Source organism: Vipera ursinii (genome assembly GCF_947247035.1).
Source record: "Vipera ursinii genome assembly, chromosome: 2".
Taxonomy (NCBI): domain Eukaryota; kingdom Metazoa; phylum Chordata; class Lepidosauria; order Squamata; family Viperidae; genus Vipera; species Vipera ursinii.
In genome coordinates, this window is record NC_139513.1 from 157,540,981 (window position 1) to 157,642,139 (window position 101,159).

Consider the following 101,159-nt stretch of genomic DNA (forward strand, 5'->3'; position numbering starts at 1 on the left):
AGACCTATCAGCCTGACCTCAATACCTGGCAAGATTCTGGAAAAGATAATCAAGTAACGAATCAGCAAACACCTAGACACAAACAAAGTCATTACCAAAAGCCAATATGGGTTTGTCAAAAACAGATCATGCCAGATAAATCTTACTGCATTCTTTGACCAGGTGACAAAATTAGTGGACCAGAGGAATGCTGTGGATATAATTTACTTGGACTTCAGTAAGGCATTTGATAAAGTAGACCACAACCTACTACTTGATAAGATATAAAAATGTGGGTTAGAGAGCATCACCACCAGATGTATTCATAGCTGGCTGACCGGCCGTACTCAGCGTGTGGTCCACAATGGAAATGCATCTACATGGAGGGAAGTGTATAGTGGGGTGCCTTAGGGGCTCTGTTCTGGGCCCAGTGCTCTTCAACATCTTCATCAATGATTTGGATGAGGGGGTAGATGGGAACTAATCCAATTTGCAGATGACACCAAACTTGACAGGAATAGCCAACACTCCAGAAGATAGGCTTAAGATACAGAAGGATCTTGACAGACTTGAACATTGGCCGCTATCTAACAAAATGAAATTCAATGGTGAAAAAAGTAAGGTTCTACATTTAGGCAAGAAAAACCAAATGTACAGGTATAGTATAGGTGGTACCTTGCTCAATAGTAGCAACTGTGAGAGGAATCTCGGAGTCCTAGTGGACAATCGCTTAGATGTGACCCAGCAATATGCTGCAGCAGCCAAAAAAGCCAACACAGTACTAGGCTGCATCAACAGAGGGATAGAATCAAGATCATGGGAAGTGTTAATGCCACAGAATGGAAGTAAATGCTGGATTTTGACAAAACCAGCCCACAGCAAACCATTGGTTCACTTAATGACCACAAAAAGATAGTAAAATTGGATCAATCGCACGGGTGGCTCATTTTACAATCATCACAACTTATGACCATGATGGGCAGGCTCCATTACAGTCATAACTCAAGGATTCCCTGTATAGGCTGTTTAAAGTACTGAAAGTTGTAAGATGGTTAGTAGTTTGTGGTCCTCTATGCCCTCCCATTTTCCAAGACAGTAGTCATGGAAGCAGCAGGATGGTCAAAACAGAATCCCCCCCCCCTCTCTGCTCAACTGGTACTAAGTGACTTCCCCACACTGGTCTGTTCCCAAACATTACTCAGAAATATAGCTGCCATGGAATAGGTGATACGGGAATAATTATTGATGTGAAATGACCAGCTTTGGTTTTCTGAAAATGCTGCTTTCAGCTATTGGCTTCTGGACAGGGAAGGCTCCATGTTTTTTAGCTTTACCCCAGAAATCTCAGGCCTGCACAACTGCTGCTTTCTCTGGCCAAATGCCTCTGCGTTGCTAAGGATCATTCTTCCAGCCTTGTTCCCTAACTCAAACCATGTACAACGTCATACAGGTTACTTCTTTTGTAAATGCTTTGGGTGCGGATATTGTCGTATTTTCAAAGGTTTCGTATGAAGAATTTCCAAAGGTCAAAACGCAACTGCTGAATTAGTAGTAGCAGCAGTGGCCACTCTCAAGCATATTTAACACACACATACACCATACACACACATGTACCCCTTTTGCGTGACATGGATATTCTGCTCCAACGTGAAGCTACAGATTTGCCGAAGTATTTTTCTAGGCCAATCTTTAGAACCTAGAGGCACCCTGGGATCAGGAAATCGAGAGGATGTCCAGGATTGTTTTTTCATGTCACAGTAGGAAAATTGCTCTGCAAAATTTTGGGGTGATGATCCTGGCCCCGGGGGTGGTGTAGGAAAATTGTTTTGAAAAGGGGACAGATCCCTGTAGGCTGCCACAGAAGGTTGGGAGACTTGAGATGAGCTTTAAGTTGTTCAGTTGTCTTTTTGTATAACCAGTGCCAAGAATAATTGGTACATCGTTCCGTAAAGCAACCAACTCACGTGAAAGTACTGCTAATGTCCAGCTGTGTACAAGGAACTCTTTTGAGAACTTCACCCATGCTCGACAGGAATGTCAAAGATCTGAAAATGCAAACAGTGTACTGTAGGCAGGCAAGGCATTAGTTTTTCGCTGTTTTAATTTCCAAATGCACATGCAAAAGACATCAGCACAACACGACAGAGGATCACAACAGGCATGGAAAGGTGAGATTCTTCTTTTCAGCAGGCATGACATCTGGAGAGCACCGATTACTGTGTGCTTGCTTCACAGAAATCCTTTTCAAAACTCACTGTACCCAAACCTAGTGCAAATATTTCTGGAGGAAGCTACAGCTGTATAAACATACACAGAGGGCACGATTCATCTGGCTGTTCCATGCACGCCACAATAGTTTCATGCTTTCAGTTCTGTGTCTTGGGAAGGATTTCTTTCTGGTTATGTGTACAGCAGTGCCTTCGTGGCAGTGTTAACTCCTGGTAACTGCCTGGACAGGCCCCTGCAATGTTCCTGGCAAAGTTTTCTGGAAGTGGTTTGCCCTTGTCTCCTTCCTAGGACTAAGGAACTGGTCCAAGATCTCCTAACTAATTTCATGCCCAAGTTTCTAGCCTGTTGCCTTAACCACTGTGCTGATACGACCTTTCAACTTTACTAAATATTGCAATCCTGCATCTGTGTGTGGGAATGTGTCCTGTTTCAACCAGTTCTAGCAGGATGCAGATCGCAAGCATTTTGATCCTCAACCAGAAATAGTGGCCTCTGTAATGTGGGGCAGAGATGTTGCCAAGCAGGCAGTCAAGTCCTGTGTAGTTCTTCCGCAGCAGCTTGTTGCAGCCAAACCTCTGAAGATACAGTTCTAAGCTCCACACATTAAAAAAAATAGCGTGTGAACCGAAAGAAAAAGGAAGGGGCTTAAATAGCTATCCTACCGTGAGGAGTATCTTTGATTAAAACAAAATGACACCCTTATGCTGGTACCCTTTTTATAATCAGTTATTCTGAGATCTTAAAAAGGAATTTGCAGCTTCAAGCAGAAACTGGGTCTGCTCAGTAGCAATCGGGCTGTCTCACCTGTGATTCAGGTAGTCCTCAACTTACGACAGTTTGTTTGGTGACTGTTCAAAGTTACAACAGCACTGGAAAAAGTGACGTCTGGTGATTTTTCACACTTCTGACCATTGCCCCATCCCCATGGTCGCATGATTTACATTCAGATGCTTGGCCACTGGTTCATATTTATGACAGTTGCAGTGTCCCGGGATTGTGTGATCCTCTTTTGCAACCTTCTGACAAAGTCAGTGGGGAAGCCAGATTCACTTAACAACCATGTTACTCATTAAACAACTGCAGTGATTCACTTAATTTCAAATTTCTTACCTAGCAACATAACTTCTGGGCTCAATTGTGGTTGTAAATCAAGGACTACCTGTATCCTCTATTTGCCAGGCACAGGCTCAAGATAGCTTTGAGATTTTAAAGGAATAAGGACTGAGAGGCTGTAGAGGTGCGATTTCATATAGAAAAATAATTATTTTTTTTTTAAAAAGTAAAGGACAGATAATTGGAAGTGCTGGGTTAAGGGCACAATGATAGCTAACTTTGGGATTTCTGTGATTAAGTGCCCCGTTTTAATCCAAAGCCAGGCTCTATGGTTACAGGCAGGTGCACTGTGGGCTTTTATTTTTTTATAATACAGTTACTATTGCTTAGTGACTGCCCTGTTTAGCAGTCCTTTGAGGTTATGATGGTGCCGAAGCAGTAATTTTACAAATGTTCCTTGCACTTAAGACAGTTGCAGTGTCCCTAGGGTCACGTGACTGAGATTAGGATGCTCACAACTGGCAGGTATTTACAACCGTTGCAGTATCCCATGGTCATGTAATTGCCATCTGCACAGTTCCTAGGTGGTTCCCAACAAGCGGTTCACTTAACAGCCACATCACTTAGTGGTGGAGTTGCCTGACCCATTCATCATTAAGTGTGGATTACCTATATGTCTCTCTTCTTCCCCTTAGATGTAACTGTCCCTGTGTACATAGCAGATGCTGGCACATACTGAATGACTATGAAGGGACAACAGTCGGTTTGCTTTGTTCAGCTGTCCAGTAAGATCAACTACAGTAGAAGAAATAGTGAACAATTGTGCCTGGGCCCGCCACCCTGTTAAATATTTTAAGACAGGAATAAGCAGTATGATGCCTTCTTTTACTGTCATGGCTGCAGCCTCTTGTTGTTTGCCAAACTGGTTGAAAGTGACTTGAGTTAAAAGTTCAAAACAGGGCAAAGGATTTGCATTTAAAAGAGCTCAGCCTTTTACCGCAAATGTATACAGCAGTTTTTCCCCACCCCAGCCCTTCTTACATAGTTGTAGCCTTAGGATCTCCTTCTGAATGAGCTGCTGGTTAATTAACATTGCTAATGTTAACATTGCTGGTTAACACGTGCGCCGTTGATTTTTAGGCTGGCTACCCCTGAATTCGGTGGTCAGCCTAAAAGAGAAGTCTGCTTTTAGAAAAATCATTTTAGCCAGACACATTTGCTCCATATCAGGTTACCTCCTGGTAAGCTGTTGTAGAGCAAATGTGTCTGGCTAAAATGATACACCTCCTGGTGTATTACAGACGGTTTTTTTATGTCATCTGGACATGTGGTTACTCATCAGCAATAAAAATGCTTCCATCCTCTTCATAGATCTGCAGAATGTAAAAGCGGCTCAGAGATCCAGGAGACAAGTGTGCCCTTTTGGGAGGGTCCCTTATTGGTAATGAGGATCCAGGTTGCATGCTGTAGTGGCAAAAGAAAGCATTGCTATGATGTCTTCTGAGCTGCTTTGACCAACGAAAGAGCACCACTGAGGCCATCTTGCATGAAGTCTTCAGCTGGGGTCAGATAATTAATGGAAAGTGTCTGTGGCTCAGAAGCAGCCAAGAGGTCAGGGAGTTTCAGTCATATTCTTAGGAAGAACATCCTTAGAATCTGTCTAAGGAGCCCATTCTGAAGAGTTGAGCTACTCTGCATAGCTTTCAAAAATATCTTTAACTGGGTGCCATGTTACTAAAATTCTTTCGGATCGAGGAGACACAGCACTGGCTGGGGAGTCTTAGGACCACAGCAGATTTGAACGAGAAAGACTGGTGAGGAGGTATAGTTCTTCAGTGTTGCAGAAAGTATATCAAAGTGATAAATGAGAGAAGGCAACAATCCAATGCTTGCTCAGGGATGAAGCATCGCTGAGTTGCAGCGAGAGATATTTATGGAGGGTCCTAAAATATTCAAAGGTAGATTGGGCAGAAACCTGCGCAGTGCATATTGAGTACCATGAAGGTAAGTTTTCCATCTATCTAGGGAGGGGAAATCTGTGGCCTTCCAGATGTTGTTAAATTTTATCATGTTCATCATAGCAAATCATTGACCATGGAGAGGATTAGAGTCAAACAACATCCCCAGTTCCCCATGCTGTCTGTCCTCAATCTAGATCATTTCTCAGTAGTACATAGAATCTCTCAGTTATCTGGAGGAGGTATAATATATAGCAATGATAAACTCTTTCATTTTCCAAGAAGAACCTTCTAAATTGCAGTTCTGTGAGCAGGCGGGGATTCTGAGTTCAGAACTTCCCTCTCTTTAACAAATTAGAAATCCCAGAATCTTTATAGGTTGCAAGCCCTAGCAGTTAATATGACTTAATCGACATTTTTAATGTCAAAGTACTCTTATGGGATACTTTACTTTAGGGGATTTGTTTTCTTCCTGGCTAATCTGTATATTAGCACATTCAAGAGAAGGGAATTTTCCATGTCGATAAAAAAGTTGAGAAAAAGCACCCCCAAAGCATGGAAACCTTACCAAGAGCTAGACCTGCTTTTGTGCTTGATGTATCAACTAGGTGTAATGCCCTGCAGTTTAAACACAAAGAACACGATGCTAGACGTACAGCTACACAATATGAAACTGCCCATCGAGAGGACATTGGGTGAGGGGACGGGAAAGGCAGTGCAGCAAGGTCCTCCATGGTTCAATTCTCAGTGCCCAGGAAGAATCACGCACAGGCCTGACAGCCTCACATGCCTTATTAGTGTTACAGGGTCCAAAGAGTTCTGCCCGATGGATCGGTCTTGCCCCTCCATGCCATTTACCCCCTTCTACACCCAGAGTGGCTCGTATCAGGTGGAAGAACCAAGGGTCAGGAGGTGAAGTAGGAGTTTTGCATGGAGTACAGCCTGTCGATTGGATTGCCCACTCGAGTCTGCAGGAGGTTGGCCTCAGCCGCAGACAGAAGGCAGTCACCCAAATGGCCGATCGTGTCGCTGTCCATGTCATGGAAAACACCTTCCGAATCTAAATGGAAAAGGAAAGAGATGGTAAACATTGCTTGGGAAGACGAAGGTTCTCAGGCTAGAGTAAATCATGCTCCTCTCTGAGAGAGAAACATGATTGGTCAGAAAATGCAGCCACCCTCAGATTCTTGTAGGTCTTCAATTAGTATGTCATCACGGATTCTGTAATTCTTTGCTCCAACTAGTGATGGCTTAAGGTAAGGAACCAGCTCTCCCATTTCACTCAGAAGGTTGGTAGCTGCTACTATGTCTCACTGTTGATGTAGCTCGCTCCATACAGGTGAACTAGTCAGGGCAAAATAAGTCTATGACCATTTGCCATGGCCAACTCACTATGGCCAACTCGCCACAGCCAACGTGTTGTGGTCAACTTGCTGCAGGACAACTCACCACAGCCAATTCGCTGCAGGACAACTCAGTGCAGGACAAGCGTTACACAGTACGATATCAAAGAAATAGTGGAATAGAATCATTGGAAGAAAGGATGCAAAAGGAGGGACAGAATGAAATGTGAATGGCAAAAATTAAAATATTTTTTAATTTATTTTAAATAATTACATAGAATTGTTAAATTGTCCCGTAGCGAGTTGTCCCCACAGCGAGTTGTCCCACATCGAGTTGTCCTGCAACGAGTTGGTTGTGGTGAGTTGGCTGTGGCAATTTGTCCCATTCCGGAGCAAAAGATTGCCTAGAACAGCCAACGCCTCCTCCCTCTGCTCCTCGGCCTATGGTTTTCAAGGCCAATACAAAAGCACCACTTTCAATGTCAGGTAAATGCATGCACACGGTCAGGTATGACGTATGCATTAGGTACAATTGACCGCATGATAGATGTTCATCGATAGCCTTTGAAGGGAGGTGGGGGAAAAAAACAGAAAACAGTAAAAGGGACTGATGGCTCTAGGGGAGCCAAAGGCTGCCTTCCTTTGTGTGGGGAGACGTAATCATTATGCAACCCCATTAGAAGAGCGCTGGCAAGAAATAAAAGCACGCTGCAGATATAGCAGAACAAGGTGATACAGTGGTTGGACAGCTGAAAGGGAGAAACTGAAAGGGATTTGAGGAAGGTGAGTGAGCTCACCATATGGATGAAGATGGTCTCCTGGCAACTGGGGCGGGGTGAGTCCTTGCCGGTACAAGTCTGTGCTGTAGCTGTTCTGATCCAAGGGAAGAAGCTGCTGCTGGGCAATCCTGGAGTAAGGTACCATGAGCGCATCTATGCCATGCACACTGGCGCTATCTGTTGAGCAATGGGCGAAGCAATGGGAAAGAAGGCGCAAACCATCATTAGGAAACATTAACAACAATAACACTTTTCATATATTTCAGTTTGGAGGAGATGGATAAATTATATTCAGAACAAATATGGGACTAAAAAGTTCCATTTAGCTTAGGAGTAGATTTTAGTGGGATATTGTTATTGGTACTTTGTTTGTAGTTATGTTAAAGGGGAGTTAAAGCACATTATGAATTTGGTTAATTGTATATTATGCATAATTTTTATTTAGAATATGATTATTGTAACTATAATCCTGTATTTAGCTCTGGGAAGTGGGGGGGGGGAAGTGGGCGGGTTTGGGGTGGGAGGGATTTGGGGATATATTGTAAAATTTGGTTTTTGTAAAACTCTTTAATAAAAAAAACAATAACACTTTTTATAAAGAACAATGAACAAGAATTGAAGCTACTTTGTCCAAGATCAGGTGAGACTTATTGGGTGGGTGTGTCATGCTTGGTATTTTTTTTTAAAAAAAACTAGCAAATGGAGGAAAACAAATCGAAGAAAATATAGACGTAGCGGAATATAGGTTGCAATGACCAAAAGGATGGGCCAATACTTCTTACCCAAGGTACCTGGTTGAAATTGAAAATGGTCAGGTATTGCTTTTATAGTGCTCTCTTGATTGAAGGGATTTCATTTTTTATTTATTCTTAAGTGTGTTTCTGGCTTTCATGTTTCAGATAAAAATTTGGCGTTCACAAGTGGACATTCCTAAGTGCTTAGAAGCCAACTGTAGCTTTGGACAGGGCTTTGGTAAAACTTGTCTGGCTTTAATGTTGCTGTACTGTAACTGTCATGGCATTTGCCAGGGAATTGGGGGGATGATAGGCTTCTTCCTAACAAGAGCACCAATACGAAATAAAATAAAATAAAACCTGTGTAATTCCCAAGCTGCAGGATGGTTGGAAACCATGATAATTAAACTGGACACATAAGCCTAAAAACGTCGTCTTCTACAGTGTTCAGTCATTGCAAACACTGTTTAATTAAAATGCAAAGGTTTTACACAATCACTACTGGCTATCAAATTTTGTATATGTTGGTACCCATTGTTTTCTTATTTAATGTATGTTATACTTTACTCTCCTTTTAAGCACAAGAATTACTGAGCCAGTTTTGTTCCCTGTTATTTGCTGCCTGCTCTGCATTGGAAACTGTAACGTAACTGAACTATGAAGACATTTTTTTGAATATTAAATTTGTTTGCCTGAAAAGGGGTTGTTAGATCTTATCACAGCAAGGAGATGTTGGACTAGAACTTTTCTCTTTGCTTGACTTACAACCATTCATTTCCTGACCGTTACAGTGGCATTGAAAAAAAGTGAAAAAAGATCTTCATACTTACAACCATCACAACATCTTCACAGTCACGGTGATCAAAATTTGGGCACTTGGCAACTGGCATGTATCTGTGACGGTTTCAGGGTCACAGAGCCACATGATCCCCATTTGCCATCTTCCCAGTTGGCTTCCAATAAGCACAGAGCTAGTTCCCCACCCCCACATGCACCTTTCAGGATATTTTGCATCTCCCCAATATGAAATGTTATCATGTAATTCTTTATCGGTGTGGGAAAATTAGATTAAAATAATGCTTCTGGGGCCTAAAATCGATCTTACCCAATTTCATTTCTCACTGATGTTCCCCGCCTTCAACAGGCAGGATTTTAACAGGGGACAAACTCCCAGTGGGAAAGTCTTATCCAAACTATAACCCGTCAGAAAAAGATCCTTACCAATCCATATGTACCAGATACCTTGATCCCAAACAGGATTGTGCAAGGATTTTAATCACAGCTACATATTTGAGTTAGGAAGTTAACACAGCTGTTCTGGTGAGCATGTTTTATGTTCTAAGATGGACTGTGTGAAATTAGGGTTGGGAGCAGTAGCATTCTTCTAAGTAGATTCTGGAAGCTGGGGGTTTGTACGTGTGTATCCAAATGCTAAGTGGGGCAGAATCCCAGCAGATGTCGAGGGATGGTTTGCAGGAATATTTGGGCTCCAGAACATCACACGCTAGATTGGGACCACCTCTCTCTTGGATTTCTATCTTCTCCAAATGATATGATGAAATTTGCAATTCAAAACCTCTTTCCCCCCCCCCCCCCCGCTCCCCCACTTACAAAACATCTATTTCAGGAGCAAATGTTTTAGCCCTTTGAAATGGTCCATACAAGAAACATGACCAGGAGACATCAGCACTATGTTTATTGTAAGATTACGTTAAACACAATCTTGCAAAACTGAAAATATTTCTCTCTCTCTTTGTACTCTCCAGAAAACTAGGGGAGGCTCCTTCTGAAATGCTTCCCAAGTTTTTCTCTACCTGTGGATTCATGTTGTGATTCAAGGTCAGCCTGTGGGTTCAGCAGTTGGGTCGGACGATTCAGAGGAGGAGGAGGGGGGTGTTAGAGAGCTTGCTGAGGATAGCCTTGAGGCTCCGCAGAACCCTCAGCCAGGCCCCTCCCATCTGGTTACGACGCAGACCCAGCTGTGTGAGCCTTGACAGCATGGATGAAGATGACCCACAGCTGGCCCTGTTCAAGGACGCCCGCCGCAGGAGGCAGTCAATCAGGAGTAAACAGAGGAAGGCAATGGGGCACCTCGGAAGGAGGCAGAGAGAAGCCACGCCCTGAACTGTTTAAAAGGGGAATGTGTGGGAGGGCTGGTTTGCTGAAGGCAAACGTTTGAATAGCTCCTGTTTCATGGTTCGTGTTTGCTCTGTTTGCTCTGTTTTATGTTAATAAATTTGGCAGGCTTAGTTCCAGCCTCTTGCCGTTTTGTAAAGGGGTTGTCCCTGCCTTTTCTGCAGGGCCGGTAGTAGGCTGGTACAGAACAATTCAGTTGTCTTTGATCACACCCATGTCTAAAGGGCAGGTCTGTCTCCATCTCCCATCACAAAGTATGTTTTAAAAGGCAGTTTTTAAAATAAATAAATAAATAAATAAATTCATTGAAAAGCGTATATTTTGAAACAGATGGATACAAAACTGAGATGGTCCCAGTTTCTGAATGAACACGTGGGAAACCAACATGGCCCAAAAGAAGACCAAGCTATCTCTAGGAATTCTGTTATTCTTGAGATGTTCTTACCTTCGCTGTCCTCATTGCTCTGTCTGCTGCTGCGTCCATTTGCCCTCCCTGCCCCTAGACGGGGATTTCCCAGCTGCTCTTGCTCCTGTTGCTGCTGTTGTTGCTGCTGCTGCTGCCGGCGGGCTATCTTTTTCATCTGCAAAGAGGTGTTTGGATGCATCTGAGTGGGTGTACAACAAAGGGGGGAAAGAAGGACAGAATGCCCTCTGAAACTGAACAAAGGGGGACTTTGGGGAGAAAAGGTGGACTTTGACTTACCCCTACTTTGTAGATCCATTACCTCCCAGGACATAAAATCAGAGGATTGGAAAGGATCTTGGAGAACTTTTAGCGCAGGACAGGAATCCTCAGATCATCCAGATGATCTAGCCCAGGGGTAGGCAACCTCACTCTTTCATGACTTATGGACTTTAACTCCCAGAATTCCTGAGTCAGCATAGCTGACTCAGGAATTCTGGGAGTTGAAGTCCATGACTCATAAAAGAGCCGACGTTGCCCACCCCTGATCTAGCCTAAATGTTGTCTGAAAACCTTCAGGAATGAGATTCCTGTCAGTCCAGGAGGTTGGGCAGTTTCATTGCTTAATAGCTCTCATGATCAGGATTTTTTTTCCTGATTACCATTACCAGAGACTATTACCCTTTCAACGGGGGTGTCAAACTCAATTTCATTGAGGGCCGCATCAGCATTGCGGTTGCCCTCAGGGGGCTGGGTGGATGTGGCCTGGGTGGGCGTGGCCTACTGGGTGGGCATGGCCTACTGGGTGGGCATGGCCTACTGGGTGGGCGTGGCTAAAGTGCGTATGGCCTACTGGGTGGGCATGGCCAGCTCTACATCGTTTGCATCAAGGGTGCCTATGGGGGCCTGGGCAGGAGTGGGACGGATCTGAGGGTCTCTGGCAGAAGGAGATGGGACCAGGGCAAGTGCCAAGGCAGTGGGGGCCATTCCCTCACTGTTTCCAGGATGGCTTCGCGGGCCACATGAAACCACTTCACAGGCCGGATCTGGCCCCCGGGCCTTGTGTTTGACATGTCTGGGCTATCTGATCAGCAAAAGAGGGCCCTTACATACTCTTGTGCCTGTTACAACAATTCAAACTGCGGAAGCTGGCAAGTGTTTTAGTGGTCTGTTATTTTCATTTTGGGAGATGCAGTGAGAGCCTTTGCTGATGAACAACTAAAAATGCCCTCAGTACTAATGGAAGTTGAAAGTATTTACAACAGGAAATAAAATGTTATCCCCTAGTGATTCCTCCCCAGATGAAATTGTTGTTAAACAAATAGCTGCAGGGTTGTTTATAAAGTTGGTACCCACAATAATAAATCCTCATTTTGTACGTGGCTAAACCAGGGCTTCCCAAATTCTAGGAGTCAGATATCCCTTGTACTGTCAGGGAACTTCTAGGTTTGTGAAATGAGTTAGCTCAAAGTTAGGGATGAGCAGACATTTGTCTGCCCTGGTTTGGCTGGAGACAAACTGTCATTTAACGCAAAACTCAAAAATGATCACTCACCTTGGCTCTTTGATTCTGGAACCAGACCTGCACTACACGGACAGTCAAACCAGTTTCAGCCGCTAATGTCTCCCTTACCTGCCCATTATAGAAAATGGAAAAGGAGTCATTAAAAAGTTAAATTCATGTCACAATAAGGAAGCCCTCTGTACAAATGGTGACTTTGGGTGCATTGTGCTCCATGACTCCTCACTTATGGGGTGATGCAGGGTTCAACTCATTTTCTTATTTTGCTTACCATCTGCATGAAACTGCTGGAGGAGGTCATCCATTGGTTTAGGGCAGTGGTGGAGAACCTATGGCATGAGTGCCAGAGGCGGCACTCAGAGCCCTTTCTGTGGGCACACGTGCCATCACCCCAACCCCACCTCCCCCCATGGTCCACTCCTCACCAGCAGCCCCCCAGAAGAGAGTTGCCACCGAGCGCGGCCTGCGCAAAGCAGTGCAGCCAAGGATATGGCAGCCGGGCAGCGGTGACAAGACTCCGCCCTCGCGCCCTGTCGTGCACAGTTGATGCTGTGGGGCATGGGCAGAGGGTGTGGTTGCCATGGCACTGCTGGGCCGCCTGGGCGATCTGCGGCGGGCCGTGGAGGTGGTTGGTGGCCCTGTGGGTGGGCGTGGTGGGGGTGGGCTGGGGCAGGGCAGGGGCAGGGGCAGAGCGGGGTTGGGTGGGTGGAGCATTTTTTGGGGTACTCGGTCTCTAAAAGTTTCACCATCACTGGTTTAGGGTCATGATAGCAAATTATACATTTCAACTTGCACTGACCAAGTGATTCTGTTTCAGTCCTGAACCAACGCCTGGAAGCTATGAAGACTTGGATAGGGAAGAACAGACTTGAACTCAAGCACCAGAAGACTTAAGTTGCTTGGTTTTTTTTTACCTCTCTGGCTCCAGGCATGCCCCCATCATCTGTGGGGGGGGGGGTCACCATTCAATGGGGTAACAATTCTCCATGCGAGGCATACCCTGGCACTGCTCTTGAACTGTAGGTGACAGATGTAGCCAAGAGGGCCTTAAAACAGGTTCAACTTGTGTGCCAGTTGCACCCATTACCAGATTGGGACAATTCAATTAAGAGGTGACTGATTGTAATGTGCTTTCATTGGGAAGCCTTTGAAGACCAACAAGATATTATAGTTGATTCAGAAGGCAGCTGCATGGATGTGCACATGTTCCTGCTGCTTTGCAAGCACCCCTAGTTGCCAATGGCTTCCTGGTACAATTCAAGGTGCTGATAATCACTTAGAAAGCCCTGCATGGCATATGGTCTGGTTACTTGAAAAACCGGCTACTTCCATATGTTTTTACCTATTCAGTGAGATCAGCTAGAGGTGACATTCTCCACATCCTGCTGATTAAGCATTGTCATCTTATAGGCTTTAGGAAGTGGCCTTCTTGGTGATGGCTCCTGTACTGTGAAATGATAACTCCCAGAAAGCCATACTGTTTCTTCTCTTCTTCTCTCTTTTTGCAAATTGCTTGAGACTTGGTTGTTTCCCCTAGGATAGGGGTCAAGCCCCTTTTCTTGATTATTAGCTGTTTGGCTTTAGGGGATATGGGGTTCCTGGTCATCTGTCTTCTTTTCCTCTTGATAAATTTTGATTTCGTATATGTATATATATATATACGAAATCAAAATTTATCAAGAGGAAAAGAAGACAGATGACCAGGAACCCCATATCCCCTAAAGCCAAACAGCTAATAATCAAGAAATGAAATATATATATATATCTGCCAGCCACCCAATCAGGTGGCTTCAATATTGAAATAATAAGCAAAATAAATGTGGTATCTTTCAATGTATTATCAGAAACCTATGGCCGAAGCCGAGTTTCTTCAAAGGAAATAAAGGCTCAGAGTTTAGGTGATATTTAAGACATGAACAGACAGAGAGATTTTTTTGTTTTCTTTGCATCCAGCAGCTAAAATACCAGCACCTGAGTGTGATAAAGGAAATATTGGACTATCCCACAACATTGCTGGAGATGGAAGAAGTAAATCTCATCACCCCTTTTTGGCAGTTGGACATTGGGTTAAGTGAAATAGATGCCCTAAGATAAGTGGGGGGAAAGGAAAACAGAATCTTATGTCTGATTGGGCTGTGCAGGGGAGTTATGGGAAGATGGATAAAGTGGTAGATTGCTTGCATTCTAGTAAAGCAAGTAAAGGGCAAAGGTTGAACTGGCCACTCTCTTAAAATAGCAGCAACTGAAAGAATTTAGGAAGGAAGGGAGCAATAAGTCCACAGGATTAAAAAAAAAAAAAGAGGGAAAGAAATTGATAGGAGATACGGTAAGTCAGTGTACAAAACAGAAAATAGACACAGTGGTGGATCTGAGGAGGTGCTCCTGATGTCGTCTTTTAGAGAGAAAACTGTTATGGTGGAAAATCTTTTTTTTCCCTCTTGAGAACCACCCTCCCTCTGGTCTATGTGAGGGACTGAATGGTGGGAAGGTAGGGTTGATGCAAGAGTAGGTGACACCAGAGAACAGGGCAACTATATCTGGGCTAGGGGACCACTGGATGGCAACAATACACTAATATTTCCCGTTTCTCTTCACTGGCCATCTGCACTTTGTGACTGAAGCCTAACGTATGTGAGAATTACTCTCCCTGGCATCCTGTTCTCTCTTTCTCCCAAGTGTTTATGGAGATTCTCAGTCATCCAGGTCATGGTTGTCCCCAAGGTGCTTTTTCAAGATGGACTTTCTTGTTTTTCTTTGAAGGAAAGCAAGGAAGCCCACTTGCCTCCTGAAAAAGCACCTTTGGGTCTTTCTCCCAAACAACACGCTACAGCAAAGGCTCTGCTAACTATTATTGAAAACTGTGGCCTCAGAATTAGAGTGCTTATGTTCTTAGGACCGCAGGTCACCCATCGCTCCACTCACGGCTGGGGTGGCATCCCTTTAAAGAAAGAAATAAACTCCACCTTCCGGCAGGGCTTGGAGGAGACTTCAAAGGAGGCCTTGAATGCCCGTCGCTGCTGCGTGGTGAGGATGGTACGTGGGCGTTTGGAGCGCTTGTGATCCTTGCTTTCCTCTCCTCCTTTGCCATGTGGGTGGCTCCCATCCTCATCTTCGCTCTTCACTATGAAAGAAAATATGGATTATGGAGGATTCCCTGGCTGGTGATGATAACTTTATTGTCACTTTGAATGTACACCAATCGGCATACATCAAAATGAAATTTCGTTGCATACAGCTCTCAAAGGGTCACCACCTCCAATATATACTCCTTGTTTGGGGCCCGCTCAAATTTCACGTTGTCCATTTTAGTCTCTAGGGAGTGAACGATGGCAAACAGGACAGATGGAAATGGGGCTCCATGTGGATTAGCCCTCAAATTCGCTTGTATTCTGACAACCTCGCCTTCTTTCCTTTTTCTGATCCTGACTCTTCCATCCTTTCCTTAAAGAGGCCTTGCTTCTTTTCGCCCCTGGAGCACGCTGCTGCCGCCGCCACCAACTCCTCCAAAAGCCTCTCTCTCTTCCTCTGGGCCTGCCGACAGCCTCATCCAGTTCCTTTGCCCCATAAGCTCCAGGTCCTCTCCTCCTCTGCCTCCTCTGGAAACAGCCCTGATTTGCAATACAATCCATCACTGGGCCAGCAGTTAGATCTTGCTGCTGGTAGAACAAATTCAAACAGCGCCAACGACTTTTAACGGTCTCACCAACAGTTTCAAAACAACTAGAAACTCGCCAGGCCAGCAAAGATTGTCGGTCGTATGTCGTATGTTACCTTAGTTCCACCATGTTGCTCAAACACATTAAATCTTCCTGATCATGTGGCCTATAGCCCTTACTATCCCTCCCAAAACTATTCGCCTTCAAGAGCCAATGCAGCCGCAGCCATTCCAGGCGCTGCCATCTTAGAACAACAACAAGGGAAATTTCCCTAGAAACATAAGGTACCCAAGTATGGTTAGCCATCATTTCATTCACTAAATCACTTGCCTTTCCTGAATGGATGTTACCAAACTACACCTCTTGAAGCAGATTCTGTTAGGTACAGTATACGGATAGATTCTAACCCTAGCCCTGGTCCTGCCACAAAATTGATAATCTTGAATGCAAAAATTGAGAGAATGACTTTCGTTGATTGAAATTTTTTAAAATGTAAAAAGATACCAGGACAAAAGCTGTGCATCCCAGCATCAGGACCTGGCATGCTTTGGCATGTGCACCCCAAAAGAGGCTAAGGGTCAATTTTAGGATCTTCTGTTGCCGCTGCTTTTCCTCCTCCTCACTGTCCTTGCTGGCATAAACATGTGAACATGTAAACAAAAGTTATGAGAGTGGAATGCCCCTTTAACTTACCTTGTTCTTTTACTTTAATACTGACATGAATTAGACCTAAAAAGGCAAGAAAGAGACAGGCCTATTCCAGAAACAGATGCCAGAAACATAGAAAACCTCTTGGCCAACCACTCCAAACTCCCCTTCCTCCCACCCCCCATTGTTAAAGGAAGAAAGACAAAGCCAGGAAAGGAGGTAAATATTCTTCACATGCATTCTGCGTGGAATGGAAGAACAGAATCTCCTCTTATATTGGAATGAAGATTTGTATGTTTGCTAATAATGTATATGCCTAAAGGATTTTTAACATACATGCTTCAGGTTGTTTAACTCCATTTAGTGATTACGATGCAGTTTATAATTAGATGGGGTTTTTTTTGCAAGACCTCACACATGGATTCCATATGTGCTCCCTCCCACCAACCCCAGACCATTATAGCCACTTTCTATTCTCTCCTCTAATTGGGGTTTTGGATTGGAGGGAAGCAGAGCTGGTTCACTGATTCTAGGCTAGTGGTGGTGAACCTATGGCACGTGTGCCAGAGGCAGCACTCAGAGCCCTCTCTGTTGGTACGCACGCTGCCACCAGCAGCAGCAGGTCCATCAGGCCTCCACCGCTGCCCGGAGCAGGAGCCCCGCCCAGCACAAAGGAGGCGAAGCGGCCGACTGGCAAGCTCGAGTAGAGATGGTAGAGCAGAGGTCAGCAACCATTGTCGATTGGTGGACTGGAAGAAAAGGGAGGGGGAAGCATTTTACATGTGTGCGCGCACACACGAGGCCGTGAGCATGCACAAGCTGCAAATGGGGCGGGGCTAGCGCCTGCGTGATACTAGCTCTGCCCCGTTCTTGCGTGGTGCAGCGCCTTGTGGCACAGTGGCCCATTTTTGCACCCCTGGTTTTTGCGTGCCAGAGGCAGCTCTGCCCCTCCTCCGAGGGCACCATAATGCTGATGCATCCCTGGCACTTTGCAATAAATAAGTGTGGTTTGGGTTGCGGTTTGGGCACTCGGTCTCTAAAAGGTTCGCCATCACTGTTCTAGGCACTTTCCCTACCCCAAAAAATGAGAAATTGGCCTGGGTCGATAGTGGGTCCTTTGAAAAGGTGTAGGTTTTAGTAGGTGCCTAACTACAACAACTTTGATGCTTGGCCCAGAACCAGGTGTTCTAAAGCATGATGGTCTTTAGATCCTTTGGATCTTAACATCCCCAGAATATGGACGATGACAGTTATACCCATGGTGATCAGAGAAAGGTGTATGGGGAAAGGAGGTACAGATCTGTCCTTTTCATGACTGTGTAGCAACTTTGACATCTGTCGCCTTTTTCACTTCTTACAGCCTTCCAGCCTGTCCTACTACTGGCTTTCCATCCCTGGGGGGTACAGGAGTTCTATCCAGCTATATTTTAATCACTTTTAGCATTAACTACTAGGGAGATAGAACTCAAGGAAAGAAAGTGGAAAATCTCAGTCTGGGCATAACACTGAACTAGGAATTCAATACTGTGAACCTTCGCATTTTGCCTCTTTGAAATGGGGACTTTCTCCTGCAACACCGTGTATTCAGGATTGTACAAGTTTTCTTGATTGGAAAGAAGAAACCGGCTCACAGGATGGGATATTCATTTGTCCACGCAGGGTTGTGTTTCAGTGGCCTTGAATACCTGGGAGCTGGCTATGGGACACAGGATGGTGAGAAGGGCCTCTCTGCGCATTTTCAGGATCATTCTTTTAACCCTACTTGAGCAGATCCCCCATGGTCACTCCTCTCTCACCTGACTCAGTGGGTGCAGGGCTGATGGCACTCAGCATTTCTCTCTCCTTCTCATAGTCGCTCCGGCAAAGCAGCTGCCCTTCCTTCAGCACAAACTCGTCTCCCCGCTGCAACCGCCGCTCACACTCGCAGCAGGAGAAGCAGTGGACGTGGTAGACGTTCTCCAGCACCCGCATGATGAATTCAGAAGGAGCCACAGCTTTGAGGCAGCCGCTGCATTTGGTCTGGAAGAGCCTGACCAAAAGGAAGAGGGGGGGGGGAAGAGAGAGAATTGGGGCAAAGCAATTAAGATGATAAGGCATGAAGCTGATGAAGAAACCCAAGTCGCTACAGTCCATCCCGTCCCCCTCTGTGGATTTTTAGATTTCTTGTCTACATCAGCGTTTCCCAACCTTAGGAACTTGAAGATGCGTGGACTTCAACTCCCAGAATTCCCCAGCCAGCTATGCTGGCTGGGGATTTCTGGGAGTTGAAGTCCACGCATCTTCAAGTTCCTAAGGTTGGGAAATGCTGGTCTACATGCCTTGTCTACGTGGGCTGCACTAAAGTTAAAGCTCATTTTTCTTCCCCCCAAATTACACGAGCTTTTTCATCTGATTGCCAATGGGCCCTACTTCACAGGTAGACAAATTGCGGTCCATAGGAAGCACACGAGGGCAAAATGTTGAAACGTGTCACAAAAAAGTAGGACATGTTGCACGTTCTCCTTTAGCTGTGAGATCGAGAGAGGATTCTCCCTTGTGCTCCACCGTTTCACTTCAATTCATTCCACCGTTAAGTTCAATCAGTTCATCCCACTGTTCAGCTCTATTAATTCAGCGCAAATGTCAACTTCTACGAGCTTCAATTAGTTTCAAAGATCCAGATCATAGCGTAATATAAAGAGCAAAGGGATCATTGTTAGTAGGTATGTAAAATATTGAGGCCCAAGGAAGTAGACTTAATATTTCAGCCTGAAGCCAGATAATTGAGCAAATTTAGAAGTGAGAATGGTCTTAAGCAGTGCTTTTTTTGTAAAAGAAAAAGGTGCCGGAACTCACACGTCATACAACCTGCCTTGCCTACCCTACAATGTTCCATCCAAAAAAGGTGCCGGAACTCCGTTCTGAGCGTTCTATGAGAAAAAAAGCCCTGGTCTTAAGGAACCATCCCCCAATGTACTGTAATTCCTTCCCTTTTAAAAATTGAACAGATGTCCAGCTAGGTGGCAGCATCTAGTCTACTAGGGCTGATCTTGAAAAGCATAGGAAGATTGGACCAGGTTACTAGAGCTTGGGTGAGAGACCACTAAGAAGAAAGAAGAATATAGACTACACTGGGAAGATGGAAGAAAGCAATAGAAATTACCTTCAACCCTATCATCCTGAAAGGTGTCTGGGACATTTGCTTGCAGTCACTTGGAGTTAAGGCTTACTATAAAATTATTTAAAATCCGTTCCCTTCTTTTGCAGCCAGAAAAGAATGCCACCTGAAGATTTAGGTTTGAACTCGAAACGGCAACAGCAGCAAAAACAAATGACGCGAATCAAGACGTACATTTTTACTAAACTAAAAACGGATCTAAACCATTATTGTAACCAGTTGAAGAAGCACTGCATTGTTATTCATTAGTTCTGTATCAGACGGGATGTACATTTACTTTTATTTTTTTTTTTTTTTAAAAAGTAAAATTAAACCAATATTGAACAGGAAGAAGTACTGCACGCCCCTTTGGAAAAATAAAGCGGGTAACCCATAAGGATAAAATGTACTTTTCCAAAGTCCCCCCCCCCCATTGTGTTTTATTTCTTCTTCCTGCCACTTTAAAGATCTTCCTTCCTTCCTTCCTTCCTTCCTTCCTTCCTTCCTTCCTTCCTTCCTTCCTTCCTTCCTTCCTCCCTCCCTCCCTCCCTTCCTTCCTTCCTTCCCCCCCTCTCTCTTTCTCTTTCTTTCTTTCTTTCTGAATTCCTGAAGAAGAACCCTTTTGGCTTGCCTGGTACTCTAATTCCAAACGGTTTGCAAACCGGTTCTGTCCGTAACTTCACCTGTCAGTTTGAGAGGCATTCCTTCCCTGTCATAAATAACAAACAGCAGTACCCTGGCTCCATGACCCTAAAATTTCCTTCAAAGTCTTCGCCTCCTGGCATAGCCAGGCATTTGAATAGAGAAATCAATAACCCTAGCCAAGACGTTCGCAGCAGATGGTTCTGATGAAGTAATTTGGGAGCTAAACAAACGCGAGTGGGGCGGCTCAGCGAGCTGACAGCTTCTCTTTAGCCACTTGACAAGAGAAAGTAATAAAATGAGGATTAATTAGCCTGTTGTTTAAACACACCGGATCCTCCCAGCCAGCGGGGAAACTCATAAACTGGGATTGAGAACAAGACGCGGGTTAATCCTCCTAGCAAACTCTTGCTGAGCGCGGAATGGGGAGGATTTACCAGAGACGGCTCATCCCTTGCCTAATACTCTCCGCTTGGATTTACACTTCTGCTTGAATAGGCCAGAGAGAGAGAGAGAGAGGGAGGGAGGGAGGCAGGGAGGGAGGGAGGGGGGGAGAGTGAGAGAGAGGGGGACAGGGAGAGGGAAAAAAAATGCCTGCTCGTTTTCTTTCTTGGATTTATTGTGGCTGAGAAAGGAGGAAGCACATAGGTGTGACGCGGGCAGACGGGCAAACAGAAACAGCCAGAGCAAACTAAAAAGCACTTTTGGAAAAAGAGCGTCGGCCAAGGTGATCAGGGTTCAAATTCCCACACCACCCAGAAAACTCTCTAGAGATGGCCACAGATCACTTCTCCACCTAACTGCTTCGCAGGAGTTATTCTGGGAATGAAGTGGGGACGGGCAGAGAAAGCCACCCATCCTCCCTTGAACATCTGGGAGAAAAAACCAGAATAGTGGTATAGTGAAATGCATGTGGAAGTGGAGTTAAAATAAACTTTTGATGGGAAAGGGGGTGAGTTTTCAGGTTTGATCTCCATATTTTATTTCAAAATCTGACTTCAGCCTCCTACTGTTTTCACGGGGGGGGGGGGGGGAGAAAGGCTGCAGTAACATTTAAAACTTTTTTTTAAAAAAAAACTGCTGTGTTATTATTTTTACTAATTTTGTTTTGTATGTTTTACACAACATCTTAATGTAATATGCGTTTATCAATATTTAATTGTTTGAATTTAATTATAAACTGTTTTATGGATTTTTTTTTAAAAAAAAACAGTGCTATGCAGACGTTTTAATGATAAAGCTGGGTATAAAGTGGGTGAAGCTCTTTGAATTACGTTAAATTTGTTTCTCAGAACGTCACTCCTTTGCATGTCAGTTGTCAGATATTGGCAAATATCTGTTTGCAAGTAGGGGTGGCAGATAAATGCTACCTGTGATTGTATGTTGGTCCTGGTGAATTCCTAGAGGTCATATGTACAGATCCAGAGTAGAAAAGTTGATTCAGAACATGAATGGGATTTAAGAATGTGCCAACAACTGTAATATCCACGTCCACCCATATTCTAAATCATCCTTTTCTCTTTGCAGTTGAAGTCCTGCGTAAGTCTAGCAAAGACAAACGACCAGAAGTTTGTAAAAGGGTTTGGGGGACAACATGGAGAATTATGTAGAAATATCTTTCAGCTCTGAAGGATGGGCAGCTATATAAATGCTGTAGAAAAAAAGCACACACATGTAAGCATTCCTTTGCACTGAACTTTGGATGTAACAGTGATGATAAATGTTGTCCAAAAATATATTGTCCAGACAATAATCTCAGAGTTTTAGTGGCAGAGAACTTCTTTGAAGTTAGTACCAACTTCCAAGCTCAACTTCAGTGATTTATTTCTGTGTCTAAGCTAATCTCTTGTTTTTCCATCCATATCTCCTGGGCATCTGCCAACTGCCTTCTCCATCAAGTTTTGCTAGTGAAGATGAAAACATTAAACTGATGGGTGGAACATGTGGTCCTTCAGATGTGGCTGAACTAGAACTAACAGCTGCATCGGCCAATATAAAAAGAATGCTGGGAAATGTAGTTCGGCAACATTTGGAGGGTCATGGATTCACCCATATCTGAACAAAACATAATTGATAGCTGGACCTGAGGAATGATTGGGAAAATATGTATGGGTTGTGCCCCTTAGAGATACTATTGAATGAAATTCTACCCTGCCATGATTCAGATAAAGTAATTCTGATTCCCAATAGCTCAGAAACTCTTTCAGGAAAAAACAAAACAAAAATAAATCACCATCTCTTATATTTCATCCAATACCCACAAGCCAGAATCACATGATTTTTTTTTTCTCTCCAGCAATATCCAGCGATTTAAATACAGGATATTTTACTTTGGTATATCTATCTGTGAAGTCTACCGTTTTTGACTTGCGAACTAGTTGGCATCCAGCTCTTCATCAATTGACTTGAGTTAATTGCTTCAAAATGAAACCTTTTTTTTAAAATGAGATTTTTAAAAAATATTTTTGATATCCACTTAGTACTCAAGCTGTACCTGGTTTAGCCTTTTTAAACTGAAACCCAAAATGTGTAAGACACCTGAACCTTTGTTGGTGGATGTAACAGAGACAGACTTTATAAGTAATTATTAGTGTCTTTTTCTACATTAAATGTTCATGATGTACAGAAGGTTTATTATGAAGCATGCTATTGCAAGAAATCAGGAATATACTGTATAGCAGATTCTTTCCAGCAAGACATTGTTTTTCTCACCCACGGAGACTTGTTTGGTCAACCTTTTCTTATTACGCTCACATCCATAACTAGTTATTTCTTCCAGTTAAGATGAGAAAATACCCCAGGTCAGAAGAACCTTGACCACAGCAAGACTGTAAGTAAGGAGTGAATATCCATTTTTGGAACATAAACATTTTGTATAGGAAGGAATTAGTTGAAACAGAATATTTTTTTTCTGCTGTGCTGTGCTGTGGTTTTTTTTTGGTTTTTTTTTAATTTTCAAAGAATTGTTGGTGCAAAGTAGCATTTCATAAGAGAACTCCCTGTGCATTATTTGAAAAGGTAGTTATTGTTTACTATCATATTATCTTCTCATCACATCCATAGATTACACCTGTTTTCTGCTATTTCTCAGTTGATACCTTACAGAGGCAGTGAATTTTTAACTGGGGTTTTAAGTATACAGGGTCAATTTAATATTTTTTAATTTGGTTTTTTAACTTTTGTATGGTGGATTTTTTAATTCCCTGTAAACCGCCCTGAGTCCTCAGGGAATAGGGCGGTATATAAATGTAACTAAATAAATAAATAAATAAATAAACTAAAATTAGTAGAAGTTGCAACCGGCATCCATATTGGCTAAGAAATTTTGGGAACTGTAGTCCAACGTGCATGGAACAGGCTGGAGAACAATACTTGAAATGCTTAACTCAGAGCTAGGTATGTTCTTCAAATCAGAAAGTTTAATATTATGGTATCAAAGCTACAAGTAAAGAGTATACAATTCTCTGACCACCTCTCAAGTTGGGCTTGCTTCCTGTATTTAAGCATAATTACCGTAAGTCTACCAGATCTGGATGTAGAACTTTCTTCAGTTCTTTGTGATCATGTGTAGACCATGCAACTATCTGTCTGGAGTTCAGCAGTTCAAATCTGGCATCCCTAGCATACGTGGGGCAGGGGCAGGGAGGACAAATGTTAACGCAGGAATGAAGGAAGAATATGCCAAGTGTTACTCAGACATAAATATTGTTCTTACTTATTTATTGATTTCTTTGTTTCAATTTCTATAGCTGCCCCTCTCCCATACGTGACTCTCAGTGGCTCACAAGTCAAAAATAACAAAAAACAAAGCCCGTATAAATAACTAAATTAAAAAAAACTATGTAAAAAGTTAAAACAGCGAAAACAAATTAAGCCAAAACATAAAACTGATAAGGTTGAAATACAGTTACGACAACCAACTTGGAGTAGTGGTTGAGACACAAGGCTAGAAACCAGGTGACCATGAGTTCTAGTTCCCCTTTAAGTACAAAGCCAGGTGAATGGTTTGGGATCAATCATTCACTCTCAGCTCTAGAAAGGAGGCAATGGCAAACCAGTTTTGAAATCTTGGCAAGAAAATAGCAGGGGCTTGGCGCTCTCTCTCTCTCTCTCTCTCTCGCTCTCGCTCTCTCTCTCTCTCTCTCTCTCTCTCTCTCTCTCTCTCTCGCTCTCTCGCTCTCTCGCTCTCTCTCTCTCTCTCTCACACACACACACAGACAGAGAGAGAGAGAGAGAGAGAGAGAGAGAGAGAAGAGAGAGAGAGAGGGTGTAATAAAATTTTATGCTACATACGTCTATGGCACCTGAAATGCAAAATCCAAGTGAACACTAGATGGCGGTAATAAGATGTATTAAAAACTCTTTACCGCCACTTTGTAATCCATATTTTTGCAGGCATGATTTCATGGCACTGCCTACTATAGAAAGACCTTGGCCCAACTCCCCCTCAGCTATTGACTATGGAAATGTTCCCCACATAAAACCGAGAAGAAATCAAATGATTTGTTGTTTGTGGTATATTATCCAGAGTCTTCTTTGGTGAGATACATGGCTATATAAATTAAGATAACTAATTAATTAAATACTGTATGTAAATTAATATGTAGGTTGTGTTTTTTTAAAATCTGTCTCCAATTTAGAAAGCTGCCACCAGAGAACTAGAAGATTCTAGAACAGCTCTAATAAGAATTGGGAAGAATTGGAAAGAAAAAGAGAGGAAGGAAGGAAAAGGATTAATTACATTGCCACTCGGCTGTTACTCTAGCTGCTTCAAAATCAGTGCAATATCTTCTTGACTGTACAGATAATCCTCAACTTACAACCATTGTTTAGTGTCCGCCTGAAGTTCCAAAAGTACTGAAAAAGTGACTTATGACTGTTTTTCACACTTATCACCATTATAGCATCCTATGGTCACATGACAAAATTTGGGCACTTGGTAACTGGCATGTATTTACAATGGTTGAGGCATCAGAGAGTCATGTAATCACTATTTATTACCTTTTCAGCCAGCTTTAGAAAAGCAAAGTCCATGGGGGGGACGGGGGGGGGGGGCGGGAAGCTAGATTTGCTTAATGACTGCATGATTCACTAAACAACTGCAGCGATTCTCTTAGCAACTATGGTAACAAGATTGTGAAATGGGGCACAACTGACTCAACAGGTGCCTTGCTTAGCAACATAAATTTTGGGCTCAGTTGTAATCTGAGAACTACCTGTATATGTTTTGAGAAGCTTTACAAAGTCAGAGGTTACAAAGAGAGCTTGTTAGTTTGTCACCCATTCCTTTGCCTACTTTCTGGGCATGCAGCATGCATAGGCACACACAAACGCCGACACAGCCTACTAGACTAGGATAGAAACAGGAGAGATTCAATAGCAATAGCACTTAGACTTACATACTCTCTCTAAACGGTTTATAGCCCTCTCTAAGCAGTTTACAGAGTCTGGGTCTTCATTTTATCAACCTTGCAAGGATGGAAGGCTGAGTCAACCTTGAGCCGGTGAGACTCAAACTGCCAAACTGCTGGCAGCCGGGAGTCAGCAGAAGTAGCCTGCAGTACTGCATGCTAACCACTGCACCACCAGGGCTCTTAAAGGCCTCCTTGCTTTGCAGAACTTTGAAAGTGATGCATTTGGACTTCAGGCATGGCCTGCATCTCTTCAATTTGACTACATGCTGCAGTCCCACTAGTCTGCCAGTTTTATTTCAACCACCCAATCAGGAAGCTTACCATACATGGGCTGCAAATAGCCAGGCGACTCCCCCAGCAGACAGAAAAAGAAAATGTCAGTGCTTTGTTGCCACCTGCTTAGTAGACCACCTACTATTGTCTCCTTACCCTTGCCAGACGCTTTTTACTTTGTGAAAGTCAGAACCGTTTACTGCCATCCCTGAATGGGGAATGGGTGGAAGGCATGGGCACGTCATTTCCTTGAGTGTTGAATGAAGCTTACTGGCTTTGGGGTTTGCGGGTGGACACTTAGGTACATCTTACCCCCTTAAGAGCCCAGCCCCATCTTTTTGGAAGTTGTCTAATAAAGGAGAACATTTGTGGCACAGGGGTCCTCGGTGCTCCCTGAACTCGGTTGTTTTCAGGCAGACGTTTCATTACCCATCATCAGTGCTTCTGATGATGTTACCTAGTTGTGAAATTACATACATAGCACTGATGATGGTTGGGTAATGAAATGTCTGCAGAAAAACAACCAAGCTCAGCAAACACCAGGGAAGTTATCTTACTTCACAGTTGAAGTTTGCCCAGAAATCAGCCTGCCCAAGGTTTATTCATCCCCTTGTGCGAATGAGGTACTGTAGTTATCTTTGTGGGCCTAAAAAACCTCAGCATTCACTAGAAATCTCCCCTGAATTTACATCTTACGGGATTGATGGCACTGACAGGGTGACCTGCATCTATCCATAACTCAATAATGCTTTCCCCCTTAAGCCTCGAAAACAAATCCGCTCCTCTTTGCACTAATTGAAGAAAACAGCCAGCGAGTGTCTCATAAACACAGTGTCAGCTCGCATTACGCAAAATTAAAATTCTCAGCTCCAGGAATTCCTAAAGAGGCTGCTTTTTTAATATCGTCCGAATCCGTTTAAGCCTGGGTAATATTGTTTAGGTTGCTATGGGAACCGGCGGCTGCTCTGTTAGCCACCAGTGGATTGAAAACTGGTATATTATTGGGGCCGGATTGACAGACATGATAACTTAGGGAGTCTGTGTATTACCTGTGAGATGGAACAACTGCCATTTTAGGCTATCCACAGCTAAGACTTTGTGGGCTGTTAAAACATTGCTTTTCTATGATTACTGGAAGTGACATCACAACCTGGGATCCACACAAGTTTCTATTGGATTATCCAGCAATGGTTGTTCTATGTGCCCCAAATCCTCTGATTTAGTCCCAGGTCAATCCCATTGAAGAATTCATAATCACCTGATTCATAGTTCTCTTTCTGTGACTGCTGCTTATATTATTGCTTGCTGTTGGATTTGGACAAAGGATGTTAACTGTTCCTGAGGAACTTCCATACAGCTTCTTTTGCCACAGGAGAGAAAGAATTTGATTTGATTTCTAAGTTTCTATAATATATTTAGAACAGTGAAGTGAAATAGTGGTATCTTCTGAAAGAAAGAAAGGAAGGAAGAAAGAGAGAGAGAAAGAAAGAAAGGAATGAAGGAAGAAAGAAAGAGAAAGAAAGAAAGAAAGAAAGAAAGAAAGAAAAAAGAAAGAAGTGCTGAAATGGTTAAATCCCTAGGAAAGCTAGTCATATCAATTAAAGCACATAATACACTTTAGGCCAATTATCATAACTCAGCTTTTCCTTCCTCAAAGGATTCTTTCTAGGATAAAATGAAATGGGAAACTACTATCATAATCTCCCGGAAAAAAGACCCAACCGGAAAATAAGCCCTAACATGATATTTCAGGACACTCGTAATAGAAGCCCCACCCCCAAAATAAGCCCAGTTAAAATCATCAGCCAGATGGATGCATTGAGTACCCTATTTCCCCCCCAAATAAGACCTAACTGGAAATAAGCTCTAATGCGTCTTTTGGAGCAAAAATTAATATAAGACCCAGTCTTATTTTCAGGGAAACACGAGTATGTATTAGGGCTGTAGGATTTTTTTTTAAAAAAGGGTGCTTCAGAATGGAAACAGATCTTTCCCGATCTGTTTGGCAGCTCCTTAAAGCAGCTGTATCTTTTCACCACCAGCATCCAGAGACAAAAGCAGGGTACGGTCAACTCTCCAAGTTGTGCTTGACTTCTGGTGACTTCCTGGATTGAGCTACATAATTTTCTTGGCAATGCAATTTGCTGGTACTTCTCCAAGATATTTTTCAAGTGCCCAGTCCAGCCAGGGATAGAATGAATAGTTAGTTAAAAGAGGTAGATTACAGTTAACAATGATGACACTAGGAAATTATGAGAGGTTATTGCTGCTGCTGTTATTATTATTTAAATGATTTATATCGCCACTCAAGTTGTACACAGTAGTGCTAGGTGACTTACGTGGGCTAAAAACACAACAGCAAGAGAACCAATAACAAAATACACAAAACCTACCCCAATGCAGTATAATCAAGACCAACTTATATCAATTCTAAAACCATCCCATGCTCTAAACATTTATATGGAACCTTTTATGAGAAATGAATTGACTGTTCTGTTTGAAATGCTTCCCAGCTTCCCAGCATTTATATGGTTTTTATCCTGTGTGGATTCCTTTATGTAAAGTAATCTCCCCACCCAATCTGAAATGCTTTCCACATTCCATACATTTATACCATTTTAATCCTTGGTGGAGCCTTTGATAAGAGCCTTGGTGGAGCAGTGGGCTGATGCCTCCTTAAGTAACACCAGCTGCCTGCAATTTAGTGCAGGTTCGCATCCCACCAGGCTCAAGGTTGACTCAGCCTTCCATCCTTCCGAGGTAGGTAAAATGAGGACCCAGATTGTTGGGGGCAATTAAGCTGACTTTGTAATAATTTATTTTTTATTTATTTTAATTCCATTTATATCCCACCCTTCTCTGAAGACTCAGGGCGGCTTACAAGCTTAGCAGTAGCCTATAATGCCGCTTGGGGTGTGTGTGAAAGCCCTAATAAGCAGGCATATACATAGAATGAAGGCTACTGCTAAGCTTGTAAGCCGCCCTGAGTCTTCGGAGAAGGGCGGGATATGAATGTAATAAAAAATAAAAAATAAAAAGATAGGAGGCAATGAAAACATATTGTTAATCTGCTTTCCATGCTGCTCTGAAACAACCACAATTATAAACAGAATATTTCCAATGAAAAGCACAGATGCCCTTACAACTTCATTTGCACTTTCCTTGTCCACAGCTTGGTGCAGAAATGACAGAACAACATGACAGACACAGGTCATCACTGACACTGGTGACGTTGTGGTCAGAAAATGGTATAAGAAAATAAAGAAACAAAGTTGCTGTAATGGAAGACCTAATTGGAATTCACTGGATTTTAAAAAAATTATTTTATCCTGAGCTGAAGTTTCATGCTAATGAATATAGATTCCCAAATATTGATTTGCGGAAAGATCTAACACTTTTGCCAATATTAAGCATTTTCATATATTTCTCACATTAGCATAATCCATTTCTCCATAGATAAATTGACCATGATTTACACAATGAGCTTTCTAAATTGGCAGGAAATTAACTATAGGAGCTGGATTTGCAGAGCAATCTAGACTGAAATATAGTTTAGTTGGTTCATAACAGTTTAGTTTAACTATCTATCATACTTTTTATCATGAGCATAAAAAAGCCAAATTCATTGGAAAAATTCAGATTCGAAGATATACAGTAGTGTGTTAAATAAGAAGGTGGCTTTTGGGGAGCTTAAATTTTGTGTGAAAAAATCATCATGGCTTATGAAGCTGGTCAATTGCAGCTTATTGAATAACCTTTTGAGCTACTGTGCTCCCTTTAAGACATACTGTGGCAGAAGAAACCATTTCCTCATCTGTGCTGATATACAATTCACCCTCCAACTGTGGAATGAGGGAGAGGGAGAATCCTGGTCTCTGGATGTGAATGGGCAGCAATATTATTTTAAATATCCAATTTATGAGTCACTCTACATGGGGGATGCCTTTCCTTTAAATAATTAAGGAGTCCAACACAAGAGAAGAGGGTAGCCAATGTCTTCCTCAATGGATGTTTGTCCCTCTTCTCCCTCACTGCTTATGCTGGTGTCCACAAAGAACAGCCTAATACCTTCATCCAGTTAAGTGCTGGACTACTATTTTAACAGCCCGAATTTTTGTGTGTGTCAGAAAAGCAGATGTGATGACTGCTTTCCCCTTCCATACAAAAAAAAATCAACCGTACAAGCTTTGTTTTAGGCTCTTGGGCTTTCCCCTCCTTTTTCTTTCAATTTATCTGTGCTGGTCCTCACCAACTCTTATAATAGCTGGCCCAGTCAGGAGAACAGTCCCCTTTCCTCGTACCCAAATAGGAAAAACTTTCTCAAGTGCCTGGGAGGAGCAAGTCACTCCTGTGGAGTCCTTTGCCTTGTTGCAACAGCATGGGGGAGCCCACGTCTGAGCCTGGGAAGGATAATTTAGAGAATACAAAATTGGCCAGTGGGATTAAAAGGTGTTAATGAAGCTGGACCTGAGGCCACCTCAAAGGCTGTTGAGTCTCTGCTTCATGAAGCCGCCTTGTTTAGTTAGGGTTTAGTCAAAATGAAGCAGTCCTGGCTTAACAGAGGGTTTGTTTACTCAGTGCTGAGCTCCAAAAGCCGCCCTCAGCTGCCTGAAATATTGAAGTGGAAGGTTTAAAGCTGCTTTCCAGATTTCTGGCCAGGCCAGGAGCAAGGAATGAAGGGACCCTGGAAGTACAACAATAAAGCCTTTTCATTTCCAAGAGCCTTCCTAACAATGGCAGTATGAGGAGTAGGATTTCAAATGGAAAATCTCCACCCCTCAGCCCTCGAACTTGTCTTGTTAATGTCACAGTGAAGTAACACAGATGAAGCCCCATAACAACATTTCCCAACCAGTTTTCCTCAGATCTACTAGGGGGCTCAATCCCAGGATTCTAGCTGTTATAGCCAATGGCTGTGCTGGCTGGATATTCTAAATATTATCAGCCTGACAGATCAGCAGGGTACCTGGTTAAAACAATTGTTTTGGCTAGCGATGGAGTTAACTAACTTTTGTTTTGGTACAGGACAATCTAGCCTTCACTGCATCATGCAGTGTTTTTGATGGATTGCAGTGATAACCAAACTAACATTCTGGGGCAGAATTAGAATTAATTGTTGGTTATTTCAGGAAGTTATTTTAGGAAGCCATAATCACCCTAGTATTTTTCTTCTAGGAAACTCAATTATAACACTGTCTTTTTTTCTGTCTCTGCCAGAAGGTAGACATTGGAAGGTAAAAGAACCTTTTATTGAATAATAAGAGTTTGTTAAAGAAAGCAGGTTAGATTTTAAAGCTACAGGACCTGGGATAGCTCCTGTGAGGATGAAGAGTTGATCCAATTATAGTAGTGGCTATACACTTTGGCATGTGTTCAAAAGACCAGGGGACGAATATTCTGCCTCTCAAGGTTTTCCCCCAGAAAACTTTCTTTGCAAACCTTGACATTCCCCTCATCCCCACCTGTTGATATCTCCTTCTTGTGAGGGGTGGTATTGGGCAACAAAATAACTGGGATTTGGAAAACTGAGATTGCGTGTAGCAGTAGAACTCTTAAAGAAATATGATTGACTCCCTTGTATTGCCGTAGACAAAATATCATTAACATTTCCTTTGAATTTCATAACAGTTCTATCTGACGGCTGTGTTGATCTGACTCCATCTTAGATATTTTAAGAAGGATTCAGTTCAATTAGAATAGGTTCAGAAATAATTAGACCTATAGAAAATAAGCCTTATGAAGAGAGATTGAAAGGAAAGTTCAGCCTTAAAAAAAGAGAAAATTGGCCGAACGTCCTACAGAAAAAAAGATCAAAACGTCTCCCTCATTTCCTAAATCAAGGTATAAAATAAATTAAAGTTGAAGGAAGGTAGCTTTTGATTTAATGATGATAGGAAAAACAATAGGAGCAGCTTGGCAGCGGAACCCATTATCTAGAAAGATGGTGGGTTCCCCTTCAACAGATGAATTTCAAAAAAAAAAAAAGATTAGATAGCCATCTAGCAAGGATGATTTATTTATTTATTTAAACTTCTGCTTTAAGCAGTAGATTGGACTGGACTCTCTAAATGACCATTTTTAATGACATGATTCTGTATAAGCTATCTGCTGGGAAAGACTGAGGGCAAGAGAAGAAGGGGACAACAGAGAATGAGGTGGCTGGATGGAGTCACTGAAGCAGTAGGCGTGAGCTTCAATGGACTCCAGAAGATGGTAGAGGACAGGAAGGCCTGGAGGAATGTTGTCCATAGGGTCGCAATGGGTCAGACACGACTTCGCAGCTAACAACAATAATATAAGCTATCTATTCTAGAAGACTACGGGAGATGAAGTCCAATAACTGTGCTGGGCCACCCAATTGGGAAAGACTATTTGCGAACACTCTTTATAATTGAAATATCTGTATTCCATTTCCCATTGGTTTTGTTATACATCATTTTGAATCTTCACATGCATAAGAATTATTAAAAGAATGTAAAATATATTGAATAAATAAAATGAAAGTAAACGTCCCTCACCTTGGACTCAGCTCCTGGCTAATGGAAAAGAAATGGGTTGCTATTGTGTTTCTATTTAAAAAAAACAAAAACTTTTCATTTTAGCCTATGGGATTTCCTGATTATCAGACATCCAAGGACTAAACAAGTGTAACATTGCTTAGCTATTTATTTATTTATTTATTTGGTTGATTGATTGATTGATTGATTTCTATAGCCACCCATCTTAGTAAATGACTCTGGACAGCTTACAATTCAAAACATGTATTACAGTTAAAATAAAAAAAAACATTTTAAAACAACAGTAAAAAAATTAGAGTAGAGAACAGTAAAACATCTCATTCTAAGTAAACACAAAAGCAAAATATCTGGCCCTTTAACGATAGAGTCAGGAGGTGGGGCCCTTGGTCCATGTGGTGCCCCAGGCTTAGGAGCATAGCATTATTTGTTTCAAAATCAACCAAGGCGGGTAAGGAAAATATGGCACTGTTATTAAAGTGGTAAATTGCTGTTCTGTCAAAAGATTAACAGGCAAATCTCCCATCCAGGTTATGTCTACTTCCATTCCCCTGCGTCCCAAATGATATCTCCTTGCTACGGTCTTTGTGAATCCCAAGACTTGCCTAAATCCCAACTTCATTTTGTGGCAGATTATTTTCACTGTCATTGAGTAGCCAGGTCTCAAACTCTGCGGAAAGAGAGACGCATCCTTCAAAGTGGTTCTTGATTGTTGGATTCTAGTTATCAGTTGTCATTCAGGTATGCATTAGCATTTCTCTCAAATGAATCCAATGTGGCTGAATAATTTTATTTATTTTTATTTTTATTTTAATTCCATTTATATCCTGCCCTTCTCCGAAGACTCAGGGTGGCTTACAAGCTTAGCAGTAGCCTTCATTCTATGTATATGCCTGCTTATTAGGGTTTTCGCCCCCCCCCAAGCGGCATTATTACAAAGTCAGCTTATTGCCCCCAACAATCTGGGTCCTCATTTTACCTACCTCGGAAGGATGGAAGGCTGAGTCAACCTTGAGCCTGGTGGGACTCGAACCTGCACTAATTGCAGGCAGCTGGTGTTACTTAAGGAGGCATTAGCCCACTGCTCCACCAACGCTCCAATAATAAGAAATAATAATAATAAGAAACCATTAAGGCAGACAATATGTAATTCCAAAATAAATGGGTAGATCTGATGTATGATAATCCGCATTTATTGAGGCAAATTTAGAAAAAAAAATACTGGATTGAGCTAGAAATGCAAAGAAAAGCAGGGGACCAGGTGACTTGTGTACATACTCAACTGTATGTGCTTGGTATAGATAAGCTGTTCTGAAGCTACTGAATTTCCTTCTTGTGGTCTTCTTTCAAACAGCTTGGACTGAACAACCCTTTAATGAGAGAACGTATTCAAAAATGGGTTTGAATTCTGACTTTCTATTATAGAATCTTCTCTGAAGTTTCAAGAATTCCCCAGTCCTCTCTTCTTATACTTTTATAATCTTTAAGCTAAGTTTTAATATAGAATTGTCCTCTCCAATTCTCCTCCCCCAAATTTTAATAGGCCATTTTGTGAGAAATCTGAGCCCCTAGGTAACACATTTCTGGGTCTAACACCTTCTACTTCTTTCTTCCAGTCCCCTTGTCCATGTTTCAGTTGTCTTCTCTAGCCATTTATTCCCTGGTGCTGTTGGTTATGATGTAGGTGTTCTGGGAGTTGCACTCTAATAAATCTAGATAGCAACAGATTGAGAAATGCTACTTTAGGCTATGTTGTGTGATTTTAGACCAGAGGTCTTCAAACTCGGCCCTTTTATGACTCATGGACTTCAACTCCCAGAATTTCTCAGCCAGGCATGCTGGCAGAGGAATTCTGGGAGTTGAAGTCTATGAGTCATAAAAGGGCCGAGTTTGAAGACCCCTGTTTTAGACCCACTGACAGTGGTCGAAATTATCAGACAAGAAACTCTTGGGGGAAAAAAGAAAGAGATGAGCTTGAGAACAGTCAACGCAAATCCTGCTGGATCAGTCCAGATTAGATACCCATGAGAAACCAACAGTTCACTAAGATTGTTGATCTCTGCAATCTATCCTCAAATGCAAGCCTTATGGCTAGTACAGTAGTATCTTGGTATTTGTTAATTCATTCCAGTAGGCACAACGTGTACGAAAAATGATCAGTACCAAACAAATTTTTCCCATAAGGAATAATGTAAATAGATTTAATGCACAAAAATACACCAAATGACCACAGAAGCTAAGATATCACTGCAAGGGAATGACTAATGCATGACCCTTTGTTTTGGCCGGAAAGGGTAGTGAGTCACGAGGCAACTGACACTGAAAGGTTCTAGCTTGCACATCAAATACCAAACAAATGATGAGTACTGGGACAAAATTTTCACATCTAAATGTGTTGAGTACCAAATTCAATGAGTTTAAAAGCAGTCATGCAGTTATTGCTAGTATATTCTTCATAAATCTATTAATCCTCTTTTTCTGTATCCTATTTCCTATTTCTTTACCCCAAGTAGTAATTTCTTTACCCTAAGTAGTAATTATTACTCTATCATGTGGCGGGGGGGGGGGAAAGGGCAGTCATTTAATTTGTGCCCATTTTCTTTTTATTTTCCCATTATGAAAGTTGGAGGGAAAAAAACACATTTTCCCTAAATATTTTCCTCTACAATTTAATGGTTGTATTTTGCGTTCCTTCTAATGAATCAACTATTTGTTTTTTTATTGAGTCTGATTTTTGTGGCAGCTGATTTTTACCGGGATTCCTTCAGGAAGCTGCAGATTTTATTTTCTCTCCTATCCCAAACACTTACTTCTCTGCCAACCTGTTCTAATGAATCTGAACTACAGTAACTGCGATGACGCTCTCACTTAGACCAAAGTAAGGAGCCCATGACTCTCTATTGTCGTTGTTCAGTTGCTAGGTCGTGTCTGACTCTTTGTGACTCCCTGGACCATAGCATGCTAGGAACACCCCCCCCCCGGTCCTCCACTGTCTCCTGTAGTTTTTGACGTGAGGAGCTTGTCCTCTGCTGTCATATCTTTTAGCCTTTTGGTACTGTCCAGGGAAGTTTTCTTGGCCAGCATACAGGAATGGGTTGCCATTTCCTTCTCCAGTATCAGAACTCTCCACTATGACCTGTCTGTCTTGGGTGGCCCTGCATGGCTTAGTTCAAGGGTTCCCAACCAGGGGTGCTTGCTGCCTATGGGGGTGCAAGATGATATTCCAGGGGGTGTGAAAACTTGGTTTTTCAAAATTATAGTGTATGTGCATAATTTGTTGCTGTATTTGGAAGTTTTGTAAGGGGTGGAAGAATATATCAGAAGCATTCTAGGGTTGTGAGGTACAGAAAAGGTTAGGAGCCACTGGCTTAGTTCCTAGGTTCTTTGAGCTGTGCAAGTCCCTTCATCATGACAAGGCATGATCCATAAAGAGCTGACTCTCTAGATCAGGCATGTCAAACTGCCGGCCCACGGGCCGGATGCATCATACTAAAGCCACGCCCACCCCATTGCTGGCATCACATGACATCGCAAGTTTGACATGCCTGCTCTAGATCATGCTAAACTATACCTCCAAGCCAACATGGCCTAGGATAAAGGAAGCGTGGAGTTATAATTCAGCAATATATAGAAGCACACAGATTCCTCTTAGGCAGAGATAGAGAATCTGTTGTCCTCTAGATGTTGTTCCCTTTCAGTGCCATCAAGTTTATACAACTGATCAGTGAGAGTTGTTACACTACTTTTTCCCCCCAAAGCAGTTTTACCTAATTTCTGAATATCTATCTATCCTTCACATCTTATCTTGTTTGGGTAGTTTGTGAGTCTGAACATGATACAGTATCATCGTAGAGACTTGACTTAGAGACTTAGAGATACTTAGAGGTATGGAACACTCTTCATTACATACATATGAGGAATTGTGTATATATGTGTGTGTGTGTGTGTGTGTGTGATGGTATACCAAAAGTCAGACCCTATGGGCCAAAGACAGTCTAAAGGAAACTGTCATGTCAGAATTAGTTCACATCAGAGAAACAATTAAAATCCTTAGGAATGTTCAAAGATTGGGTGTCAAAAAAGGAAGTGTTTGGAAGAAAATTGCCACCAATGTTAGCATTTAATGCAATTTATTCAACAAATTGTCTATGAGTCTTTCTTTTGGTACACCCTCAGCAGTTGTCACACACACTGCCTCCCCCCTAAAAAATAACATCTTTTAAATAATTGGGACTGCTACTGCTGGGTTTTCAAGTTTTTGGAGAGCAAATTTCTTCTGCTGGAATCATCTGCCTTTCTCCAAAGAAGCTGGGTAAATTGAGGAAAGATTCTCTGACCTCTTAGAAGTTTATAATAATTGCATTTTTCCATTTTTAGCAGTTAAAGATTTCCAGCAAACAATTAAAAGGTACTTTTTGCTTCCCACTAATTCACTATCACCCTCTAGCCACCACTAGGTACCTCAGATATCGGGTATGAGAAAAGTCAAGACCTCCAAGGCAGGAAATGTCTTCCTTCAGACAAATCTCAGTCCAGCATTACTGAAACTCTAACAAAAGTAAAACAGAGCTTTCAAATGCCATAAGTGAGCATTTGAGTCCATCTTCTCAGCGATAAAATAGGCACTTCAAAGGTGGGGGGAAACTACCTCCCCACTCCCTCATGTACACAAACTGCCGGTCTTGTGTTCCCAAAGCTGCTAAGATTCATAAATATTAAAGCACTGTGAGCTCGGTGCTGGAGAAAGATTTAATACAGTCCTGCCCCTCAAGGGGTTAACCCCCCTCCTCCCCCCCCCGCTGCGTGGATATTATTGCTGGTGCGGTGGCATGGAGCCACTGCTGTATAATCTGATGAACTCTTTTATTAAATTTCACAGGCCTGTCTTCTTTATTAAAATCTCCCAGAATGCATAGAGTTTCTGTCATATCAAACACAGAAAATGTGTGTGTGTGTGTGTATGAGTGTATGAGAGGATAAGAGTGTGGGCATTCCTCCCCCGCCCCACACTCACTTTTGGAATATTGCCAGAAACGTGATCTGTGTCAAAAAAAAAAAAAGTTGGGCAGAGTGTGGAGCAGTCAACCAACAGGCAAAATTTTGAGGAGGACGGTCCTCCGAATTTGAGTAATATTCTTCCAGGGTTGTAGTGTGTTTTCTTAAAAAAGAAAAAGAAAAAAGGAGGTTAAACTCTTAACATACCAGACAGCTTCCTCCTCCTTACATTTCACAATTTATCCTGCTTGGCATTCCAAAAATCTGGCTGCTGAACATGTTCTGTCCCAAATGGTGTGAACAGAGTAAATTATTTTCCAGCTAAGGACAGAGATGCTGTTGTCCACTACAGCCTTCAACAGCTTGGGTTATGGAGAATAACACTAACCTTGGATATTGGGTTGTGGATTTTGTGGCTCTTGAGATATTTCCAGCCGTTTCAGCCAGGATGGCAAATGGTAAGGGAAGATCGGTTGAACCTCCAGTTCTGCATCCCTTTTGATGGGAAAATTCAGAAAGAGGCTGTATTGTTCCCAACTGACCCTCTTTTTTAAAAAAAAATGGCCCTGGAAAATGGCACTTTCTTATGCTAGTTAACTGCTAAAAACATTTATAGGTAGTTCTTGACTTACAACTGTTTGTTTAGTGACCTTTTGAAGTTACAGCCGCACTGAAAAAAATGACTTAGGACCATTTTTCACACTTACAATCGTTGCAGCATCCCAGGTCATGTGATCGAAATTCAAGCACTTGGCAACTGACTCATATTTATGACTGTTGCAGTCTCCCTGGGTCATTGTGATCCCCCTTTGCAACATTCGGACAAGCAAAGTCAATGGGGAAGCCAGATTCACTTAACAACAGTGTTACTAACTTAACAACAGCAGTGATTCACTTAACAAATGTGGCAAGAAAAATCGTAAAATGGACAAAACTCACTTAACAAATTTCTCACTTAGCAACATAAATTTTGGGCTCAGTTGTGGTCGTAAGTCAAGGACTACCTGTACTGATGTTTTGTTAAAGGACCCGAGAAGCAACGTGGAATATAATCTTCACATCAAGGAATCCCCAGACAGTTACAATTTGGTAATCCTATCCCCAATTTTGTAATGCCTTATTTTTTTCTCATGTGGATCAATTGGAGATTTCTTTGGTCTGAATACCTGGCCAGGAAGGGTTACGCTGACTGAGATTTCTGAAAGTCAGTAGTAACATAGGAAAGACTGTTTTAGGAAGAAAACAGTACAATGGTTGGAAGATCTAAAAGAGCAGGTTAGGGACATATCATCAGGGAGAAAATCTATCTATATGTGCACTAAAAGTTGACATTGACTTGATGGCACATAATCAATTAATCAATAATGGCAATCTAGTGAAAGTAGCAATATGATTCTTAAACCCAGAGCACACCTTTAATTCTAACCTATCCACTTAAAAAACAAACAAACCCCGAAAACAAAAACTGTGTATATCTGTTTTCAGCATATACTCTTCTATCCTTTTCAAATGAATGGCTGGAGATACAAATCTTAGAGCCTTGGTGGAGCAGAGGGCTAATGCCTCCTTAAGTAACACCAGCTGCCTGCAATTAGTGCAGGTTCGAGTCCCACCAGGCTCAAGGTTGACTCAGCCTTCCATCCTTCCGAGGTAGGTAAAATGAGGACCCAGATTGTTGGGGGCAATAAACTGACTTGGTAATAATGCCACTTGGTGTGTGTGTGAAAGCCCTAATAAGCAGGCATATACATAGAATGAAGGCTACTGCTAAGCTTGTAAGCCGCCCTGAGTCTTCGGAGAAGGGCGGGATATAAATGGAATTTTAAAAAAAAATCTTTCCATTGGAGCCCCCCCCTCCCCCTCCCCAAACCTTCATCTGCAAAAGTAAATTTAATGCATGTAATGAATGCATGAGTCAAAACTAGGCTCCTTCTTGGCCTCCAGCAGCCTTCAAAATGCACGTGTCTCTTAGTTCCTACACAGGTTTCAGTTTAAGCCGTCGTCTGAATTAAGAGGTCATATACAGAAGAAGAATTCTGTCAAAGCAGACCAAAGATCTCTTTTTCCACTGCATTTTCAACTGGCCAAGGAGACAATCCAGAAAGGAAGTAAACAGCATGCTGCCGGGTGTGTTCTATGGCAGCTAGAATTTAAGGCCTTACTAGCCAGAGCGCTTAGGTTCGTGCCGCAATTTGGATTTGATTCGTTAAAAAGGTCTTTCTAGGATAGCATCTCTCTTGAATACAGGTGGTCCTCAAATTATGACCACAGTTGGGACCAGAATTTTTGGTGAGTCACAACCAATTTTATGACCTTTTTTTTTTACTACAGTTAAATGAGTCACCCGGTTGTTAAGTGAATCAGGCGGTCGTTAAGCAAATCCAGCTCCCCCACACACACCCACACCATTGACTTTGTTGTTAGAATCCTGCTGGGAAAGTTGTGAATGGCAACCACAACATTGCAGTGGGGACACTGCAATCATTGTGTGCCAAGCACACAATTTTGATTGCTTGACTACGACAGTCATAAGTATGAGAACCGGTTGTAAGTCAATTTTTTTTTTGCAATGCCATTGTAATTTCAAACAGTTGTTAAGTGAATGGTTCTGAGTTGAGGACTACCTTTGCCTTAAAGCACTTGTGCCTTTTCATGCCTCTGGGGGCCCTCTGAAATTACCATGGAAATCCGGAGATTGATGCAACCGCTTTCGGGGGGGGGGGGAGGTAACAGACAGGTGCAAGGTTTGCACTCCCAGTGGGTATCAAGCCCCTTTTGGAGACCAAATTGCTGCACAGTAATTAGTAGGCATAATGATCAGTAGCTATTAGGAATGGGGAAATAATTTCACTCGCTGTGCCCCTATTGATGTTTTCCTGAATTTTCTGACACAGTTCACAAATCAATGCATGTAAAAATGTCGGGCTCAAGAAATCAGGATGCAAAGAGGTTCAAATGACTACAGGTTTTTTTTTTTGGTACACTAACAGGCTCTCTACAAGAGTCTGAACTACTAATAGTCCAGGCAAATTGATGGTAGATAATAGTCAAGGGAATTCAAGGTGGACTGGACTTAGGTCTCTTGTGGGCGCAAAGGAACTCAAGACTGATGATGCTTTTGACCCCACCCCCCCTCCCTCAGGCTGAGCCCGGTCATCTCCTACAAAAATGCGAGATTATGGAAAAATGTGCACCAAGCCAAATGATATTTCAGAAATTGTTGGGAGAAAATGCAGCTCTTAGGAAATATTCTTATAAATGTGCATATATCACAATATGCATATGATGCAAAAATGGGGTAGAACAAATTAAAGCAGAAAAAAAAGCAAATCGGAAGGGAAAGAAACCCCTGACAATGTTACTGTTTCCCACAGGCATTAATAGGCTTTGTTGTAGATTCCTTCAGTCTTCTTCTAAGATGTCCAAGCTGGTGGCCATCACTTTATCTTAAGATAATAGATTTTGGAGGCTTTGAACTCTATCCTATGTAATGAAACTGTGCTTCGTGATATCTGACTGAATTAATGACCACATGGTTGCAATTCAGAACTCTTAGTATGTACAGAATGATTGTTTGAAAATAAGCTGTTTTCTCCACTTCTGTCTTCTTTCTCTTATTTTCTTAGTGCAAATAAGCTACAGGTCCCTCAAACACCTTACTGTTTAGGTAGAGGTGCCTTCTGCCAGTGGATTTGATCTTATGAGTTAAATATCAAAGTTAGAGGGGGGGTGGGATTTTGATATTTTGCAACAATTTTCTTTTAATTAAATAATAATAATAATAATAATAATAATAATAATAATAATAATAATAATAATAATAATAATGTTGGAAGGGACCTTGGAGGTCATCTAGTCCAACCCCCTGCTCAGGCAGGAAACCTATACCATTTCAGGCAAACGGCTGTCCAGTCTCTTCTTAAAAACCTCCAGTGTTGGAGCATTCACCACCTCTGGAGGCAGGTTGTTCCACTGATTAATTGTTCTAACTGTCAGGAAGTTTCTCCTTAGTTCTAGGTTGCTTCTCTCCTTGACTAGTTTCCATCCGTTGCTTCTTGTCCTGCTTTCAGGTGCTTTGGAGAATAGCTTGACTCCCTCTTCTTTGTGGCAGCCCCTGAGATATTGGAACACTGCTATCATGTCACCCCTCACCCTTCTCTTCATTAAACTACACATACCCAATTCCAGCAACCGTTCCCTATATGTTTTAGCCTCCAGCCCCCTAATCATCTTTGTTGCTCTTCTCTGTACCCTTTCTAGAGTCTCGACATCTTTTTTACATCGTGGTGACCAAAACTGGATGCAGTATTCCAGGTGTGGCCTTACCAAAGCATTGGAAAGTGGTATTAGTACTTCAAAAGTTGCTTTGTTGTACAGTACTTTTATAAAATTAAATACTTGTCTCATGAATACTAAAGTATATGGCCCGGATGCCACCAGCAAAGGTTAAAATGCTTTCTTTTATCCCTTTTGAAATGTGCAAATTATTGAACAATAATTATGCAATTATTATTTTGCAACAGTTATACCCAAGAGAGTTTCAGCATATAGGAAGACCTGCACAAAAGACCCTTTCCCTTGGCTTGGAAGACCTGCGTATTTACAGGGCACTCTTCATTTCTATATGAATAATTGGTGATGGTGGCCTTGCAGTAGCTGACACAACTGCATGATTGTGATTTTTTTTCGGTTCCTTTCAATCAGGTGATGGCTTCATTTCAAGCAGAGCTTTAGTTCTGAAATTGTTTTGGTGGATGTTCCACACCAGATCCTGCATAGCCTCAATACAGGTAGTCCTGGTTGAGTGACACATTTGGGACCAGCAGCTCAGTTGTTAAGCGAAGTGGTTGCTAAATGAAACCATGACTGTGTTTGTGAACATATTTCAGCCTTCCTTTCTTATGTAGACCCGTGAAGGTTCTAAATGTGAGAATTAGTCACAAAGTTACTTTTTCATTATTCTTGTAACTACAATTGGTTGTTAAATGAGGCAGTCATTAAACAAGGGTTATCTGTACAGCCCTGATAATTTTCCTGGATCTCTCCATACCTTTTGATAATCTTGACATTCTAGATTGCCTGGACTAGCCAGGCCTTGGGCCTACTTTTGACAGACCCGGGCCTTCGGAACATTCCAAACAGTGGTGAGATTCAGCCAGTTCACACCACTTCGGCAGAACCAGTAGCTAATTTTTTGTTGCCCAGGCCCAGAATGGACTTCCAGAAGTGGCATCCACCCAGAGATCTGGTTGTTCACATATTTGAATCCCACAACTGACTCCAAAGATGATACTGGAGGACTATACTTAGTTACTTAGGATGTTAAGTTATGGTGCTTCTCAAAATACATCTTATACCTTGTGGTGTTCAACATTTTCATGAAATTACTGGTGGGAGTGATCCAGAGTTTTGAAGTGTGGTATGCAGTTCGAAACACACAAGTGCAAATAAACAGGCACCACTTTGGTCGGAAGGTAACAGAATTCTGTGCACTTCAGCTTATAGTCATGCTGGCCACATGATCAGGTGGTGTCTTCAGACCACCCCGGCTCCCTTGGCTAGGAAATGGAGATGAGCACTACCCCCAGAGCCAGACACAACTGGACAGGGGAAACTTTTACCTTTACCTTTTGTGTTGATGATGCTCAACTCTACTGCTTCTTATCATTCAATCAATATTCTTGAACACATGTGAATTTATTGAGGCCTGGTATTCCACCAAAGGAGCAATTAACAAGCATATTGATCTAGATCAGGGGTGTCAAACTTGCAACATCATATGATATTTGTGACGTATCACAACTTTTTTGCCATTGCTGGCAATGGAGTGGGTGTGGTTTCGCTATGATGCAGCCGGTCCCCAGGCTGGCAGTTTGACACCCCTGATCTAGATCCAGTATATGAATATGCAAGAAACCAGATCATTTGAAGTGCCAATCAACAAGAGAGCCAATCAGCTGCACAGAATTCAAATATAGCTCCAAACAAACAACCAATCACACGACCAACTGACCACAATGGCACACAAGACGTTTATAAGCTAAGGAGAATAGGACAAGAAAATCCTGCTGCTGCTACCTAGTTTGGTAATGAAACGTTCAGAAATTATATTGAAACAAACTTGGAGAACAAACCACAGCCAAAATTCTTGAACATTCCCTAAATTCAATAATGAAAGGAAGAATAAGGAGAAATTAAATCCAGACAAAACTGAGGTGCAGTCGAAACATACAGAATCAGATGAGGTGCTCAGATTCAGCCTATTTTGAATCAAGTTGTACTTCCTCCAAAAAAAGCACACAGTATTTGCAATCTTTCACTCTCACTAAATTCTTAAGATTGCAGCTGGAGCAAGGAGTGCCTTCATACCATCACTTTTAGTGTGCCAGCTGCATCTCTGTCTGAGCCAATTAGTTTTGGTGATAATTAGCTTCCATATGGATTATTTCCCAGCTTGGTTGCAATGTGGGTCTCCTCTTGAAAAAGTATTCAGAAGTTGCCCTTGGTGTAAAGTGTGGCTACCTGGTGCAAGATATTGGAATCATACGATGCCTGAACTGGAAGACCTGTGTGATTGCCAGCTTACTGGCTACACTACAGTTTAACACTTCAACTACTGGTTCAAGTCACCTTTAAAGCCCTCTATGGCTGAAGGCCTAACTATAGGGAACCATCTCTTTTCTCATGAATCTGAGCAGTTGCTAAGTGTGCCAAATACTTTTGCTATCAGGTGTTTCCTTTTCTGGCTGGTCAGCTGAGCATCTTCTCTTTACAGCTTCTAAGACTTTAAAATGAATTTCCTTGGGAGTTGCATTGGGCTCCCACTCTTCTAGTGTTTCAGAAATCTGCAAAGATATGTCTTTTCAAAGACTTAACCAATAAACATGCTTAGTGTGTATTTTGTAGTTAGTTTTAGCATCTTTTCAACTTGCTATATTCTGTTTTTATTCTAAACCAGACATGTCAAACACAAGGGCCGGGGGCCAGATCCAGCCCGCGAAGTGGTTTCATGCGGCCCGCGAAGCCATCCTGGAAACAGTGAGGGAATGGCCCCCACTGCCTTGGCCCTGGCCCAGAGACCCTCCTTCTGCCAGAGACCCTCAGATCTGTCCCACTCCTGCCCAGGCTCCCATACGCACCCTTGATGCGAACGATGTAGAGCTGGCCATGCCCACCCAGTAGGCCATACGCACTCTAGCCACGCCCACCCAGTAGGCCACGCCCACCCTGGCCACGCCCACCTGGCCGCCTGAGGGCAACTGCAATGCTGATGTGGCCCTCAATGAAATTGAGTTTGACACCCCTGTTCTAAACTTTTGAAAACCACCTTGACTGCTTGTTTGGAAAAAGAGTTACATTCTGTTGACTCTTAAAAGAATGCAAACGACCAGCTGTCTGCAAGGAGTATAAATCCTTCCATTCCCCACCATCCAGTCAGAGCTGAAGAAGCTTCTTGGATGAGAAGCGAAACGTCTTCAAAGGAAAAACGAGAAAGTCCAGTTGCCTCCTGAAAAAGCACCTTTGGGACGTTGACTCTTATCTACCATATGTATAAATAAATACTACAAAGAAATGAAAGTGTGGGTAATGGATGTGACAATACCAGGGGATGGTAGAATAGAAAACAAAGAATTAGAGAAGATAACAAAGTATCAAAATCTGAAAATCAAAGTTGAAAGGTTATGGCATAAACTGGTGGCAGTGGTCCCAATGGTTACTTGCATACTGGGTACCACACCGAAAAGCCTTGGTTGGCCCTTGGAAAATCTGTGCATTGACAAGATGTCCATCTGCCAATGACAAAGATCAGACTATTTGGATCTGTACGCTTATAGTTAGTCCTCGACTTACAACAATTCATTTAGTGTCCATTCAAACTTACAATGGCACTGAAAAAAGGGACTTATAATGATTTTTTTCTCATTTATGACCGTTCCAGCATTCCTATGGTCATGTGATTTACATTCGGATGCTTGACAACTGGTTCATGTTTATGATGGTTACAGTGTCCTGGGATCATGTGACCATCTTTTGTGGCCTTCTGACAAGCAAAGTCAATGAGGAAGCCAGATTCACTTAACAACTATGTTACTAATTTAACTACAGTGATTCACTTAACAAATGTGGCAAGAAAAGTCATAAAATGGGGCCAAAGCTCAATGAACAAATTTCTCACTTAGCAAAATAAATTCTGGGCTTAACTGTGGTCATAAGTCAAGGACTACCTGTATTACCCCAAACATTACAACATCCTAGGTTCTTGGGAAGAACCTGGCTTTTTTTTTAATTCTTACTACACAATTTTCTCTTTCTCTCTATCTCCACCCCCCCACACACACACCCAACATATGCATGCATAACTATAACATTCACAGCTAATACCTGGAGAAGTGTCCAAAAAAAATTAAGAAGGTACCATTTTCCAGTTAGGTCTTATTTTCAGGGAAATACGGTACTAAATGCATCCATTTGGCTGACAATTTTAACTGGGGCTTATTTTGGGAATGGGGCTTATGTTACGAGCATCCTGAAAAATCATGCTAGGGCTTATTTTCCGGTTAGGTCTTATTTGGGGGGAAACACAGTACCTATGACTGAGCAATGGAAATCCTTTGTCTCTTTTTTTATTATGTTGTGTATAAAAATAATGTGAATGAGGCTAGGCTGACCACTAGAGATGGATGGGAGCAGTCATGACTGACTGCAGTGCCTTTCCCTGCTGCCTAGGACCAAGAGAGTGATTGTCCTTCTGGAGGAGTTAGTCAACTGCTTGAAAGCAACTTTCTCTCCCAGCAGATGCCCTCCAGCCCAGAGAAAGATTGGCATCGTCCTGCTGATGTCAGAGAGTTGGGAGAACTACAGGAGGCCAATTGGAGGTCACGAGTCAAGGACAGAGGGAGGTTATGCCACTCTCTCTTCAACCAGGGGGCCCAGATTTGAACTTTTGGTGTGGATCCTGGGCAGGATAGTGTAGTTAGCATGAGAAAATTGACATATTGTTTGGTTAGAGAAACCCCAGAATATATTTTTGTGTAAGGATCATTTGAAAATAGATTCACTGAAAGCAGAATATTCAGTAAAATTCAGTAATGCTTGAAGCAGAAATATTGGTTGTGGCCCTCTGTAAGAGTTTTTTTTTTTTAAAAAAACCTAACAAATATTGAAAGTTTTGGGAGAATGTCAAAGGATATTTACAACTAAATTACAGTGTCTTTAGTAACTGGGTGTTTTCGACTATGTGTCTAATGGGTTCAGCTGCTTAAGCGAGACTGTTCTATTGTTACCATTTACTTTCTCTGTCCCCTTTCCCCATTGAAGAAGGTCACTGGTTTGTATTTTAGAGACATAGATGAATAGATAGAAACAGACTAAACTTATTTGTCTGTTTCCACCAATTCTATCCAAGACAAATTGTCAATGAATTAGCCAGTCCTAATGCCTGCTCCATAGCATCACTCCCTTATCTTTTTAGACATACTTCTGAACATACTTCTGAACATGAGCCTTGGTGGAGCAGTGGGCTAATGCCTCCTTAAGTAACACCAGCTGCCTGCAATTAGTGCAGGTTCGCATCCCACCAGGCTCAAGGTTGACTCAGCCTTCCATCCTTCCGAGGTAGGTAAAATGAGGACCCAGATTGTTGGGGGCAATTAAGCTGACTTTGTAATAATGCCGCTTGGGGTGTGTGTGAAAGCCCTAACAAGCAGGCATATACATAGAATGAAGGCTACTGCTAAGCTTGTAAGCCGCCCTGAGTCTTCGGAGAAGGGCGGGATATAAATGGAATTAAAATAAAATAAAAAAATAAATAAATATAATGAAATTGGGCTGGAATTTAGATCAGACTCTGGGGCTATTAGGATTTTTCGTAGAACAAGCTAGAAACTGGGCAGCTCTGAGTACCACTGGAGTTTGATCTAAATTTCAGTCCAATTTCATTACATGTTCAGAAGTATGTCTAAAAAGATAAAGGGAGTGATGTGAACACTTGACATATTACAATAATCGACCTTCGGAGAAACAATGATGATGACTCCCAGGTACCAATCAACTCTTCCTCATTTCTACGGGGCAATCAAAAACAAGCCAACTTGTTTTAAAATAAACTTTTTTTTTTACAGACGGTGCTTTAAAACCCTGTTTCTTTTCAGTCATTATTGTTCCACTGATTTCCCTTTTTAGTCACCGAGAGGAAAAAATTGATCTCACTCATTCTCTGGGGTGATTTACTACCTATTTTCTTTAACCAAAAGACACACATTGCAAGCTCTCGGCTATGGGAGTCATCCAAGCTAGCCTAGAATATCTTCCAAGTTATGAACATTTCTGTTTTAGCTAATCAATTCCTATTGATTTCTTAGCTGTGTTGTGCCAAGCTGCGGTGGGCTATATTAATATTCTCGGCATGAGGAAAGGCTCCTTTCCCTTAGTAGCTAGGGGTGATATTACTGATCCAGATAGTATTCAAACTCAATATCCTGTTTCTCCTTTTCTCATTTCCTGTTTGCGGTCCTGAATGCCATCCGTTGTCAGAGAGAGGATAGTGAGAGAGGGGAAGATTAGACGAAGAAAGGGGTGGCGAGACTCTGGCTTCTTCTTTTCTATATTACAGATTTAATAATGACAAAAGAACATCATTAAACATTCATTAGAATTATTTAATTAAATTTTCCTTCCGAGGGGGAGTCGAAGGGGGGGAAGAGAGATTAGATATGATGCACAAAAAAGAAAGCAATATTGACTAAAAAAAAAGAAGAAGCAGGGAGGGTTTAGATTAAAGTCTGCACTGTTTTTGGTTTTAATTTCTTATTATTATGATTTTTTTTAAAAAAAAAGACTCCCAAAAAGATAGCTGGAGGAAAAGAATGGCTTGCTAAAACAATGGACTGTTTATATGTGTAGGTTAATGTGTGTATATGTGTTTGTGGGTGCACAGAAACATATGTCACTGTTTGCTGATGAAATGAGTCAGGTGCAGTGGTTGAAAGAACTTGGTTTTAGCTGCAGAAAAGAAGGATACAGCATGGCAAAAAGGCAATCATCCTAAGAGTAATCTTATTGCTTTGCTTCTAGTCTCCTCATCAATGCAAAAGTTCAGCTATTTGTGTTTTGGAAAATTCGTGTACGAGGATGAGGAAAAAGATAGAATCAGAGTACATCTCAGAATTTCAGGTGTGTGTGTGTGTGGGGGGGGGAATTTGGCAACTATATCAAGTTACATGACAACAAATACAGCTTGATTTAGGGGGACTTAGTTCTGTACAGATGAAGAAGATCACTGGGTTTGTATCTTAGAGACATGGATGAATGATAGGAACATACTAAACTAGATTGGATCCTACACCCGCTGATGAGAACTCCCTGCCTAAGTGCAATATTGGTCTTGATGATTTCATAACCGACATTATCCATTTGCACGTTCATTTCAATTTATTTTTAACATGAACACTTTAGATTGATTTTACTATCAGCATGAACATTTCTAAAAAAATTTATACAAAGGCTTCACCCAGTACAGCTACAAACAGTTGGGGGAAAAAAAGCAACATAGTGATTATTAATCACTGAGAAAGTTTGCCGTAGTAACTGCTCCCCCCCCTGCTTTTTTCTGTGCTAATTGCAGTTTTTACTTTTCCTTTATGGTTTTACTTTAGTGATTGCAAGTTTTGTCTTCTGCTTCCCCCCCCCCCAGTTATGCATTATTCATACAAGTGAAATGATTATTAAGTGAAACGAAATACAATAACATAAAAGGAATTGTTCTTTGAAACAATAGCGAGCAGATGCTCTTAGTGCTCTGATTGGAGGATGCTGAGATGAGGCAGGAGCATAAGCCAGATGGGAGGCCATTTGCAGTTCGTCCGATGTTTCTGGAACCTTCCTTGCCTATCTTTACTTCTGGGTCATGATGGGTAGTGAATCCCGCAGGACCCATCATCCATAGGTTGGCAGATCTGAACAAGGGCTACTGTTCAGGGGTAGATCACATACATTGCATGCAAAATGTTCTGGGTTGAAACCATGGCAAACCTATTTTTTAAAAGTTTTTTTTAAAAAAAGTAGCTAACAAATTACAGGTTGTCCTCGAATTAAGACCACAATTGTTCCTAAAATTTATGCTGTTAAATGGGACATTTGTTAAGTGACTTTTACGATGTTTCTTGCCACAGCTGTTAAGTGAATCGCTGCAGTTGTTAAGTCAGAAACACGGTTGTTAAGTGAATCTGGCTTCCCCATTGACATTGCTTGTCAGGAGGTCACAAAAGGGGATCACACGATCCCAGGACACTGCAATGGTCACAAATATGAGGCGGGTTGTGAAGCATCTGAATTTTGATCAAGTGACCCTGGAAGTGCCGCAATGGTCCTAAGTCGCTTTTTTCAATGCCTTTGTAACTTTGAATGGTTACTAAATGAACTGTTGTAAGTCGAGGACTACCTACATAGGGGAACCTCTGTCTGAAAGAACCATGTCAAGCAGGGGCCATTCAATAGGGATTGTACCTGACTAGATACAGACTGTGTATCTGAGTTTGTGTGAAGCAGCTTCGTACCATCATCAAAAGCATTACAATACCACCCTGGCTTTGTCACTAATCAAAGGGATCAGACTTTAGATGTTCAGCAACCGCCCTGCTTTTACAGTTATTTGCAATGTCCCCACATGTCCATGTTTTTACTAAAACCCGGGGTTTTCTTTAGGTTTTTGACAAAAACACCCATTATAAACAATGGATCCATTTAAGGATCCAGTGTACCAGAAAAAAGATCATAAAATTGGGACAATCAGGTGATCACCTGCTTTACGACTGATATGACTTACAGCCATAATGGGCAGACTGATTGTAAGTTGACGACTATGTGCATATGGAAATATTATATCGCAAATTCCTGAACAATACAGTAAGCACAAGAGCATATTGGAACTATAAGGCTGGAGAAGTGCAAGAACACGAGTAGGAGAGGATGCTTCTCCCAAGGATGAAACCTAACAACCAGATTACCATTTCTTTTCTTGCTCCTTTCTTGTCAGTATTAAGTGGTATTTTAACACAATATTTCTGTATCCAGTTTCAACAGATACGACTTTTGCCGAGTGATGGGATACAGTATGTCTAGAACCACACAGGGCACAGAAATGTGCATTTTTTAAGTTGCAGCATAAATCATTATATGGAGGCAACAAAATCCAGAGGATGTTTGGATAACGTTTAATAAAGCTAGTTTATGGTACATCGCAGCTACTTGATGTATTAGGAGCTACTATCCTAAATACACAAAAGAGGCATGATGTCCAATAAACATTAACACTGTTTATTTGTACATTAATCCTTGCCAAAGGTGGGAGGGTAGTAGTGTAGATATTGTTTGCATATGTTACGTTTCTGCTAGTTTCTTTAGCTGTAAAGAATGACAGTAATAATTAATTACACATTATTTGGGTTTAAAGGCTCAAACCATTCCCTTATCCTTTTGTATTTTCTTTCCATGCAGCACCTGTGACAGGATATTTTGCTTTTCTTAGCCACTGTTAAGGAAGTTCAAATTGGCAAGAAGACTGACAGAGTTTTGCAAGCCTTGCCTCTTTTGAGTGTGTGTGGGTGTTGCACACAGGTTCACAACAGCCAGGCCTTGCATTATGATGCACCATCCACCATTTTGCTGATTGTGACCCCTCCCCCCCAGAAAAACCTCTCACCCCTAATTAGCATTAGAACAGGCCATAGGCCAGTATGAATATGCAGAAGGTAGAAGTTTTAATTCACAACAGTTACATACTGTACTCGTTTCTATGACTTCTGGTTGGTGGCTAATCTTATCAGTTTGTTTTTAATCTGGATGAAAGAATTGGAGCACAAGCATAGCTATATTCCAGAAGACCCTCCTTCCCTCTTTCCAGTAGCAACACATATCTGCAAGTCATAGCATGCCACTTCAACCACTGGATGAGGGGCAGATGTGGAGACTGGATTTTGTTCCTCTAGAAAAACCATTGGGAAACTGAGCGAAGCCATTAAATGGCGAGGGCCAAAGTTTGAATCTGTACAGTGATGATAAAAGTGGAAAAGTTTCCCATTTTCCCTGTGAACTTTGTATTTGAATTCTCTTGTTTGGCACCTCTATTCAGAATACAGGAAAAGATGGATAGAAAAAGTGTCTGCAGGCAAGAGAGATGAATTTGCAAGGTGTTGTTTTTTTTTAGAATAGCATTGTTTTATCTCTTTTGGGTTGTGATGAGCCAACTTGTGAAACCCAATTTATTTATTTATTTAATTTTTATACCGCCCTTCTCCCGAAGGATTCAGGACGGTGTACAGGGCAATAAATATAAAAAAGCGGAATACAAAAGTTAAAAAAACGATTAAATATTTAGCCCAGTTTAAAACAGTATTAAAACATGACAATGAATTAGCGGTACCAGACTATACTGAGCAATATCTTGTCAGAACTGATCAGCAGTGCAGGACAATTTTTCTAGGACATTGGAGAGCTCCGAGAGATGGCAGCCTTTGCTTCAGTTTGTACTCATAATAAGAACTCTCTTTTTTTACAGAGATATCAAACAGGTTCTCCAAATTATGTTTGAGGGTTTTGAGTTGGGCTTAAAGGATTATTTTGTTCTTGATTATTCAAATCATTATTGTATCTTTATTCAAATATTTATTCATTTATTTTAGAATTTTTCATTTAGTTTTCATTGCACTTTTGTTTTATATTCTTACTCCCTTGAATGCCTGAGAGGCAGAGGAGGTGAGAACACGATTAATAAATAATGCTCAAAACTTATTGAATGTTTAAATAGCATCTACCCTATCTATTTTGAGAGTTTGCACCACTTTTATAGGATAGTGTTCTCATCTGGAACTTTGTTGTCCAACTTCTAACACTACAGTATATATCCTCTCTTGAATGAAATCCTGTCTTGAGTGACAGGTTTTCAGGAATGAAGAGTTAACGTTCCTCATCTGAGAACTGTACAGCCCTGAGCATAGGATCAATGTTAAGTGTAAAGTTATTTCTTTTATTATCACAATTCCCTGAGAGGGACTTCTGGCAGGTTTTAGGAACTGAGATTCTTTTAAGTATCTACAGCTCCATCTTCAGTTTCCTCAAGTAACTTTTCTAGCAGCTTTGAATGTTAAGGGACACACACAGAGAGAAAGGCATATGTACACACACATAACATCATTCTGAATTTTCTTTTTAGGTAATGAAATCCCCATCAGTCCAACTCTGAACCCGGAATTGCTTTGAAATTCTGATTGCAACTGAAACAACTGAATAAAAGCAGAAGTAAATATTTTAATCTATCATAAATTATGGTGGTGATAGATAGATAGATAGATAGATAGATAGATAGATAGATAGATAGATAGATAGATAGATAGATAGATAGACAGACAGACAGATACAGAGGTAGGTAGGTAGGTAGGTAGATAGATAGACAGACAGACAGATAGACAGATAGACAGACAGACAGATAGATGATAGATAGATGATAGATAGATGATTGATAGATAGATAGATAGATAGATAGATAGATAGATAGATAGATAGATAGATAGATAGATAGATAGATAGATAGACAGACAGACAGATACAGAGGTAGGTAGGTAGGTAGGTAGATAGATAGACAGACAGACAGACAGACAGATAGACAGATAGACAGATACAGATAGACAGACAGATAGACAGATAGATAGATGATAGATAGATAGATAGATAGATAGATAGATAGATAGATAGATAGATAGATAGATAGATAGACAGACAGACAGACAGATACAGAGGTAGGTAGGTAGGTAGACAGACAGACAGACAGACAGACAGACAGACAGACAGACAGACAGACAGACAGACAGACAGACAGACAGATAGATAGATAGATAGATAGATAGATAGATAGATATAGTGTTCTTGGAATAGTAGTTTAATTTAGGATAAAAGAATGAAAGAAGTTATCTACTTTTTTCCATTTTAGATGTATTGGAGTTCTGCTCTTTCTCCTATATCCACTTTCTAAATGATCTTCATCTCCCAAACCAAATTTTTCTCTCTACAGAAACCGGCTTCTTGACCTGCGCACATGAAGAAATCCCACCCTATCCTCCTGATTACATCAGGGGGATTAAATCTTGGGGAGAGGGAGACAGGTCTCATGCTTCACCAACTCTATGGACAGGTAAAAGTAATTAAGATAATTCTGAAGCAAGCAGAGAATCTCCCCTCCCATAGGATCATTAGGCCCAGTGCTAACAATTGCCTAAATGCATTACTGCCTACCTTGAATTCTGGCAAACAGGCTAATGCAAAGTGACTGCACAGCAAAGAGCACAAGAAACAAATACGATTAAAAAGAAGCTTCAACAAGGCAGTGATGGATAGGAGGTGCCACTCATTTTCCCTAAAGCACAACAGTACAATCAGTAGTACGGCAGGCAGCAGAAAGAAGAAACTGCATTTGAGGCAGGGTGGTAGGGTTGGGTGGGTGGGGGGACCCTGAGTTTAAGCCCGGTGAACAAAGTGAGTGTCAACTCTGAAAAGCATTCAGAGCAAAAAATCTTATCTCTGTGGTTATAGCCATGACAATTGCCTTGTATTTCTTCGTTTTTCAATGCATGTATCTACTCTGAAGTAAACCCGCTGACCTGATTAGGGCTTCTTCAAGGCAACAGAGGTAGGATTGCCGTGTGATTGCCTCAGATGCAGAAACAATTAGTTTTCTCTCTTCCTTGCAAATGTAGCGTTAACTTCCCTGTGGCTTGCTGGAATGGCGGTAAGAGGGACCAAATTTGGCCACCCTGCTAAAGTCTGATCTGCAAATATTTGGAACTTTCCAGATTACTTCCAAAGTTCTCCACTGAACCTAAATTTTAGTTAAGATGTAATCTAGCTGCTCTTAGGTGATAATGTGACTAAGGTAAAGGTAAAGGTTCCCCTGCACATGCGTGCTAGTCGTTTCCGACTCTAGGGGCCGGTGCTCATCTCCATTTCAAAGCTGAAGAGCCAGCGCTTGTCTGAGGACGTCTCCGTGGTCATGTGGCCGGCATGACTAGCACGGAACGCTGTTACCTTCCCACCGTAGTGGTCCCTATTTTTCTACTTGCATTTTTACGTGCTTTCAAACTGCTAGGTGGGCAGAAGCTGGGACGAGTAACAGGCGCTCACTCTGTTACGCGGCACTCGGGATTTGATCCACCAAACTGCCGACCTTCTGATCGACAAGCTCAGCGTCCTAACCCACTAAGCCACCGCGTCCCTTGTGATAATGTGACTAGCAGCCATAAAAAGAATACTGTTATCCAAACAGGCTTCTCCCATTGTCCTCCTACTGACCTGCTGGGGTACATTTAATGGAAGAACCTGAGCGACTTAAGGTTACCCAGAAAAATGAATGGTGATCTGAATCCAATCCATTTCCTGTCAGGTTTGCTTTTTGACACAACCAAATAATCAGTTGCAAGCTTGTGGTAAATGTCTGAGTGAACATTCATACTGTTCAACTGCACAGAAAACATGGCAGTGTTTAATAAGTGTAACAATACAAGCCTAATATACCATGCCTTCTGAATCTAATCACCCAATCAAGTGTGGTGTAGCAAAGTGTTGGGTTTCTTTTTCTTTTCCAAGTCTTTGCTAAAAAAGTAAAATAAAACCTTGCTTGCATGTAGAAGTTCTGGTTCTTCTCTCACTAAAAGTAGCATTACAAGTTAACAAAGTTTGCCATAAAAGGAATTGCATTTGGAGCGTGCTGGATTAATCAATTTGGGATCAATATATCAATTAGTCAGATTGTCTTTTATGCCACTGGATGCTAATTAACTCACAACAGCTTACAGCAGGGTAAAAAGCACAATAAAACCATTACAATCTCAATAAAACAGATAGAAAAACTACAATAAACAAAACCAATAAAACAAATTAATAAAGCTTAGTTTCAGAAGAGAAGGCACATAATCATTCCCCAAGGCCATTTGGAAGAATTCAGTTTTTACTGTACTGTGTTCTGGAAGACCATCTCCAAGGAGAGCAGCCTTAGTATCTGGAAGAAAAAGTAGCATTTTCTGGCTTTAGCCCCCAACATTTCACAAAAATGAAATGTGAGTGTATCCATTGCAATCCTCCCTCAGGGAGTTGGCTGGGAACCCCCTTTCCCTGGGCTGATTCTTCCTGGAGCCACCTGAGTTCAATTTTGAAAATTGGGAACCATGGCTAAAAGATCGAGGGGTGTTGGGGCCTTCCCACTCACCCATCACTTGAATGGGGAATTATTTGTAAGCCCCTCCTTTCCATAGAGTTGCCCCTCGCAGTGGAAAAGTCGACTCAAAGCCCATTAAAGGAAGGGACTGAATATTATTTAGTAAGTCCAAGAAAAGGTTGGCTGGATTCCACACACCCATCCCAGCCTAAGTTTACATATAAAGAGCCAGTTTGGTGTTATGGGGAAGGTGCTGGCTTAGCAAGGGGTCTCCAGGCTTCGGAACTTGGGACTAATAGACTTCAAGTCCCAGCTGGGGAGTTCTGGGAATTGGGGGTCCACGGGTCTTGAAGTTCCCAAGTTTGGAGACCCCCTGGCTTAGAAGAAGACTTTGAGTCCTGCCTTAGAAGTTACTGAGTTCTAAGATAAGCTCTGAGAATGGGCGGTGTGTGAGGGGGAATAGGATCTCCTGCTTGAACAAGGGGTTGGACCTTGGACCTCCAAGGTCCCTTCCAACTCTTTCTGTATTCTGAATATTCTATTTTGAAAGTGGGTACCACAAGCAGCTTGAGTGAGTTCAATGTCAAGTGTAGGAAATAGGTAAACTAAATGTAGCCCTTTGGACAGAAGGCCATCCCTTAATGATCAGTTCTGTTTCTAGAACCCCATGTGTCTCCTTCTGAGCCCCAAAGAGGTTCTAAGGTTGTTTGCTGATATGCAGCATTATAGATTAAGATTCACTTGTGTTTGTCTGGCAATGGAATCAACCTCCTCAGCCGAACAGAATCACATTCTCCCTGCAGCAACTGAGAATGGGAGACCCACTGGAATAGATTTTAAAGTACTGCCATGGCATAGTGGCAACGGCGACTGCAGGAGGAAGGAGATAAGTAGTATTATTCATGTGGAATTCCATTTACTCACTGTTGGATCTCATCTACAATCTGCTTCTGGACAAGGAAGTTACTGCGCTCCTTGAATTGATAAAAAAGTATTTTCTTAGCAAACTCATCCTTATTATCTTCAGACTGATTCCGATTTACTTGGTAATGAAATGTTATGGCTTGATGAAATGTTTGGTGGAAATGTTTGAATATGTTTTGAAATGTGCGTACAGTATCTTCATGGTGTATTTCTTGGGCATGGACACATTGACCTGAGCAAGCGATATACATTTGTAATCATCATCATCATCATCATCATCATCATCATCATCATCATCATCTTGCAGAGTTAGATGGGTGGCACATAAATTAAATAAATAAATCATGGCCAAATGACTCCCCCCCTTCCCCCGCTTTATACATTCAGGAAAACATGAAGGCTGCAGAGAAGTAGCCCACTAAACAAGAATATCCATTTCTACTGCCAGTTCCTTTATCTAATCACAACAATTCAGGTTGTTCTTCATGTCTCAGGAACTTTTACTATCACACTATTCAAGGGGAGGGAAAAAAATCTCCCCTTCCCTCTACCAAGCTTATGATTAATGACGCTAATTAGACATCGTTTTATCCCTCTCTTTGTTCACCCTGTTTGGCAGACTGACAGAGCCCAGAACATTAAAAGGCAAACTTCATAATCAAGGCAAATATATAAATGACACATTCAGATGGGCCCAGAGTACAATTAAGAAGTCGGCTGTTGCTATGAAATGTTCCCCTTCACTCTCATCTTGGCTGAGCCAAGAGACAAACAACAGCCTTGCTCTTCCTCGTAAAATGCTTTATTTCCTGCTCTCTCCTTCTGCTAAGCAAGATCAGGTCCAGAGGCAGTTTCCTGCAGAAGCAATGGAGTAAGGAAGGGAATGTCCGTGCATATAATCTGGCTCTCTGTATGGGGATATTTCTTGAGAGGAAATTAGAATACAGTGATCAGATGGGGGTTTAACTAATGTTATAAGAAGCATGCCATGTAGGGGTGACATGATAGCAGTGTTCCAATATCTAAGGGGCTGCCACAAAGAAGTGGGGATCAACCAATTCTCCAAAACAGGACAAGAAGCAATGGATGGAAACTAATGAAGGAGAGAAGCCAATCTAGAAGTAATGAGAAATTTCCTGGCAGTTGGAACAATTAATCAGTGGAATGACTTGCCTCCAGAAGTTGTGGGTGCTCCAACGTTGGAGGTTTTTAAGAAGAGATTGGATAAAACATTTGTCTGAAATTGTGTAGGGTTTCCTGCCTGAGCAGGGGGTTGGACTGGAAGACCTCCAAGATTCCTTCCAACTCTGGTATTCTATCTAGAAGCTAGTAATGTTTCTTGATAGTGAATTAATATAAATCTATATTTAAAAGTTATTTAAAGAACCCTACTCTTTTTTGCCCTTTTGCAGACTTATACCCAACTACTCATCCATACCTTTTCACATCCACACATTTATTTGGGAGCAGGAAACCCCTCAGCTGGGAAGTACCTCAGTTGAAGTTGACAACCCAAAACTATTAAGGTGGGGAGGTGGGCCATCCAGCAGGCATGTTTATAATCATTTTCTATTTCCTTTCTAAGGGCAACCACTTTAAACGTGGGATGCCTTCTTTAATGTAGTCTGCCCTTTTCTGTTCCTGAGGCCGTTTTGCAGGAAGAAAGATGGGTTCTCCCTTGCTATGGTACAGTCCTTGAAGTATTGGATTCACCTTTTAATTCCCATTGGTCTTTAAAGCTCATTAAGTAAAAATGATCATGAGTGTCCCTCTCTCCCAACGTTTGCAGTCTCTTCAGGGAGCTATTGCAAGTCTAGTATGAGCAAAGAGGTAGACTGCGCCTTGGAAGAAGGATGCAATAATTAATACTAAGCATTAACCATGCCACAATTGTCTGCTCTTTTAACATTAAAAGCTGCTCTTCATTGATCCCAAATTCTTCTTTTGCCTTTCTCAATAAGAAAATTGCATATGGGAAGTTATTTTATAGGGTGTTGTCCACACTTACTTCCAAAGCTTTGGGCCCTTCCTGTTCAATTTGTTAAATCTACCCATATGATAAATGTGCTCGAGTGGATTAAGTGGAGAAAATTAACAAGCATTTGAACAATGCTGGGGACTCAAGAGAGAAAAAAGGAAGGTTTGTCTTACCCTAACCTTCCTTGTCTCAAATGCCTAACCCAGAAATGGGGGAGGGGGGTAGGTATATGGTTCTTTTTTTAAAAAAACACTTGTGGTCTATTTTTTTCTGGCTGTGCTTTTAGTGTGGGATTAGACAAGTGCATATAGTCAAGGCTATGGTCTTCCCAGTTGCAATGTATGGCAGTGAAAGCTGGACTATAAAAAAGGCTGAGCACCAAAGAATTGAGGCCTTTGATCTGTGGTGCTGGAGAAGACTCCTCCAAGTCCCTTGGACTGCAAGGCGATCAAACCGTTCAGTCCTAGAGGAGATCAACCCTGACTGCTCTTTAGAAGGCCAGATCCTGAAGTTGAAACTCAAATACTTTGGCCACCTAATGAGAAGGAAGGACTCACCGGAGAAGAGCCTAATGCTAGGAAAGATTGAGGGCAAGAGAAGAAGGGGACGACAGAGAATGAGGTGGCTGGATGGAGTCACTGAAGCAGTAGGCGTGAGCTTAAATGGACTCCAGAAGATGGTAGAGGACAGGAAGGCCTGGAGGAATGTTGTGCATAGGGTCGCGATGGGTCGGACACAACTTCGCAGCTAACAACAACAAAGACAATTGAAGGCTCCTTCACTTCTTGTTGCAACATTCCTGTTATAAAGATTAAGATGCTTCCAGCTAGACAGGACAACCTGGTTGATGAAACAGAAGATCATAACTGGGCATTAAAATGAAGACAAAGGTGAAGAAAGGATGCTGGCACTCTCTACCTGCAAATGTCACTATGCATCAAGTCTTCCTTTGAAAAGGAGGGGCAGCAAAGTTAAGGATTCCTAGATCATCAGAGACAAAGCTAAGGGTGAAGAAGAACAACAAAAAAATAGGTGGGGTATGGTCTTTGCAAGGAGAAAAGACAGACTGGTAACCCTTGAGGTTTCAAAGCAGGAATAGGCAATGTGCTATATTTATCTCATAAATTTAATTAATATGGATATAAATAATCAGAATTACAATCCTTTATAGCTATATAATTTATCCATGAAAGTATTAAAGTCCATCAGATTAAATAGGTATAAACCTTGATCAGCACAGAACTTTTTTAAAAAGTTTCTTTTTATCTGCATTTGTACATGCAATTTTTATTACTTTCCTTTGATTCGATTTAAAAAAAGAGAGGGAAAAAAGAATAAGTAGAATTCTCACAGGTAACATGTGAGATTCTTCCATTTCTCTAAAGATTGTGTGTGAATGTGCTATCATGTTTCCAAATCTACCTTAGATCATAATGTCGATGGTTTGGGTTTGTCTAGTGTATTGTGAATCTTGGCACTAGTCAATCAACCATGTTTCCTGATTTAGAGTGTGTGCAAATTAGGCTACCATCCTGAAAACCAAATCTGCCTTAATGTAATACATGAACTCATCTTCATATGCCTTCATCTCTTCAGCAGTGTACAGCCTCCTTCCATTCAACACCTCAATTAAATTGCAAGTGGAGGCATCAGAAAGACTGTCTTTTTTGAGCCTTTTTCAGATCAGCAATCATGGGAAGGTAGGCCCAATTATGCGTGTAAGAAAAAAAAATCAACATTACTGCTACCCAACGACAATAGAATACACCAGAAGAAAATTAAAGAATTTTTAAGCATTTTGAGAATAAAACAGAGATTGAAGTAGAAAGCCTGTTTTGCAGTGGAAAAATTGGTAGAATATATACTACTGCATCTACACCCAGAGTGCATAGAATAAATGTAAAGATGCACGCTGGGAATAGCAAAGCATCCTGTTACAATTTACATGCACAATGAGCATTCGCAATGGCAGTAATTAGTTAGTGTCAGACAAGAGGCTATTGTTTTCATTCAAGTCCAAACTAACAGAGGCAAATTTAATTATTAACTCTAATTGAGCTATTATAGTCTTGGAGTCTCTTTCTGAAACTCCTTTGTTGGAGAAAATTGCCATAATAAATGGATTAACTCTGAAGGTGCTACAAGTTCTATCCAGTGGAAAAGAGGATTTGGACTGATGCAGCTTTTGCACTGGTGTAAAAATGATGCTGGTGATGAAATTATACTATTCTGCAGAAATTTAAAGAACATAAAAAGCTTTCCCCCCCCTTGTTAGCTTAGTTCAGGACATAGAATACTGATCTGTAAGTGCTTCCGATCGTTAAATTGAATTGAATGCCTTATTTGGCCAAGTTGATTAGACACACAATGAATTTTGTCTCTGGTGCATGCAAAATATCATCATCACCATCCCAATAAAAGGGGCAAAAGGGGGAGTAAAGAAGATAATAAGAAGGATAAATAATAATACTACAGTCACACTACAAGGGTTAATAGGCATTAGGCAGTACTAAGAGAATTAGGTGTTCAGCAGAGTGATGGAACAAGGAAAAAAAAACTGTCCCTGCATCTAGTGCAGACATGTCAAACACAAGGCCCAGGGGCCGGATCCGGCCCGCAAAGTGGTTTCATGCGGCCCGCGAAGCCATCCTGGAAACAGTGAGGGAACGGTCCTCACTGCCTTGGCCCTGGCCCAGAGACCCTCCTTCTGCCAGAGACCCTCAGATCTGTCCCACTCCTGCCCAGGCCCCCATAGGCCCCCTTGATGCGAACAATGTAGAGCTGGCCACGCCCACCCAGTAGGTCATACACACTCTAGCCACGCCCACCCAGTAGGCCACGCCCACCCTGGCCATACCCATCCGGCCCCCTGAGGGCAACCGCAATGCTGATGCGGCCCTCAATGAAATTGAGTCTGACACCCCTGCATCTAGTGGTTTTGACGTACAATGCCTAGAAGAGTGATGGCAAACCTTTTAGAGACCTAGTGCCCAAACTGCAACACAAAACCCACTTATATATCATCGGGTGCCGGGTGGGCGTGGCCCATTGGGTGGGCGTGGCTGCGGTGGTAATGGCAGACTGGGTGGGACTAAAAAGTTCAATCAATCAATTCCAACTTTGCGAGATCTTTCCCCCCCCCCCCGCAAGAAGCTGAAATTGATTGATTGATTGAACCTTTTTTTTTTGCACACAGTGGTGGAGGCCTAAAGCAAAAAGGTTTTATAAAGCCCAGCTGAAGGCCTAGGACTGGGGTGAAGATGCGCGTACCCACAGAGAGGGCTCTGCATGCCAACTGTGGCACGGGTGCCATAGGTTCGCCACCACAGCCCTAGAACCCTGAGGGAAGGAATTGAAGCAGTTTATGTCCATGATGTGAGGGATCTGTAGATATTTTTTCCCTCCTGACCCATACAATATACAGGTCTGCTATGGAAGGTAAACTATGGTAGTTGCAATTATTCTTTCTGCAGCCTTAACTATCTGTTGGAGTCTGTACCTGTCCTGTTTGGTTGCTATACCAAATCAGACAGTTATAGAAATACAAACAGCAGAGAATAGAATAGAATAGAATAGAATAGAATAGAATAGAATAGAATAGAATAGAATAGAATAGAATAGAATAGAATAGAATAGAATAGAATAGAATAGAATAGAATAGAATAGAATAGAATAGAATAGAATAATTCGTCTCGGGTACAAAAGTTCTCAGTGTACATGCAAAGCAACAAAGCAACAATTCCTGTGTATCAACAGCTATTGAGGGCAGTTTGAACTTCCTGAGCTGATGCAGGAAGGACATCCTTTGTTGTGTCTTTTTAATGTTGGTTCTAATGTTGAGCATCCATTTCAAATCCAGAGAGATTATAAATCATAGTTAGGATAGGATACGAGATTATAGTTCAGAATTATCTGGACCAGCTTCCCTAACCTGATGACCTCCAGATGTCTTCCAACTAGATCTCTCAGCCTTCCTGGCTTGCTATTGGGTTTAAGAGTACTTTAGTCCAATGCATCTGAGAAGATTGACCAGAAATTGCTGTATATTGACCAGCAGAGGTTCTCCAGTGCTTTCTGAAAGGTATTCTTTTTTTTTAACTCAAGTTGAAAAATTCAGCGGAAGAATTGAATGTCGGTTTCCCCCCCCCCCAAAAAAAACACCTTTGCTTTCTTACTGATCACTTCCTTAACCAATAAACCTCACTCCTTGAATAAACCCCTCCAAAACCAGTACCTTTTTGCTAAAAGCCTTCTTTACCAGTTGAAGGAAATGGGGGTTATTTTGTGGGGGGGGGGAGATAGATAAGTTGACAGCTGCAGCTGGCTGCGGGGGAAGGAAAAGCCTGTTGCTGCAAAGATGAAATGTTAAGAAGAAGATGGATGTTTTGCTCCAGTCCTGCAGTTCCAAGGTTTTTTTTGGTGGGTTCCCCCCCCAAGCATTCCCACTCCCCCAATCCTTGGCCTGCTCTGCTCTCCTCTTCCCCCCCCCAACAGCAAACCTGGCCACTGACTTCGGGCACCTGCCCTGTAAATCCTCATTCATAAAGGGAGGAAACGTGCCTGCCAGGCCCTATGATAAAGCCCCTACGGCTCCTCCATCCTGGACACCCTTGTTTGGCTTTGAAGTCTGGTTTTATGGAAGAGCAGGCAAAGGCGGGGGATGGCGAGGAGCTGTCACGAAGGACCTGAACGGCGGGCCCTCTGCTGCCAAGGAGCCTCCTTCCCTCCTGCCTGTCCCATGTGGAGATGATTTGCTTGTCCGGGGTGAACTTGGCTCGAACCTGATTCATCCTGGCTGACACATGAGCGGTGCCGACAAGCGTCTATAGGAGCTCCGTAGGAGCTTTTTAAAAGGAATGTAGACCCATTTGTTTGCAACCCCCCCCTCCAAATTGGTAGAATCAAGGGCCAGAAGGGAATCAGGTCAAGCAGAGAACGGCAAGATTTGTAGACAAAAAAAAGGCCCAGGTGGCCTTTCCATTTTGAAGGAGCAGGGAAAAGGTGACGAGGAAGATCTCTTGTAATATTATTATTATTTTTATTATTATTATTAATTTTATTTGTATACCGCCCTTCTCCCGGAGGACTCAAGACTATCCTAGAGAGCTGGTGCTGACCAGAATAAGCCAGAGTGGGCTAGGTGGACAAACAGTCCAACCTTTGGGGAGTTTCATACATTTAACTGACTGCATTTATAATACCAGTTCCCTTCTAACGGAAGGGAATCTGATTCTTTAAATTAATTGGAGAATATGATTAACGACAAAATTAGAAAGGTGGAGAATTGTGTTTTAATATATTGTGCAAGGGGCGGAGATTTCAGATTCCAGCTTCTTTCGAGCAAGCATTTGCCGGTGTATTAGGCTAATAAAGGACTTTTAAGGTAAACAATGCCTCAGAGTCACCTGAAAAGCCCATACCTCGGAAACTTGACACCAGTGTTGTATACAGCAAGGAGCTACTGAGGGGAAACTGAGACCCTGCATTTCTATGGAATAACTGCTGCTTGATTTTTCTTGGGGTGAGTTAGATCACTAAAATGATCCAACAGGGGGAAAAAAAGATAAGTGTCTCTCTTTGTAAACTCTAGCTCTAGACTACAGCTTCCTCCAGCTGCGTTAGGTTTTTGTTTTAATCTCAGGAAAAATATCTATGTGATTGAGTATCATATATTTATTACCATGATATCCTGCCTTTCCTCCAAGGAGGAAACAAGCTTATATGCAGTTCTCCTGTTAACATTTTATCTTCAACAAAACTCACAGAGGTAGGCTAGAGAATGAAAATGAAAAAAAAATGGGGGGGGGGGAGGAACGAAGAAATCTAGTAAACTTTGTGAATTGGGTAGATTTAAACCTAGATCATGAAAGTAGAACATTCTAACCACTATACCACATTACCTCCCATAGGTAATTTGATTCTAAGAGTACAGTAAGAAAAAAAAATGCTCAAGCCCTCTTTTGTTCCTTAAAAGTCACTTAATTTCACATACTGTTAAGCTATAGGCTGGCAAAATTGTGATTTAGTATATTGCATGAATCCAGCCACTGAAATCTGCAAACCATGGAGGCTTTTAAAATAAATCATGTCTGAAACCAACCTTAGCTCATTATGATGCGTATAGACAGCCAACTCATGATTGAGAGTGAAAATCGTTATGATATATATAGTACTGTTAGACTAAACGAGACAAACATTTGCACTACTGATTTGCCCATGGATGGATGGAAGGAAGGAAGAAAAGCCTTGGTGGAACAATGGGCTTGTTGTTGTTGTTAGTTGCAAAGTCGTGTCCGACCCATCGCAACCCCATGGACAATGTTCCTCCAGGCCTTCCTGTCCTCTACCATCTTCTGGAGTCCATTTAAGCTCACGCCTACTGCTTCAGTGACTCCATCCAGCCACCTCATTCTCTGTCGTCCCCTTCTTCTCTTGCCCTCAATCTTTCCCAGCATTAGGCTCTTCTCCAGTGAGTCCTTCCTTCTCATTAGGTGGCCAAAGTATTTGAGTTTTAGCTTCAGGATCTGGCCTTCTAAAGAGCAGTCAGGGTTGATCTCCCCTAGGACTGACCGGTTTGATCGCCTTGCAGTCCGAGGGACTCGCAGGAGTCTTCTCCAGCACCATAGTTCAAAGGCCTCAATTCTTTGGCGCTCAGCCTTTTTTATGGTCCAGCTTTCACTGCCATACATTGCAACTGGGAAGACCATAGCCTTGACTATACGCACTTTTGTTGACAGGGTGATGTCTCTGCTTTTTAGTGTGCTGTCTAGATTTGCCATGGCTTTCCTCCCGAGGAGCAAGTGGGCTAATGCCTCCTTAAGTAACACCAGCTGCCTGCAATTAGTGCAGGTTCGCATCCCACCAGGCTCAAGGTTGACTCAGCCTTCCATCCTTCCGAGGTAGGTAAAATGAGGACCCAGATTGTTGGGGGCAATAAGCTGACTTTGTAATAATGCCGCTTGGGGGGTCCCCCGAAAGCCCTAATAAGCAGGCATATACATAGAATGAAGGCTATTGCTAAGCACATTTGATTTGTGCTTAGATTGTAAGCCACCCTGAGTCTTCGGAGAAGGGCGGGATATAAATGGGATTAAAAGAAAAAAGAAAAAAGAAAGAAAGAAGGAAAATAGCTAGATTTTGAAAAGTTTGCATTAGCCTGAAATATATTATAATATTTAAGGAGATCTCAATAGTTCTGCAAATTTAGAAACTCATAAATTCTAACATTTAATGTCCTACTGATGCTAGAGCATCTTGGAGAGCCATCAATCCCAAATAAATGGACCACACCACCTTCCAAAAAGATTCCTGCTCTGCAAATAGATCACAAAGGTCATTTCTCCATTGCTGACTTACAGCATCGTCTGACATCATCCAGGCACCATTGTGATGATATAATGCCTGTCCTCAATACTGTTAGCCTGAAAGGCAGATGGATTACTTTACAGTTGTCATACAAATCACTAGTCAGGATTCTGCCATGCTCAGAGAGTATTTCCCAACATTTATGTCAAACCTTTGACTTAACATTTGAACTCACTACTTTTATGACTTGCAGGATGAAGTATATTTGTCAGAGGATTACTGTGAAAGATGCTGAGGTTAGGGTGAAAGATTCTTAAAGGGATCAGAATATTAGGTTACATTCCTTAAAAATCAGGAGCATGTTCATCCTCGTCACATCTTCAGCAATTATGAAGAACCCGCTCAGAATGATCATAAACATAGTCCATGGAAAATTAGCATTTTCAAACTATCTGCATGCAAAATGAAAGAAAAAAAAAGAGTTGGGCATGGACAAGAGAGAAATTGAACCAGGATTTTAACAATGAAATTGTCTGGCGGTAGAGGGTATCTCTTTGGAGATCAGATGCAAAGCAATGAATCAGTTGGTTTATCAAGGTGCGGAACTGTGGAGTCAAGTTGTATAATTGTACATATATCCAAACATTGGAAGTGGAACGGGAGGTGGCCGGGAGGGGGGAGAGTCTCTAGAGATTTCTCCTTACAAAGGAAGCACTACCCTTGGAACTTCTCACTGCTTGGGGAACTGGGGCACTCAAAGCAATATTCTTGCTTAAATAGATACAGTTGACTGCTGGGCTTCAATATTAGGGATCGACTCAGCATACACCAGCATTATGTACACTGCAGATGTAGTTAGAAGGCATGAAAAATCATAATTATCTCCATGATTTAATGCTGCCATGCCCAACATGATGCCACATAATTCACAGCAGCTGGGAGGGAGAGCCCTGCTGCTACAAAAGCCATTTCTTGCCGAATGTTTTCTATAGACCATCTCGTGCCAACGGGATTGCCCCCTCCCCCCCCCTGCATGCCTACAGAGGAGGCATGTTATGGCCCTGTTAACCAGGGAATTCCACCTAAGCGGGGTCCAGGAGAAGAGTCTTCTCTGTTGTTGCTCCTGCCCTTTGGAATGTCCTGCATCCACCTTGCCGCTCCCCCCCCCAGTGAGGTCAGCTCCCACCGTCCTGACCTTCTGCAAGGGCTTGAAGACCTGGCTTTGCCAGTTGACCTAAGGCTCCAATGGATGGGGGGTCTCGCTGGAGATGATTGATGGGTTAAAAGAGTTCTCACTGTCCCCCCTGCTCATCCTACTCCCTCCCTCCCCATCTTTTAGTTATAGTTGATCATTTGTATTTTTATAGTGTGTTATTTTTCTTATAGACATGTATTTTGTATTGGTTTTTTTTTTTTAGCATGGCAAGCCACCCATCTCGTGATGGAATGGATGGCAAACAATTTTAATAATAAATAAATAAACAAGCCCGCAATTTGATTTTTGAACCTGTTTCCTTAGTCTGCTGGGTTTGCCTTGTGTTTATTTGATGGAGGTATGTCATGCATGTTCAAGGTGGTGTAAAGGTGAAGTATTGGCTTAGGAGTGGAGATTTAAGTCTTATTTTCAGGCCTTAGACTTAATTACTCTCAGCCCAACCTAACTCACAGAATGGTTGTGAAAGATATTAGGGAGAGGGAGTCTTGAGCTCCTGAATGAAAGCCAAGAAATAAATCTAACCTAGTGAATTAATTAATAATAGTCTGTCTTGCAGTGGGAAGGGCTCAGAAAGTAGAGAGACTTCATCCTTCGATAATTCACTTGGTTAAGTTACTGGTTTTCAGTGCAAACCTCTGCAGGTTAATTGAAAGCTCACTTAACTCAGTGGGGCGTATTGTTTAATAAAATTGAATATCTCGGAGTTTGTCAAGTCTTCTCATCTCTAGCCCCACATCTTCCCCATTGGAATAAAAAAAAGGACCTGCTTTCTTGAATGCAGTTTCTTAGGACAATGATCTGTATTTTTATACTTTAAAACAGATGTTCTCCAATCTATATCTTTCTCAAGACTGGGAATCTTAGGAACAGAAGTTCAATTTATTTGAAGAGGGATGTATGATGCTGTTAAACAAATATGTATAAAAATGAGTGTCCACATACTTAAAAAGTTTTTTCCCCCCAAACAATGGCAATCAAGGAATGAATTGCACACTTGCTATTATTTGTTCCACCCACAGTAAACAGGCACAATATGATTCTCCTTTCGAGTTTTGATTTTCTATTGGGAAGAGCAGGCTGTTGGGTTAGCATTTTGTATCCCCATCCTGAGCAGTTCCACTCATTTTTTTTTCATTCCTGCAGCTCATGAAACACAAATTTTAGAAGGGATGAGACTTTGACTGCTTGGTTACACTTGCTACCTTGATATTTTTTTTTGCACCATCATTATCACCACTACCCTTCTGTGGATACTCATGCTTAAAGTACAAACTTTTCTTCACCTTCATGGAGGGTTATCTAAATATCCAGAAGGAAACTGTTCCCAGTGGAAAAAAGTGAGGAAATAGAGCAAATATAAAAAGATAATAAGGAAGAAAACTGGTGACTGAGGTTTATAAACTTAGGCACAGATGTCCTTTCTGTACTGTATAGGTTAAGTGCCAGTTTAATAGCCCCTTAAGCTATTGTTGAGAAAATTCATTTCTCTTGGCTGATATGGATTCTGAAATATCCAGAAAGGTAGCCACATTTTGTGTAATTGCTGTTTCTATTAGTCCAGAACAGAGGTCTTCAAGCTTGGCTTTTTTATGACTTGTGGACTTCAACTCCCAGAATTCCTCAGCCAGTGTGTCTGGCTGAGGAATTCTGGGAGTTGAAGTCCACAAGTCATAAAAGGGCCAAGCTTGAAGACCCCTGGTCTAGAACAATTTAGAACCTTTGTTGCAACCTTTTATGTTTCTCACATCATATTTGAAGACTGAGCAGATATCTCCCCAGGTTTTTACCAAACGTGTATGTCCAGCTCAACCACATAATAAGAGGCAGGGTGTTATTTGATCTTACACAGTCCAGCAACACTTTGTGTTCTTTCATACTGGTGAAACCAACTATTATTATTATTATTATTATTATTATTATTATTATTATTATTATTATTATTATTATTATTTTAATTAGCCATATTCTTTCCCTGTTATCAATGGTTCTTGATGCTGCATCACCGTGCTATATTTCTTCCTCCATTTTAACTTGTTTTACTTCATTTCCTTTTTCTTTTCCTTTGCTTACTATTTCTTGGAACTTGTTTTGTTTTTGTTCTTTAATCTCTAATCATAAACCCAGTTCTGTATAATATATAATGTGGAAAAAAGTAAGAGAGAGAGAGAGGGAGAGAGAGAGATGTGTGTGTGTTTGTGTGTGTGTGTGTGTGTGTGTGTGTGTGTGTATTTCCCCCCCTGCCCCTGCTTTCATAGTATAACAATACAGGCTCCTCCAGTGAAGGTGGATGTAGGAGACAGGACATAAAAAAAACTAATTATACTTTCAGTGCTTCATTAACCTGTAGAATTTGCTTCTGTGTCTCATAGTGATGTCCACCAATTTGGATGGCTTTTAAGGAAGAATGCCGAACACTCCAGTCATGGAGGCTATCTGCTATCTCATTCTCATAATCATTTTGGGGGGCAGTGCTTTAGTATACTTTCAGGTCTCTGGTAACAGTTATTGTATATTTGTCACCTGGAGTGCTATTCTTATATTCTTTTTTTCAAACCCAGATTTTAGGCTATACGGTGATTTTATGGCCGCTAGGAGAGCATCCTAGGAAGCAGGCGATTCCGCAGATTGTTCCCTTGGAAATCAGAAGAAGTAATGCCAACTTCAGAAGAGGATTTTCCTGTCCTGTTACTCTTCTAACGGCTGAGGCTGCTTTTATTTTTATTTTTTTTACACTGTCCCAAAAAGCTGATGTGGGGAAGACCCAGAGGCAGAAATTGGAAAGGGGGAAGGCTAATAGAGCTGTAGATCTTCATCTAAATGGTCCCCTGTACTCTGCAGGGGATAACTGATAAACTGCAATCTTCTGCTCACTTCTTAGAGACCAAGTCAGGTTTTTTTGTTTGAATAGGCATACCTAGTACGTTTCATTCATTTATTTGAATCTAGCGGGATGAGACATCTTCTGTTTTATTTACTTAAATGATATGGTTCCCTTGGGAGAGCACTAAGAAATTTATCTTTTCAGGCAGAGTTCACAAGGGCACAGATCAAACTATGCACTGCTTGCCTCCCTGGAATATAACTGGGGAGATTTCCATCCTTTAGGAAATGAACATCTAAGCATTAGACTCACCACATGGAGGACCATCATCAAGAAGCCCTTTGAGGGCCAGGAGAGATTGCTGCCGTGTCTAATACGAATAGATGAATTTGCATCTGAGGAAGTCTCCAGAAAATATAACAAAAGATATCTGTTAATTAATACAAAGTGACAACCACACCAACCCATTTTAGTGAAGTCTTGAATTCAGATATAGCTCATGTTTACATGGGTGGTGGTGGTGGTGTAAAATGGCTTCTGCAGTAGAATTCAGCCTGCAGTACGGACAACCTGCCTTGGCTAATGTATCCCTTCTATCTTTCAAGTTCACTAAAACCTTGATATATTTGCCTAGAGATTTCCCAGGAAATAATGGCATTTGCCTCATACAACATGATCAGTTGTGTAGTCCAAACAATCTAAGCCAGACATGTCAAACTCGCGATGTCACGTGACATCGTGCAACGTATCGGGACAGTTTTGCCATTGTCAGCAATGGGGTGGGTGCAGCTTCCGCATGACTCCTCTGGCCCACGGGCTGGCAGTTTGACACCCCTGGTCTAAGCAAACCAATTTTGATTCATCTGAATACATTAAAGATGGTTCCTGTGAGGAAGGGATCAACTTGTTTTCCAAAGCACCAGAAAGCAAGACAAAAAACAATGGATATTAACTAGTCAAGGGGAGAAGCAACCTGGAATTAAGGAGAAACTTCCTAACAGTGGAACAGTGGAACAGCTTGCCTTTAGAAGTTGTGGGTGCTCCATCACTGGAGGTCTTTAAGAAGAGACTGGATAGCCTCTTGTCTGGAATGGTATATGGTCTACTGCTTGAGCAGGGGGCTGGACTAGAAGACCTCCAAGGTCCCTTCCAGCTCTATTCTGATTGAATCAGCATGTAAATGTGGGGAAAGAAAGAATCACATTGCATATCTGGGATCTACTATTGGATATCCATGGAGTCTAAAGGGATTGACTGTGGCCAATCTGTGACAGAGCCCAACCAAAGTGCAGCCCTTGATGCCTTCAGAATCCTCTCTAGCAGCCTCCCCATCCAGTATATCTTGATCTTTCTTTAAATCTACAGTCCAAACATCAGCCCAGGATCTGAATCTGAGTCCCATGACACCCTCAGCCTTTTCTTTCATCACCATCACTGACCTGTCTTCAATTTATGATGTATTAAAATGCCCAGGTTCTTTTCTGTAAAGCTATTTTAAATGTTTAGGCAACGAAAGCCCTGTCTGTGCATTCTTACATCTCTCTTTCTCTCTTGTGACCTCTGGCAATCCATCAGTAGGAAGTGGGCAAATGCTGGTATTTTTATTACCCCAGTCCGGATCTGCTGCCAAAGCTTTGCATCATTCCTTGGGAGGAGGCTGTGCTCTCTCTTCTGAAAAGGAAGATAAGCCTGGACAGTTAAAAGAGAACTGTTCAAGGAGCCTGCCAAGAGTCAGAGAACTCTCCTGAGTAATGTGCAATGTTTTCCCCAAAACATCTCAGAAGACCGGTGTGCTGTCTCTGCATTTCCTTTCTCATCAGGCCTTTTGCCAATGGAGGGCCTTGCATCTCTCCTTTCAAAACAACATATCGTACTTTGGAGATGGATGGTAGAGGCACACATTATTCTGCTTTAGGGGTTCACGGAATAGATTTAACCCCAGTCCAACTTCAGTTCTAATTCCATTTACCATTACGTGGACTGAAAATGAAAAGGACCTATGCACCTTTTCAAGTACGTAACTATTGCTGAAAGTCAGTAATAGTAAAATGGACAGACCAACAGAGAGATTTCTCCGTATTGGCCTCTAACCTATGAATTCCTTTCTGAGAGATAAAAGGACTAATTTCTCTTGTGGCTGCTTCTTAACAGGTTTTAAAAATCCTTCCAAGTTCTCTCTCTCCTTGTTGCTTAATGGCATCGTGAAATTTTTATTGTCTCTTAATTTATTTTTTATTTAAAATAGCTTATATGTAATCTGATTTTAATTAATGTTTTGTGTTTAAGATCATGGGAAGATTATGCCTTCAAAGAATAAGAAATGGATTATAAAGAAACCCAATAAATAGCCAAGAGTTCTGAACTCCTGCCATGCCCATTCATAGTTGGTATGCAGGGCTTGTATTATTTATTAAATACATGCACATCCCACCCTTTGTCCCAAAAGCTCAAAACAGCAAAAAATGTAATGTTTTTCTCATAGTAAGCTTGGAAATAAAATTAGGCAGACATAGGCTACCTGTAGTCAGATGTTCTAGACAATAGATTCAACCACCATCAGCCATGACTGATTATATATTATAATAATAATATAATTATAATAATAATATTATATATTATTATATTATTTTTTCAAAATATTTGGAGCGGACCACTTTGCTCAACCCTGGGTCAAGGTGAGGATAAGTGGATCCCGCCCCAAAAAACTACTGGCTGAACAGGGTCTTATATCTCCAGTAAGACACTATATACCTTAGTTCAGTATTCTAATTATTAGAGGACAAACTAGTAATCCTCGACTTACAACTGTTCATTTAGTGACCGTTCAAAATTTCAACAGCATTGAAAAAAATGACTTATGACCATTTTTCATTACTCACTTTGATCGTGTGACCATGGAGATGTTGCAGCATCTCCATGGTCATGTGGTCAAAATTCAGATGCTTGGCAACTGACTCATATTTATGACATTTGCAGTGACCTGGGGTCACATGATCACATTTATGACCTTCTGACAAGCAAAGTCAACCGGGAAACCAGATTCACTTAACAACCATATTACTAATTGAACAACTGCAGTGATTCAACTCAACAGCTGTGTCAAGAAAGGTTGTGAAATGGAGCCAAACTCACCTAACAAATATCTCACTTAACAACCGAAATTTTGGGCTCAATTTTGAGGACTACCTGTATTGCTAACTAACACTGTCACAGCTCTGAGCTCTACATGAATGTAGCTGAAGAGCTCCATAAATCCAGAATTTCACTTGTAGTCGCCTTATAATATTCATTCTGATGGGAAAAGCCAAGATTAGTGAAACATCTTTTCAAGATAACTTTTGTTTTTAGAGTGATCATGTTTCTTATTATCCACGTTCTCCCTTCAGTCATAACCATGTAAAGCTCTATCATTAAGTTGACCATGTACAGTTCAGTAAAAAGAAAGATAATAATAATAAGCTATTCAGAACCACATTAAGAGAATAAGGAACTTCAAAGTTGCCCATCATCAGTCATCAAGCTAGGTAACGGATGGAGCAGGGAGTCTGTGTCTTCACTAAGATGAAATATCTTTATCTCCATTTAAAGCATGCGATATCAACATTTTTAAAATTTGTATGCATATCTACATTATTTAATTAACATTTTGAAGATTTGGAATATGTACTGTATACCCTTCTTGAGAGTGAAGCTAACATTAGCTATGCTGCCTGGGGATGGTGCGATCTGTAGTTCAATTTATCTGAAATATGGCAGGCTGGAGAAACGGTTGTTTCATGATTACCTCATCATCCCTAACTTTTTGCTATCCAATTCAGTTGAATGAGGCTAAACTAAAGTCTCTTCTAAGGCTACCAGCCTTTGATATAGTCAGAAATCTGGGCTATACTATGCATCATCCCTCTCCCAGTCAGGTTTATAGTCCTGTGTGTGCTTACCTGGGGGAAAGTCCAGTGGAAAAGACTGGATTTATTTCTGTGTGGACAGTCTTAAGACTGATGCAGCATTTGCAGGCATTTCCTACCTTCAGATAGACCGTTGCTTCTGCTCCATCGACCCCAATTTTTATTTCCTCATTTTTGTCATTTTGCTAAAGGATACATAGGACTCTGGAACACAGTATTACTATTTAGCATCAAGTCAACCCTGCTCCACTTCAGCCCTCTACAGCTTCAAAGCAATAGTGGCAGACTGAGACAAACTGTATTGCTTTGCATTTGAAAGGATTTGGGTTAGAGTCCTCATAGAGAGGGGCAATTCATAAGAGTTCAGTGCTCTAACATGTTCATAAATAGCCTAGATAGAAGGAATGCTCATCAAATGTGCTGAGGTGCACTTCAGTGGTAAGAATGTAAGTTTCCGCATTTAGGTAAGAAAAATCAAGAGACATAGGCAGTTTCTGCGTTGGGAGCAATACTTGTAAAAAGAATCTGGATGTCCATAGAATATAGATTAAATATAAATGTGCTACAACCTGCAAAAAAGGCAGTGCAATCTTGGGTTGCATCAACAGAGGTATGATGTTGTGTTGCCTTGGTGGAGCAGTGGGCTAATGCCTCCTTAAGTAACACCAGCTGCCTGCAATTAGTGCAGGTTCACATCCCACCAGGCTCAAGGTTGACTCAGCCTTCCATCCTTCCCAGGTAGGTAAAATGAGGACCCAGATTGTTGGGGGCAATTAAGCTGACTTTGTAATAATGCCACTTGGGGGGGGGTGTATGAAAGCCCTAATAAGCAGGCATATACATAGAATGAAGGCTACTGCTAAGCTTGTAAGCCGCCCTGAGTCTTCGGAGAAGGGCGGGATATAAATGGAATTAAAAATAAATAAATAAATAAAAAATTTTTGGCATGTGATAGTTCTACTCTGCACTGCATTTGGTCAGACTGCAATACTTTATCTAGTTCTGATTGTCACCATATAAAAAGGACGCAGAAGGACTGGAAGGAATGCATAGAAGAGTGACAAAGATGGTGAGAGTATTGGAGAGAAAATTGTAGACTTCTTCCTAAGAAGAATAGTTAAAGGAATCTATGTATGTTAAGCCTAAAGAAGAGGAGGCTAAGGGGAGACATGAAAGCAGCCTTCCAGTACTTGAAAAGCTATCCCAAGGAAGAAGGTGCAGATTTTTTTTCCACCACAGTGCTTGAAAGCAGGATAAGAATTAATAGGTGGAAAATTTACAAAAAGACATTTAAACCTGAAATTAGGGGAAATTTCCTGTCCTGGGTGCTCCCTCGTTACAAGTTTTCAAGCAAATGTTGGACAACCATTTATCTGGGATGGTGTGAAAACATGTGTTTATATGTGGTTAAACTAGAAGGCCTTTTCAGCTTTATGATTCTTTAACGATTCTATGATTCATTTCTTGTCTTCTCCTGGGAGCATTAGGAGATAGCCCAACATTAAATTTTGAAGATCATCTACGCCAGTTGGTGAAGATTCTCAATCATCCAGGTAGAGTTATTTGAAGCTTGAGTCATGGCAACTAGACTTTTTTGGTTTGAAACATTTTGTTGCTTATCCAAGTAGCTTCTTCAATCTGAGCAAGTGGGTTACGGGGACCCCATATGTCACTCAGTGACATACTGAGCAAGATGGGTCAGTGGCATGATTGATAAAAGGCAACAACTTCTAAGCTAATTTCAATGAGAACTAAAGATGCGCCTTGTTCAATTCAATCTTTTATTATGGTCATGGACTAGAATTAAAAATTAAAACATTCAAATAAAACAGAACAAGGCATGACAGTGTACTACAATTAAGGGGGATCATTGATGGGTGACCAACATCTGCCTAATTTTACAGACAGTATAGCAGAATTTAGCTATGTTCAAAGAAACTGTGTCATACTGATCTAACAGTTGTACCCAAAGGAGCTATAAAACAAGTCCATGAATCCTTACAGAAGGTACAATATAGCTGTACATGAGCTGTGGTCTCAATGGCCCCTTGTTTACAGAGGTACAATCTCAGATCATGTGGGACTTTTTTTTTGCATTGGCCCTCCAGAACTGCTGTGGGGAGAGCATTACAATGTGCTAGAGTTAGCGCCCTCTGAAATTTAGAGACAGTTATCTAAATCTCTTTGTGAACAGGGCCTGGCTGCTCAAGAAAAGGTTCTTGGAAGAGCAGACAGATAACATACATACCTCGTGGAACGTATTCTGAAGCTAGTGTTGAAGCCCCAAAGTACAGTGCTGGATGTATGTAACCCCTGTAGTCAAAGTTACTCCCACTGAACATGAAGCTCAATGAGTTTTTTCCCTTGCTTGTTGATCAAAGCTCTTGATGTTTGGAGATAGCAACCTCCCACCTCCTCTCCTCCAGCCTTGTACTTTCAGGCTCAGCAACAGAATGTAATGGATCCGGAGTGTTGGTTAATCATTTCAAAACATGTTCAGGGTGAGCAATTACCGCAGGCTCTTTTCCAGCTTATCACTGGAAAGTGTTGAAGGAAATACATTCAGGGTGGTGGATGCTCCCTGCAGCCCCTTGGTTTTTTGAAGTTGCAACCTAAATGGCCTCTATTAAGAGCCCATAATAATATATTTGAGAAAGCGGAGGAATGTTTGCAAAACATCTACGATATGGCTTGATCCTTCTCACTAGCTGGCAAAGGACAGTGCAAAGACTGAGGGAGGATTTTTTTTATTTTATTTAATCATTCCCAACCAGCACAGTTTTTCTAGACAATAAACAAAGAAGGAAGGTCCTTGCCCTTAGGAGCATGCAGCACAAGCTTAGTCTCAACAGTGTTGCTAGGAAGACAGGAAAGGGAGGGGAGTGAAGGGATAGGCAAGAAGAAGAAGAAGAAACGTACACATGCTTACTGGCATTCTTTGGGTTCAAGGAGGGTGCACCAAATGTTCAGGGCAAATGTCCAGGGCTGTCCTCATCTGGAAAGCCTCCAAAGGCAGCTGGCTGGATGAGCATAATTTTAAAGTACACAAATGAAACAAGGCACATTGTCACCTGAAGAGGGAAATTCCAGGTTGACAGGCTAAGTTGAAGGGGACTCCCTGAAAGACCATAAAACACAGACACTAATAATGCTTAATGGCACAACTGTTTCTGTGAATATGTAGAAGGACTTAATGAAAAAGTGGGTTTGATTCCTAGAGGACCAAGAGAGTAAAGCCAATAGGTAACAACAGAAGCTAGCAAATCCATGCAGGGATGGATAAGATAAAAAGGGCTCTCCCAATGATACCTGCATATCGTAATATTGGCTTTCTGTATTCAGAAAAACGAGTCTCCTTTTATGTCCTTGAAAGTTATTTCACTGAGTACTCATACAAATTTCTGAAAAATACACCAAGAAAATAATTATCTGACCCACTTTAGAAATTCGTTTATATTAGATTTTTAGAACTTAGAAAGCTAGATCTTGCAATCGTCACATATTAATGTCAATTGACATGGAAGTACCCAATAATAGGCACTTATTCTGCATTTTTTATTTTTATTTTAATCTGGTTTTGCAGCTAGAACACCAACACTTTGCATCTAGTCAATAGAAACCTTAATACAACTGACCTTTAAAATGTTTAATTTCAAGCATACATATTTAATATTATTTTCAAAACCTTTTCTGCACTCTTCTCCAAACTGTGCTGCTCCCATGAATTTCTTTTTATCCACTGCACAGATAAACTGATACATTTATTTATAGATAAAGCAACTCAATTAGCAATATCACTGAATAAACTACTAGCACTGTTAGTGAAAACCAACATGGAACAGTAGAAAATGGTAGAAAATGAATTTAGATAGGGGACATGTAAATTTCCCATATCTAACAATAAAGATCTGTGAATCAAAACTAAAATGAATATTTGCAAATATTTGATACGCATGGAAACACCTGACTTCCACACACAACTTTTGAATAAGAATATTTTTTTAATAAAAAAGAAAAACACAGTGTGCACATAGAAAGTACAGCTTCATCAGAAAATAGACAGTTAATAATCTTTAGTTCTGATGATGTCCATCTTGGTATGGCTGACGTCAATCAAGAAATAAGTCTTCACAGGGCTTTTTTTCTCATAGAACGCTCAGAACGGAGTTCCGGCACCTTTTTTGGATGGAACCTTGTAGGGTAGGCAAGGCGGGTTGTATGACACGTGTGCGTTCCGGCACCTTTTTCTTTTACAAAAAAAGCACTGATGATGATGATGATGATGATGGAAGGCATGGCCATGACAGGATGTAGCTCCATTTGAGCGCGGGGTGGACACGGGTGTACGGCTCCCTTTGTGTGGGTGGTGCAGGTCCAAGAAGGCCCCGCCCCCCTCTTTGCACCGCTCGGGTGACCCTTTTTTGGATGGAACCTTGTAGAGTAGGCAAGGCAGGTTGTATGACGTGTGAGTTCCGGCACCTTTTTCTTTTACAAAAAAAGCACTGAGTCCTCAAAAGTTAATATTATTGCATGTTTCCTATGAAATCCTGTTAAACATTAGTTGCCATTACATGTCATTGTTACATGTGATTTCATGCCAACTAATAAGTACATTCAGCTGCTAATCACCACTATTATGTCAGGTGCAAAGAACCAGGAACGCTCACTGAGTTCAAAACACTAGAGAGTTTATTATTGCTACCAGAACAAAAAACCAAACCCCTGGTTAACTAATGGTCAAAGCTAAACTGGTGCTAGATAAGGGTTAATGAAATTCACAGGGGGTTGGACATAGATCTTTTATTGGGAGCACAAAGATTCCAAATTGATAACATGTTTAACTCTTCCTTAGAGCTCAGCCTGCTCATCTTTTATATATTACTTATTAAAGAATCCAACACTACCATATTAACTATCATGAAATGTCAAACACAACAGCTAAGCAACATTTAACTGGAATATATATTCTAAGAATAACCAGAATTAGATTTTACAAAAAATTCTGACAATCAGATCATTTTTATTCCAAATAGAGTAATCTTGGATTACTCTAGACCCGTGGTGGTGAACCTATGGCATGGGTGCCACAGGTGGCACGCAGAGCCCTCTCTGTGGGCACACATGCCATTGGTGGAGCAGTGGGCTAATGCCTCCTTAAGTAACACCAGCTGCCTGCAATTAGTGCAGGTTCGCATCCCACCAGGCTCAAGGTTGACTCAGCCTTCCATCCTTCCGAGGTAGGTAAAATGAGGACCCAGATAGTTGGGGGCAATTAAGCTGACTTTGTAATAATGCCGCTTGGGGTGTGTGTGAAAGCCCTAATTAGCAGGCATATACATAGAATGAAGGCTACTGCTAAGCTTGTAAGCCGCCCTGAGTCTTCGGAGAAGGGCGGGATATAAATGGAATTAAAATAAATAAAAAAAATTGCCCCAGTCCTAGGCCTTCAGCTGGGTTTTATAAAACCTTTACGCTTTAGGTCTCTGCCACCATGTACCCCCCCCCCCACAAAAAAAAGGTTCAATTAATCAATTTCAACTTCTTGTGGGGAAAAAAAAGTTCTCGCAAAGTTGGAATTGATTGATTTAACTTTTTAGTCCCACCCAGTCTGCAGCTACCATTGCAGCCACGCCCACCCAATGGGCCATGCCCACCCAATTAGCCACACCCACCCAAAGGGCCAATGATGCATAAGTGGGTTTTGGGTTGCAGTTTGGGCACTCAGTCTCTAAAAGGTTCGCCCTCACTGCTCTAGAGACTCATTTATTCTACTTCACGGTTTCATAAGTTAATACCACTGTAAGCTTTTTAGGGTAGGCTACTACAAAAGATGCCACATCGTCTCTGTACTCTCTCTCTTTCTTTTGATCTTAGAAGAGAAACTTGACATTTAACATCACCAAAGAACAGAGAGCATATGAAAAATTATAAAAGTACTCATATCTACCACATACACTGCTATATCAGGAGTATAGTATAGTCCTGTATAGTTCTCTGCAATTGGCTGTAATAAAGCAGCTAGAGTTTTTTCCTATCTGGGAGTTGGGCAGCACATACATACAAATAATATTTTGTTTTCTTCCTGCCTATTTATTGCTTTCAGAAGGAAAAGATTTGCATGGGCATAAAAGGAACTTCAAAGGCGTCCACCCAATTCTTGTTTCCTTTATTGGTTCAGGTATTTAGAGTCATGTCTGCAAGGTAGACCTAATGTAAGTCCAGTGGTGGGATTCAGCCCGTTTGCACCACTTCGGCAGAACCGGTAGCTAATTTTTTGTTGCCCAGGCCCAGAATGGACTTCGAAAGCGGCATCCACACAGAGAACCAGTTGTTCACATATTTGAATCCCACCACTGCCTAAGTCTGAGACATTGGCAAAACTAAAAGCAGGAGGAAAGCGTGATTTGTGGAAAATGGGAAGCTACTGGTAGGCAAAAGGTTAAACCCTCTCTCCTCATCTTCACTTTTGTAATGCAAATCACGGAGTAAATGTAATGTGGGCACACACAGACATCACGGGACATTTTTTTTTTCTGGGAAGGAGACAAAAGCCCCAGGAATTCATGACAGAAGTGTAGTAAGTTGTTTTAGTCGAGTGAAAAGAAAGTTGAATTTTCAAATAATTGTAAAGCTGTGGGGAATCTGAGGCAAAGAACCTAGTCAAATTAGCATAAGGAAAACATAATAAAATGTGTAACAGTTTTTCCCATTCACAAAAGTGGTCGGTTGTGATTCAAAAGTAAGTCAACAAGGTAATGTTTCTATTATTATTATTAGATCAAACAGGTTGTCTCACACAAGTTTTAAAAGCTTTTCAGTTATGTAGACATATTTTCTCTTATCAACACAATTGTCATTGGGGGAAAAAAGTCCTCTAAACCAGGGCTTCCCAAACCTGGACATATTACTCCAAATTGGATAAAAGCAGTTTTTCTTTTGGTAATGACACACAGACCTATTACCCAATCAGAACAGGGGTATTTAAATTGATTTAAAGAGTTGTATATATTGGGTAAAAAGGACTTTCTGATAAGCAGCTTTGGGTAATGAAGGGAAAAAATTGGGAACCACTTATCTAATCCTAATCCGTAAACCTAATCCATATAATTAGTAGTCAGCAAAGAATTGCAGACCAGTTTGGTGTGGCAGTTAAGGTATCAGGCTAGAAACTGGAAGACTGTGAGTTCTAGTTCAGCTCTAGGCATGAATCCAGCTGAGTGACCTTAGGCCAGTCCCTCTCTGCAACCCTAAGAAGGAGGCAATGGCAAAGCACTTCTGGAATCTTGCTGACAACACTGCAGGGATTTGTTTGGCAGGCAGGCAGGCAGGCAGGCAGGCAGGCAGGCAGGGAGGCAGGAAGGAAGGAAGGAAGGAAGGAAGGAAGGAAGGAAGGAAGGAAGGAAGGAAGGAAGGAAGGAAGGAAGGAAGGAAGGAAGGAAGACAAAAAACCAGTTCTTTGGATTTGGGCAACCCCCAGAATGGTTCCCACTTATCCAGGAGAGTATTTTCCAGAAGAGGACGTAATACTTCCTTTATGGAAAAGATGTTTCTCAAGCATCATGGTTTCAAGCCAGTAGGGAACTCATTGTTTGTCTTGAAAGGGAGCAGCATGAGGAGTATGTACTGTATGCATGCAGGTCTATTTTTGCAACTTCTTTATAATTTCTAATTTCAGATATTTTTATCTCCCAGAAAAAAAGACCCCTTAATTTCTTGTCTGATTTTTGCTCCCAATTCTAGCCTCTAGCTGCTCAGACACCAAATGTGTTATTTTAACAACTACTGCCTTTATACTAACTGTAGTGGCATTGCATTACTGAGTGGTGATCCCCACATTACATTCTATCAATCACTGTCTAAGCAGTGCTGTTCACTTGCCAAACAGTTCCTTGAAATCCAACTTCAACACAGAAGAATAAATTAGCACAAAATAAGCTAACGCTTGCAGTGTCCCTTATTACTCATAATATATCCTTGCCTCAGAACTGGGCTTTAACACATTAACAATCTGTTCTCAAAGCAGCAAACCCATTCATCAGAAGTCTTCTTCCCTTAGAGAACTACGGTCCCTAGATAAGAAAAGATTGTAATAAAAACGTACACTACATCATACATAACAGGTCAAAGCGATTCTAGAATTACTCAGATTCCACAACAGTATGTCACTGTACAAACATTCAAATTTGACCAAAGGGACTAAGTGGTTTCCGCATCTCCAAGTTTTAGTTGTGCCCGGCAATAAGCTACTCTGTTTCTCTGTGACATTGCAACTGCATGCATGACAGCTAATGACACCACAACCTCTGCAAGTGTCTATTGTGACATCAAATAGCATTAGCTATTTACTGCTATGTGTAGATTGAAAATTGTTCATATGATATTGGTGACAACCAAAGCCAACTTGCAAATCTGTCAACTCACCTCTAAGTAAGTGTGTGCGTGTAGAGATAGATAGATGGATACATACCCACATGCGTTCATATATAAATACATTCCCTTCACAATCATTTTTGAAAACAGCCTGTCTTTTTCTCTCAGTTGGTGAATTACTTACGAAGACAAATATACAAGTTAATCAGACAGTCAAACTTCCGGGCACTTACTTTTCGTAGTCATGCTTACAGTAGAGCTGCCTGTTGCGACAATAGCACGTTCCCGAGAGAGGCTGGAGGCAAGCAGCACACTTCACACAGCCTTCGTGCCAGGAGCGCTCATTCACCCGCAGCAGGAAGCGATCTGAGATTGGGGTGTTGCAACCAGCACAAACCTCCCGCATTTTCGATTCTGAGCCTAACGGGAGAAGAGAAGAATAATTGTTGACAATCTCAGCAGACTTATATATGAGCAAATACATTCCACAATGTTCAAGGTGAAAGTCTGGGGTACAGCACACGGGTAGGGAACTGGAGCCCCCTCCCACCAGATCCTTTAGAATTTAGACATATTTAGACTGAATATTGAAATATCTGAAGGGGACAATTTTCTATCTTTGAACTGGGAATTTTGCCATGATTACCATGTGATTCTGTGCTTGTCTTCTAAGAATCACGTGCCACTGAAAATCTATAGGATTTACTTCTACTATGTACAGGATTGCAACCAGGTGCCTTATAAAAACATTCAGGTCCCAAGGATTCAAATAACAGGTCCCAAGGACTCACCTTTATCCTGCAAGTAAATTATATGTAACTGCAAGTAAAATTGCATAATTCTATTTTATCTGCGTGTCATGGATTAGACTTTTAGACTTTTGATGATTTGATCTTGTAAAATATGTATGCATTTACTGTTAAGTAGTATGTATTACAACTATTTTTCAGGTGTGGTACATGTAAAATCACTTTTCAGCTGAGCTTGATTCCTGGTGATGTCATGGACAGATCACTAAAGCCAAGGACTTAATAGCTTGCCCAGTTTGAAAATCTGGAAATTGTAGTGGGCATAAATTGAATAAACAAAGAAATAAAATCCATAAGGATTCTATTTAATGTCCAAATCCTTTTTTAAAAAAAAAAAGAGGTGTCACTAATTAACTCTAAATAATCCCAAATCAAGCATCCATAAATGTCAAAGTTCCAACATAATAAAGTACAAAAGTCTAAACCCAAATCCTTCACAAACCTTGAAACTCAGAAAATATAATCATCCTTACCCTTCATTCCTTCTAACTCTGTTGTTACTATAAAAATTACTGCTGCTCATCTTCTCATAGTTTTCCATCTAGCTAGCTCTCCTGCAGTTTGGCGCTCTCCAGATGTGCTAGATTTCAAATGTCACCCTCTATAATGAGGCTGAGGTTGAAGTCCAACATCTGGAGGACAGCAGTGTGGGGAAGGCTAATCTAGTCCATTTCCAGGATTTACATATTGAAAAGATAATTCATTGATAATCTTTCCATTTCTGATATTTTTGACGTAAGCAGGACAGACTCATTTCAAATTGGATGTGTGTGATATACGGCATCTTCTGATTAGGATTATCAGTGAATTGACCTATTCCAGCCCTTCAATGGCTTCTCAAGAGGAAATGCAAAGATAACGTTGTACACATGGGTTAAAAAAACACCATCCAGCATTGAAGATTTGTTTTAGGAGGGAGCTAAATAAGGCATAAAACTTTTGTCAAATGGATTTTATTCCTCCTTTCAGGGCTGAGTTTGGTGGATTCTATTAGCACATGTCATTTGCGTTTGGTCTTCCCTGCTTTTATTTGTTTATTTTTTAATTTCATTTTGCAGGCTCTATTTATTATGTACACCTCTGCCCAGCAGCTTAGACTGAAGCTCTGGCCATGTTGGCTATTATGCTTTGCAAGGTTTAAACAGAAAGGTGATGCAGGCACATCAGTCTATTTGCCTTCCTGCTGCTGGTTTTTAGCATATAAAAAGAAAACTGGTGCATGTCTTTTCCAGGGCAATCATTTCTGATTGCTGGTGAAGATTTGAGGCAAATGCTGGTTGGTGTTGCATGAATAAAAAAAAAATCTAGGTTAATTGCTTGAATGGTCAGTTGGTTCATTGGTCACCAAATGCTGGTTCGACTACTGGTTTTCCCCAGTCAATTGAACTTATTAACAGAGTACAAAGGAAAAGTGTATTGAAAATTAGAGGCAAGTAACAAAGAGATCACAAAACACAGAGTTACAGCAGGGCCATTAAATGAACGTTGAATTTAAGATAGTCACTGCTAATTCATTCTTTGAATAAAACAAAAGAAAATTAGTATACCAGTTAAGCAGAAAGCATATTTATCCACATTTATCAAAATTCAGAAAAAAAATTCTCGGCAAAACAGACTTTTAAAAAAAGATGGGTATAATTGTTCCAAGTACAAAAAGCAGGCTGATTTTAAGAAAGGGCACTGAACGAAACTAGGCATCGTCTTAGGAAAGGAATTTTTCACTATGAGACAGAAAGCTGGGAGTGCCTCTTAAGATGGGACTTGCCGCATGGAGTTTTGATAGCAGGCATATGTTAAACAGAATAGACTGACGAGATTAAAATGTATTCTAAAATTCTGTAGCTGAATCTCATTAGGCACCTGTAGATCTTTTCCTATGGATTTTCAGTACTCCCACAGCATACAGAACAAAATGTTAGATCAAATTCAAACAATAAATCAGACTTCAGACTTATTTTAAAAAAGAGCAGAACTAAACCTTTAGATTCTACAACCTTTGGATATCTTTCCTGCCCACTGAAACAAAGAAACTCTGGTCTGGGAATTCTCACAAGGAGACAAACATAAGAGAAGCCCCCTTTCCCATTTGCACATTGATGATTTGTCTCATTGTGTGATGAGACCCACGAGTAAGTCCAAAAAGAATTCATGGACAGCACCTTTTGCAAGAAAACTTTGCACTTTGTACCCATGCGGACGTTTGTTCTGTTTGATCACTCCGTATTTAAATTATTTATTTCAGAACTATTTCATCGTTTTGTAAAATGTTTTGGGAGCGTTCAACAGGATGACAAGTACGGAAATATTTCTCATAACTAAATAACAGACTTCAAAGCTTTTATTTCGGCTTCAATTTGTCTAGAAACAAATGAGAGGCTGCTGCTGATGGAATTCGGCTGATAAATTACAGCCGAAGCAGGGCTCTTGTTTTCCATGCAAGTGACCGCTTACAGAATTGACTGTTGCCTCTTGTTTCTCCTGCCTGAACTCAGCTTTAGCTAGATGTAGAGCAGCACCTGGTGTTATATATGAGCAGCAAATTATTACTTATATTGTTATCTTTACACCACTACATCCAGAGACAGGTGCTTCGGGATGTTTCTGCCTTGGGGACAGAAAGAATTTGTCCTACATGCTATTTTTTTTTAATATAAAGCTCTAACTCAGGCAACACAATTCTCTCTGAATGTGCCTGAAAATCCATTGAGAAGAGAGAATTCTAGATTTGTAGTAAAGATTTGGCTGCACTGTTTGGCTGCACCTTCTCAGGGCTGTGTGGGGCCTGAAATATCAAGCAGCCCTGGATCATTTCTTCCACATGCACTCCTATAAAGTGTTGCTGACTCCTCACTGGTGCAAATGTGTACCACAATATATTAGGGTGTGGTGAAAAATAAACCCCAGCAAAATTGAGCAGTTCTGGGTTTTTTTTTTGTTTTTTGTTTTGTGTTCTCTGGTTTACGTGAGATACCGTCTTTGATTCTTGCCTAGTTTGCACTTCTCAGGACAGAGCTAATGATTCATCTTGGGCTCCAACTGGACCATTCCTGGACTGAGAAACCATGCTCACCGTTACTCAGGCCTTGGTCATTTCCCAGTTGGGTTACCATAATGCACTGCATGTAGGAGTGCCCTCAAAGACCATCCAGAAATTGGTGACACACAGTTTTGGGTACCCTATGTTTCACCCATATTATAGCACTGCTGGATACATTGTACAGGTTCCCAGTTTCTTTCCAGGTGTGGTTGAAGGTGTTGGTTATTAGCTTTAAAGCCCTTAATGGCACAGGATCAGGTTGTTTGTGGGACTCTTTCCCTGAGGGTATCTGCCAGCTCCACTAATTCTGGAAGCTGCACTAGCTCCCAGGGGGATTCCAAATACAATTCAAAGTGCTGCTCATGTCCTATAAAGCTCTCTTTGGCTGAGGATCAAGTTACTTGTAGGAGTATCTATCTCTGATTGCCTTGCTTGTCCCACCAAAGCCATTCCAGGTCCTGACTATTAGGCGCATGCTGTCTTGTGGGATATAGAAACCATGCCTTACCTTTCATTATGCTTGCCGTGTGGATCGCCATGTCCCCAGAGATTTGGATGACCTTGACCAGGGGTCTTCAAACTTGGCCCTTTTATGACTTGTGGACTTCAACTCCCAGAATTCCTCAGCCAGGCATGCCTAGCTGAGGAATTCTGGGAGTTGAAGTCCACAAGTCATAAAAGGGCCAAGTTTGAAGACCTCTGACCTTGACCCTATTGGCTTTTTGTAAGGCATTAAGGAGCTACAAATTCCATGGTATTTTGGGTAAGAGATTACACAAGCCCCGCTGTCTGGATTGTTTAGTAACAATTCTACTGACTAGAAATGGAATTATTTTTCAACTCCAGACATGTGCTATATTATTGGATATTTATTTTTTATAAACGCAGCTATTTTGGTGATGGAGTTTTATCCTCTGTGTGTGTCTGTGTACACTGTATGTATATATATATATATATATATATATATATATATATATATATATATATATATATATATATATATATATTTCAATTTTTATTCAGCTTTTATTACTTTATAGGTAACTCAAGGCAGTTAACATACCTAATGCTTCTTCCTTCTCCCATTTTCCCCACGACAGCAAACCTGTGAGGTGGGTTGGGCTGAGAGAGTGGGACTGGCCCAAAGTCAACCAGCTGGCTGCCACGCCTAAAGTGGAACTAGAACTCACAGTCTCTGGTTTCTGTGCCAGCACCATAACCACTACACCAAACTGGCACTCTTGGCTGTAGGCTTCCTATAGTCATTCCAGTGAGTTGGGCTGCTATTAACCGTAATATATAGGTATGTATGCAGTGCTTTTTTTGTAAAAGAAAAAGGTGCCGGAACTCACACATGTCTTACAACCCGCCTTGCCTACCCTACAAGGTTCCATCCAAAAAAGGTGCCGGAACTCCGTTCTGAGCGTTCTATGAGAAAAAAAGCCCTGTATGTATGTATATACTGTATATAAGTAAATATATAGAAAAGGTTTCAAGCATCTCCATACTCAGAGCAGGAATAAAAGTGATTTTTCCCACTGAGATAGTCCCTTGCATGTCCCATCTCCAAAAGAGAGGAAATGCATCACAGACAGAGAAGAGAACATTTGCATAATGTAAATGGTAATTCATAGGTAGGAAAATATCTAGACTGATATCAAAGGACTACTATATCAGTTTACCTAAGAAAAAAATTGCCTTAGTACAAATTGAATAATTTTAAGAGAAGTACAATATAGCTTAGCATGTGAAGGGAAATTAATCAGATGATTAGTTTGCCTCCCTTCCCTTTTGCTCATGTGCTAATTCTTGATGGTCAGTTTCAACCTTCAGCTTTACACAATTACAGTAGTTTATTCATTCAAGTCATTCAAGTCTAATCAAAACAAACCAAGGCTTAGTACAATGTGCATACCAATACTAATTTTAATATATTGAAAATACTTTAGTGGTAGGAGTACTCATTGTATATGCAGAGTTGTCTTAGGGAAAAAAAATACTTTGCAGCCAGAACTTATATGGGAAAAATCTATCAGCCTAACTTTTCCTTGCTGAAAAAAGTTCTAAATTAAAACTGAATGGGTTGCCAACCTGGCTGACAAGACTTACATCAACAGTGCACAGTATAGGTCTTTATTCAGCCTTAGCTATACCAAGTTAGACATGAATTATTGGGTTACAAGTCACACCTCGAGCATTACTGGGTGACAGGTATGATTGTCTTGAAAGAGCTTACTTTTTATTTTTAAAGAAAGGTAAGGATAAAAGAACCAGGAGGTGTGTTTCACTTAATATTTAATTTGTCTTAATCCAAAAAGGAAGCAGATAGGGGGATATAAGGTTATTTAGTAAAGAGGAAAAAGTTCAATTTTTAGCTCCATGACCACAAAAACAAGTACAAATTACTTAATTGCTTATTAGTACTGATCAGAACTCCAATCAAATAAAAAAGAGGTGGGAACCCATCAAAGAGGGAAATACTTTACTGTGCAAATATCTGGTTTAAGCATATTAAGCATATACTGTATGTTAATCTAAGGGAGACATTCAGCAGGCACATTATCAATGATTAGCCCCAGTGAAAAAAGAATTAGAGACATCTTCTCCATCCATTAGCATTTGGATTACTGGCATGAGAAGGCATCTGAAAAAATTTGATAGGCTTTTAATATATTCTTTAATTCTAAATGTGAAGGTATTTCAGTTGAACATTTCATTGGATTGCCTTTCACTGCAACATAAGAAACAACTTCCGGAATTCTAAATATGCACCTTCAACCTTAAAGGTACAATTTCTGATCTATTTTATATGTCTACGGTATATCTTTTTAGAAATAAGATTTGCTGACTTTGGTGGAATTCACTCTGTTACATATATATGGGACAGCAATCATAGCCCCCCCCCCCCGAATCTTTTATTTCAACATTTGTGTATATTATCATCAAAATAATGGTAATGAAAAGGGCATTATTAGAAGAAGAGGAATGGGCAAGTTTAGAGGAAAGCAACATTTAATATTTTATTTATTTTATTTTAATTCCATTTATATCCCGCCCTTCTCCAAAGACTCAGGGCGGCTTACAAGCTTAGCAGTAGCCTTCATTCTATGTATATGCCTGCTTATTAGGGCTTTCACACACACACCCCAAGCGGCATTAGAGTATTCATAGGGGGAAAGTATTAGGGGAAGGGAACCATAAGAAAGAAATTCTTCCTATCAGTCTTATGAAGACTAAGGGTGTTCAATGGGTAAGAATTATGATTATGGGGACGCAAGGAAGCAATAAAGGGGATACAAAATGGGATTGAGCATTCTGAAGAAAAAATATGTCTGAATCTGACTTGGAACATTTTCCTTGCCACACATCATTGCAACTCTCATTTGTTTTTGATTGTGTTTGTACTACACGAATAAGCATATTCTGCTGTTAGCTTCTGTAGGGGCTGCTTGAATAAATGAAACCTTTTGTTGTCTTTGATGGTAATTACTGGCAAGGGAAACGTGCAGCAAGAATGCTCCAATCTTCCCCCACCCCTGCACAGTGAAAAATTAGACTTAAAGCCAAGTTTGTTTATGTTGCGGTACTGTCCCTTTGGCTGCCAATTGCTAGCTTTAGTTCAAACCTCCAAGCGTGTCTGAACATTTCCATTGTTATTACTTAGCAAGGATTGTGTAATCTTAGACATTTCAGAAATTTGGGACCACGATACATACTTGAGGGAGATGGAATTACATAAGATTGTGGTAGGTGAGCCAGAGCAAGTCTTGCCTGATCTGATGTGTTGATGGTTACAGCTCCCAGAATTCCTAGCCAGCATATCATGACATCAGAAGGCCAAGATTTCGTCTCCCAAAGCATTTGAAGGATAGCACATTGAGGAAAGCTTGGTTAATCTACCCCCACAAAATAAAAGCAATACATTGTGTACCCTGTAGGCTTTATCCAAAGAATAGCAAATCTCGTTATTGCCATGTGCTTTCCTGAAACAAGAGAGGCAAGTCCCCAGTTGCTACATTCATCATAAAAGCCTTTTCTTTGAAAGGGAGAGGCATCAAGAGTGGCCGGGACATCGTGGCAGAGTTATTGCTATGGATAAGGTATAATTCTCAGGAGAAACAGCACCTTTCAAACTTTCCTTCTCTACCTGGTTATTAAAGGTAGGAGACCCCTGTCCTCTTTGGCATGACAATCATGCTCTCTGATTTCTTCATATACGCAAAAACCTATTTTTTTTTTCATCTGAACTAATTCAGAGTAAGTGAACCAAGCAGTAGCGAGCATAACTAAATAACAAAGGTTTTATCAGAATCAGCCTTGCAATTCCTTGGAGCTTCACTTTCACCGATATTGTAACTGCTATATATTTCTCTTGCAGAGTTTGGCAGATTTAATACACACAGAGACACACAATGAGGGCAAAGGGAGATGGTAATGGCTGGGAGCAAGGCTTTTTCTTCTAACTAAGTTCTGTTTTTTCTCCCCACATCCACAGCCTGATCATGCCTACACTCAGACTGAAATTAAAAGTCATAAAGAAATGGAGATGGTTTGGGCTTTGTGAAAATAATCCTCTCTTGTGCGGTGTTATTCCTGTTTATTTAACAGCAAAATGCCGAGGTTTGCTGCGTAAGTGGAAACTCTCTGGCATAATTGTCCCAGAGATACCATTTCAATGGTCTCTGTACTCCCTTCTACATATTATTTGCTTCCAGATTGTTTATTTGAGAGTTACTGAGTGGGATATATTTTTCCCCAGACCTCCTCAGTGCTTACAGAGGCAAGCCAGGAGTGTTGTGCAGACTGTGATCCTATACAGATTTATCTGGGGGTAAGCCCCATTGAATAAAGCACAGACTCAGCCTGACCAGATCTACTTACTCTAAAATACAATTTGCTGTGCAAAGGCGCTATATGTCAAAAAGGAAAGAGTTCCTTATCCTTTAAGGATCAGGAATGATTGGAGAACAAAAGATATTTTTACACAGTTCTTAAAACAAGCAACAATGCTACCTTCTTTCTCGCCTACTGTAGGAGCCTACTGTAGATGGAGGCTAATTTACAGGAAATAATTTAGTATAGCTGTTTTCTTTGAGCAGGGAAACTTCAGAAATATTTCTCCAGTAATTTCCACGTAGTTGAAAGCCACGCCTGATCTCCATTGTAATAACACAGTTTAGTTCTTGACCAAATTGGCTCACTTTGGCAAGGACAATGCATTTGCATGATCTTCCATGCAACGTATAAATAATCCTTTGGTGCACCTCACCTGCCATCTATTCTGTCTCTTCTTGATAGCTGCTGTCTTCCAACTGTATCCTACACTGTACACTAATATACTATAGATATAACATAGTATGGGGCAAGATTCCTTCCCTGGATTCATAAAAGTCCATGTGTATATTCACATATGAATGAGATGGAGGATGCTCATCAATAACAGGCTCCAAAATTCAATTAATATTTTGCTTAAAGACTCTAGTCCTCTTATTTCCTAACAATATGAGTATTTATACAAAAGCCTAAAAAATAGAGCTAAATCAATCAGAATATTTGTGTACGGCTTTGGAAACCCCTATCTAACATAAATTGGATATTAATAATATTAATAACTTAATAATTTACATAATTGTTTCAATGATTTACTGTTACTATTATCTCTGTGCCTTTTAATTGAACCCACCCCCCACAAACAACATAACAAACCAGCAGTGTGGTACTTTTTGATTTTCAATTATAGAGGTCTCTTCTTCTCTGTATTTTGCTTTTTCAACATAGGTAGTCCTTGACTTACAACAATTCATTTAGTGACCGCTCAAAGGTAGAACGGCACTATAAAAAAGTGTCTTATGACCCTTTTTCACAAATACAACCTTTACAGCATCCCCATAATCACATGATCAAAATTCAGATGCTTGGCCACTGATTCATACTTGCTGTGTCCCAAGGTCATGTGATCACCTTTTGCAACCTTCTCACAAGCAAAGTCAATGAGGAAGCCAGATTTACTTAACAACCATGTTACTAACTTATCAGCTGCAGTGATTCACTTAACAGCTGTGGCAAGAAATGTTGTAAAATGGGGCAAAACTCACTTAACAAATTCTCTCTTAACAATATAAATTTTGGGTTCAATTGTGGTCGTAAGTCGACGATAAAGCTTATTTATGCATAATTTTAGGACTTACTATTTATTTGGTGCAATAATTTGGGTTTTCCCTCTAGTTAAAATGGAGTAACATTGAAGTGGTTAATAATAAACTCAAGTTCAAAAGGATAATAATATATGCTATTACAGTGTATAAATATATATGAAGGAAACAGTGAGAAAGTAGGAGGGACTGGAAAGTTGGGGGGGAATCTAGAAAAAGACAATGATAAACCACTTCACATGGATGCATACATGAAGTCTCCCAGAGGTAAGCACAATTAGAAGAAGAATTTTATTTTTTGAAGGTAGGAAGAGAATTCCAGAATGGAAGGCTTGAATGAGAAAAAATATTCTCCCTTTCATACTTGAAATGTAGTTGTTAGTAGAAAAATGGGAAGAGCTTATGAGATCTCTGTAAGATACACTCACCCTTACATGGAATTGCATGCTGGCTAGGCAGCTCCAATTGTCATGACAGAGTCATTATCTTGTGATGTCATCTAGATTGGTTTGAGCCTGTGGATTCCTGAGAAAGAGGGCACTTTGGCTCCACCATCATTGTATTGGATCCCTCCACCATCATTGCATTGGATTCATTAACTAGATACCAAACTGGTTAGTGAAAGCTTCCAGGAAAGTGATAGGAGGATGGATGTGGATGGCTATCACTGCGTTCTTTGGTATGGAGGTTATGCTACCTATTTTGAAAGAGAAAGTGGTATGTCCTCTCCTCCAAAAGCCATCACTTGACCTAATTATTCTGATCAGCTGTTGCCCGGTAGTTTTAGGGAAGGTTATTGAGAAAGTAGCAGGACTGCAACGGCAGAATATTCTTGATGAAGTTATTATTTTCTACCTGGGTTCAAGCCTTGATAACTCTAGTTGATGACTATGGAGTACTTGGTGGCATTAACTTGTATAAGCAAGATATTTGGGTGGCTTGTAAGATTTGAAGGTGGTGGACAATGCATTGCCGTCCATTGGAGGGAGAAACAAGACTTTAATTTATCCCTGGCAAAAATGAGTGGCTCTGGAAATAATTTTGGAAATAATCTATGCTTAACTTTTGGAAGGGTTCTGCTTCCCTGCATAGAACCCTAGTGTTATCCTCCTCCTTACACGTACAGTCTGAGGGTCATTCATAGCCTTGTCACCTCATGTATGGACTGCTGCAATTTGTTCTGCATGGGATCGTCATTGAAGATCAACAAGAAGCTTCAGCTGGTCTGGAGTACAGCAGCCCCAGTACAAATTGCCAATTAGCTTCCAGGGGCTTCGGATCAAGGTATTTGCAAAATTGGCTATTCTCTGTAGAATCTACCCACCTAATGAGATCCAGGATAAAGGGCAGTGTTGAGATCCAGCCAACTCACACCAGTTCGGCAGAACCGGTAGCTAATTTTTTGTTGCCCAGGCCCAGAATGGACTTCCGGAAGTGGCATCCACACAGAGAACCGGTTGTTCACATATTTGAATCCCACCTTATTCCATCTTGCCATGCTGAAGGAATGTCAACATCAGGGACCCCAGGGTGAATCTTCTTGATGATTTTGACACTTGTCTCTGGAAAAGTTTATCTCCAGAGATAAAGATGGCCTCATCTCTGTTACTGTTCTGAAGGGCAGTGAAAACATGGTTTTTGAGGAGGAGTTATTGAGAAGGATGAAATATCATTTTTCTAAAGAAGTGATGACATGGGGCTGAATGATTGAAATTGTTATTTTTTTTGCTAGCTTATTAGTATCTTCTATACTTTTATCCTTAATTGAACCATAATTACTTAGATTTGGTAAGCAACTCAATGTCAAAACACTGGACAGTATGGAACTTTGTGTAAATAAGCAATTAACGAACAAATAATACTCTTCGTTTAAACCAAAATCTATCTTTTTGTCCAGCAAAGAGCTTTTGGGATTTAAAAGTGTTTGACTTATTCATTATTTTTGGGTCTTTATATCCAGCTTTCTGTCTACTTTATTAATAGTTCCTTGACTAATGTGAAAATGTTAAACTTCTCACTGACATGAAAAGTTATTTTTATGGAGATTAGCCTCTGGCTTAAATTTCTCTGCTTTTTCATATTTGTTGTTGTGGGAAAGATGAAGTCACAGTTTGTTCTCTGGTTTGACTAACCTGGCATCGACTCATGTCGGGATGCAGAGAAAGAACAGATCAGCTGTAGATATTTTGCCCCTTGAAGTGAAATACAAGTTATAGGTTCCCTTCACTCCATTCCTAAAGCAAAAGACTTGGAGCTGGGACACCAAAAGCCAGTTGGTGTGAATTTCAGCCTTGGAGATGAGATCTCCTCTGCTTCATTTGAGGACAGCAAAGCTATTCCACTCTAAGAAGGTGATATGGCATACGTAAGAGTTATAAGTCTTTCATATAATATTGCTCTGTTAAGCCACATTGGTAGCATTCACACAACTTAGGTACTGAATTTACCTATTCTGGGCAGTTGTACCAGATATTAAACCATAAACAGTTGAATTAATCATCATTTCAAACTAACAAATAACCAAGGTTAAAGTTAACCTGGCTTAATGTGTTATACAAATTGTAATTCTTTATCTCATTAATTCCTTCCCTATGGCATAGCCTATTCAATGTGTTACACAAAAAATAGAAAATATAGAGTTCCATTCTCAACTATCACTGGGAGCAGTGTAAACTGGATTGACATAATTTGAGTAGAATATAGAGATATATAGAAAATAAGGAGCTAAATCCGAGTTCCCCCAAATCATGCTAAAGTTGGACACATTAGCATGTAATCAACAGGGGCTTGGGGACTGTACAGAGTGTACGCCAGGAGTCTTCAAACCTGGCCTTTTTATGAGTTGTGGACTTCAACTCCCAGAATTCCTCAGCCAGGCACGTTGGCTGAGGAATTCTGGGAGTTCAAGTTCACAAGTCACAAAAGAGCCAAGTTTGAAGACCCCTGGCATACACTCTGTACAATCTTACTCTCAAGTAACACTCTTTTCTTTGGAGCTTTACACATTTTCTCCAAACTAGGAACTTACCATAGCCCAGAACTGGCATGGCTTGCTGCAGACAAGAGGGGGCCTCTTCAGTCTTCATCCTCCAGGCCTGGCAGCAGAAGATGGGCCTGTCAAAGAGAAGTTACTCATCAACATAGGAGTGATAAGGAGAGACAGAATAGCTTATGCTGTACTCAGATAGGAGAAAGAGGGGAAAGTGTTTATTTTCCATAAATCCATCTTCGACCTGCCAGCTAGGAAACTCCAAATGGGGTAAACAATCTAGTTAGTGAGAGACTGTTTTGGATTTTGGAACTGGACTGTCATCATTTCTTTTCTAGCCTCATAACTTGTATGTGTCTCTAGCAATTACATCAGGGATAGACAATCTGCAGGCAACGTATCGTCCTTTACTGCAAAAAGCTCAGCTCTTGAAATGCTTGAAAGGTCTATGGCAAATCTGTGGACTCTATTGCAATGCAAGGTTGCCGGTGATTTATTATTTTTTTTTGCACCACTGCTCCAGGTAAAGCCTAAATAAGTTTTTCCAACCGTAAAATTGCTCGGATCCGGACCGGCCTGGACTCTGACTGGGCAGAGTCTGATGTGGAGGAATCAGGCGGTCTTGAGCATGTTATCTGGACTGAGTTCGACCCTGTTTCCCCTGATGATGTGGACAGGATCATGGGGAGACTGAGCTCCACCACCTGTTTGTTGGATCCGTGCCCCTCCTGGCTAGCTTATGCGGCTCGGGAGGGAACACGAGGCTGGTTCCATGCAGTAATAACTGCTTCTTTGAAGGAGGGTGTCTTCCCTGCCGCCCTGAAGGAGGCGGTGGTGAGACCCCTCCTCAAGAAGCCTGCTTTGGACCCGGCTGTTTTAAACAACTATCGTCCAGTCTCCAACCTTCACTTTCTGGCGAAGGTTGTTGAGAGTGTGGTGGCGCATCAGCTCCCTATGTTCCTGGAGGAAACTGATTATCTGGACCCGTACCAATCGGGCTTCAGGCCCGGACACAGCACGGAGACGGCATTGGTCGCACTGGTGAATGATCTCTGGAGGGCTAGGGACAGGGGCTGCTCCTCTGTCCTGGTCCTATTAGATCTCTCAGCGGCTTTTGATACCATCGACCATGGTATCCTGCTGCGACGTCTCAGGGGGTTGGGAGTGGGAGGCACCGTTTTACGGTGGTTCTCCTCCTACCTCCGGGGCCGCTCGCAGTCGGTGTTGACAGGAGGGCAGAGATCCGCCCCGAGGTCTCTCGTTTGTGGAGTTCCTCAGGGGTCGGTTCTCTCGCCTCTCCTGTTCAACATCTACATGAAGCCGCTGGGTGAGATCATTCGTGGTTTTGGGGTGGGGTATCACCAGTACGCTGATGATACCCAACTTTTTCTTTCCACCCCGAACCAACCCAGTGATGCCCTCTCCGTGATGTCCCGGTGCCTGGAGGCGGTTCAGGTCTGGATGGGGAGAAACAGGCTTCGTCTCAATCCCGCCAAGACTGAGTGGCTGTGCATATTGGCGTCTCGGGTTAACCATGTTATTCCACCTCTAACGATGGGGGGTGAGGTGTTGCCCCCCGTTGATAGGGCTCGCAACTTGGGTGTCCTCCTGGATTCACGGCTCAATTTTGAAGATCATATAGGAGCCGTGACCAGGGGGGCTTTTGCACAGGTTTGCCTGGTGCGCCAGTTGCGTCCCTATTTGGACCGAGACGCCCTACGCACAGTCACTCATGCGCTTGTGACCTCCCGTTTGGACTACTGTAACGCTCTCTACATGGGGCTGCCCTTGAAGACCACTCGGAGGCTTCAACTGGTGCAGAATGCGGCCGCGCGAGTTGTAATGGGGGTTTCCCGATACTCCCATGTAACACCTCTACTCCGCGAGCTGCATTGGCTTCCGGTTGCCCTCCGGGTGAAATTCAAGGTGCTGGTTATCACCTATAAAGCCCTACATGGCCTGGGTCCGGGTTATTTGAGGGAACACCTGCTGCCGGCATCAAACGCCCTTCGCCCAGTGCGCTCCCACAGGGAGGGTCTGCTCAGGGTTCCGCCGGTGAGAGATTGCCGGCGGGTGACACCCAGGGATAGGGCCTTCTCGGTGGGAGCGCCTGCCCTCTGGAACCAGCTGCCGGTGGAGCTGAGGACTGCCCCCGACCTCCGATCATTCCGCCGGGGCCTGAAGACCTGGCTCTTCGAGCTCTCGGGCCCAGACTGAGGAGGAATTTTTAATTTGGGGTTCTTTTTTAACTGACTACAGGGTTAATTTAATTTTTTTTAATTTGGTTCTTAATTTTTGTATTTTGGATTTTTAATTCCCTGTAAACCGCCCTGAGTCCTCAGGGAATAGGGCGGTATATAAATATAATTAAATAAAATAAATAAATAAATAAATAAAAGCATCTTAGCAGTGGAACAAATTTCTGAAGAAAGCAACGGGTTGCTTTTTGCTGGATGATTTCAAGCAGAAGCTGGACAATTGACATGCTGGAGTGAGATGGGCAGCAAACAACTCAAATAAATAAAATGACTGTGCTCAATTTCCTGCATAAAGCTAGAAATTGCGCTAACTAATCTTGATTGTCTTTTTCATCTCCACGACTGTATGAATCTGCTATTTGTAGATGGAGGCTTTGGCATGTTCTTACTCATATTAGAGGAATCAGATGCTATACTTAAAGGCATAGGAGCAATGCTACACTTTTTCTGATCAGTTGGCAATGCTCTCCCAGTAGTTCTCCAAAGTTGTCACTGAACAATATTCTTTATCACCATATAATAAAGAGAAACTTCATGTATTGTATAAATTGTAAAGCGATCTTGTTTTTTAGGTTTTCTAAAGTTAGGGTTTTATGTCAATCTAGACAATGATAGTTATGAAACAAATATTAGTCTGTAGCTTAGAGCGATGAGTGAATTCAGTTAATCAGCTCATGGTCAAGGTAAAATCCACATAATTCTTATTTCACAATCATTTATGGTCCCTCAATTCTATAATAAACAAATATCCTCACTTTTAATAACATGTCTTGAAGAGATAGCATGAAAGATACGTGACATGGTTACCTGGAAGACCTGAGTTCCTCATTAGTTTTTTAGAGTCAAATGGGAAATTTCTATCTGTAAAAAATTGTTTCTAATGTCAAATGAATTCTGATCACGATTATTCAAAAGGCATGCCCTTCTTTTTACTTGTCTGTAATATTTTAGGGCTGAGCCTAAGATTACTGTAAATCAAAAATATAATTGCTGTAACACAGATTGCAGTTGTAAAGAATTCAACTTTATTTAGCAAGTTTTTGCCATTGTAGAATTCTTTGCAAATATCAACATCTTTCCTTCACTTATTCCTATTTTTCTGCAGTTTCTCCCCCTTAAGAGCCATAGTATTACAGTAATAGAAAGTGTAATAACAAATGCAATAAGTCTACTTTTCTATGAATTAATATCTCCCCAGATATGTAGTACTACAATGCCCATTGTCCCTAACCCCAAGACAAGAAACAACCATAGTGTCTAAGAATTATGCCAGGGTTGACAGTTCTGAACTGCAACTCTCTGAACCACCACTAAGTGATAGTGAAAGCTCTACCACTTTACTGCCATCTAGTGGTTTCCTGGATTTGTGCAGGCCAGATTGTGATTGTTAACATTGATGTTGTCTTAAGTAGCTAGCTGGTGAGAAAAAGAGGGCAGAGCCTTCAGAGACCATACTCACCACAAAAATGTGACTTTCATCCCCCTTTTGTACTGTTGTGAAGGAGCTGGTATATGTTCACACACACTGCTCTGAGGCTATTGACTTTTTGTAATGTTTTAGGATAAAACGTTGATGCTGATAGTGGGTCTTGATTAGGGCAAGTTCTGGGCATCTTCTTAAAATTTAAATGCACTTTGCAGTTCCAGTCTTTGGCTTGTATAGTAAGGTAGTAATAGTAGATAGAATAAAATAATATAGTAATTATTCTTTGTTCCCTGTTTTAAATGTGCCTCTTTTTGGGAAAATGGCAAAAGCAGTGGAGTAACTCATGCAAGAATGCTTCATTTTGTGGAGGTAAGCAATTTGGAGGGAATTCTTGAACGTACCAGCATCAGACTCCATTCAGACACACACACTACACAAATTAAGCAAAGGAAGGGGGCAGAACCAAATAGTAAATCATTCGGAGAGACAGTGAGACAACCTCTTCTGTGAGGCTTTGAACTCATAGAAGCAATTTCATTATTTGAAGTTATTCCCCTGGGCAATAACTAATCAGCCTGAAATTGATCTCAAACCCAAACCAAGGACCCAAACCCAATATAACATTTGAATCTGAGAGTGAAATATTAAATTAAAACACAGTGAACTTATTTGTGGCTTAGAGGTGCGTGGACCCATTTAACGTGGCTTATTCAGTAAACATGGTTAAGCCAACCTTGGCTTAGTATGTTATGGTAACTCTGCTCCAGAATCCTACTGCAGTTCCAATAACCAGGAAAGAAACTGTGCAACTGTATTACGTTAACTACAATCTTATTCTCACTTATTTGAAAAAAAAAAAGTCTATTTAACTCAATGAAGTCTACTTCTATGAAATGCATGCTTTTCTGAGAAACTGTATAGGATAATTCCAGTGGAATATCCTACTTATACTTTCCTGAGTTTACCTCTGAGAAAACCTGAATAAGTCAGTTGCGTTTGCCCAGCCAGACAAACAAACGTCTATGGAGATGCTCAGTCATCCAGATCATGGTTGTCCCAAAGGTGTTTTTCCCCCAAAAGGCAACTGGACTTTCTTTTTTTTGTTTGTTTTTTTTTCCTTGAAAGGCTTTTGGATGAGAAACGAAAAGTCATCAACGGAGAAAACAACAACAACAACAACAGAAGTCCAGTTGCTTTTTTTGAAAAAAGCGCTTTTGGAACTCCCAGCCAGACAGGCTTTTAAGGACATCTAAAAAAATTATTTTAAATCCTGGTGATTCGATGAGGCCGTTGAATAATTGATTGGAGAGGCCAAGAGGAAACGGAAAAGGGCGCGGGGTAGATAAACTTGAGGACGAAGGATATTACACGAATGCTTCGGGGAAGGCCCCAGTGCCTGCTGTGTCCATCTGACGACGAGCCCATTGCGCAGATGCACCTCTCTACGATCACTTGTCCCGTTCAGGGTTCTTTTATCAGAGCGATGGCTACAGTGATTTTTTTTTAAATAAATAAATAAACAAGGGAAAAACCAAGACTGGCTGGTCCCTTCAAAGTCCGCTGCGATCGCTAATGCTCTGCGCCTAAGTGATTGCTCGGGTCCGGCTATCCGGGGGCGAAAAATAAGAAATAAGAACGGAAGTTTTCTCTTCAAAGGCGGAGAATTTCACTTGTGCCGCGAGGGTTCGAATGCGCCGAAGCTCGAAACGGACGAAGCTTTTTGGCTGTTGGGAAGGCTCTGCGCTCGGTGGACAATCAAATCCGTTCCTCTGTTCTTCTTCTTCTTCTTCTTCTTCTTCTTCTTCTTCTTCTTCTTCTTCTTCTTCTTCTTCTTCTTCTTCTTCTTCTTCTTCTTCTTCTTCTTCTTCTTCTTCTTCTTCTTCTTCTTCTTCTTCTTCTTCTTCTTCTTCTTCTTTTTAAAGATCTTTTCAAAAGTTTTGGACTAAATACTTAATACCCTTCCTAGCAACAACAACAACAACAAACTAAACTCTCTAGAATGCCGTGTAAAAGACGGTTTCTGGTAATAAAAACGTAGCCTATAGATAAGGAATGTTAGGTTTCCCTCCCCACCCCACTCAAGGATAAATTTCAACGAATGCCTAAAGTGAGGCGTTTGCTTTTAAAAAGAAATTCGGTGATATTTTAACATTATTACAAAATCCGCGGGCAGAGCTAAATTTTGTGTCTTTGCGTCTTCCCGACGTTTCGAACTTTGCAACCCATTTGCTAAATGCGAGTTTGTTTTTGAAGTAGCTATTCCTTGTTCTGACCTGGGTGACTTTTTATAGTAAATTCAAGGATGTTCTTGTCATTAAATATTTATATTTCAAAATAATGCCAGTCTGATATGAA

The 101,159-nt window shown here is 41.3% G+C and overlaps 1 protein-coding gene across 1 annotated transcript; it reads right to left on the reverse strand.

Moving 5' to 3' along the window:
* Nucleotides 1-6,120: 6,120 nt before the first annotated feature.
* Nucleotides 6,121-95,217, reverse strand: LOC310635250 (LIM homeobox transcription factor 1-alpha-like; the record flags this gene model as incomplete). Its single annotated transcript, XM_083354000.1, has 8 exons — nucleotides 6,121-6,279; nucleotides 7,360-7,518; nucleotides 10,657-10,816; nucleotides 12,170-12,247; nucleotides 15,100-15,257; nucleotides 18,237-18,469; nucleotides 82,367-82,553; nucleotides 95,160-95,217. The coding sequence occupies 8 exons, from the start codon at nucleotides 95,215-95,217 to the stop codon at nucleotides 6,125-6,127; spliced, it is 1,188 nt and encodes a 395-aa protein (XP_083210126.1). The 3' UTR covers nucleotides 6,121-6,124.
* Nucleotides 95,218-101,159: the final 5,942 nt, after the last annotated feature.